General features: G+C 42.3%; 2 protein-coding genes across 3 annotated transcripts; one reads left to right on the forward strand and one right to left on the reverse strand.

Moving 5' to 3' along the window:
- The first annotated feature begins 5,547 nt into the window (after positions 1-5,547).
- PLCG2 (phospholipase C gamma 2) lies at positions 5,548-95,862 on the forward strand. Its single transcript, XM_074968830.1, has 33 exons — positions 5,548-5,757; positions 12,634-12,872; positions 38,133-38,273; positions 41,910-42,003; positions 43,386-43,433; positions 48,453-48,537; positions 49,336-49,419; positions 50,844-50,887; positions 52,148-52,220; positions 53,771-53,872; positions 54,064-54,182; positions 55,801-55,886; positions 56,961-57,081; positions 58,110-58,278; positions 61,683-61,787; positions 62,077-62,166; positions 66,220-66,398; positions 67,847-68,047; positions 69,204-69,323; positions 70,859-71,039; positions 71,616-71,684; positions 72,671-72,780; positions 74,065-74,161; positions 75,858-75,924; positions 76,161-76,318; positions 79,012-79,114; positions 80,035-80,244; positions 81,853-81,998; positions 85,051-85,165; positions 86,909-87,076; positions 87,995-88,083; positions 92,040-92,224; positions 93,585-95,862. Exons 2-33 carry the CDS (start codon positions 12,677-12,679, stop codon positions 93,625-93,627), a joined length of 3,798 nt encoding a protein of 1,265 aa, XP_074824931.1. The 5' UTR covers positions 5,548-5,757; positions 12,634-12,676; the 3' UTR covers positions 93,628-95,862.
- An 8,482-nt stretch (positions 95,863-104,344) lies between these two features.
- SDR42E1 (short chain dehydrogenase/reductase family 42E, member 1) lies at positions 104,345-109,476 on the reverse strand. Of its 2 annotated transcripts, none has more exons than XM_074968832.1 (3): positions 109,199-109,476; positions 107,145-107,251; positions 104,345-106,396 (listed from the first exon to the last, which is right to left on the reverse strand). In XM_074968832.1, the coding sequence occupies exons 2-3, from the start codon at positions 107,210-107,212 to the stop codon at positions 105,289-105,291; spliced, it is 1,176 nt and encodes a 391-aa protein (XP_074824933.1). In that variant the 5' UTR covers positions 107,213-107,251; positions 109,199-109,476; the 3' UTR covers positions 104,345-105,288. The 2 variants fall into 2 exon arrangements, with proteins under 2 accessions (XP_074824933.1, XP_074824934.1); XM_074968833.1 differs by lacking the exon at positions 109,199-109,476 and adding an exon at positions 108,279-108,804.
- Positions 109,477-127,086: the final 17,610 nt, after the last annotated feature.

Consider the following 127,086-nt stretch of genomic DNA (forward strand, 5'->3'; position numbering starts at 1 on the left):
CCACATGACGAAGCCCTTTTTTTTGACTTAAAGGGCTCTTAAAATCGATTTCTTTACTCCACCCCCGACGGGGGGATTAGCGCTGAAATCGGCCTTGCTGGGTTGAATTTGGGGTACTGTGGACACAATTCAACAGTATTGGCCTCTGGGAGCTATCCCAGAGTGTTCAGTTGTGACCGCTCTGGACAGCGCTCTCAACTCAGATGCACTGGCCGGGTATACAGGAAAAGGCCTGCAAACTTTTGAATCTCATTTCCTGTTTGGCCAGTGTGGCGAGCTCACCTGCACAGGTCACCAGGCAGAGACCATCAGCACAGGAGAACACGCAGTCCCAGAATCGCCGAAAAGCTCCAGCATGGACCAAACGGGAAGTACGGGATCTGATCGCTGTATGGGGAGATGAATCCGTGCTGGCAGAACTCCGTTCGAAAAGATGAAATGCCAAAATATTTGAAAAACTCTCCAATGGCATGAAGGACAGAGGTTATAATAGGGACCCGCAGCAGTGCCACGTGAAAATTAAGGCGCTCAGGCAAGCCTACCAAAAAACCAGAGAGGCAAATGGCTGCTCCGGTTCAGAGCCCCAGACATGCCGCTTCTATGATGAGCTGCATGTCATTCTAGGGGGTGCAGCCACCACTACCCCAACCCTATGCTTTGACTCTATCCAAGGAGTGGGAGGCAACATGGAAGCAGGTTTTGGGGGTGAGGAAGATGATGATTAGGAGGAGGTTGTAGATAGTTCACAGCAAGGAATCTGAGAAACCGGTTTCCCCAACAGCCAGGGTCTGTTTATCACCCTGTACCTGGACCTAGTACCCCCCGAACCCACCCAAGTCTGCCTCCTGGACCCGCCAGGCAGAGAAGGGACCTCTGGTGAGTGTACGTTTGTAAATATTGTACATGGTTTAAAAGCAAGCGTATTTAATGATTAATTTGCCCTGGCATTCGCAGCCAGTACAGCTACTGGAAAAGTCTGTTAACGTGTCTGGGGATGGAGCGGAAATCCTCCAAGGACATCTCCATAAAGCTCTCCTGGATGTACTCCCAAAGCCTTTGCAAAAGGTTTCTGAGGAAGACAGCCTTATTCCGTCCTCCATGGTAGGACACTTTACCACACCAGGCCAGTAGCACTTAGTCGGGAATCATTGCAGAACAAAGCATTGCAGTGTATGGTTCCAGTGTTTGCTGGCATTCAAACAACATCCGTTCTTTATCTCTCTGTGTTACCCTCAGGAGAGTGATATCATTCACAGTCACCTGGTTGAAATAGTGTGGTTTTAGTAAGTGGACATTCAGAGGTGCCCATTCCTGCTGGGCTGTTTGTCTGGGGCTGAACAGAAATCTTCCCCGCTGTTAGCCACGTGGTGGGGAGAGGGGTGAAGCCATCATCCCAGAGAACTCTCTGTGTGTGTGTGTGTGTGGGGGGGGGTTGAGTTGGGTTTCTGCTGCACGTGAACCCGGAAACCGCAGCCCCTCCTTTTAAATTGCCAACCCATTTTAAATGGCCAACCCAACAGCTACTTCGTATGGGAAATGAGGGCGCTGCTGTTTGAAACCATCCCCACATGTTATGAAGGTTAAAGAAGCCAAAAGACTGTGGCTTACCATGACTGCCTGCAAGCCGAATTCTGTTGCCCGGTCCTGCATGAGTGATCTCTCACACCAAACCGGCATACTCTCAATAAGAGGCAAAATGCGACCTTGTAATGAAAGCACATGTGCTATGTAATGTTAACAGCAAGGTTTACTGTGAAAGAGTGTACCCATTGTTCTATAAAATGCGTCTTTTTAACTGCTACTCTCCCTTTTTTTCCCCTCTACCAGCTGCATATGTTTCTCCTTCCCATAGGCTAGCGAAGATTAGAAGGTGAAAAAAATGCACTCGTGATGAAATGTTCTCTGACCTCATGCTGTCCTCCCACACTGACAGAGCACAGCAAAATACGAGGAGGCAGACAATCTGAGAGTTCAGGACAACACAATATGACCATGAGGAGAGGTGGTGGGCTGAAGATGGTAGGTGGTGTCAGCTTGCTGAAAGAAGGCAGGAGTCAATGCTCAGGCTGCTGGAGGATCAAACTCGTAGGCTCCAGGTTGAGCTGCAGGAAGGGCAGCAGGAGCATAGACCACCGCTACAGCCCCTGTGTAATCAACCGCCCTCCTCCCCAAGTTCCATAGCCTCCTCACCCAGACGCCCAAGAATGTTGGGTGGGGGGCCTCCGGCCACCCAGCCACTCCACCCCAGAGGACTGCCCAAGCAACAGAAGACTGGCATTCAATAAGTTTTAAAGTGCTGTGTGGCCTTGTCCTTCCCTCCACCACCACCCCACCCGGTGCTTCCCTCCTCCACCACCCCTCCCGGGCTACCTTGGCAGTTATATTTGTGTGAAGAATAAATAAAGAATGCATGAATGCGAAGCAACAATGACTTTATTGCCTCTGCAAGCGGAGATCGAAGGGGGAGGGGAGGGGAGGGTGCTTAGCTTACAGGAAAGTAGAGTGAACCGGGGGCGGGGGCGGGGGGGGGCGTTTCCATCAAGGAGAAACAAACAGAACTTTCACACCATAGCCTGGCCATTCCTGAAACTGGTTTTCAAAGCTTCTCTGATGTGCACCAGGCCCTCCTGTACTCTAACTGCCCTGGTGTCTGGCTGCGCGTAATCAGTGGCCAGGCGATTTGCCTCAACCTCCCACCCCGCCATAAACGTCTTCCCCTTACTCCCACAGATATTGTGGAGCGCACAGCAAGCAGTAATAACAATGGGAATATTGGTTTCGTTGAGGTGGTGAAAGCTGGGTGGTGAATGCAGCAAACTGTGCCAGTGCACTTTTAAATGCCCACATGCACATTCTACCAGCATTCTGCACTTGCTCAGCTTATAGTTGAACAGCTCCTGACTACTGTCCAGGCTGCCTGTGTATGGCTTCATGAGCCATGGCATTAAGGGGTAGGCTGGGTCCCCAAGGATAACTATAGGCATTTCAACATCCCCAACATTTTCTGGTCTGGAAAGTAAGTCCCCTGTTTCAACAGAAAGCAGCTGTTGAAACAGACCAGAGTTCCTGAAGATGCCAGCGTCATGTACCTTTCCCGGCCATCCCATGTTGATGTTGGTGAAATGTCCCTTGTCATCCACCAGTGCTTGCAGCACCACTGAAAAGTACTCCTTTTGGTTTATGTACTCCTTCGGTGCCAAGATAGGGATATGGGTTCCGTCTATTGCCCCACCACAGTTAGTGGATGGCTTTGTTGCAATGGGATTCCCTATGACCTGCACATTTCCCAGAGTCACTACCCTTGATAGCAGCAGCTCAATGATTGCGTTGGCTACTTGCATCACAGCAGCCCCCACAGTAGATTTGCCCACTCCAAATTGATTCCCAACTGACCGGTAGCTGTCTGGCATTGCAAGCTTCCAGAGGGCTATCGCCACTCGCTTCTCAACTGCGAGGGCTGCTCTCAGCTTGGTATTCTTGCTCTTCAGGGCAGGGGAAAGCAAGTCACAAAGTTCCATGAAAGTGTCCTTACGCATGTGAAAGTTTCGCAGCCACTGGGAATCGTCCCAGACCTGCACCACTATGCGGTCCCACCAGTCTGTACTTGTTTCCCGGGCCCAGAATCGGCATTCCACGCCATGAACCTGCCCGATTGACACCATGATGTGCACATTGCAGGGGCCTGTACTTTGTGAGAAGTCTATGTCCATGTCCTCATCACTCTCGTCACCACGCTGCAGTTGCCTCCTCCTCTCTTGGTTTCACTTTTCTTGCAGGTTATGGTTCTGCATATCCTGCTGGATAATGTGTGCGGTGTTTATAGTGCTCATAATTGCCACGGTGATCTGAGCGGGCTCCATGTTCCCAGTGCTATGGCATCTGCGCTGAGAAAAGGCACGAAACGATTGTCTGCCATTGCTCTGACGGAGGAAGGGGCGACTGACAACATGGCTTACAGGGTTGGCTTACAGGGAATTAAAATCAACAAAGGAGGTGGCGCTGCATCAAGGAGAAACAGAATGGCTCCCTCAAAGATAGAACTCAGAACCCTGCGTTTAGCAGGCCGTTGATTTCATGGAGGGAGGGAGGGGGGAGAAAATTAATACAAAACAAATCTGGTCTATTTCTTGTTTTGATCCACTTCATCTATCTTTATACATCTTGCTGGCAGCAGACGGAGCAGTACGACTGCAAGCCATCGTCGTCTCCTGGCTCCTCCTCAGAAGATGGTGCAGTATGACTGCCGGCAGGACTGAATCACCATGAGATGAAACCTAAAAGGGAAATGACCTGGCTGAGTCATTCCCATGTCTACCCAGGTGCCTGTGACCAACCTCACCAAGGTCGGCTAAAAGAGCACCCTGGAGTACAGCGATGATGGCTACCAGTCATACTGCACTGTCTGCTGCCAAAAGGCAATGAGCTGCTGCTGTGTAGCAATGCAGTATCACATCTGCCAGCACTCAGGGACATACGGTGACGGTGAGCTGAGCGGGCTCCATGCTTGCCGTGGTATGGCGTCTGCACTGGTAACCCAGGAAAAAAGCGAGAAACGATTGTCTGTCATTGCTTTCACAGAGGGAGGGAGGGCCGGGGGGGGCCTGATGATATGTACCCAGAACCACCCGCGACAATGTTTTTGCCCCATCAGGCATTGGGATTTCTACCCAGAATTCAAATGGGTGGCGGAGACTGTGGGAACTGTGGGATAGCTACCCACAGTGCAACACTCCAGAAGTTGACGGTTGCCTCGGTACTGTGGGCACACTCCGCCGACTACCTGCACTTAGAGCATTTGTGTGGGGACACACGCAATCGACTGTATAAACACGCTTTCCACAAAACCAACTTCTATAAATTCGACCTAATTTCATAGTGTGGACATACCTTTAGTCTTACCCCTAAAGCCCCAGCATCTGGAGTCCCCTAAGAGATGGGCGAACCTCAGCTTTTAGTCAAACATAATGACATTTCTAGCCCCCCCAGGGGTGCAGAGAAAAGTTCTCGCACCCTGACCCCTAAGCCCTGGTAGGCGCCGAACCCAGGCGGGAAATAGGCTGACCAGATGTTCTGATTTTATAGGGACAGTTCCGATTTTGGGGGCTTTTTCTTATCGAGGCGTCTATTACCCCTCCCACCCCCATCCCGAGTTTTTACACTGCCTATCCGGTCACCCCAGCAGGAAAGGACTGGGAGCTTAGTATTAACAAAACCGAACAGCCCCGCAACCCCCCCGCCTGGGATTGTCAATCCGAGCTGGTTTCTGGGGGTCTGTGAACTCTTGGGATGGGTCAGACTGAAGGCTGCGCTACGGCCTCGACCCGCGGGGTCCCAACCTGCCCCGGGGGGGGGGGGGGAGCCGGCCCCCACCCCCTCGGATCCCGCCCAGCCTCCCCGCCCCTGAGGAGAACCGGCTCCCAACCCGGGGTCCCGCCCCCGCCCCCGCCCCCGCCCCCGCCCCGCCGGCCGTGGGGGCGGGGGGGACAGAGGCGCCTGCCCCGCCTCAGCCTCCCCCGGGGCCCAGGCTCCTCTCCCCGCACCGCCAGTAGGTGGCCGGGGCAGGTCACATGACCCCCCCCAGTTGCTACCGCAGAAGCAGAAGCGGGGAGCCTCGGAGAGTCCCAGCCACCGACCGGCCCGGCAGCGGGGGAGGCACCGGCACCGGCACCGGCACCGGCACCCTTGGCTCCGCCGCCGCCGTCTCCAGCGCAGGGCACTGGCCGGGAGGCTCCCGGGGCTGCAGCTCCTCGCGCCCAGGTGAGGCGGGAAGGGGGGCGAGCGGGCCCGAGGCTGCGGGTGAGGGGGCTGGAGGAGGGCGCGCGCGCTCCCCGGCCGTTGGCCCAGCGCGCCACCCCCCCCCCCCCCCCCGCCGTTGGCCCAGCGCCCGGGCGGCACCTGTCCCCCGGCCGGGGGATCTCGCCAGCCCTGGGCTCTGCAGCGGCGGGGCTGGGGCCGGGGCCGGGGCCGGGGCCGGGGCCGGTCTGCAAAAAGAAGGAAGGAAACGCTGCAGCGCTGGGAGCCTTTGACAGCTGCAGGCGCGGCCCGAGCGAGGCGGGGCGCGTGCAGCCGGAGCTCCCTGCGCTCGGGGTCAGGGAGGGCGGCGGGCGAGCCGGGGAGCGGGTGCAGAGGTCTGGGTGCTCGGTCCTGGCCTTGCAGGGTTGTTCCTGGGGCTGCAGCGGGGCACTTGGGTAGAAAGACCCTTTGGGGCTGCTTCTCCCTTCCCTTCTGGCCGGCCTGAAGCTGTCCCGAGGATAACTTCTGCTGAGAGCCCTGCCCAGTTGTGCTAGGCGCTGTACAAACCCAGCTCGAGGCGGTCCCTGCCCAAGCAGCGCTTGCGATCTAAGTAGCTAAGACCAAGCAGGGTGGTGAATGCAGGTACTACTAACTCCTTTTACAAAAGGGGATTTAGGCCAAACAAATAGTGAGTGACCTGCCAGAGGTCAGAGAGCTCCAGATGCTGCTGCCACTCCATCCTTCCTGTCCCACCTAGGATCCTTGGAAAGTACCTTGCATATCATGTGTGCAACTACAAGAAATTATTATCATAACAAATGCTGCAGCATCACATGAGCCTACATTTGTTATAATTTGCATTTAGTGCAGTTCTTTCTCTTCTCCCTGCTTCGCAGCAAAGATCTGTTAGCAGGTAGGTGTGGAGAGCTCTTGGAACACAAAGAAGTTGTCTTTACAAATTATGAAGCACTATAATAGAGTAACTCAAGTTACCGTTGCCTGAATAAATAAAGGTAGTATATCTTCTGTTCGCATTGTAGTTGTTCTTAGTTATTTGAAATGTTTTTCTAGCCTTTAGTGCCAATTAGTGAGATTATACAGTACATTCAGCGTTCCCAGTCCTGCAGTGTGACGTGTGCAAGACCCCCCCCCCCATCAACTCAATTGTCTGCCCACATCAGACTGTGGGAGTAGGAAGGGATAATCTAGTTAATAGGGGACTAGATATGTGTTTAGACCTGTTACTGTGTTCAATTCCCAGCTCAGTCATAGACTTCTTTTGCACTGGTCATTTATTTTCCCTTCTACTCCAGGTCCTTATTTTTAAAAGAGGGATAACACTTCTGTTCCTCACAGTGGTACTGTGAGGCTGAAGTCCGCTGACTGTGGCATGCTCAGATACTGTGATAATAAATAAATACTTTGATGAATAGACAAAAAAAATTTCTGATAGGTCAAATAGTATATCTACACTGGTTAAAAAAAAACAAAACAAAACACGAGGAGTCCTTGTGACACCTTAGAGACTAACAAATGTATTTGGGCATAAGCTTTTGTAGGCTAGAACCTACTTCATCTGATGTCTGAAGTAAAAGATACAGGACCAGGTATAAATACATGAAAGGATGTGGGTTGCTTTACCAAGTGTTAGGTCAGTCTAAGGAGATAAATCAGTTAAGAGCAGGATACCAAGGGAGGAGAAATAACTTTTGAAGTGGTAAGAGAATGGCCCATTACAGACAGTTGAGAAGAAGGTGTGAGTAACCGTAGGGAGAAATTAGTATTGGGGAAATTAAGTTTAGGTTTTGTAATGACCCAACCACTCCCAGTTTTTATTCAGGCCTAATCTGATGGTATCTAGTTTGCAAATTAATTCCAGTTCTGCAGCTTCATGTTGGAGTCTGTTTTTGACGTTTTTGTTGAAGAAATTGCCACTTTGAGGTCTGTTATTGAGTGACCAGAGAGACTGAAGTGTTCTCCTACTGGTTTTTGAATGTTATGATTCCTGATGTCAGATTTGTGTCCATTTATTCTTTTGCGTAGAGACTGTCTGGTTTGGTCAATGTACATGGCAGAGGGGCATTGCTGGCACATGATGGCATATATTACATTGGTAGATGTGCAGGTGAACGAGCCCCGGATGGTGTGGCTGATGTAGTAAGGTGTCCCTTGAATAGATATGTGACAGAGTTGGAACCGGGGTTTGTAGCAGGGTTTGGTCCCTGGGTTGGTGTTTTTGTTGTGTGGTGTGTAGTTGCTGGTGAGTATTTGCTTCAGGTTGGGGGGCTGTCTGTCAATTTAAGATTTTTAGTCCACCCAACAGATCTTTTTCCATGTCTGTTCAATGAAGTAGATATAATTAAATTTAGGATGATTTCAGAGTACAGCACAAACCTGACTACTGATATGTATCTTGAGATTTAGAATAAATGATCGAATAACTAATGAAGAAGAATACATCTTTAGGGGGGAAAAGATAATCTTTTATAATTCTCAGAAAATTTAGGAGCAGAAATTTATTAAAACCAATGTACCATATACATTGAAAAGTGTACAAAAGGCCACCCTCACTAGGCAACTTCCTGTGTTAAGAGACTGCCCAAAAGCATTCCTCAAATGAAATAAACGTAATTCTTTAATTTGTCAGGTTTCTTTTCACAGCTAGTGTTGGTCCCTATAAAAGACTGTTTTGTTAGATTATCAAGAAAATGTGATAAATTTAGTAGTCAGGCCCTTGACTGTATATAATTCAGTGGAGCATTAAAAAACCTGAACTTCTAAAAGTTATTTTTTGAAGACTCAGTGCTACAGATTTGAATTATGGTCTGATTGATGTTAATGCAATTCTTAATTTTGGGTCATGTGCGGGGGGGAGGAAGGAAGGAAAGAGTGAGAACAGTAGTGCATGTTTAAAAGTCAGATCAAGGATTTCCTTTGATTTTTTTTTTCCCCTCATGAATTGCCATTATATCCTGTTATTGGAAGGCATTGTAACAAGGGATTATGGGTAGATCACTAGATATGAATCCACTGTAATTTCATGAATGAATTATGTGATTAGTCCTATAGAGACAAAAGGGTTGATTGCACTTTCGGCTAAATCCTACCCACACAATGGCCCTGATAGGTAATTTGTCATCGTTCCCTGGGGATTGGCATATATAACTCCCATTAGAGTTAGTAGAAGAATTTAATATGAATAAATGGGTACAGAACACCATAAACCTCTGTAGTGCTTTGCAAAACATGGGCTAAGGCATGGTCCCTGCTCCAGAGAGCTTAGAATCTAATATAAAATGAGATAACAGGGAAGGTAAGAGATCATTATCTTCTTCATCAGTGTACAGTAGGAAGGATTCAGTGAAGAAGTATTATTTAAGAAGGGATTTGAAAGAGAAGGGTGACTATAGCAGAGAACTTTGAGAAGGTTGGGAGAGTGGACATTGTGAAAGGAGTGGATGATGAGATGGTGAAAAGAAAGTAAGTGTTGGGAGAGAGAGAGAGGAGGAGGGAGATCTGAAGAGAATAGTATTTAGTAAGGATCAGGTCGGGAGACGGTGATGGGGGGGAAGATAGGTTAAAGAAGGAGGTTACAAGGGAAACGAGAAGCAGCAGTGTCAGATTGGTTATCCAGATGGAAACTGAAACTGCTCATGTTGAAGGGTAGTGGATTTAGGAGAGGAAGAGAACCAGAGGAGATTCTGGAGCTGGTAGATGAAGCTGCTCTGAGGGGCTTTAAGCCCTTCCTGCTACTGGCCTTGGTTGAGAGAGATGTCAAGAAAGCTGTGGTGACAGCCACTGCGTCTTGTGCAAAAATTAAACCACTTCCTCCTTTGCTCGTGGATGAAAGAGTAGGCTCCACAGTGTCCATTGTGTGCAGGATTCTGCACCAGGGTGAGGTGTACCCGCGACTGTAATTAGTTCACGGCTGCAGTGATGTGCAGGAGACTGAGACATGGAAGCCTTTTGATATTTATGAGAGTTGCAGCATGTGCATTGGGCCTCTTGTGTCTTTCAGCAGTGCTTAATTTTTGCCAGGTCTCTAGGCTTGCCAGTTCATAGTCCCGGCACCTCTGGGCTTGCTGCATTAGTTATGAATGTAAAAAAAATTGCTTGAGCCTCTGCACCTCTCTCATTACAAATCAAGCACTGTGTCACAGCGGTCTCCTCGCTTGGTGGCTGTCAGGTACAGAAACATGTGTCATGTGTCACATAAATAAGAGATGAAGTGACCATGTGGAGATGTAAGTACCGTATGGTCATAAGGCTTTAAAAGTGCAAAGACTGACATTAAATACAATATTGTAATTTGTTTGTATTTTTCCCTGTGGTCGGTCTTGTCCTCTTCTGAGTCATGGGGTCATATCCTCAGCTGGTGTAAATTGTCATCACTCTACTAACTTCAGTGGAGCCTTGACAGTTTACACCATCTGAGGATCTGACCCAGGATGTAGCCTTTTCTTGCATTATCCCAAGTTTCAATCACCATCCTTCCTGCAGCACTCTCAGCTCCTCTTGGTGTAGTGGCAGAGAGACAGCAACACTAATTTGGGTTCTTCCCGCCAACTTTCTGCCCAGACATCAAAGGCCCCCTCAGGTGTCAATTTAATACTTTCTTTATAGGACAGAGCAAGAGAAGAATTAGTTCTTTTTCCCTTCTCACCCCAATTAGAAATAATCCAGGCTTTCCCCCAAGCAGTTTATAAGCAGCATTTGCACCCTGGGAGAAGGCCAGACTCAGAGTTAGGGATAAATTATTTAAGAATGGTAAGTTTTTTGGCATACTTGAAAACTGTTGCAGAGCCTTATTCTCCCTTATTGATATCTAAGCCACTATGCTCTTAATACCCAGGATGTAAAGGGTTTCTAGAGATTTCTGACAGGAAGGGAAATCATAATATCCGGCTTTCAGGCTCAAAGGGTATGTCTACACTGCAATTAAAAACCTGTGGCTGGCCTGTGCCAGCTCACTCAGGCTTGCGGGGCTCAGTCATGTAGATATCTGCAGGTGGGAGGGTCCCAGACCTCAGGCTGCAGCCCAAGCTGGAATATCTAAACCACAATTAAACAGTATGTTAGCCCAAGCCCTGTGAGTCTAAGTCGCTGGCACAGGCCAGCCGCGGGTGTCTAAATGCAGTGTCAATGTGCCCTGAAAGTTTTAGTTTGCACACAGAACACTTGAAAAAAACTGATATAGAAGATAAATATGGTGGTATTCTAAAATGGGAAGACTTATAGGGAGAGAAAGTGAGCAGTGCTTTCACATTTGGAATAAAGCTGCTACCTTCTCTATATGTGTCTCTCTTAAAGAGAATTGCTAAGAGTGACGGGTCAGTGGTCCCTCACTCCTTGTAAAACAATAATAATTTTAAAATAGAAAAAACCCTTTCTGACGGTTGTTGGAGAGCTGGGCCATGGGGTGGAAGGTACGTCATTTAACATCTGCTGAGACTACCCAAAGAAGGCCAAATTCTGGACATTTGCCTGTGATTTAATCTTTGAATTCACCGGATCCAGACTGCATTGGCCCCTCTAGTGATACTACTGGGTCGCCATGTAAAAGAGAATTATTCGCTGAAGGATTCAAAGCTTATTTTTTACCTTTTGGTGTCAATGTGGTGCACCTTAGTAAAAGAGAGACCCTGTAGACATTATTATGTGGTGTAAAAGGACCCAGGGCACACTTCTTATGGAAAAGTTTACTGACCACACAGAAATGGGTTCCAGTGGTTACAATACAATTTGGATCAATTTGTTAGGCCAAGTCTATGCTGGAAAAGGGTTGCCAGTCTAGATATACTGGTATAGCTATACTGGCAAACTCTCCTGTTGTTGACACAGTTTATACTGGTAAAAAAGGTTATTTTGCTGGTATAGTTTATACTGGTTTGGTAAGCAAAATAAGGTATACTGACAAGTATTTTTGTGCCAGTGGAAACTGCATTATACTTGCTCTTTTGCTGCTTTAGAAATGTTGCAAACAAATCACACTTCTAACTGACGTTCCTATACCAGCAAAAGTTTCTAATGTAGACCTAGACTTAGAATTTGAACAAAATAATCCCTCACACTTATCTGGTTTCTTGATTATTTTTAGCTGCTTTCTTTGTTATAGGCACAGTCTTCTCTCATGTACATGTGCATCTCCTTTTAGTTTCAGATGCTTTCTCCTCTTTGTCACAGCTATGCTTATAGTGAGCGTATCTCTTATGTCTCTTCTCATACTGTTTTCTCTCCCATGTCTTCTCTGTTGTTTCTGGGGAGAATCAAATCATCCACTGTATAAAATATAATTTTGAGCCTCCTGCATAATGTTGCAGATAATATTTGAAAGAGACAGACCACATTTGTAACTGTGTGTGCATGCAAATCAAGAGTCATGTGCATTTGTGCTACCTTTTCATGCTTGCAATCCCAGCTTTCCTGCATACACCAAAGAGATGGGGAGAGCATTTGTTCACATACTGTTACAAATTTGGGCCAGAATGACCTTAGCACGCCTTATGCTACTATGGAACGTTAGATAGTCATTATCGATGCATTGTTGATGAAACAGTGGAGTTCTTGTTTTGTTGTTTAGAATCTGAGATCATATTTCATTGGATGCTAACCCTGCTCCACCCAGCTGATTGTTCTGAATCCTGCTACACTGGGTCACTGATCCCTCCCCCAGTGAAACACTTTTCATAAAACCTCACAGACTAGGTAGGACTTTTGTCAAGGTTAACCAGATAGCAATAAGACAATATGCTTGCACCTGAAGTGCATGATTCATATTGATCTTTTTTCAACACTGATGTGCTTTTTTTTTTTTTTTTTTTTGGTAAATTGAAGGAATTAAAACAAAGTAAAGTTATTTAAATATTAAATTTTGCTCCCTTCTCTCCTCCCCATTTTCAGCACATCAGGAACGTATCAGTTTGATGAAATTTGATTTTAAAAAATGTCCAGGAAGAGCACAGACTATGGAGTGCTGCCGGAGTATGAGAAGAGCCAGATCAAAAGGGCTCTGGAGCTGGGAACAGTTATGACAGTGTTCAGTCTCAAGAAGTTTACTCCAGAAAGGAGAACCATCCAAGTCATAATGGAAACCAGGCAGGTGGCCTGGAGCAAGACAGCTGACAAGATTGAAGGTTTCTGTGAGTATTGGCAAGGCATGTCAGAACTTGGAATTTAATACTGATAAATGTAATTGACAAAGGGTCATTTAAATCAGTATTTAATAGTTTGCTTCTTTTCACCCAAGAGCATAATTAAACTTTAAAAATCACATTCTGCGAGCCCTGTTCGTTTACTGTAATGTAGACCAAATGTCTCCTACAGTTCACTAGTTAGGCAGCTAGCCCCCGCTGAAGGCTAACTTAACTCAGGCTTTTCTTCCTAGAGGCCTTTTTTCAAAGGCTAAAGATTCAGATTTTGCAACCTTACTTTCCATGAGTAAGGGATAACTTGCATAATTAAAAGTAGTAGGATCAGGCTGTAAATACTTACTAAAAAAACCAAACACAACCAAATTTAAAACATGCTGGGAAGAAACTTAACACAAGGTCTTGGGCTGAGAATCTTTTTTTTCCAGTGTGTTCAGTTTGAATGAACTAGGGAGGCTGGGTTGGGAAAGCTGACTTGCAAACTTTGTTGTTGTTTTTCTTTACCTATAACTCATTAATGTTTTTAAAAATAAATGTTTGCAGATTATTAGTTTATACTAAGAGTCCGTGTCTTAGATTATTTTCAATTCTGAGCCATTTCATTACAAGAGGGGGAAAATATTCTGAGTATCGATGGCAAACTGGGATCATCCATTAATTGCAGTCTCATTGTAAGGGCACAGAGGTCTGAAATGCAACCCTACCTTAAATTTTATTAGATGTGCAAAGGTGTGTTTCCTTGGTACGAAAGCTTTGTTGCCATAGGCTCTGTGTTTAAAAAAATAAAAATCATTTCTGTATACATGGATCTCTTAGTCTTCAAAATCAAATCAAATCACAATTAATTAAAAAAATAAAACCAGACAACAAAAATAACACACAAAAATGAAACTATCCAACAAAAACTACAGTGGGATCTGAAGGAAAAGGACAAAAGAATCATAGAAATATAGGACTGGAAGAGGCCTTGAGTAGTCATTAAGTCCAATCCCTGTGCTGAGGCAGGACTAAGTATACCTAGACCATCCCTGACAGATGTTTGTGTAACCTATTCTTATCAACCTCCTTTGGAAACCTATTCCAGAACTTAACTACCCTTTCCTCGGTGGGTGGGATTGAACTGGGGACCTCTGAAGCTTAGTGCATGATCCTCTACCACCTGACCTAAAAGACCGCTGGCTGAAGCGCAGACTCATTTAACTCTCTCTCTCTTTCTAAGTGGTCTTGGTGCCACTAGATGGGACAGAACACCACCCCCAGGAGATGTGTAGGTTACATACTTCCCCTAGCTGAGAAAGCACCTCCCGAGCTTCAGAGACTTCTTAGTTGAAGTCCCAGATGAGCCCCTACTTGTAACGCCAACAGACCCCAGTTGTCGGTGGGATTGAACCAGGGACCTCGGGAGCTTAGTGCATGAGCCTCTACCACATGAGCTAAAAGCCAACTGTCTGTTAGCTATGGCTGTAGAGCAGACTCATTTAACTCTCTTTAAGTGGTCTCGATGCCACTAGATGGGACAGAACACCACACCCAGAAGGTGTGTGGGTTACGTAACCACATCACATTGTTGACTTTTATTCAATTTGTGATCCTCTGTCACTTCCAGATCCTTTTCAGCAGTACTACCACCTAGCCAGTTATTCCCATTTTGTAGCTGTGCATTTGATTTTTCTTTCCGAAGTGAAATACTTGTCTTTATTGAATTTCATCTTACTGATTTCAGACCAGTTCTCTAATTTGTCAAGGTGGTTTTGAATTCTAATTCTGTCCTCCAAAGTAATAGCAGCCCCTTCCAGCTCGGTGTCATCCATGGATTTTATAAGCATGCTCTCTACTCTATTATCCAAGTCATTAAGGAAAAAGTTGACAAGTACCAAACCCAAGACTGACCCCTGTGGGACTCGCTAAATACATCCTCTCAGTTTGACAGCAAACTATTGATAACTACTCTTTGAGTATGGTCTTTCAACCAGTTATCCACCCATTTTATAGTAATTTCATCTAGACCATATTTCCCTAGTTTGTTTATGAGAATGTCATGTGGTATTGTGTCAAAAGCCTTACTAACATCAAGCTATATCATGTCTACTACTTCTTCTCATCCACTAAGCCAGTAACCCTATCAAAGATGGAAATTGTGTTGGTTTGGCACAATTTATTCTTGACAATGCCATGCTGGCTACTCCTTATAACCCTGTTGTCCTTTAGGTGGTCACAAATTGATTGTTTAATAATTTGTTCCAATATCTTTTCAAGTATCTAAGTTAGGGCTGCCTGGTTTATAATGCCACGGATCCTCCTTGTTTCTCTTTTTAAAGATATGTATTGTGTTTGCCCTTCTTCAGTCCTCTTGGACTTCACCCGTCTTCCATGAGTTCTGGAAGATAATTGCTAATGGTTCTAAGATTGCATTAGCTGCTTAAAGTGTCCTATGATGAATTTCGTAAGCCCCTGCTGACATGAATACATTTAACTTATCTAAATAGACTTTAACCTGTTCTTTCCCTCTTTTAACTTGCATTCCTTACTCCTTGTCAATGTTAATTATCTTGAGTATTTGGTCACCATTAACCATTTTAGTGCAGACTGAAGCAAAATAGACATTGAACCGCAGCCTTCTTGTTGTCATCATTTTTTAGCTCTCTTTTGCCATGAAGTAGAGGACCAATACTTTCCATCATATTTCTGTTGCCCCTAATGTAGAAAGTAAATTCGAAGTACTCTAGTAGCTAGGCATTATGGACAACTACTAATTATTTTCTCGTTATGCCCAGGAAGTCCCTTTTGCCCGGATTCTGCAATGGAATCTATCTGGTTAGTCCAGTTGGCTTCAGTGGGACTCTAAACTGGTAGATCTAAATTTGCAGAATTAGGGAGATAATCTGGAATTTACAGGTTTGGGTAATTTCCCCTGGTCCTCTCCCTTAACCCAGTGGGGGGTGGGGGTGTGTGTGTGTGTGTATGTATGTATATATTTATATAATTATATAATAAGCATATGTGTATGTATGTATTACCATAGGAGATGTCTGATTGCAGAATATCAGGTGCAAATACTTTGTCAATGTGGTGCAAGTTTCTGTAAAAGTGAAATCCACAATTTTTGGCCTGAAAGGTATTGAGTTAGCCTCTGTTTCTATATAGCATAAAATCTGGTTTAATATCTGAGGCTGATCCCATACTTCAAGGACCTCTTATTTTATCACTGTACGGTTTTTGTCTGCCTATTGCCATTATAATATTGTACTATGTAAGACAGCAAATTAAAATAGTTAAAAGAACTATAGTGGTGTGTGGGAGAGAGACGGGAATTAGACAGTAATTTTACCAGTATACATTTACTGACATTTTCCTTTCTTTTTAGAAAGTTGCATTTAAAATGAAAATGATATATAAATGTGTCAGTCCTGTTCAAGACATTAAAATGATGAATTCTTGTCCATGTTTCCAGTAGAAATAAGTATGTTGACATTTTAAAATGTATATGTATTTAATTTTTTTGTTTTAATTTTATTCCTGTCCCTGTATATGGAAAAAGTTCTCCTTTCCTCTCTGTGGTAGTGGCAAGCTTGCTTTTCCATGACCCGCCCTTATTCTTTCAATAAAGAAATTGAAGATGAAAGGGATGCTGTTAAGTATTTTAGGTCCAGAATGTGAGGTTTAATTATATTTAATTAAAAAGTAAAATTGAAAACATATTTTCCATGCAAAGTTGGACACTTTAACACTAACAGTATTCTGATAATGGTAAAGAGCCAGAAAGTGAGAGTGATCATAAACAATCAAACTGACAAGTTCAGCTTCATTGTCCAATTTAAGTGTCAAGTATATAGTAGTAAAAAAAAAAATTATACATTGTAAAATGTAAATTTTAAACTTCCACAGTTTAAAAAAAAATTGAGATATTATGAATAAAACAGATAAGGAAACACTTTTTTAACATCTAAGATTTTGGAGTCTCATTCACCATTCTGTTACTCTAGTTGTACACTAGTATGACAGTAATATTATGGCAGTAAAAATGGTGTATTGTAGTGATCGTCGGAGATGCTTTCTGAAGCTTAATCAATAAATATTTAAACAGTGCTCTGAGATTCTTGGATGAAAGAAACTGTATTGTGGGTGGGGCTGGTAGTGCTACCTATTCAGGTTATTTGATACTCCCCATTACAAGACCCTGTTTTTATAACTTTGTCAAACTTTAACTATTTGAGCTGAAATGTTCCATGCTGGATGTCTGCCTCAGGTGGAATTATTATTATTATTATTGTTTTATTTTAATTTCAGACACAAGACTAGATATGTTGTTTTATCCTTGTTAAGTTGTGATGACCTTTTATTTGAAAAGCTCTAACGCCCCCATGCTTTGGAGCAGGGACTTGAAATTTAACAGGTGGGCTAAAGATGTGTCTGGGATGTGCCTTTTGCATCCCTGTGAAAATCCACTTAAGTTTGGCCAAGGCCTTTGAAAAATGACAGTTTGCACATGCTCAGCAGACATGACTTAGACTTTAGCAGCTAAATTCCACAAAGATTCTGTCCTCAGTGAGCATGCTCCAGCACAGGGCTGAGCAGGACTTTACTTGCAATTTCAGTTTTGGACTGCAGTGGGCCATCCTGGGTCTGGGCATCTGAACTGAGATCAGGGAGCCTATATGTCCTGTGCTCTCAATGACCTCCCTACTGGGCCCAGGCAGCATGGAGGGGAAAACTGCTTGCTTCAGATGCAGAGGGGACAAGTGCTAGACCTGTGCGAGGGGAAGGTGGCAGGGGAAATGTATTGGGACAAGGAGGCTGGGAGTGGGGCAGAAATTGGTACTGGAGACTGATAGTGGGTAGGGAAGAGGGAAACTGGGATTGGGAGGGTAGGGTAGATTGGGATTGACTGGGTAAAGAGACTGGAACTGGGAGCCAAGAAGCAAAACGGGAGCCAGAGAGTGGGCGGATGAAAGCCCGAGACAAATAGTATGTGATAATGCAATTAAAGACTGTATCATGATGCATACACAGAAGGGGGCATTTCCTAACTTTTGAGTGATTGACTTTGCAACCTTCTTTTAATGTAGCTTTGGTGGTTTATGTAATAATAATCCTTGTTATTTATATAGTTCTTTACATTCATAAAAATGTGCCAAAGGAATTTGCAAAGGTAGATGAGCAACGTTATCTCCATTTTACACTTGGGAAAACCAAGGCACAGAGAAGCCTAGCAACTTGTTTATGGATATGCCGTGATTCAGTAGCAGAGCTGGGAATATAATCCATGTGTCTTGATTCTTAGTCCTGTGATTTACCGTTGGGGCCATGTTGCTTCTCTCCCTGTAAGTGCAAGTATTAATGTAATTCGACTTCACAGTTATGTAATTACCCTTTTTAACGATGGAATTTTGCGAATATGAAGTGTCCCTAGGCATGAAAATCAAAAGATTCCATTGTAAAATACTATTTTGCAGGATCTTTTCTTTAGGACATGCTGTAACTCATGTTAATGACAAATCACAGCTGATCTGCTTGAAAGTAGAGTTACTGTAACTTTGACTGGTTGACAGTGTTTCTGCTTAAGAGGAAGAAAACCTGTTGTTTTAAATTAAAGCTTGTTTTTGCCTTTTTTCACAAATATGAACCCAGACTTCCACTTTGTTGAGGCAGTAGAGGTAGTTTATGAATCTAAAGTTTATGTAGCACAGTGGTTAAAAGTCAATGGAACTCAAAAGAATTAAAAGAATCTCCATCCAAAAGAATTATAACTCTTATTTCTACAGAGCTATAACATAGAGATATCAAGCTTATCGTAGTTTTAAAAAAATGAAAATCCCTGTCAAACTGTGTAAAATATAAAAGAGAGAAAATATTCAGCTACAAATTATGGTAACATTGTAAAAACCACATCTGGAATATTTTAATGGTCAAGAAAATGAGTCCTTACTCAGTTTTCTATTACACAGTTAAAAAAAAAAAAGTCATGTAGAAGTTGCAACAAAACTGAAGTTGCAGTAATAAAAGGGTTTTTGAATATAGTTTAATAATTTTCAATATATCAGGCAACATGGCACGGTATGGTGAAACCTGGAGCTTCTGAAAGATAATCCTGGTAATAAAATATACACTGAAGACAGCAAATATGTAAGTGATTTTATTATTTAAATAGCACACACAGAAAAAGTTTTCTTACTGTTAAAAATGTAGAAAATTTGCAAACAAAATCTTCATTTAACATTAGTTAAGTTTGCTCTCATCCATAAATTAAACCATAATATATTAGGAAATACAAAGTTAAGGATTAAAAGGTTGCGAATTCAAGCACTCTCAAATTGGTACCAGAATTAATGTTCCCATGCAGTCTTAATTTGGCCCCCTGATTCTTTCAGCGTACAAGATGGGTCTGCTCTGGGGATGAATCAGGGTTGTGTAATGAAGGAATCTGTTGTCTGTAGAATCCCTGCTTCTTCATGTCTGCATGTTGTTAAAGGCTGTATCATAATGCATGCTCACGGGGGGACCAAATTAAGGTTGCATGGGCAGTGTTCATTTTGGCTTTTCCTGTCTTGAGAGTTCTTGACTTTGTAATCTTTTACAGTAGAACCTCAGAGTTACAAACACCTTAGGAATGGAGGCTGCTCATAACTATGAAATGTTTGTAACTCTGAACAAAATGTTATGGCTGTTCTTTCAAAAGTTTACAACTGAACAGAGACTTAATACAGCTTTGAAACTTTACCATGCAGAAGAAAAATGCTGATTTCCATGTATTTTTTTAGTAGTTTGTTTAACACGGTACTGTACTATATTTGCTTTTTTTTGGTCTTTGCTGCTGTCTGGTAGTATACTTCTGATTCCAGATGAGGGGTGCGGTTGACTGATCAGTTCGTAACTCTGGTGTTCATAACTCTGAGGTTCTTTTTTAATCCTTAACTTTGTATTTTCTAACTTTTCATAGCTTTGCTCATTGATGAGAGCAAACATAATTAAAGTTAAATGAAGTTTTTTGTTTGTGAATACCAGTATAATTCCCTGTATATACATTCATATTCTGTTATATAAGAGGGTCTTTTTCTGATTTAGTTTGTCATTTTGGAAGTGGTTAAAGTTAAGATTAATAAAAAAGCCACTTTTTTTATTCTGAAATAAGTGTGTCCACGCAGAAGGGATATATGGGTATAATCACAGCTGTTTATTTCTAAGGTATAACTCGAAGAATCTCCTGTATAGATGATTCCTGAGTCTCAGGGCATGACAGTGCTTGTATGGTTGAAATCCTGTTTCCTCTTGAAGAGAGTTGTGATTGTGGTCATTTCTGTATAATAGCCTGTCTGTCTTTAATGGGATGGTGGAGTTTCTAAAACTGCACTTCATTTCCAGCCCAATGCAAGCGGTTGTTGCTGGACAAAGAATTTTGGATGGAGATACTTCCCTGGTTCCAGAAGAGGTGATCCGTTAAAGCCTAGAGACCTGGGCCTTACAGGTGATAGCAAATGAGGATGCCCAGAGGCCAATCTCCATTTTCACAGTCCTCAACTCCACTATGGTATTTTATGTTCTGTTTTAAACTTGAAACTCCCCTCTGCCAGCTTGACTGGACGAGCATTTCATTATAGAGAGTATCAACAATTTAAACATCACTGTGTACAAAGGAGATTTTTTTGACAAAAGTAGTCTTGTGTGAAACCGTTTTGTGTTTCTTTCACTCAGAGTTACATATTACTCACGTTCTCTTGGAAGGAAGTGCTGTGTCAATGAAAGATCACTGGGCCAGATTTACAGCTGAAATAAATCAAGTAAATCCCTTGACTTCAACAGAGCTACACTGATTTAGAGCTGCTAAGAATCTGGCCCCTATGTGTTTGGCCTATGCATTACTCCAATGGAAATGAGACTGCTGCTTCTAATATCTTTGGGACTAAGAATACTTATTTATTTAGGGAGGAGGGGTCTGACTTTACAATCCAGCCTGAATAAGGGATAGCAGGTTGCAATCTTGTTCCTGCTTCCCCTGGCTCTGTGGGGGAGGAAGAGGAAGTAATGTGCCCCAGCACTTCTGGCACAACTTACTTCCCACTCTGCCCGTCAGCCATAATATTGCTAAGTGCCTTGTTGACAGAAGAACCAGACGTCAGCCCCTGATGTGTTTGTTATCAATCTCCTTTGTGACCTGGAGAATGTCTAGCTTTAGTGCTGTGGCATCTGAGGTGAATCTAAGGAAATCTAAGTTGGGCAAGAGGATTAAAATAGATTTTACTAGGTGCACGAGAAATTCCAAAGCCTTTAGGAAATGCACTGTGGCTGGCGTGTGCAGATTCCTAGCTCTGCTGAAATTGAGATACCAGATCAGTTGCTTGCTTTCCTTTGTGGCTGCATCTTCTGTTGCAGAGGAGTAAGACTTGCCTTCTAGTTGGAGGGTGAGAGGTTGCCAATAAGTAATCAAGCATCTGCATGTCCCAGGCTGCTTGACTAGATTTAGTGTGTCCCTTAAAGGTTCTTGGTGCCAGTATTCTTTTTCTTTCCACTCCCAATATTTTACTACTGCAGAATAGCCTATGTAGCCCTCCTGCTAGCTATGCTGTGTAAAAATCAAATGTAGCCTGTTGTGCAGTTTAAAAGCCAGACAGACTGAAGAAAATAACATACCTTTGTGAGAGAGCTGTGCCCAGCAGGTGCTGGGCACAGAGGTTTTTGTGAACTTATTAAAATTAAAACCAACAACATGTGTATCCTTATGTAGCAATGCAAAGTATTATGCAAATAGCTGTCTGTGAAAAACAGATCTGAGCTTGCACTGGCCATGTTCACTCTTGCTTGAGGTGTTTTTGGCCATCTTGATATTGTTCTGCACAAAAAGACATTTTTTATGTTTTGTGCAGCACTGAATTCCCCAAGATACAAAACAGTGAGATAAATTCAACTGCAGAAATTGGCTGCAAATAATGGGCTTCTTCCCAAACCCCCAGTTATTATATACTGTTTCTTATAGCACCTCCTGACACCTTAGAAACTGTCATACATATAAGATATTTTAGAGGGGTGAAGGTATTGGTGATCAGCTACCAAACCTCTAAGTCACTAGCTCAAAACCATCCTATATTAGCAGTAACCAAAAATTATTTAACCTCAGATGGCTGAAACTTTGCCCGTAAACTGGTTTCCATTGTGCTTAAATACTACACCCTCCCATTTGTAGTACATGGGATTACCCAGTATTCAGAAACCTTCATTTTATTTTTATTTCAAATTTTTGGTAATGCTGTGCACTTTGGGCTCCATCTTGCGTCCACCAAAGTCAGTGGGAATCTTATCATTGATTTCAATAGGAGTATTGGTCCTATATTACTTCAGTGGATTTGCACTGATGAGCTTTGCAGAAGAAGTGTGCTTTAAGGATAGATTTGAGTGATTACCATGTGGTCATTTTGGTGTAAGAGCACTGGACTGTTCATCAGGAGGCTTGGGTTATATTTCTGTCTCTGCCTCTGTGACTCTTGGCATATTACTTAACCTCTGTGTCTCAGTTTCTCCATCTGTAAAATAGAGATAATGCTGCTGTTGTAAAGCATTTTGAGAGTAAAAAAACAAGTGTTATCTTAGGATAGGGCAAGAAATTCTGGATGGAGGTGATAGCATGTGAGAAAGTGCAAGAAAGATTTTTGTGACAAAGACGCACCGTCCCACTGGAATTTTTACTGGAGGTGCTCACAGGCCCTGAACTTTGACACGCTGCTAGTATCTAACACGTCTTCAAGATAAGGAAGCTGATCTCATAAAGGACAGGTCTACGCTACCGCTTAAGTTGATCTAACTTATGTTACTCAGGGGTGGGAAAAAGACACTTCCTGACTCTGAGCCAGGGATGCCAGAACAGGGTGGGCCAGGGGGCCGTGCCCCTCCAACTTTTTACCAGCCGTAAAGGCGAGCAACAGGGAGAGGTGGTGGAGAGGAGCAAACGGGGGGCAGGGCCTCTGGGGAAGAGGCGGCGTGGGGGAGGGGCCTCGGAGGAAGAGGCAGTGCGGGGGAGGGGCCTCGGAAGAGGTGGCATGAAGGCAGGGGCTCAGGGAGAAGGGGAGGTGTGAGGGCAGATCTTGGGGGAAGGGCCATGGTTCAGGTGCCTGTGGCCCTCCCACTTTCAGGACGCTTCCACTGCTTCTACCTTGAGTGATGCAAGTTACAGCAACCTAAGCGCTGTCCACGCTGGCGCTGTGTCGGCTGGAGATGCTCTTCCACCAACATCGTTTCCACCTCTCACGGAGGTGGAGTATTTATGCAGACAGGAGAGCACTCTCCTGTTGGCATAGAGTGTCTTCACCAGAGGTGTTATAGCGGCGCAGGTGTGCTGATGTAGGACTTAGACCTGCCCAAAGTCTAGATCCTTTAATCACTGTAGCAAAGCTGAAATAATGGTGGTATCATGGTCTAATCCAGAGAGGAAGGCTTGGAGTGTCTGACATTGGGTGCATTAATTTGTTCTTTTAATTTGCAGCAATTGTTTCTGTTTTGCCCATACCATCTTAGAGATGTTGGGGATGCAGTTGCAAGGTTCTAATTCATACTGACCTTGGTTAGCAGTGCCTTGTTCATTATGTGGTTTCCTTACAGTTCTGCTGTATATTTTCAGTGCCTAGGTGGTCTTTAATTTAAGACTAAGTGTGCGTCTGGCTACTTTTCGACTGTATGAAAGGTTGAAGATCTCTTCCCCCATGAGTTTGCTAGTGAAAGTGTATTTTCTGCTCCAACCTCTTCTGTTAGTGTAATATGAGAACAGTCAGCGAGAATAGCAGGCAGTTGTTGTTGGTCTTTTCTAGCCAAGCCAGGATTTCGTATAATAATAATAATAATTAATAATTAGAATATTTTCATCTAAGCCTATCTAATTTAGTCTCACAAATCTCCTGGTATTATGATGTCCCTTTTACAGATGAGTAAACTGAGACCTAGAGAAGTTATGACTTCCTCAGGATCATGCAGCAAGCAGTTGACAAGATCAGGGCTCCAAGAGACCAATCCATAACAACCATTTCATCCTTTAACTACATTGAGCTGCTTCGTGGAAAGCCTCTGAGGGGAAGTTTGTGGTGACTAGGTTCTGCTGGAGTCAGTGGAAGATTTGCAATTTTCTGCAAACTTTTTCCTGGATTCCCACTGCTTAACTTCCAGCTGGATGATTCACAGCTATGCGAACTTACACTCAGACGAGTTAATGGTGTCACAGTTGAATGTGAAAAAGGGGTGTGTGTGTGTGTGTGTGTGCGCGCGCGCGTGCATGAATGCATGCAAAGATTTTGAAAAGAAGCTTCTTGCTGAAGGTAACAGGGTGGATTATCTTGACATTTCTTTATCTACTGGGCCATTTTGAGAGCACCTCCAATCCTCTCTAAAATGACTTCTGCAATCTTTTTTTAAGAAAAAGGACGCTGACCTAGATTGTCAGTATTTTTGATTTCTTCCATTGTGGTAAAATCAAGTTAACTTTCAGATATGTGGGAATGTTTATAAAACTGGGACAGGTCACATCTACTAGTCAGGAAGTGGGGGAAAATTTGGGAAGGTTCCTCTTTTCGCTAGCTCTTGGCAATAAATGCCAGTAGTTTGATCCTACAGTTTGGATTAAACATATTATGGGCTAGCTCCTTCCCAGGTGTATATTTCCCTCTCCCACTTGTCAAATTTAAAAAAGACTTTGATTTTAAAGATATCCAAACTAGAGTGGTAAATTTTATTTAAAAAAAACCAATTAATTGATTTAAAAAGAAATTAAATTAACTACAGGGTTATTTCTTAAAAATAAATAATTTCTTAAAATTAAATTTGAAATTGACCATGTATGTTAAGGCCTACATTTATTATAATCTATTAACATAATTTAAATACAAAAATATTAAACAGTACCTGTTTGCCACCAAGTTAAACATTTTTTTAAAAAAACCACTGAACTGGCGGAAGTCACTAGCTAAGCACCTAGAAGGGGCTAACCCAGTTTTTGACAACAGCCTCTTCTGCAGGTGCAGAGAGAATATTTTTTTCAGTTTATTCATCCAGTTCAGTTCCATTGATTAGTTCATTCAAAGTTAGGAAATCAGCTGGGAGTTGAAAAATAGGGAAAGCTTGTCTTCATTTTCCAATCTCTGAATGAAAATGAGGTGTGAAAGTATGAGACCTACTAGTTTTTAAAATCTTAAAGGACATGGTGACGAGAAACAATCAGCTTAATTAATTACAGGTAATATTTCCTTTGTTTAATACATTGAAAAACATGTTTTGATGAAGTTTTTTTTTCTTATGTATCCAGCACATTGAAGGGAATTTTATTTAATAATAAAATTAAAATGCTGTTTTTATGCATTTTAAATTAAATTTGGATTTCCATCCAAACAGAGCTTGACTCAAATTGCAAATAAAAAAGAAATAAGAAATGGATTAGTCACCATATCCTGACACAATAAAAAATATAAAAATTAAGAGTATAAAGTTAAGCTATGTAATTGCTTAAATAAATGTGTATAGGTGTAGTATATTCTATTGGTTAGCAAAAAGAAACACCAAATTTACTGTAAAGGCTATATTTAATTGCAAATCAACGTGTTTTAAACCAATGACAATCAACCTTTCTTTAGGAAAATAACTAAAAAGTAAAAATGTAAAACACATTTAAAACTGATAAATTAAAATCAAATCAAGGTTTCCTTCTTGTTGAATTAAAATCAGTGATTTAAATCACTTTGATTTAAATCAGTCCACCTTGATCCAAATCAGTCCACCCTGATTCAAAACCATTAAGCTTCTGTTTAGAAGCTGGTATGTCAGTAGATACTAACTAGGTAATCATAGCATCCCATCAGACTACTGATATAGTCGTCCATAGGGTGCATAGTTCTCATCCTCTGAGAACTCTAAACTCCTGTTGGATTGGTTTAGGCAGGGAGTGAGGTAACAGGAAGGCTGGTTTAAAATAGTCAAGGCAAGAGGTGACCAAGGCACAGACAAGGATTTTAGCTGGTAGAATGGAGAGGAAAGGATGAAGTTTAAAGGAAGAAGTGAGAGGATTTGGTGATGGTCTGGTTGTGGGAGAAGTGGGCAGAGATACATCTGATGTGCAGATTGTGAGCATCACTAGGCTGTAGGGAGGGCGATGGAATTATTGACATTGATGGAAGGGGGACGTTTTGCAAGGAAGCTGAGAAGTTCAGTTTTCAGTTGGAAGTGGGATATACAGAAAAAAATGGTCAGTCATGTGTGGCTGCACAGAAGGTAAAGGTAGATTTTGAGAGTCATCAGGGTAAAGGTGGGAATTGTAGCCATAAGAATGGACTATGCCACCGAGGGATAAGTTGAAGAGGAGGGAGGTCAAGGACGGAGGTAGGCTGACAGTTTGGGAGGAGAGAAATGCGTGTAGATGTGGTCTCCTCTTCTTATTACTTATAATTGTTAAATTGTCTGTTCTCTGTCTCCCTCTGCACACTTCTGCCACAGTATGGCTGCTAGTCCCACATCGAGCCCCTGTCAGCTCTCTTTGAGTTTGCAACAAACATGGGGTTTTGCTGTTGTGCAAATCCAAGCTCTTCATGAGCTGTCTGTGATCTGCATGAGAACTGGACTGACAGTAAAGCTCATAAAATTTCATTTGGAATGGAGTCTCCAAGTCTTCTTCCTCTTTCTCATCATCATTCTCTTTATAGTATTGTAGTAGCTGCTTGGAACCTGAATCGGGGCCCATTGGGCTAGGTACTTTACAAACACTTCTAGAAAGATGGTTCTTGTCGCAAGAGCTTACAATTGAAGTATAAGATGGGAGACAACAGTTAGATCCAACAAATGGATGTGGGGAGTCAAGACAGCAGTGGGATGATTATGAAGAGTCATCAACTGTGGTTGTAGCATATCAGCTGTCAGACCTTTATCTGATGTGTTTTTTGGTAGGCCTCACATCAGCGGGGAGTTTCAAGGAGAACAATCAGGAGGTTTTTCTAACGGTCTTTATTTTTTCTGCAATTGTTGTTTTTCTTAGAAGGTTAAACAGCTGTGTTTGTGAGTGACAGACATGGACACCCAGAGGCTTTGCACAGATAATGGGCTAACCGTTGCTAAACACTGGAATATAAGCTATCCGAATTAAGGCTTTTAATGCTGATGATATGCATCAGAGTAGAGCATAATAACGATTTCTTCTTTCTTAAGCCCAGTGCTAGCTGGATGCAGTGTAAGAATATTGTGTTTGCTGCTGTCTGCTACTTCCTTCATTTCTAGTGGAAAGATGTGAAAAGCTCCATAGTGCAGCATATTTTATTTTAGTATAAACTAAAATAAAATACTTATTATTTAACATAACCTCTCGCTGCCTCAGTTTCTTAATTTGTAAAAAGAACATAATTTTTGTATTCTAGCTAAAAAATAAATCTGGCTATGGAGAACTTTTTCCTCTTAGTTCTCCCCTTTCCAGTATTGGCATGTAAATATGTCTTTATAACATATGGCCTGTGTTTTCTGATTGCAGCTACCCTTCTTGCACATGCAAATATTAAAGATTTGGGGAAGCATTGTGGCCTAGCAGATAGAGAACTGCACTAGGGTCAGAAGATTTGGGGTCTATTTCTGGCTCTGTCACCGGCCTGCTGGGTGACTTCAGCAGGTCACTTCCCCTTTCTATGCCTCAGTTTCCCTGTCTGTAAGAGGGGATAATGATACTGACCTCTTTGTAAAGCGCTTTGTCATGTACTGATGGAAAGCTTTATAAAAGGGCTTGGTATTATTATTTCTGCTTGTAAATTGGGTGGTTAAGTTCCCAACTATCCGATGTACAATCTTGAACCATATGGGTTTTTGTGAGAGACTGCATTGTGGAAAATGTGGGCTTAAGAGCTTTGTAACAGCCCTGTGAAATATGTAAATAGGCACTATTCTACCCATGCAGTCCAGGAGCCTTGAGAGTCCCCCTGCCTGACAAAGGGAATTCCACTGAATTCGTGTTTAAAACAATCAACCAACCAACCCATCCCCCCCTCCCCCACTTCCTTTCTGGAGGATAGGTGGGATTTTCATGCTCCAGTACTGTATTTACAGTGGATGAATTTAAGGCAGAGAATTAATCTGGCAAGTCAGTGGCAGACAGAAATAGAATCTAGGAGTCCTATTTTCTGGGTCTGCTCATGAGATTGCACTGCTTTTGTTCTCATTCTCAGATTGGATTACTCTGTAGATAGGAAACTCTGCCTGTGAAATGTGTCTCTTGCAGTATTTCACCCTTTTAAGAGGATATCTGATTATCAAGGTTTGTCAGAGCTGCACTACACAGAAGCATAGTGTGATTATCTGGATACCAGCTGGCAGACCGGGCAGCCATCAGGATTGGACAAGAGGAGTTTGATGTAGATGTTGATACAGTCATATCTATCATGCCAAAGATATCGCCACTCTGATTACTAAGGGTGGTATTTCTTTTAAATTAAATTCTGATCTGTATAACTCTTGAACTGTATACTGTTGTGCAAAGTTTGTGTCTGAAAACAACTGTTAATTTTAGTTTGAGAATCTTAGTTAATGGCCTTCCAATGAGAGAACAATTCAATTGTGCACAACTCCGCAGCCTTCAGAGACAGGGGTAAACATTTTTTAAAACACCCGTGAGTGCTATTTTAAAAGTGATTTAGGTGCTTAAATCTCATTGAAAGTCACTGGGATTTTGCCGCCTCAGCATGTGAGTTGCTTTTGAAAATGTAACTTAGGCACCTAAGTCACTTAGTTGCTTTTGAAAGTTTTACTCAAGATCATCTTGCTGAAGGGAACATGCTGTGTTGTGGAAAACCCTCGTCTCTTTCCCCTTCATATGAACTGATCTAAAAACCAAAAATAAATATTCACGCCACCTACACCTTATGGGAAAAGTGGTGAATATTTTGCATATTTTCCTATTGAGAAGTGAAGGTTTTTACTGTGTGTAAAACAATAGCAGTGCTTCTGTTGGCTGAATTTTAGGGTTGATTATGTCAATTTCTAGGAGTAACTTTTATTTTCTTGGTTGTCAGAGCCTTGTCACTTTTCCTTTTACCTGTCTGAATTTCCTTAATTAGCAATGTACGTATACATGTAAAGTTTTACCACACCAATCTCTTTAAAATTGCATTCCATTACTTCCTTTTTCTTGCATATCCTAAATGCCAGCTGTCTGTTTTATTAGCTCATCTTAAAAATGTAATTTACTTTTTGATTTGTATGAAGTTACTTTTCAAAGAGACATTAAAATTCACCATTTTTTCCCCCTTTTGAAGCTGATCTATTTCAGTTCTTACCCAAGGGACTTTCAAGTACTTTGGTGTTAGTGTATATGTGTTTTTTTTTTTTTCTGCTGGGTATTTAGAGCTTGGTTTCTGTGGTAAAATGAACAGATGAACATGTGTAGCTTTTAACTGCTATGTGATCACTTCTTCCCTTCAGCAGCTCATGCACTTTGTGTTTACATGCTAATTTACAAAGGCCAGACTTCCTGTTACGGCCAATCAGTGAAACAGGGACAGCGTTAAATGAACTTCATAGCACTTCTGCACCATAAATGTCCATAAATGCGCCAAGCATCCACAGCTCCCATTGACTTCAGTCAGTATTTTATTCTTCAAAGCCCAGGACTCCATTTCCATTAAATGTACATTTTATTTATTTTTATTTCACTTCTTGGGATTTAATCCTCCTCTCTTCCCACCTCATGGCCGACTTTTTTTGCGTGCAAGTAAATCAGGGGTGGGCAAACTTTTTGGCCCAAGGGCCACATTTGGGTATGGAAATTGTATGGTGGGCCATGAACGCCCATGAAATGGGAGATTGAGGTGTGGGAGGGGGTGAGGGCTCCAGCTGGGGGTGCGGGCTCTGGGGTGGGGTGGGGGATGAGGCGTTGAGGTTGCAGTAGGGTGCTCCGGGCTGGGACTGAGGGGTTCGGAGGGCAGGAGGGGATCAGGGCTGGGGCAGGGGGTTGGGGCATGGTAGGGGTGAAGGCTCCGGGTGGCGCTTACCTCAAGCAGCTCCCAGAAGCAGTGACATGTCTCCCCTCCAGCTCCTACATGGAGGCGTGGCCAGGCAGCTCTGCGTGCTGCCCCGTCCGCAGGCGCTGCCCCTGGAGCTCCCATTCACCGTAGTTCCTGGCCAATGGGAACTGCAGGGCAGTGCTTGAGGTGGGTGCAGGTGCGGAGCCTCCTGGCTGCCCCTATGCGTAGGAGCTGGAGGGGGGGGACATGCTGCTGTTTCCAGGAGCTGCGTGGAGTGGGGCAAGCCCCTGACCCCGTTCCCTGGCTGGAACACCGGAGTGGGGCAAGCCCAGGCCCCAGATCCCGCTCCCCAGCGGGAGCTTGAGGGCTGGATGTGTCCCCCCAGGCTGTAGTTTGCTTACCCCTGATGTAAATGTTACAAAGTGGGATAGAAATAGTTACATGATTAGGGTGACTTTGCCTTACAATTTCAAGCCCTAGCCTTTTCACATTGACTGCTGCCTAATCTAAAAGATCCCAAACTAGAGAGAACTGTAAAAAGTTTCGTGAAGTTTTGTGAGCTGCCTCGTGAGAAGTCTTCTATTTAAAATGTAGTTATAGTCAGGAAAATGGTACTTGTGTGACCTGAATTTGTTAAACTGTGGGTGTTAGCTGTGCACCTCCCACTAGTTCAGTCTGTCACATGGCTAAATTCCCTGTCGTTTGGAACTTTAGCCCTGTATGTCTTCTGTGTTGTATCAAATCCTTAGGCTTTGTAACTGTGTTTCAAATAGTTTTGTGGTTTATAATCTTTGCTCAGTCCACTACAGTATAGTACTTCTCATTAAATTTTACTATCCTTGGATCAGGGCTTAATTTCTCAGAGTATTTCCTGGAGTGCCAGGGTTCGGGGCTTATGCCCCATGAGGGGCACTGGGGTTCAGGACTTGTGTCCCATGGGGGGGGCCCGAGGCTTGGGGCTTCTGCCCCACGGGTTTGAAAATATTTACCAGAGCTCTTCTCTGGACAGCTTTGGCTGAACTGAAGCGCTGCCTTGAGTCAAGTTGTTTTCCAAACTGTATGTACACCAAGGTGTGAGAGTTTTCTGGGGTGTGTACTGTCTGTAGATGGCCAGGCCACCTTACTCTCTGATGGAAAAACATTGCTTTGCACTCAGAGCCCCACACCATATTCATGTTTTGACTAAAACAACAGGTGTACAGTGGCACACCTTGTCAGTGGCAATTTGATAGTTAATTCTTGGGTTATGTGGAAGTGAGAATGGAGCCATAGTCTCTGCTAACCACAGCAAGGTGCATTTGCAAAGGGAAACTAAAAAAGCTTTTTTACATTCGCTGGGTGCTCATTTGCACACTTTCCTACACTGCAGAGTTCTGTGTGTCTGTCGGATCAAGTCAGGTTTCTGCCCCTCCAAAGAAGAAACCTTCTCGTTTTGCAAATGGCTGATTATATTTTCGGAAATCCATTTTTCAAATGCATGAGCAAAATTTTGGCTACAGGCAAAATCATCCTCTGTTCCTGTGTTTTAAGTATGTATGTGTACTCCTATCCATACTTACGTATATATTTCTCTCTGACCATACCACTAAAGTTTTCGAAGCTTCTTATCTTTTCACATCTTATAATCTGTCACCGTCTTCTCTCTCGTCTTCCTGAGACCCTACTTATTCCATCAGGTCCATTCAAAGCACTGCTCCTAAATTACGCTTCCTGACATGTTGTTCTGACCATGTTGCCCCCTCTTTGAGTCCCTTCACGGACTCCCCCTTCTCCAGCACATCAAAAACTGACTTCTGGGTCTGATCCTTAACCTGTTGATGTCCTTAGAAAGACTCTGATGGACTTCACTAGGGTTTGGATAAGGTTCCTGGTCCTTACCTGTAAGGCAGTTCATAGCTCAGTTTTTCCCTCCCTACTTACTTGTCCTTATGTATTATCACTTCAGCCCGGCCCCACTAATGAAGTCAGCCTCCATTGTCTGTTTGTCCATGTCTTACACAGGCATCTTTATACGTTCTTTTATGCCTACCTCTCATGCACACAAGACCCTCTGTGGAGTTGTCCATCAAACCACTACTCTTCCTTCCTTCAAATCCTTTCTCAAGACCCTCTTCAAGATCCTTACAGACCAGTCAGTTTAACTTCTGACCCTGGAAGAAAATGGAGCAAATAATTAAGCAATCCATTTGCAAACACCTAGAAAATAATAATGTGATAAGTAACAGTCAGAAACAGATCGTGTCAAACCAACCTGATAGCTTTCTTTGACAGGTTAACAAGCCTTGTGGATGGGGGGGAAGCAGTACACATGGTATATCTTTCAGAGTAGCAGCTGTGTTAGTCTGTATTTGCAAAAAGAAAAGGAGTACTTGTGGCATCTTAGAGACTAAGAAATTTATTTGCGCATAAGCTTTCGTGAGCTACAGCTCACTTCATCGGATGCATTCAGACTAACAAATTTATTTGAGCACAAGCTTTCGTGTAGCTCACGAAAGCTTATGCTCAAATAAATTTGTTAGTCTCTAAGGTACCAAAAGTACTCATTTTCTTTTTTTGGTATATCTTGACTTTAGTGAAGCTTTCGATACAGTGTCACATGACCTTCTCATAAACAAACTAGGGAAATACAACCTAGATGAGCTACTATAAGGTGGGTGCAAAACTGTTCCCAGAGAGTAGTTATCAGTGGTTCACAGTCATGCTGGAAGGTGCGTAACGAGTGGGTCCTGCAGGCATCCGTTCTGGGTCTGGTTCTGTTCAATATCTTCATCAGTGATTTAGATAGTGACCTAGAGAGTACACTTATAAAGTTTGTGGACGATACCAAGTTGGGAGGGATTGCAAGTGCTTTGGAGGATAGGATTAAAATTAAAAATGATCTGGACAAACTGGAGAAATCGTCTGAAGTAAATAGAATGAAATTCAATAAGGACAAATGCAAACTACTCCACTTAGGAAGGAATAATGAGTTGCACACATACAAAATGGGAAATGACTGCTTAGCAAGGAGAAATGCGGAAAGGGATCTTGGGGTCATAGTGGACCATAAGCTAAATATGAGTCACCAGTGTAACACTGTTGCAAAAAAAGCGAACATGATTCTGGGATGTATTAGGAGGAGTATTGTAAGCAAGACATGAGAAGTTACAGTTGGTAACAGCTGGGTAGATGGCTTGTAGGGATTTTTGAGGTTTATTTTATTTATTGGTTACAATGAATAAATATATATTGGACTTGGAACCATCTAGCTGGGGTGAAGCTGGCCTATGCATATGCATTTTCTTAGAGAAACTTTCTGTTTCCAATTGTTTGTTACATCCAGAGGGTTAATTTTGTCATTTATTCTGAGTTTGTACAGCACAATGCATAAGGGTCCCAGTCCTGATTAGTCCTTGCCTCTAGGCACTACTGTATTAAAAATAATAGTAGTCAGATTGTTCAAAATAGGCATTATTTAAATAAGTATTTCTCTTGGTAACTTATTTGAATAGAGAAAAATAAAGATTTCTTGGGTCAAAAGTTGTCGGGCAAAAAACTTGAGCCCTGCTGCAATGGGAGCTCCTGGAGGCATGGTGCATATAATCCATGCAACGTCTGTGTTATAATACTATTTATCTATTTCCCAATCCATAAAAATTAAGACTTGCCTAAGGCCATTCATCTCATTGGCAGAGCTGGAACTGGAATTTGAGTCACATGCTTAGGCCACTATACTATGCACATGCACAGGCCACTATACCACGAGTCCACTTGAATAAGTTGTCAAAATCGAGAAGATGACTGACTAGCCTCCCAAGGAAATCCTTTTAAACTCCACAGAAATAGCCACATAATGGAATGGATGAAATGTAAACTAGAAGCCTGACATTTTGAAACCGGTTTAGCGGGTTCTGGCTGTCCAAACTGGCATGAGATTTACTAGAATCAATGTGAGGTTTTTCTCTTTCTCACGTTGCTGGGTTTGAGTCTGTTCCTTTATTTGATTTGTTTTATGGTTCTATATTTCCTTGGGATGTGTGCCAGTTGTATTGTTCTGAGTACTCTTTTATGGACTAACAGGGAGTTTCAGAGTAACAGCCGTGTTAGTCTGTATTCGCAAAAAGAAAAGGAGTACTTGTGGCACCTTAGAGACTAACCAATTTATTTGAGCATAAGCTTTCGTGAGCTACAGCTCACTTCCTCGGGAGTTGAAACTCTAAGTACTATCTTTCGGGCCCTGTGTGATTTCCATTGTCTGGTGGGAGCACGATCAGGCCATTGGTGTCAAAATTTACCCTTGGACATACATACTGATGTAATGGGAGTCCTTGTGCGTATCTGGGGGTGGAACTTGGCTTTATATTTTGAGCACACAGTTGGGAAGATGAAAGGGTCTAATGCTTCAAGACAGCAAGAGAGTGTCAAATGATAGAATTTCTGGTGCATTCTACGAGTATTGCTGGGGCAGGAGTTATTTTCTGTTTGTATTTCCCAATAAAAGACCATTCTGTTCAACTGCCAGTGCATTATAGATGTTTGATTATAAGATCTTGTCAGTATAGCAAACTTGTCAGACTGAATTTGCGACATTTTTAATAAAATCTTTCTCCAGGGTATGGATTTCCCTGGCTATACCCTTTTCTCATTCAGTCAGGGGCAGCCAGATTTGATAGTGGAGTTGTAGAGTTTGATCCTACGGTGAGCTCTATGCCTGTGAAGTCAGCGGAGCTCTGCACAACAGCAGGGTCATGTCTGTTGTGGCTCTTCCTCTCTCTCTCTGAGGGTCTAGCCCACGATTTTCACCATGACAGTGCCCTAGAGAGAGCACTTGTTCCCAGTGTGTTGTCCCCCCTCACAATACACAATATAGGCCGTATGGAGAAGCCCTATAGTACTTAATACAAAAGGATAGCCCTTCTATAGGGTGGCCTAGTTTTAGTCATATAAAATTCAACACACAATTATGTATCTTTATATAAAATTCAACAAAGGTGGTTAAAAAACAGCCTTATAGAATGGTTATCCTTTTCTATTCTAGAGTTTATTTAGGATAGGTTATACAGCAACCTATTGATTTCATCCCTATAAAGTTCTATGGAATGTTTTTTCTAAGGGAAATAAAGTATAATAATTTCAGGAACATAAAAGATACTGAATTTGAACTCTTGAAAGGGAAGTTGACCTATGTCACACTCATTTTTTCTGTTCTCCCTCCCTCGTAACCTCCTTCCCTCATGGTTGAGCGTAGTCACATAGGTCCAGTTTTTTAAAGGTATTTAGGTGTTTTTGTGCTCACTTGGTGCCTAAATCCCTTTTGAAAATGAGATCTAGACACCTAAATCTGTTAGGCATTGCAACACTGAGCAGAACAATGCCTAAATATCTTTTAAAAATCTGATCCTAACCATTCAGCTACCTGTTCTAAATGGGTAATAAGTTTACTACCTTATTTGTCCTCCAATTAAATGAATTCTAAAGCACATCTGAGCAGAGCGTAGGGCGCAGTGTGGCTCTTCTCATCCACACACAAAACTTGTTCCACTTTAACTATGCTGATATAGTTAAAACTGTATAACCCCTGCTAGTATAAAAGTGCTTATAACTGGTATAGCTTATTCCTGTAAGGAAAGGGGAATGAGCTGTACCTTATATCAGTATAACTGCGTCCATGCCAGGGGTTGTACCAGTATAACTATATTGATTTAAAAAAAAAAATCACATCCCTAACCAAAATAACACATACACACCAGAGAGGGTGAGAGCACGAGAGTGAGGTATCAGGGTTATAATGCAGAGAAAAGAAGGTGTGTGTGTGTGTGTGTGTGTGTGCGTGTCTGTGCGTGCGTGCGCGCAATAGAGGGAAGAAATTAAGCAAGCTTGACTCTTTCTATGTTAGAGGTCAGTATGGAGAAATAGTAACTCAAAATGGAAACAACAATTAGGGTTGGGAAATCTTAGTTTTTATCTCTGGGTTTTGTGTATGGTGTTCAGTAGAGTTACAGTGAAGTCAAATTTCAGAGTAGCAGCTGTGTTAGTCTGTATTCGCAAAAAGAAAAGGAGTACTTGTGGCACCTTAGAGACTAACAAAGTGAGCTGTAGCTCACAAAAGCTTATGCTCAAATAAATTTGTTAGTCTCTAAGGTGCCACAAATCCTCCTTTTCTTTTAGTGAAGTCAAAGTTTCCCCAAGCCAATGGCTCATTGGGCTGACCTGGTTAAAGCATGTCAGTTTCATAGCTCACAGTACACAAGGGAGGGATGAGGCCAGTATCATGTCAGACTGCCTTTGACTGCCCTAACCCCATGGATCAGGTACCCATTTTGCAGTTGTGTGAACTGAAGGTGGCCTTTCATTTTGAGATCCATCAAGACAAAACCCATAACCTTCAAGACTGGAGGTCTGGAGTGGTGGCTGAGTGGTTAAGGCACTCAAGTAGAGTTACAGGGAATCTGATAAATGTTTCCCTGTTGGTTTACTTTGAATTGAAATCTGCTATCTGCACCCTGATGTGTCTTTGTCAAACTCCTTTTGACATGCTTGAGAAGTAACACCAACATTTTCAAATGTGGACGCTGTGACACTACAGTAACCTGTCACAGACACCTTAAGATAGACTGAGATCCATTTTAGGTACCTAAGTAAGAATTTCAGAGGGGCTGAACATTCAGTGGGAGCTCTTCGTTGCTCAACATCTCTGATATTCAGGCTACATATTTCAATACCTAAATGTATATTTAGGAGCCTACTCTATGCAGCCACATTTGAAAAATTTGGATGGAGATTTTTTCCACGCTATTCTTACTGGGAATTGTTGGGTGGAGTCTGGGAGAAGGAGTGGTCACTGTATCTTGCAGATAAATATCTGGGGGACATAAAGCTCCTTGGGGCAGGGACTGTCTCTTTGTTCCATGTTTCTACAGAACCTGGTCAAAGGCAGCAGCTTATAAGGTCTACCTCAATACAAAATAATAATAATTTTCTTCCCCTTTCCTAGCAGTAATGTCATCTCTGGGATAAACAACTCCAAATGGAGAAGTAAGTTTGGCCTGGGATAGTCTCACTCACAATAAGAACTTCCCAGGTGTATGACTATTCTACCATCCAGGCTTTGCTGATCAACCCTCTCCACCACCTCACACCAAACTACATCACATAAAAATTAATCATTCCACAGAGCTTTAGAAACAGGTGGTCAGCCCTTCCCCTCTTTATTTCACTACATTTGATATGTTGTGATCTAGTAGCAAGGAGATGCTCTTTTAAAATACGTTGTCTGTATCCCTGAATTGTAAACACACACAAACAGAAACCCCCAGTCAATTTCCTCTGACACTGTATGGTTTGATAAACACATTTCAAGAGCAGCTGTGCAACTTTATTTATTTATTTATTTATTTTTGGTTCAGTCCTCATCCTGTAAGCAGTAACTCTTGACTTGTCAAAAGTAGGAAGAGCCGTGTGTACTTCTGTCCAGTCTACGGGCAGAACGAAACCACTTCCTCAGTTTTCTAATAAATATCTTATCGTAAGAGTGCACATATTCTATTTCAGTGCTGCCTCATAAATATTATGCAGACCCAGGCCTCCGACTATGATAAGCAGAGGACTGACTCTAGGCCACATATCAGCACAGTGTTCTCCTTTCATGATTTTTTTTAAAGTGTAGCTATGCTCTATGGGAAGGCATAGGTCACTCAGCAGTGCTAAAAGCTGTATTAAAAGACAGAGACCTGTTCGGATCTGAGCAGAGGAAGGTTCATAGATAGCTTAATGGTTACATTGAGGCTTAGCCAAAAAAAGTTCTAAAACATAAGTGTAAAGTGTAGATTTCCCCACAAAAACTGCTCAAGTGCTGTAGACCAGAAAAGGTTTGAGTTGGTTTCGTGGTGCAAATAAAATAACATCAGTTGGTGGTGGTGGTGTGTTGTCCCTTTAGAGTACCCTCAAACAGTTTGCCAGTCAAAAAGGGAACTCCAGCGTCAAAGTAAATGACACCTGCAAAAGTGTGCGGACAACTCTTCCTTGCAAGCCTATTGATTTTGTACATAACTTGGTCAGTGGAGAGAGTGTCACAGTCCCAGGAATGTTGTCACTACATTATTTTAAGTTTCTGCAAAAAAGCTACCCTCTTCTTCCTTTCCCACTCTCCTCTGTCCCAGCCTTGAGGGCAGAAACACATTTAAGCAGTCACCACCGTAGCAAGTCCCAATACAATAATAATAATTAATAAATGTTTTGACATGTTTGTCTTCCTGCATTGGTCTCTGCTGGAATTATGTAAGCACAGTTTGTACTGACACATGTTATTTTCTTTCAGTGGATCTGAGGGAAATAAAGGAAATTCGCCCTGGGAAAAATGCAAAGGATTTTGAGCGCGGGAAAGCAACACAGCATAAAGAGCATTGCTTCACTATTTTTTACGGTACCCAGTTTGTTCTCAACACCTTAAGCTTAGCAGGTACTTTTTTTTTGTCTGTCTTCTTTAAACCTCAAATAGTAAATCCTTTAGACTAGAGACCTATAGCATTGACAGAGCAGTAATGCAAAGCTTAGGCTGTTTTTCTTTTTCCCTGGCCTTCCTAAAACATACCAAACATTTAAAATTGAGGAGGGTGAGAGAGAGCACCCTTTCCCACTTACTGCTTTTAATGCCCTTGAATTGTGGCATTTGTAATTTTTGTGTAAAATAATGTAATTTTTATGTAAAAATAATTTATCAGGTGAGATTTTTTTCCTTGTGCTGTTTAAAAGGATCATTTTCATGGCTTATGAGTGGGTCATTTTAGGTGTCTGAATTGTTGCAAGCAGTCTTGTACCCTCCTTGACACCAGCTCTGTATGTTTTAGGAAGATGAAATGCCTATCACTCACTGCAAGGCACAAGTATAAGTGAGGTATAAGCAGCAAATATATAGTAAATCCCTATGTGTGTGTTTCTGTTGATTCAGTTCTTTATACCTTGCAGCTCCCTGATGTCCCTTTAGAAGGAACATTATAGAGAGGCTTTTTTATGAAGTACTTATCTTTTATTCATTCACTCATGTTTAGCAGTGTAGATCCTTTCCGGTTAAATATCTCAGGTGAGATTTTTTTTTAACACTGGAGACCTGTGTGAAATCCTGGCCCTATTGAAGTCAATGGAGATTTTGCCATTGGCTTTACTGCGGCCAGAGTCTCGCCCCTGAGTCTGAAACCTGCCTGGGGTCACAAATAAAAGTGAATGTAGGATCCATAGCCTACTTCTTAGTGACCACATCAGAAAAAACTACCACACAACTGGCAGGGTCTGTTTACTTAGGCCATGTTTATACTGCAAAATTAAGTCAACCTAACTTACGTTGGCATATGGCTGTGGCAGTAATTACATTGCTTGTGTGTGTCTACACTTTGCTTCTTGTGTCAGCAGTGTGCTTTCTTACCAGGAGCACTTGTATCAATTGTACTGTCAGTGTGGGACGGCTTGTGAAAGCCAGCAACAGTTGATGTAAGCAATGCAGTGTGTATGCTGACGTTGTGTTGACCTAACTATACGACTGTGACTTTACACTCCTAATGGAGGTGGAGTTATTAAGTCGGTGTAGCAGGGCAGTTACATCAGTGGGAGCGAAATTTAAGTGTAGACACTTCCATGGTTAGGTCAACCTAAGATGGCTTGCCTCGACCTAACTCGGTAGTGTTGACCAGACCCTACGAGAGGGCAAGGACTGGAATAGGAGGTGAATTGCATGCTCAAGTGCACCGTAAGGGCTGTGCATGTCTATATGAGGAGAAGGGATGTTAATCAAATTGAAAGACAGGGAATCAAAAACTAATACAAGGAAATACTTTTTATGTGCAACACAATATTATGCTATGAATCTGTCACAAGATATCGTTGGACACACAAGCTTAGAAAGATTCAAAAATGGATTGGATATTTTTATGGAAAATGAGATCATCGAATTACATTAAAAAGGGTGTTTTTAAAAAGAGCAAAAACTAGAGTTTTGGATGTGATATAAACCCTTATACTTCAGGGCATAAGACAGTTCCTAATCAATGGAGATTAGGAAGAAATTTCTCTTTAAGACGGGGATAACTACCTACTGAAGGGGTCTTGAATCTTCTTTGTTACAGGAATATATGGACTGCTGGTTTCATTGCTTATGGGAATTCCCTTGGTCCTATGCTAGATCAGCATTGTCAGTTTCATGAGCATTAAATTCATTTGCAAAATTGTAATAAAAACTGAAGTAATTTTTAAGATGTTCCTAGTAGAGTAGAGAAGTGATCAGTGTGTTGTAAGTGTTATAATCCTAACAGTCATAGAGATTTTTTTTTAAATGTGGAAGTGATGCTCTCCCTAGTTGAGGTACTTTCCCATGTGTGTAAGTAAACCCTATATTTATGCTTGTAAAATAATGTACAGTTAATTGCACAGAGGATTGGTGTACTAAATGTGGGTTTGCATGTGAAGGAGCATGCTCAAATTTTGTGTGTTGAAAATTAATGGCTGCTTGTGAAAATTTGGCTCTACATACCAGATTTGAATTTAGATCAAGCCCATAATATCCCTGAAATTTCAGAATGTGCAGCATCATTTTAAATATAATTGTGCACTGAGCACTGTTGGGCTGTATTTTCCCCTTGTTTTTTTTCTCAGAATCTAGTCTCTGCAAGTAGTTTCAGAACAATCAGTACCAGGAGGTCTGTTGCCATAACACAGATTCTTAGAACAACATGACTGATATTTTCAATATCAGGAAAATCCTTTTCTTTGTTAAAGCACTTTGTCTTGGTTTCTGAGAACAATACAAGGTAACTGTTACTTAACGGGGAATGGCAGCTTTCTTTACACACAGAATAACTTTGGGACAGTTAGACTAGCAGTGGGTGGTGTCTGTCCTTTCCAGAAACGTAACTAATTGAAAAAGATTTCCACAGGGATCTGAAGCTGGGCTCTGCTTCAGTTTTGGAGAATACAGCATTGTTTGAAAGTATAATTTTAAAAACAATGTGTATCTTTTGAGAGACTGTTTTTGTTTTAAAGGTTATTGCAGAAATTGCTCAAGTTGGGGATATTGGCAGGAAGTAATTCTTCGGGAGGACTGTTTTGGTGGAGGGAAGCTTTGATGAATTTCTGAACTGGAATGTTATAATGCAGGGCTGTCCAAATTCTGCCCAACTGAGGGCTGCAAAGGCTGCACCTAATCTGCAGCATGAAAGGGAAATTGCAGCCCACCTGCACCTTTAATAATACAAATTTGTGTCCCTCAGGGCCTGTAGCTCCCAGAATGCAACGCATGAACTTGATCTGACTAGTAGGTACTCAGATCAAGTTGGATCATCACCAGCAAGCCCTTCTGGTTTGCATCTGGTACTAGAAGTGTAGATGCAAACTCATTTTGGAACAAAATAAAATTTCTAGCCATTTTCCTTCTGAAAATAGACTTGAAAATGTAAAGCTAAGGATGAACGGAACAAGCATCTGAGCTCTAATTCTGCCGCAGGAGTCTGAGGGAACTTAAAGACTCTTCTCCCAAATACACCTTTTGTGCTCCCACAAACCATAGTCTGGCATAGACTGTGCATAGTGGTGTGATTATGGCAGTCAGGATGAAGGATTTGTTTTGCAGGCCACTCAGAAATGTTAAGGGTTAGAATTAGAGCATTGCATGCTGGAATCTGTAGTATCCACAGGTCACATGTTAATTTTAAAGGAGAGGGTGGCTCTGGGCTACATTCAGCCCACGGCATGTACTTTGGCCACCTTAAGAACAGAAGATGGAAAAAGCAAAAATTCTGCTGTTGTCACAGTGAGAGTTGTAGGTTGGCAGTAATTCTGCTGCAGCTTTGGAACGTCTTATGTTCTGATTAACAAAGTTTTAAAAGGAGATATTTTTGATAGGTCTAGCAGGGTTTTTTTTTTTTAATCCTTAAAAACTAACATAGATTCTTTCACTGGGATGTGTTGGATTGACAGCGTAAAGCTCTGTAGTGAGATTATCACAGAGAATGGGTAGCCAACCCACATTATACACTAGGGTTTATCTAAACATCACAGATTATGTCTTTGTTATGTATTAATGTTTCTCACAGTGTATTAATCTTTGCAGCTGATTCCAAAGATGATGCTGATAAATGGCTGTGTGGCTTGAATATCTTGCATCAAGAGGTTATGAATGCTTCCACACCTGCAATCACAGAGAGGTACATGGAATTTTCCCCCTTTGTTTATGAGAGACTCTTCAACAGCTTGACACTTCTTTGCAATTTGATAGTGAAAAACTGAAAAGACATTTTCAAGGATGAAACCAGTGTGGTCTGTAAGTTACATTAAGAGCAATACTCTACAGACAACATGCTATACTTAGAAAGTGTGGTCCAAATTCAGCTCTTGTAAAAGCATATGCCACTTGATAGTCTTCTATGGAGTTATGGCTACTTACACTGTGATGGATTTGGCTCTCTGGTTGGTTGGTTGGTTTGTTATATAAACTCGCCTGGTTCCAGGTTTGGATGCCAAAGAAAGTCTTTAAGAAGTTCCTGGGAATGTCTGGTCTATGTGTGTGTTCGCATCTCCATTTCAGGTGACTCAGAGTGTCTCAGGATCTCACAACTAGACCCTCTCCCCCTTCCCACCACCCAGCCATGGGCAGAGAATCCCCCTCTTCTCAACAGGCGCTGAGCCCCCTCCCAGACTTGATCTTTTCTCACCCCATTCACCTTTCGTTCACAGTGGGGAAAAGTCATGGCCTGTCTTTCTTCATTGGTTGTTTGTCCAAATTACAGCTCAGGTGTTGATGCCCTGCCCATCTAAATCCAATTTCAACTGGGAAAAAGTATTCGTCGCTTCCTGTCTTTAACTTTTGTGTGGTATTGCTCTGTACTGTTATACAGTTGCTGTGCATCACTCTCGAGGTGGCTGCATTTCAGCAACAACAAAGTGATTCCTGTATAGACAGAGTATATGAGTTTTTTAGTGAAATGCTATGATTATCCTTTGGGGTGAAACCTGTCTATATGAACAGATCTTCCCTGTCAGTATTGCCAATATCATTAAAGGGATGCTGGTCCTAAAATTGACACTTCTATCTGATTTATGGTTTTTTAACCTAAGATAGGTAAAAGATTACTACAGCTGAAAGAGATTAAGCGGATTTTCTTTTTCATTTTTACTTCATGCATTTGATGATATTTGGGACCACATCCTCAGCTAGAGCCAATCAGTGTAGCTCCATTAAAGCTATGCCAGTTTATACCAGCTGCAGATCTGGCTCTTTTGTGCCCAGTTATTTTCACTGTTTCCCATTTGTATGGTTAGTCATTACCCTTGTTTACGTGGGCTTGTCACACACAACAAGAGGACAAAAACATTTTGTTTAGAAATAGGAAAATATTATTGTAAAGCCACAAAAATGAACCAGGGCAGATGCAGCACCTGAAAATGCTTGTGACTCGTTTTTCAGAATGTGCTAGATTTCCAGTTTAAATATCTCTGCTTACTTTCATCACTGAAATTGCAATATTGAACAGGCTCTGTTTGTTTTTAATTCTTAAAATAACTTTTCTGTTTTGTTTTGTTTTTTAAGCTGGCTGAGAAAGCAGATCTACTCTGTTGACCAGACTAGAAGGAACAGGTATGTATCTCACCCTTTTTAGGTTTTGCTTAGTTTTCATGGTCAGTTTTTCTACACGAAGTATAGGAGTGGAATTTAAAGTAACAAACATCACTTTGTATAAGAAAGATGTGACGTACGTAACATGTGAGAGTCCAGGACACTGCACCTGCTCTTTCGTTAGGAATTTGTGTTCTGTTTTGTTATGGAGACATCAAGCATATGAAATTCACTGATGTGTATAACAGAGAAGGAAATGACCACCACTGTATCATTTTGCTTTCTGCCCTTTCTTCATGGCTGGAACTAGGATACATGTAGTTTTAGGCAGGGAGAGGGGATTCTTTCCCCCTCCCACTTTCAGCTCCCCACTCGCAGCAGCACCTAGCTGCTTCCTTTGTGGAGGCTGTTGCCCCTTTGCCAATCAAGTGGGAACTCAGAGGCTGGGACTCTGCTCTCCTGCCTTGGCTAGGCCCCCAGCACTGCCTGAGAGGGTGAAGAGAGTGAGGTGGGTCACAGAGGGAGTTGGACTAACAGCAACAGCCACAACAGTCCTTTTTCTCCACAGTGAGTCAGAGCCTTGAGGTGGGGGAGCATAATGGGGTGAAAGGACAGGGGAATTCTTGGAAGGTGAGGTAGGGACAAGGAGATCCCTGGGGGACAGTGTGAGTAGGGACAGAAAAACCAACGGAGGGGGGTCATCGTGGAGATCTTGGGAGTGGGGTAGGTTAGGCAAGGGGAACACAAGATAGTCCTTGAACACAGAGGTGGGAGGAAGCCAGCAGTGGTCTTTCAGAATTAGATTGAGGACTCTGGCACTGTTCCAGAGAGTTTGTAGAGTTATCACTTGCAAGGACTTGCTTTGGAAAATATAACTTGGTGAAACTGGCCTGGTCGTTTGCGATTGTTACTCTGTTATGTGTTGGTGAGGAGACCTAGGCTTAGGAGTTACCTCAGGATTCATGCTTCTCAGCTGAGGAAGCCGCAGCATATTGTAATTATGGAGGTGGCATATTTGGGTTCTTGTGGGAAATGGAAGCTGCTCACTGCAGGCCCATGCAAAAAATGGTGTAGATTTTAGTCTTCAAAATTTCCTTTTATGGTGAGTGAGAGAGAATCCTTGCTCTGCTAGCTGAGGTGCTGGATAGCCTGTTGCAATGCAGAGGATGCTCTCTTGCAAATTCAGCTGCAAATTTCTCTTTAGAATTTTTGTAAGTTGTACGATGCCTTGAGAAGGAAATTAACTCCTTGGTGGGTGGCACTTTAATGCAGCTTAGCTACCCCCTTTTCCCAGCAGCATTAATGTTTGTACTTCTAGTTCAGTGCAGAAAATAACATTTGTTTCCTCTCATTTAGCCTTTTCCTAAGAGTAAAATAAAACATGTTCTCATTGTGTGGATGAAAACATGTTATTTCAGGAAATAACACCATTCTTCAAGCAATCTGTGGTACTGGGAAGATGATTGCTATACAAAGAGAGATGGAAGGGCATGAACGGAATTGGGTTCCCAAGCATAGGGGCTCAGAGAGATTTTAGATATCAGAGACAGACTCGCTTAGTCAGGAGGGGAAGGACAAAGTGTGCCAGCTGCACCATTCTTTATTGGATGCCAGATCACGTCACTGCACTTGGCTCCTGCTCTGCTGCTGCTGTGTTTCAATAAGAAAGCACCACAATAGGGGAGAACCATGAAACAAAGGAAAGCCATAGGGCAGAGAAGCTTCAGCTGGTACTATATCTAGTTAAGGTTATGTTAGTTTCCATAGTTGTTTTACTACCGGAAGGTAACGTAACTTATCCCCCTTTGATATGTGCTGAATTGTGAGGTGATGGTGTTTCCACTTTACCCAGAGAGAATTCCCACCTTTAGAAAACTCCAGGAAACAGATGAATGCTGCAATTAACTTTTTTTTTTTTTTAATTTTTAGTCAGCTAATTATAAAGCTGACACTTCCTGGCTGGCCCCAGCAGTGAAGCTTTGCTGCCATATGCAGTAATGAAGTCAGCCCTAGGTTTAGGCCTTTGCTTGCCTGTCCAGAAAGAGCTGTTGAGTGGCAGTGTGATCAGCCCCGGGGGTGCAGTGGGAGAAATGCGTGTTCTCATGGTCTGACAACAGGACCGAGAGCCAGGACCTTCCTGAGTTCTAATCTTGGCTCCAACACTGACTCCCTCTTTGGCTATTGACTGATCTCTCAGTTTCCACATCTCTCAACTGCTCTGCCTCACTTTCCGTATCTGCAAAGTGGGAATGATGACACCTCACAGGGCAGCTGTGTGGATGAATATTTGTAAAACACTTTTTGAAGAGCAAAAGGGTTTCTTATAAGTGTTAATTGTTGGGTTTTTTGCTCTCAGGTGAGCATTTCTGGCCAGTGCTTGGAGCAGCATTTTCATCTAAAGGGTCACAATAAAGGCCTAGCACTTGAGGCCTTGGTTCCCATCCCTCCTCTGCCAGAGAAACCCTGTGTGACTACTTAGTCGTGGTGTGCCTCAGTTTCCCCATCTGTAAAATGGGGATGATAGCACTGCTCTGGGGATATGTAAATTAAAGATTGTGAGGCACTCTGATACTGTGGTAATTGGTGCCATAAAAGTATCTAAGATCCACTGAAACCAAAGCTGAGGTTGATGAGGGAGGTGGAAGGTCTAAAGCCCCATTCACTCCTCAGTTGCTGTGGGAGGGGTCACTGTACAGAGGGAGCTGCTCCACAGTTCGCTCAGCCCCCTTGCATCTGGACTCCCCCTCACCCAGAACACCCCCACTGAGCCCTCTGCACCCGAGCCCCTACCCTGCTGAGCCTTACCTCCGCATCAGGACCCTCACCCTGCACCCAAACCACCCCCCACTGAGCCCCCTACACTCGGAGCTGCACCTCCCACACCTGGACCACCCCAACGAGCAACCCGCACCTGGACCCCCACCCCACTGAGCCCCAACCAGCGGCATCTGGATCCCCACACCTCCAGCACCCGGAGCCCCTGACACCCAGAGCCCCCCTTAGTCCCAACCACCATTGCTTGGACCCCCCCTGCAGAGTCCCATTACCCCCCTGCATCCCCCACTGAGCCCCCTCACACACACCCAGGCCCCCCCACTGAGCCGCCTGCACCTAGATTGCCCCACACAGAACCCTACTACCCCACACTAAGCCTCTCCACACTTCGATCTTGCCAGGCTGAGCCTGTCTGCCCCACACATGGATTGTTCCTCTTGCTTGCTGTCTTGGTGCACCTGGCACAGGGGGGCAGGACCCTGGTGCATTTCTGGGGCAGACCTGGCCCTTGTGCTGTGTCCGCGTCGGGTGCAGCCTCACTGCCAAGTCCGTGTCCCAGGGTGGGAGGATGGGAGCTGGAGGGTTTTTATTTTTTTGGTGTAGAATTATTATTTTTTTGGCACAGAATTCCCTTGGGAGTATTGTAGCTCTTCTCTAAATCCTCTCCAATGTATCCAATTGTGAATTATAGACACTAGAGTTGGACAATGGGTGTGGATGATGCTGTGTCTTCAAAGGAACCCATTCCTGGAGTTATTCACATGCAAATTTTGCTTGAGTAAGGAGTATAGGAGCATGCCCCAGGGTTGCATGAGGAGTCTTTCACCAATAAAAACCATCTGTAATACCTTAATGTAAAGCGGTTGGAACTGAGGTCTGACGTTATCAAATGCTGTTCTAGATTTCACATTCCTAAAAATGTGTGTAAAAGTGTTGTTCCTGCATGATTGCAGAATACCTGTTTTGCACATGGAGAAGGACAACTGTTGGAGATGTGCCAACTATCCATTTGTGTCTGTATTTGTCTGTGCATAAACAGGTTCAGGCTGAATTTTATGGGCCCCAGAACTGATATGCTATTTTTTTTATCACAAAACCAGGGACTGATTTAAGGGCAATTGAATTTTTTATCTTCAACTTTTACAACATTTGCTACCTACTTATCTTTAAAAAGGAAATTTACTGTTTTTATAACAAGGTCAGTATAGTTTAGTCCAGGAGTGGGCAAACTTTTTGGCCCGAGGGCCACATCTGGGTATAAAAATTGTATATTAGGCCATGAATGCTCACAAAATTGGGGTTGGGGTGCGGGAGGGGGTGAGGGGTCTGGCTAGGGTGCAGCGCCGGGGCAGGTCAGAAATGAGGAGTACAGGGTGCAGGAGGGGACTCCTGGCAGAGGGGTGGGGTGTGGGGTAGTGGGCAGGGCTCCGGCTGCGGGTGCGGCTGGGGATGAGGGGTTTAGAGTGTAAGAGGGTGCTCTGGGATGGGACTGAGGGGTTCGGAGGTGGGTGGGGGATCAGGGCTGGGGCAGGGGGTTGGGGCATGGGGGGGGGGGTGAGGGCTCCGACTGGGGGTGCAGGCTCTGGGGTGGGGCTGGGAATGAGGGGTTTGGGGTGTGGGAGGGTGCTCTGGGATGGGACCGAGGGGTTCGGAGGGCGGGAGGAGGATCAGGGCTAGGGCAGGGGGTTGGGGCACAGGGGGGTGGCTCAGGGGTACAGGCTCAGGGCAGCACTTACCTCAAGTGGCTCCTGGAAGCAGCGGCATGTTCCCCCCTCTGGCTCCTATGCAGAGGCAGGGCCAGGGGGCTCTGCTGTGCGCTGCCCTGTCCGCAAGCGCCGCCCCTGCAGCTCCCATTGGCTGCAGTTCCTGGCCAATGGGAGCTGCGGGGGCAGCGTGCAGAGCCCCCTGGCTGCCGCTACGCGTAGAAGCTGGAGTGGGGACATGCTGCGGTTTCTGGGAGCTGTGCAGAACGCCCCCAACCCTGCTCCCTGGCTAGAGTCCCGGAGTAGGGCAAGCTCCAGACCCCAGTAGGAGCTCAAGGATGCAATTAAAGCGGCCGGGCCGTAGTTTGCCCACCCCTGGTTTAGTCCAACTCCTAAAGAAGTCAGTAGACTTCTGTTGCACTTGGATTGATCTATGGACAGAGAATGTTTTAAAAATGTATCAATAATTCAACTTTCATGTTGATGAAAATGATATACCACTGGATAGTTGTAGGTTGCATGCATACTAATAGAATGCTGTTTTTGCCCTCTTGTTTTTCAGTATCAGCCTTAGAGAACTGAAGACCATACTTCCCTTAGTAAACTTCAAAGTAGGCAGCGTGAAATACTTGAAGGATAAATTTGCGGTAATTATCCAAAGCACCTGATGTCCAATATTTGGTGAAAATATGTATTGACGCTTACACACAGCATCTTGCCTGTGGCTTTTGCTTCTTATCATGTGAATTAATCTGATTTGTATTGGTTAATTTCAGAGTTTAGGTTTGAATGTCATGCAGAAGAGTTTTTTAATGATATTTATTACTGGTATTAATATTGCAGTATTGTCCAAAGTCAAAATCAGGCTCATGGCCTTCTTATCGGCCCTGTGCAAATATATAGGAAAATCTGGTCACTGCCTGTTTTAAGGGTAGAATTTGCATTATGAATGAAGTGATACTTTTAGTTTCTCTTCAACGTGAACTACTGTTAATAACTTTTGAGGCCCCTTTGCATCTCTGCAGGAACATTAAAGATCCCTTTATTTTTCCTGCTTTATACCTCTCTATTCTCCAAGTCCCAAATTATAGTTACTGGTACTCTGGATAATGAGCACTGAATGAGTCATTCTTGAGAATCTGCCAGCAGTCGTCTTAAGTGAGCAACTGGCTAACTGCCTGCTGGTACTCTGAGCCTGGGTAGTGGACAGAGATGAGGGACAGGAACAGTGTATTACAAATTAAGATTCTGTTTGTTCAATTAGCATATTAATGTTTCTCTTAAGAAATCAATTAGCCATCATGTCAAAACAATTAAAGTAAAAGTATGGCAGCCATATGTGCCTTGGAAGACTATGGCACCTGGAAAGGGTATGTCAAATTTGTTGCTATACAGATATAACCTAGGATGTTCCAAATATGCTGTTTAATACTTCCTCCTCACAGGAAATAGGAGCTCCCAAGGAAGAACTTAGCTTCGAACAATTTCACGTGTTCTACAAGAAAATTATGTTTGAACAGCAGAAATCGGTAAGCTCATTTATAGATAGATACTATTATCCTGTTTGGTTTGAATAAAAGGTGAATTCTGATTTCTCCTCCCTTCCCCCACCATCACCACAACCAGTGCCAGTAACGGGATTTATAAAAGAAATAGATAAGAAGTTTGTGTTGCTTCTTGGGTGTTTAAAAGGTGAAATTGTGCACACATGTAATGGGATTTTGTTTGTCATGTGAGTCTTTCTGTCCGATTTGTAGGATATCCTTAGTCAGGTGCAATTAATAAATGTTAAGTGAAATACAGGTTTCATTTTTGCATGACTTCCCAGTTTAATTTATCCCATATGCCAAAGGATACTCTTTTAATTATGGCGGTGACATGTCATGATCACCAAATAATGACCACTGCCAGTCTCACTTGTGTCTGGAGATGATACGTGAATATATTCGGTGTACTGCATGACATGCTTGTGACAGTCACCGGGATGTGTCAATGCCATGGAATTATGCTAGGGATTTATTTGGCTAACTATTTTATCACTACTTCCAAATGTTCATTCCATCCAGATTCATGAAGTCAATGGGAGCTGTAAGTGTTTAGCGTCTCTGAAAATCAGGGCTCTTATTTAGGTGCCTCACTTTAAGCACCCAAGTTTGAAAATGTTGGCATAAATATCTGAATGCTAGTTTCTGTACCCTGTTAACTGTGCCTGCAAATATGTAGGACATTGTTAAAACTGAAGCCTTCTTTCCTCAGTTGTACATGGGCATGGTTTATTAGTAATTCTCTTTTTCAGCTTTGCAGATTAAGCATAATCATTGTAATCTAGATCTGTAAAATGCTATTAAAAAGAACCATATGCTTGAAGTAAGACGACTTTGTTTTGCTAACCTTATTGCTATGTCTCTTTTCATGATACTTCACTTAAACACCTTAAACAGAAAGAAGTTACTTAAAGAGGAGAGTGTAGCACAGTATAGTGAGGTTATCTGATGTACTGGTTATCTGATTGTCCACACCCTTGGTGCATCATTTCAAGGAGACTCCTCATCTTGCTTAACTACTGTTTACAGCTAAGTTTCCCAAGCTCTGTACTCTGCTGGTCCAACCTGGAGGCCATTTAGTTTAGACTTTGTAGCCAGATGACTAAATATGATACAAGATACACGTTTCCAGTTTTTCCAGACTATCTAGCAGGAAACTTGACTGCTTGTGTTTATTATGTGCATTAGCAAAACTAAGTTTGGCTGTGAATTGTGTGCTTTTACATGGAGAAGGCCTGAAGTGTAATCACGACACATGACAGCCTGTTGTTTCTCACCTTTCATTTTAACTCAAAATTTATTGTGCTACCATAGCTTGTATAAAATGCAAGTAGACATTTCTGTTCCTGCTAAGAGTTAGATATTTCTGATTATTGTGTGTCTCTCTTTTTCCCCCCCCCCCCCTTAAGATTCTTGATGAATTCAAAAAGGATTCTTCCGTGTTCATTCTTGGGTGAGATTTCCTGTTACTATAATTTCGTGCATGTATGCGTTGGTTATAACACTGCAGGACTTTGCATACCCAAAGTTTTCATGGAATCTCAAAGTCCATTCATATTTTTAAGTGATGTCACTGTTCTCTATTATGATATTTTTCATTAGTGACCAGAGGTGGCATATCTTGTTGCTCTGGTACTCGTTAAGATGAATGAAAATTTTTCATATACTGTTTTATATTAATTTTAACACCTCACATTTTAAGGCACTCTTCCTAAAATTCTGACTTCAGTGGAAGATTTCCCGAGTAAGGACAGAGTAAAAGTGGCATAAGGAAGCTGTTGATAATAGCCAACACCTTGCTCACAGATGGATTTCAGTCGGAGCTGCTCATGCTTAGCGTAGGACAGAAGTTGTCTCTGTCTTCTGATGGGGAAGTTTTAATTTTTAACTGAAGAAGTGTGTGGTGCATGGACTTGACAGAAGCAGGGCAGAATTCTAATCCCAAATGATGTACTGTCATTGCATCTCAGTTTCCCTGTCTGTAAAATGGGTATAATATTTATTTAGGGGAGTTGAAAATTAACTGTTTATACAGCATGTTGAAGAAATGAGATGCTGCAGCATAAAAGGGACAAGCATTGCTGCTATTATGCTTTTCTGAAACTAGTTTATCATAACTTTGAATATTACATCTACAGTTTTGTTTAAAACATTTGAGAAGTTCCGTTAGAAATGGTTTTCTTTAGCCTCCTGGGTAGAATTTATAGAACTTATTGGGACTGCTGGCATCAGGTTTTGGTTCTCCACGTCAGCTCATCCAATAAGTATCCAGAAGAAATGGCTTGTGGGATTATGGCTATGCAAATAATTTACAATAATTTTATAGTGCCATAATTAGGCTGCACAACATCCTAATGAGATAAGTCAGTGTTGTTCCCACTTTACAAAAGGGTAAACAGATAGAAGTTAAGTAACTTGCTCAGGGTCACAGAGTGAGTCATTATGAAAGCTGGGAAGGGAACCCAGAAGCTCTGATTCAAAGTCTTCTGATCCAGATGCTAGACAGTTGCTTGTGGGGCCTGATCCAAAGCCCATTAAAGATAATGGAAAGACCCCCTTCAGCTTCAGTGGACTTTGGATAGGGTTGTAAATTCATGATATAATATATTGAGTTCTCTACTATGGCTCTGACTTAAATGATATTTGATCTACCCCCCCCCCCCTTTTTTAATGAAACATTTTTTCTAAAATTTTTCCCTTTCCTCTGGTCTAGAAATACTGACCGTCCAGATGCTTCCGCAGTTCATTTGCATGACTTCCAGAGATTTTTGCTACACGAGCAGCAGGTGAGAAGGTTATGAAACTCGGAATTCTTCCTCACCAAGGCTCAGAGCGTTATGTATTTTTCAAAGAGTCACAGTCTGACATACAGGATGACTGATGATAATTGGCATTGAACCTTGTGGGCTAAATCTGAGCATTGGTCTTAATCATTAAGATGTGATCTTTCATTGAGCTAATGTTTTTCAACTGCACAAAGAACAAAAAGGTGTGCAAATGGATTTTTCTGGCCTTTGCTAAGCTGCTAAATAAACTAAGGTGGTTATTGACAGACATCATGTAAATGTCAAGGATGATACCCTGGCCCCATTGTGGGTGGCACCATGTAAACATTTGGACTGAAATCCTGGCTCTGGCCCCATTGTGGCTGACACAGTGTAAATGTTTGGGATGGTGTGCCGTCCCCACTGGAATCAAAGAGAGTTTTGCCATTGACTTGAAAAGGGTCAGAATTTCACTCCTGATGGGTGCTCTCTTCGAAGAAGTTGCTGTGTACTTGCACGCAGTTGTGTTCAGTGATCTGGGAAGGGGCTTGTCTTCATCTGTAACAGCTCTGATCCTGATTCACAGACAGCATGGTTTAGTTGGACTGATAAAATAATTAATGAATTTAAAAAAATTGTCAGGCAAAAGATTCACTAAAGGAACAAAGCAGTTCATTTTTGAAGCTGCCTGCTGTTTACAGTGTGCATATTCTACGTCTCTGGAAAGTTTGGAGGTCTTCTGTACGTTTAAGCTTTATGATGTTCCACAGCCACTACTGAACTCCAGGTTTGCAAATTTGTTTGCACGCTCAAATCAAACACTGAAGTTCATTGTTCCCATGCATTCCCTGCATGGGAATACCTAATATCTTTTCCCCTACAAAATGATGTTGAAAGAGCATAAAGGTTGCAAAGTCAAGCACTCAAAAGTTAGGAGAGACCAGAATGAAGATCTTTTCTGTCTTCAGTAGGGCCAGGATTTCATCCATATATAGAGTCCTCGCCTGTGGCAGCCTAGCATTTAGACAGAGGGCATCTTAGATCCCTAAAACATCACATAGGCTTTTCTTCGGCTAGGAAAGACATTATCTTTTATTTTTAAACGATCATTTATTATTTGTATTTCTGTAACGCCTACGAGCTGAGTCACTGACCAGAGCTTATTGTGCTAGGCCTGGACAAACATTTAACAAAAAGACATTCCTGAATATCCTTTGGGGGAAAAAGCATGAGCCTAAATTACAGTAGAAAAATTCAGTGAACTCAAACAGCTAGAGAGGTTTGTAAAAGCTCCAGATATTCTGGTTTCACCCGGTATGTGATCTTAAACACTGATTTTAAATGCAACTGTAGCCTGAACCACTGATAGTCTTTCTTACTGGCTGGGTTCATCAAAAGATGCAGTTCTGTTAACTGTAGGCAGTTAAGAACGCTGTTTAGTAAATCACTGCTATAGGTGTCTGTCTGTCTCTTTCGTATTATATAATATATAATTTCATTCACAAAATCTTATTACCTTTTTTGGTAATAAAATAAAACAACGTAAATGATAAACTTTTCTTAATTTAAAGGAGTCTTGGGCACAGGATCTCAGTAAAGTCCGAGAACGAATGACAAAGTTTATAGATGACACTATGAGAGAAACTACTGAGCCCTTCCTCTTTGTAGATGAGGTGAGATAAAATATTTTCTCTTATTCCGTATACATTTAACTTTCTCTTCTAGTTCTTTGAAATGTAGTTTGCTGGGCAAATCCCCCTCTATTAGCAAGAGAGCAGTTTCTCTAAGCTCCATTGTTAGTGTTATATTCTTTTCTTTTTTCTGTTGAATGCATTTAAATCCATTCTCTTTTTTTACGTTTTAGTTTCTCACTTACCTTTTCTCAAAAGAAAACAGTATTTGGGATGATAAATATGATGCAGTAGATGCTCAGGATATGAATAACCCTTTGTCCCACTACTGGATTTCTTCCTCTCACAACACGTAAGTTTCCAAAATCTTTATCGTCTCTGATCAGACAGACCTGGTGTATGTTAAGAGAAGCAAATATTAGTTTAAGTTTTATGCCAGGGGTGCTCAAACTGGATCTGTGAAGGCTTCCTGAGAAATTGCATCTGATAAGATTCACTCAGTTATAGTGTCAGAAAACACAACCCCTTCCCTCCATCTCCTGCCCCCAACAGAAGAGCACAAGAAACTTTGTTAAAAGAATGTAGTCCAGAAACTGAGCTCAGACTGCCACAGTGAGCTTCCTGAAAGTCCTTGATGCCAGAAGATGGGGATTGAATGACTGCGGGTGCAAAATTTCATGCTAATGAAGGAGTCTCCACTCCTCCTGACACCTACAGCCCTGTTCAGTTAGCCTCATTGTGCCTGAGCATTACAATGCCTAAAGAGTCAAATTCTGCTGGCCACATGTAGCGGGATGTTTGCCTGAGACTGGGCTGCAGAATTTGGTTCAAAGTCCTCTGTCAGAGAGTCTCCATGGCACACCTTATTTACCACTTCATTTCACTGTGGTGGGTTGTATTTACAGAGAGATACCGATACTCTGAGCATCACCTGTATTACAGCATTTTAATCTGTTGGGCATGCATCTGTGATTATAAACATCTAGAGAAGGGTTATGATAGTATTTTGAGTTTATATGTTATCTACAGTTACAAAAGAAGTGTGTGACAGGACCTGGACTAGAACCCTGGTGTCCTGGTTCCCAGGCTGCTTCTAAAACCAAGATAATATGTAATATAACTTTAACATGGTTGGATCATCTTGAGGAAACTGTCGTCCTCCTTTATGTGACCTGAAATGTAGCAGAACTGTGGTGGTTGTGCTGAGCAAGATGGGGGAAGAGCAGGCTGCTGGTGGGGGTGGGAACTCTGGGCCAGACCACAGCTCTTTGACAGTTTACACTGCAGAAGGCGGTGGCTCAGGGAAGAGAAAGCATGTGGCTAGTGGATCTTGGAACAACATGTTTCCACTGGTCAGGAACTAGTCCTTTTGAATTGTTGTAAGGCTCTCAGTACTTGTCCTCTGTGAACTGTGACATGCAAATTGCTAGGCCAGATACAAATCTATGTGATGGTTAATTTTCATACTTAAACAGTACTGGATGCAACAGCAACATAACAAACTAGAACGTTCATTCACTGGAATGGGGAATTTTATCATCTAACATTGTTTTAAAAAAAGAAAAAGTGGAGAAAATATCCCAAGGAATTTAAATAACATGTACAATTAAAAAAAAAAAAAAGGCTCGTGAAGCGTATAGGGACCTTTCCCTTTCACTAGACAGGTATGCTGTTTGACCTGGCCTCGACTTGGTGGAGTTTGGATATATTGTAGAGAGATGTTCTACTCTACAAAAAGCTGGCAAGGGGCAATGAATGAACTCTTGGAAATTCTTGCTAACTGATCCATGCCAAGGTGCTTTAGCATCTGATTCAGAGGAGTCCACTCGCTTCATAGAGAGTCAAAAATTCAAGTATTCCAAGCCTCCACAATAGAAAAAGATTTAACATTCAGAAACTCGGCAACAGAATATATGGGACCCTTTTTAGAATTGTTGCCTTCCTTCTGATGTTCTCTCTTTACTGTTCAGATACCTCACAGGAGACCAGCTTCGAAGTGAATCTTCCACAGAAGCTTATATCAGGTGCCTTCGAATGGGATGTCGATGTATTGAGCGTGAGTAACAAGCTTGTGGAGTGGTTTGTGACAGGAATGCTTTTGTTCTCCACCTTTGCATAGCTTCCTGTGGTTGCTAAGCACAGCAAAACCAAAACTTGTTGTTTTTTAACACAAAATTATTCCTCTCTTTTTGTTTAAATGATGTGCTAACTATTAGAACCAACATTCTTCAGAATTCCATCATTTTCCTGCTCTCTTGCTCTTCTTTTATTCCTTTGAAGCACTAAAATTCAAGCAGCTCTTTTAAAACCTATTTGAGTGTGTACACCAGAGATGAAGCTACCAGAATGACCAAATTAATTGGTTAAGCCCCAGCGTGCCCTTCTCCAGTACATCTGTGATAGAGGTTTGCAGCTAATTGTTTTAATTACCTTCATGCATATTTTCTTAATTTAGACAAAGCCACAATCCCTCTAGATTTTTATGTTTTGGTGTCACAAAATTTGTATCTGCTCAACTAACTTTTTATAAAAGTTAATTTCACCATGCTCTGTTTTCCACTAACTGCAAGAAAAGAGCTTCTTTAGTTCTGCTCTTGTGCATCTTACAGAAGGGTTTGGCCAGAACCTCATGATATTTCACCACTTCAGTCTGGCCACTGACTCTTTGTTGCACTTATTGCTATTGCTTCTCAGTCCTAATTACAGGAGTCCCCGGTCTGCAGTTGTTTACTCTGATATTTAAGAGTTATCTTGAGTAAGGACTTCAGGACTGGGATCAAGACGACTTCACAGGACAAACTTTCAGAATCTCTCTTGGAGCAGCATATTTGCCACTTTAAACTCTGGTGAACACTAATAAACCCAGAATTCAGCTGCCTAAACTCCTACTTTTCTGTTCCTAGCTGTGTGCGCTTTTAGAACCTCCATACTGTATTTTTTTTATCACCATTACTTCATGCAAACTTAATCTCCTCTGTGAGGGATATAAATCTACTTAGCAAATCATTTTAATATAACATAAAAGTATATGACTCATTGTAGGAAACACAGTGGAGCGCTGAATGTGTGTTGTGTTCTGCATATTGGAGTTATTTAGATGCCCTCTTCTTTCTTCCATTGTCTGCTGTAGTGGATTGCTGGGATGGTCCTGACGGGAAGCCGATCATTTATCATGGATGGACACGGACAACAAAAATCAAATTCGATGATGTGGTGCAGGCAATCAAGGATCATGCATTTGTCACATCTGAGTGGGTTTTTGTTAATTTATAAACCTGGTTTAGAGGATTTTAGAACTTTCCTCAGGAGAAAAGGAACCTTTCATGTTTGGTTAATTGAAAAGGCCAAGGTGCCTGTCTTTTCCCCATCTCCCTGCTTGAGATCGTCTCTATAAAGATGAGTTTGCGGCTGTAAAACTTCAATAAGTGTGATTTTTAAAAATACTAGAAGTGGAAGACAGAGCATTAGTGAGAGGGAAGCTCACAGCCCCAGACTTACCATCGTAGATGAGGTTGCAGCTGAGGAGATGGGGAATCCCTGCTCATGCTTCCTGCAGTGATAACATGGGCTGCAGCAGTGTCTCAGCTCTCTCCTCTTCAGGCCCTTCATTAAAACACCTTTAATAGGAAAAGTGTTACCTGTTGTCAGGGAAGGGATAGGAAGGAGATGGGGCTGCAGAATCCTTTACTCCTTACCGTGTAAGGTAACTGGCTGGCCATAGAGGAGAGAACATATTTCATCCTCTTGTGGGTGGGACAGGCTAGGAGACCTAGGAGATGACGTACTTCCCAAAGCTCCCACTGGGGTTGTTGCCGTCTACATGAATCTGAGCCTGTACTCAGTAGCCGCAATCCGGCACATCGTTATTTTGGTTGGAAACACTTCATGGATGGGATTTTGGGAGCTCGATAATGAAGAAAAGGCATGTCTTAATATTCAGGGTGTTCCAAGCCTCTTTTCTGTCGTTGGCTTACTAAGCTGCATGGGTATCCTCACCACGATTAGACATTCAGCTAACCATGTACAGTGCACATAGAGGTCCCCGTGCTTCAGACGTGTCAAACCATCAGCATGGTGAACGTATCGAGGAATGCAGTGACACTTCCTCACACTGCTCATGTTTGGTGGTGGTGGTGCGACCCAGTGATTGTACGTCTGTGGACTTGCCCCAGAGCCACTCAGTCCTCAGTTTGCTTTGGATATTTTTTTTCCCCTTCCCTGGCTTTTTTAGACGCAGAAATTGAATGCGGCCTCTGCCTTTCTGTTCCCTTCTACCAAGGTTCCCAGTGATCCTGTCGATTGAAGAGCACTGCAGTGTGGAACAGCAGCGCCACATGGCCAAAGTATTCAAGGAGGTGTTTGGGAATCAACTCCTAATGAAGCCAATCGAAGTCAGTGCAGATCAGCTGCCGTCGCCAACCCAGCTGAAAGAAAAATTCGTCATCAAGGCATGTGTCCTTTACTAAGAGTCTCCAGTGTGTTCTGGTAGTTAGAACTGGAGAGTGGGAGCCAGGACTCCTGGCTCAGCTGCTTAGACACTGTATGGCCTTGGACAAGTCTCTTAACAGATTCATGTCTCTGATTGCTTGCATCATATTGGTTTAATTATAAAGCATTTGGGGCTCCTTTGGGATTGAAGAGGGTACATGCTGCAAGTGCACGACTATAATTTGGCAACATTTTATTGAGTTTTGTTACAATACATACTAGATTGCTTGCTATTGGCTTTCTTTGCAATTAATGTTGCTGGTTCAAGTGCCCGAAGAAATGTCTTTTCTAAAGGTCTCCCAGCAAACCTTTCAGCCTCTAAAATGTCACCATTGAATCTCAGTTCACTGCTACAGATGCTCATCATAGACCTTTTGCACAATAACATCGTGCTTAAAAATGGTAAAAGTGTGCTCTTGAATGGAAAATCACATTAATATTATTAATTTGTAATTATAAAACTCCTTTCATTCTAATGGATCACAAAGCACTTTACAGACTGAGTTTTCAAAAGATGCCACTTACCGTAAATTGCAAAGGCAAATGAACACTCCGGCACACAAAAAGAGTAAAGATGTGATTTACATATGCAATTTAGGTAGCAACTTTGAAAAATGGAGGTTTCCCTTAAAGATAGGGATCAGTTACTCTTAGAATCACTCAGTCTACCCAGTGGAACTCAGCAGACATTTTGATCCAACAGTACCACACAGCAGTGTTTAGGCAGATAAGTGAAGAACAACTTCTCCAGTTAAAACTGCAGTGGAGTTTTCAGAAAATTAGAAAGCTGGAATTTGGCAAGAACACTGTGGCAAACTCACCATGTTTTTACATACAAGAGAATAATATTGACAACTCTGGTTGATCAAGGCTTCAGCCTTACAGCTCCTATTAGAAAACAACATAGATTCTAAACGTATAGACAAAAGACACATTCAGTGCAAGTACATGGAAATGCATGTAAATGGCAGCAGGGAATTCCACTATGAGTCACAAAGGAGCACAAAGTAGAGCATTCTGACCTATAAGTTTAGATATTATCTGTGAGTTCTTACGCTTTGTGACCATATAAAGCATGGAAGAGAAATTGCTTGCATGTAGCCATAATAATTTACATCTATAGCACCATTGTCCCTACAGATTCCAAAGTGGTTTGCAAACTACAGTGAAACCTGCTCAAGAGAAAAGGTTTATCAGGCAACACCTCATTGTCCTGAGAGTGCCTCAAAAAATCTCCTAACATGGGCTACTAGTTTAGCTTTGGCCCATGACTCAGATTTCTCTTTCGTGTATTTTGTCTGTGAACATTCATGTAAATTCTCACTCTGAAGAAAAATGCTAGTGAGATCTTCAGTGTTCATTTTTAAGGGCTTATCTAAAGGACCGACCCAGGGAAACTCATGGAACTCAGTTTATCTCAGAAGGACTAACCAGATGTGTGAGAATTTGAACCTGTGTTGATCCATATTTTAGGTATTTGAAATGTAATGATTTGCCATTTGAGCTGTTGCTATTGGATGTGTAGCAAAGAGGCGTGGCCCATGACTCAGGACTAGTCTGCACAGTGCATTAGTCTATACTAGAAGGGTGTGAATTCTAGTGTGCACTAGTGTGTCATGCAGTAACTGGCCTGTGTGGACCCTGCTGGTGTGTGTTAAATATTCCATAGTGCACGTTAATGTAGTTCCATTAAACAGTACTACGTTAATGTGCGTGCCAGCCGGATTCCCATGGGCCAGTTAGTGTGCAACATGCTAGTGCACACTAGAATTTACACCTCTCCAGTGCAGACTAATGCACTGTATAGACAAGCCTGGAGACTTCTGCTTAGCTTTTTGCCGCTGTTCTTTCAGACTGGATCTGGATACTAGAATATTTGAAAGCAAGTGGATTTAATGCAAACACTGTTAATCTATTTTAAAGAATAAATATTTGGCAAAATTTAATTACAAAAATGAACGGCATTGTCCTGAAATAAGAAACTGAGGGTAGAACTATAGCTTGGCGAATAACAGGTTTTTCAGACACTGGCAGTTCTGCGGGGGGGGGGAAATGTGGGTTGAACTGAAAATAATTCTTTTGTGAAGGCAAATATTTTTCCCCAGCAAATTGAAAAGTTGAAAAAAATAATTTTGTGTCAAATGAAACATTCCATTTCAGCAAAATTGAAATGTTTCATTTTGATTTCAATCATTTTTAAATTATTTTGATTTTTTAAAAATAAAATTAAAGGAAATTTTGAAATTAAATAATTTTGAACTAGAAAATTGAAACTTTTTGTCTCTAAACAAATGTCAAAATGAAACATTTTGATTTTTTTCTGAGATTTTTTTTTTTCCCAACTGAAACAATTTGGCAAACTCAACACAAATTCATGCAACATTTCAGTGTAATCAAATCTACATTTTTTTGATGAGAAAATGGTCGAAAAATTTTGCCCAGCTCTAGTAAGAATCCTTCCTGTCTACTTTGCTGTGCATCATATGCTCTGTCTAGTTCCTCTTTCAGAAACTCCTGTCATAAAATATTGCATCTACTGCCATTTCATCTGTTTAACCTTCTTTGGAGTATTCGTCACTTTGGTTAGATCTTCACTTCGTTTTCTATTTGTGCGGTCCTGTTCTGTCCCTTTACAATATATCTCCGTGTCACACTGGGATGCTCTAAATCTTTGCTGTATCTTTTTTCATTATAGCTGAGGACTTTGTTCCATATATCATAGTTGAGATTACACACAAGCTGAAAACTCTCTTCTCCAGGGTACTGGCATATGCTTTGCATGTACTTTCCATCAGCCAAAACTTGGTCCCCTGAACAAAATAAAAAGCTTCATGTCTATATTTGTGTAACAAGAATCCTCCTCCTCCCCCATCTGTGAGCACCCATGTAGTCCCTTTGCTCCCAGTAGGTGGGATTTTGTAATTACAGACCCACTAGCTGTGCCCTTAAAGTGCCCACATCATGCCTGAGTCCCCACCTTCATCCTCCCAGTATTCTCCCCCCCTCACCCCCCACCCACTGCTCTAGAGAGATCTGCCATGGAACACTTCTCTGTGGCATGCATGTGGCCTTTTACCCCTTGCACAGTAGAAATTGTAGTGGTGCTAAAGAGGTTAGTTTTCCCCACTGACTGCAAATTTAACCTGAGGGTTTGTCTGCACACTAACTCACCATGCAGACAAACCCTCAGGTTAAATTTGCAGTCAGTGGGGAAAACTAATGTTTAAGCCTGCATGTAGCCTCCACTCTCAACGTCCAAACAAAGGAGAGACGCTCGAGAGGAGGGGTGTGTCAGATAATATTACCAAGATGTGCCAAGGTGATCTGACCAGGCTTACATATGATTTTTATTTATATTTTTTAGCATAAAAAATTGGGACCAAAGGGGGACATAGATACGAACCCAGAAGACAAGAAAGAGGAGAAAAAGCAACAAGGAGAACTCTACATGTGGGATACGATAGAACAGGTATTATTTCCTAGATATTTGCTGCAGTTTGTTGCAAGGTTTTTTAATTTCTTTAGCATTTGAGATTTAAATGAGCATTCTCAACAGCAGTAGGGAAAAATACTTGCTCTTAGCTGACCCAATGTGAGTATGGAAAAGAGACACTGCGTAAGATGTTACATTGTTAAATTACTATTTATTATTACAGCTTCTTGGTGGTGGTTAGGAATTTCTATTTTTATCTCTTTAATTTTATGGATAGAGTTGTCATCTTGTGTTAACAGTTCTAACACTTGTCTTTGTGTTCTAGACATGGACTCGGCACTATTGTGCTATAGCAGATGAAAAGCTCTCGTTCAGTGATGATATAGAACAGAACGCTGATGACGATTCATCAAAGGTGATTACTGAGCTTTTTGTTGTTCGTTAAGGTTATTCCTGTTACTCTAACCCCTTGGTAAAAACTAGCTAAATATATTTTAGTGTCCTCATTAAGCTGGAGAAATTAAAAATCATCTAGTTTGTTATCCCAAACTTCCAGAAATGAACACATTTCCATCTTCCTCACTTCTGCTTTAAGCCAAATAGTGAATTCTACCACTATGGGTTTCTGAATAAAAAAGGAGAGGTGCACTGAAGTTCTTTTCTGCTTATATGGAATAAGTTTAAAGGGAATTGCAGTGCAGAATGATGTGGGGTTACTCACTTCATAGTATTAAATACAACTCCTGTCTGGTTTGAATACTTAATTATATACCAGGGGTGGCCAAACTGTGGCTCGTGGGCCACATGCGGCTCTTTTACCATTAAAGTGTGCCTCATGGAGCCCCCTTCCCCCCCATTCTCCACCTACCAGACTGGGACTGGGGGTGGGGTGGGAAGGGAAGCTCGGGACCTCTGCCTTGCAGTGTGGAGGGGGGTGTAGGGCCTTCTGCCCTGCGCAGAGGGGGGGCTGAAGCCCGGAGTCCTGGCAGGCACCTCCCATGGAGCTGAAGCCCTGAGCCCCGGCAGGTGCACCCTCGCTCTCAAACTTCTGAAGATTGTCATATGGGGCTCAGAGGGTCAGTAAATTTGCCCACTCCTGGTATATAGGAAGAATTACACTGTCTAAGGGAGTGTCATTCTTCCTTATCTCTTGGCCAATGGGAATTACGTGCTCACATCAAGAGAATAATAAAATATTCTTTTCTCCCTTTAATATAAAACCAAAGGGAGATGAGTTTTACATGAAGCTTTTTAACATGTAAGGTCAAATTCATCCTCTTAAACTGCCCCTGCAGTGTTTACAGATGCATTTGTTTGCACTCACAAATCATTTGCACGTACAATTGTTCAGTGGAGGGTCTGTGCCAGATAATTGGGTGCACCTGCAGATGTCATTTAATGAAAATTTGGGTCTTTATTAAGCACTTTGATAACCCAGTTTTCAATAAAACAAAATATCTTTAGTGCATGGTTAATGTTCAGTGTAGACGAGCATACAAGACAGTGAAATGGCTTGTGGGCAGTTAAGTGCTGAAACAGGTGTGTTTTAACAACAATCAAATGCTTTATTGTGGGTATATTCATCTGACAGGATATTATTCCTATTCTAGGACTAAACAAAAGATGATTAATTAAATAATGATATATAACACAACACACCTTTTTTTTTTTCTTTTTACTGTTTGTTTTGGAAGCATTAACAAGTTTAGAAATCTTTGTTATGTAAATATCAGACACAAAACAATAATCATTACAACAGTGTGCTTTTGTTTAAAGAGGCATTACACAGGAATATAGTAATCAGATCTCTCTAGCAGGGTGTTACCATATTTCAGAATAAGCATCATTATAACACCTATAACATGTAAAAAGAAAAGGAGTACTTGTGGCACCTTAGAGACTAACAAACTTATTTGAGCATAAGCTCACTTCATCGGATGCATTGTAGTTTCTAGTGATTTTATTAAACTGAGTGAAATGTCTGATTATGCGTATTTAACAGACCAGGCAAGACTACCAACTGTTAATATTCAAAACAATTAGACAAGTGTACTGGTTTGTTTGCAGGTGAATCTACTTTGCCTGAGTATTGAATAAAAGATAACCAAATATCTAAGTATTTTGTTTATTTTCCTGGGTTCACAATCGGTCTGTTAATTTTCCCATAGCAACAACCTCTCATTTGTTTTAACCATTCCTCTATGATAGGACTGTCTTTCTTATCCAGTGAGAGATTACCGATAGCTGTGCAACTACTAACAAAAGAGAGGTTAATTTTTCATTTCCTTTTGTGTGACCATTTCCACTAGAAATCCCCAGGAGAATTTCCAAAGGATCATTTGGGGATAAATATCTAATAGTTTGTGATATCTGGTTATGGATTGCATCCCAATACTCTCTAGTGACTGGCAATGTTTCCTCTAATTTTCCCATGTATGTGCGGAATGAATTTTGTTATGGACGTGATGTGTGGCAGGGGTGGGGCCAAGGGGTTCGGAATGTGGGAGAGGAGTCATGGCTGGGGCAGAGGTTTTGGATGCGGGGGGGAGGGGGGCTCTGGCTGGAGGTGTGGGCTCTGGGGTGAGGCCACAGATGACGGGTTCAGGGTGCTGGAGGGGGCACAGGGCTGGGGCAGAGGGTTGGAGTGCAGGGGGGCGAGGGCTCAAGCTGGGGGTACGGGCTCCGGGCTGGGACCGGGGATGAGGGGTTTGGAGTGCAGGCACCTCTCCTCGCAGCAGCATCTGGGGTGGTGGGGAGAGGTGCCTCTCTCTGCTGCGGCAGCTCCAGGGCTGTGGCTGGGGGAGAAGGGTCTTTCCACGCCTCTCCCTGCCATGGCAGGTCTGGGGCTGGGATTGCGGGAGATGGGCCTCTCCCCGCCGCAGCCGTGAGTACCTGTGTGGCCCTTGATAGGCTGCTGCATGGCTGCGCAGCTTAGAGGGAACTTAGGTGACCAGAGAGATCCACCATATATGCATAAAACCTCCTTCTTCAGCATAACTTCTCCAACATGTATTCCTGTTCAACATATATTAACCTGATTGGTGCGAGGTACCATTGAAACAGTATCTTAAAGAAATTTTCTTTTATTGGTTGCTCTGAGGTTGCGGGCCCTCATTTCCAGATCAATCCCCATTCCTCTGGGATAATTTGTCAATCATGGTCCTTTTCCCAGTGTATCACATACGGACATTTTTTGGTTAGGAAAATTGTCTGCAAAGATTGATATAAATTAATTATAATAAAAAGAAAAGGAGTACTTGTGGCACCTTAGAGACTAAGCAATTTATTTGAGCATAAGTTTTCGTGAGCTACAGCTCACTTCATCGGAGCTGTAGCTCACGAAAACTTATGCTCAAATAAATTGGTTAGTCTCTAAGGTGCCTCAAGTACTCCTTTTCTTTTTGCGAATACAGACTAACACAGCTGCTAATCTGAAACCCATTAATTATAATGTTTTTGTTTCCTAATTGACCAGATGCCATCGCTTCTACTAAAGTTATCTTTCTGTATAGACAGTTTGCTAGAAAGTTGAGAAACATAATGCCTAACTTGAAAGTACTGGTACGATGGGAGAGTGGGCCATTTAAAATGACCTTTGATCTCTAAATAAGTTAGAAAAGTTTCTTTACTAGGTAGTTGGCTTCCACTGCTGTGTGTATTCCACTGCTTTCCCAATCCTTAAAGCTCTCTGGCTTGACAGCACACCTCTGTAAATAGCACTTGTCATCCAAAGGTCTTTAAGAGATGACCAGTTATTATCCCCATTTTACAGACGTTAAAGCTGAGGCACGGGACTCAGTAAGAGCTGGAATTTCAGCGATGCCTCAACCTGGCTTCCACCCGTCAACATGGAAGTTTGCATGTGCGCTCTTTCATCACTAACATCTGTATGCACAGTTCCGCCACATGCAAGCCAGATCACCCGTTCATGCAGGTTTTAATGGTGGGAGGGCCATATATGATTATTCAGGGCTGTGATTAGCTAAAATCCTCTTGTCAAAAAACCCTAAAATAGAAGATGCTCTGATCCATAAGAGTATTGTCTTTAAATTTCTGGCCACAGATCATAACTACTTGCACAAGTCTAGGAAGGTGAAAATCTTTTGAGCTTAAGTAACCTGAAAAGTGATCTGAATTACCTGAATGCACGTTACAACCATAATAAACCTCTCCATGCTGAGGAATGGGGAATGTGAAAATCCTGAGACAGAACTTTTTGAGGAATATTAAGAAAAGGTGCACAATAGCCATAACCTCCCACAGCACATGCCTAATAGTTTGTTTTTCATTTGATAGCAAACCATACTTCAGATTTTAGACAAATATTCCTTTTTTTTAAGGGTATTGAAAGTTCAAGGAAGCTAGAAAATTGACCTACCATTGTAGAAGTCCTTTTAACCGAGACAGAACCCTTTACTGTCATGGTAAAATACAAGTTAAAAATGGGAACTCTTCTCTTGTGATCTAGGAGGTGAAACATACTGAGCTGCACTGCAGCGAGAAATGGTTCCATGGGAAAATGAAAGAGGGGAGAACAACTGCTGAGAGGCTGATCCAGGAATATTGTGCTGAAATGGGTGGCAAGGATGGAACATTCCTAGTTAGGGAAAGCGAAACTTTCCCTAATGATTACACCCTGTCATTCTGGTATGGCTGTTTTTTTGATCCTGGTGTTGTTTATTCTACTATATTGTGTAAGAATATATTTTTTAGAAAATATGATTTTACAGCTGCTATGGGAGGAAGTAGGAGTGGGGGATTTAGTGCAGTTGTGGAAAGATCACACTTTTTTAATTAAGGTTGTGACGGGGCAAGGCCAGATGGCTATGGAAAAGTAGTGGGAGATAGATATATTAGCTCCAGGCTGAACAAATCCCCTGGTACCAGGATAAGTGAAATGGCAGCTGCTCCGGGGCCAATTAAGAACTTTCCAGAAGGAAGGGAGAATGCTAGGTTGATTGGGACACCTGAAGCCAATCAGGGGCTGGCTGAAACTAGTTAAAAGCCTCCCAGCCAGTCAGGTGGGTGTGCATGTCAGGAGCTGTGGGAGGAAGTTGCACTGTTGGAGAGGCTGAGTAGTACACACCATATCAGGCACAAAGAAGGAGGCCCTGAGGTAAGGGTGAAGTGGAGCTTGAGGAAGTGAGGGCTGCTGTGGGGGAAGTAGCCCAGGGAATTGTACATGTCATGTTTCTAAAAGGTCAGCTATCATAGCTGATACTATTAGGGTCCCTGGGCTGGAGCCCGGAGTAGAGGGTGGGCCTGGGCTCCCCTCCACCTTTGCCCCCTGATTAATCACTGAGACTGGGAGACAACAGAGACTGTGCAAGGAAGGATAACTTCTCCTCACCTCCCTCACTGGCTTATGATGAAAATGGCTCAGTAGACTGTGACCCTTGTCTCTAGAGAGAGAAGGGTTACGTGGAGGGTCACCGTGAGCCTCTGAGGCTAGCGAAATCCGCCAGGGAAACGCGAGACCCATGGAGGCAAGGACAGAGCTTTGTCACAAGGTGCAATTTAGTCTAACGTTCCTAGGCATGATTGGGCTCCATTTGGGGTTATGTTCATTGATTGGAATAGATAATAGAGGTCTAGTTGGTCTAATCTTCCACTCCTCTAAAGCTATAGGAGCATGAAGGGTTTGTTACAATATTTCTTCGATATGTGGGCCAAAATTGTATTTAATTTGCACTGGTGTAAATCATCGGTTTCCAAGCTGAGCAGATAGTTTCCCAAGTTCATTTCCCTTGGCGGAGTTTGATCTTGTTGATAAAAGAGGATGTCCCTATAGGGGAAAAAATAAAAGATTTTGCCTAATTTTTCCCAGTCTGGAGTTATAAATAACAGTATATCAGATAGATCTACTGGTGAGAGAGCCTTCTGCGCTAATTCTACAGTGATGCATATTGCTACATCTGAAACTCTGTAGGTTGAAAAGAACAACTCCCAACAATCTTATTATTTGTTAAAGAAAGAACATGATTTGCTGTGACTTTATAAATTCACAAACTAGAATTAACCAGGAACAGATTAGATAACATCCTAAATGTCCATCTTTATTAACTGTTGTTTTTCCTCCCTCTTCATTTTTTAAGGAGGTCAGGTAGGGTCCAGCATTGCCGTATCCGTTCTAATAGTGAAGGAGATACCATGAAATATTACCTGACCGACAACCTCACCTTTGATAGTATTTATGATCTCGTTCAACACTACAAGGAAGCCCACTTGCGATGTGCTGAGTTTGAGCTGCGTCTGACTGATGCTGTGCCTAACCCCAAACCTCATGAAACTAAAGAGTATGTACAGATGAAGGGAAGTGCTTGGGTTGTGTTAAAGGGTGCAACTTTTTGTTGTCATTTATGGCCATGGATTTCATGCATTCAGGAACACTTCGGTAGCAGCTGTCATGGGAACAAACTTCATTGATTTCTAAGAACCTTGAAAGATTCAGCTTCTACTCTGGGCTTCATGGGGGGCTAATGGTAAAGCAGGTGCTCACTGGTAACTATACTCAGTTCAGAGAAACAGTGAAAGCTGTTCACCCAGAGGGTACCAAGTCCTCCCTCTCCCTGCTCTCTTTCTTTGCTCGATAATTTAAAGAACTCAGCAAGTAGGGTTAGGTGTTGAGTTGTTGCCTGTGGTCTTGCAACGAATTTGGGGAATTCAGAAGTTACTGTTCATGCACCATGTGCACTTTTGGTCCATTGTTTGGTCTACAGATCGAAAAAGATTATTTTGTGTTCAAAACTTATGTCCATGACTTTCGACAGTTTTCATGGTCTGGGCCCTGGTTCTGTACGGCCCTATACATCCTGAGATACCTTTTGAAGTCAGTGTGAGTTGAGGATGCCTGCTGGGACTCAGCTGATTTTGTTTTTACATCACTGGGTGGAGATCCGCAACTAATGTAAATTGTTCTAGCTCCACTGAAATCAATGGAGCGAGAACATTTTACATCAGCTGTAGCTCTCCCCCTTGGTGCTCATTAAGAGCCAGATTCTACCATTGTTACTCACCTTGAGTAGTACTTGTGAGAGACAGAATCTGGTCCTAAGGAAGTATCCAATGTCTGCTGTTTTTCCCTAGCCCATATCTGGACTCTTCCTTAAAATCTTCCACGTCAAAACTCTGGCCCCTGTCTGGCATTTGGTTATGAACAGATAAAGCAGCATCTGCCACTGTTCTATGGAGACAAGTTGATTTATGTTATCTTACTATAAGCAGACAAGGTGTTCTGATGTTTTCCTGATGGTTTTACCCAAAATAAGCTGATGCCTTACAGTATTTTGCTTTAAGATGCTGTCATATGTGCCATGATGAGGAAAATCTAATGTATAATTTATCTTGTAATGTCTCAGGCTATAATTCTAGTAACACCGCCAGTTATTCTTACTGAGTGACACTTTGACAAGCTTTGTAATCGCTTGTCCATTTTCTTTCCCTCTACTGTAGCTGGTACTACCGTAACCTGAGTCGAGGAGAAGCAGAAGACATGTTGATGCGAATTCCTCGAGATGGAGCGTTTCTGATTAGAAAGAGAGATGAGCCTGATTCATTTGCCATGACATTCAGGTAAGAAAAGACACATGTGACTGTGCAAGGGACAGCTCAGTGGTTTGAGCATTGGCCTGCTAAACCCAAGGTTGTGAGTTCAATCCTTGAGGGGGCCATTTAGGGATCTGGGGCAAAAATTGGGGATTGGTACTGCTTTGAGCAGGGGGTTGGACTAGATGATCTCCTGAGGTCCCTTCCAACCCTCATATTCTATGACTCTAACATATAGGGCCATTCATGCTCTCTGGTTTTGAACATTTAAAATCTTCCTGTTGTATCTTTTGCATGTATAAAATCTGAGTTTGCTCTTGCAGCTTAGGTAGTTAGCCACACAGTTTCTTGATGTGCACACATAAGTGGATGCATGGGCAAAATATATGCGCACGTATGGATGGAGTGGATAATTTTGAGTATGGCTAAAAACTTGGCCCAGGATATCTCATACTGTAGTGCGTGTGTGGACCTTTCTTGGCTTCTGTGAAGCTGTATGCCAGTGCAGTTCTCTGTGCCAGATCAGCACTACAGATCCTAGGTCTCTGACCAGAGGAAACCTACTTAAGTTGCATAATAATTTGAGGTTCATTCATTCAGCATCTGTTACATTATGCAGCACACTAAAAATGAAAGTTGCCATTTGTCTGCTGTTAAGTATCCTTGCTAATAGCAACTGCTTTATAACAACAGTTTCTCTTATTGAAACTGTGTGCTTATAAGAACTGTAATGTACTCTATTGCAATTTTGAATCATATTAAGTTTCTTCAATCGTGTCTGTTAATGCAGTATAGAATATTGTCTTGGAGAGCAGATACATGCTGTCTTTTATTTATGTACTTTACATTGAAGATTTTCAGACTTCTCAAGTCTGCAGTGAGCTCTAGTTTCATCTTTCTCCTATTGGGAAGATAGGGTATTAAAGTCCATTATGGATTCTATACAGTAGTGTCCTTATGAAAACAATTCATAGCCAGAAAAGTTTGTAGGTCTGGAAATTTTGTAGGTATCTTCCATGAATAGAAAAGTGGTTGGGTGGTGGTTTTTACAGTGATTACCAAAAATTCAAAAAATTTTCAAGTGGATAGGAATTTTTCCTTTAAAAGTAGATTGTAGTGGCTATCAGAAGCATTATGGGGATAAAGTAGCCACTGTTTCTGGGGAGACTGCTTCTTGTCACTTAATAGTGATTGACAGTGACAGGCTTCCAAAGAGAATCTTAGTCCAGATAAATTCTTTTTGGCTAGATGACTGGTGAAGCTCAGAGGAGTCTGGAGTGTGAGGGTTAGTGGGCAAATGAAAACAGGAAAAAAATGAGGATATTTCCAATGCTCCACATATTGGAGATGGGAAAGACAATTCCTGAATCCGTTCTATTTGTGAATTGAATGGGGGAACCTGAAATTAATTTGGATAAATGAGGCTTTGGAAAAGTGCAGAACTTTTTAATACATTTAACATGTGTCAAGGGATAATGGTAACAGTTCATGGTAAGTGAGGTTTTACTGTGTTAGGCCCCAGTGACTTTTAAAGTATCACAGCACCTGTACTAATTCCACAGAGCTGAGGGGAAAGTGAAGCACTTCAGAATTCAACAAGAAGGCCGCCTCTTTGTGCTGGGCACCTCTGCCTATTTTGAAAGCTTAGTTGAACTGGTGACCTACTACGAAAAGCACACGCTGTATAGGAAAATGAAACTGCGTTACCCTGTGACTGAGGAACTGCTAGAGCGCTACAGCACGGCAAGTGATTACCTTTGTAATGAAGTGATTCAGTGAAAGATAAACACTCTCCTCCTCCGTAGTAGGAGGTGAAGGAGGATAAAATTCCAACCCTCCCTCCGCCCTCCCAGGGGAAAAAAAGTAACCGCATACATCAAAGCAGCTTTTTGCAGCTTAGTTTTTTGTCTGTTAAAGAAAAGCTAGGAGACCTGCAGTGATTATGAACCAAATCCATAGCACCACCTGCTAGTTTTTTCAGTTCCACATAATCTCCCTCAGCCTCTCCAAGTTCTTCACAAGCGTTTCATGAATTAAGTGATACTTCTGTGAGGTGGTGTGGTTCTACTACTGTTTGATCAAAGATAGGCATAGGCAGGTTAAATGACTTTCCCAAGGCTACATGATGAGCTAGTGATAGAAATGGGCCTCTAATAGAAGTCGGGACTCCCAGCTCTGGTCAGCCCCACAGTTTATGAATTGCTGAAGTGATACTGTAGATACGTGTGTACAGCACATAAGGATCCCCCACTCTGTAGAACAGTCCTGTTGTAGATTTAAAATATATTTTCTTAACTGTTTTTTCCTCTCCATTTTTAGGAGAAAGATATTAATGCGCTCTATGATGTCAAGATGTATGTGGAGCCTAATGAAATAACCCCATCAGTGGTATGTTTACGTTCAAGTGGTTTTTCAAACTAAACCTTCCTGTCGTGGCTGAAAAGATGTCAGAACATTTGTGTTGATTTTTCCGTTAATTTCAATCACACTTTTCAATATTTGTATCTGGCTTGTGGGGGAAGGTAAAACTCAAGAGGAGTATAATTTTTCCCTACACATTTTCTATATGCAAAGCTAGTATTTACTCATGCAGACAAGAAATTGAGCAGCTGGCTTCTCAGCGTGCATAGGTGATTCTGATTTTCACATGAATGCTTGTGTGGATGTGCCTGGAAATTTGAACCTACATATATGCACCGAGTAAAAATGATTACTTGTGCAGGGTTTTGCATGCAAAGGAAGGTGGACAGTCTTGCACACTTCTTATACAGTATTGAACTTTTAAAATTTCTTTTATTATGCATGTTTTTAAATGTTAAACAAAAATGGCATGGTAAATACATATTTAGCTGTAATTCTCGCAAAAGCCATCTAGGCTGTAAATGCACATTCAGCTGTAATTCTTTCCCTTCGTGACTAATGATTGTGCATTACTGTGGAAGAATTCAGGTAGAAGTAAATTTCAGGATAAGGAAATTGCTTGTCCTGATAGAAACTTGGGTTTCCTAGAGGTAATGTATTCTGTAGTATTGTTGATGAGGTTTTGAAGGGGATGATAGGACTGAAGAGAGAGAGACCGCATCCCAAGCCTTGAGGCTCAGATTGTATCTGGGTATATGTGAGCAGGGATGATAGCTCACGGTTCTCTGTGTAGAATAACCATGCATCCACAAAAGAAGTACTCTTTTGGCTGGTGTTTGAAGGATACTGGTTAAACAGTGCCACTTCCTTACACCAGCAGATGTCACTCTGGAACCTTAGAGTTAAGCTTACCCAGTCTAATAAAGAAAGATCTTTTTTCTTTTGAGATGGATTTATTGATCATTTTGTGACCTGTCCCTCTCTCTGACCCTTTTATTTTGTTTCTTTTACAGCCTCAGAGAACAGTGAAAGCCATATATGACTATAAAGCTAAGAGAAGTGATGAACTGAGCTTCTGCAGAGGGGCCCTAATTCATAACGTCACAAAGGAATCAGGAGGCTGGTAAGGAGAGTGATTCCTTGTAGAAGAGCCGCCACGGAGTGTATGTGATGGGGAAATGAATTCAGCTTTGTGCAGGGGTTCTTAAAATCTCTGCTTCTGACCCAGCCACTGTTCCTTATACATCCCAGAAGTTGATGAAGAAAGAAAATCCCCTTTTATTTTTCTCACCTTCCCACCTTGACACTCATTGTTCCTGCCTGGCTTTTTGACAAGAAGTACTGTAAAGTGTTTGGTAACTGTCAAAGAGCTTTTGAGAGGAGTGACCATGTGGATAGCACTCTCTGCTGCTGTGTGACATCCAGGTTTGAGTCCTAGCCAGTCCTTTGCTGTCTGGGATGGAAGGGGCAGGGGTCACTGTCTTTATCAGGAGGGAGTGACTTGCATCGCTTGGTAACTGCATTGTGGACAAGCCAATAATGAGGTTGATGGGATCTGAAAGTAGTCCTATCCGTCTCTCCTAGGTAGTGGCATTGCTAGCCCTCGAAGGAAATGGGTATCATTGCAGAGAAATGGGCAGGGGAAAAATCTTCCACTGGGAATAGTAAAACTTCTGCTATGAAGGAAATCAGTGCTGCTCTCTGGAACAGCTGGCAGTAGTGGTTCCAAGTATGGCATGGCTTGATTTTTTGCTGCTACCCACATTCTTTTGATGATCACCCTTTATTGCAGCCTCAGCGCTCCCTTCATTGCTTTCTCCCACTCTCATATCTGTACCTTCCCCCCCCATACCAACAACCTATGCTTGGTACAGCCTCCCTATCTCAGGGTGTCAGGCCTGCTTCCTTTCCCCATTCATATCCCTCCCAAAAACCCACTTCTTGCAGGAGACCCTCCAAAGGCTAACCCTGGGTCAATGCAGCATCCCTCTCCATGCTTTGCACAACACCCCTTGAAAACCAAAATGGATTTAGGTTATCTCCGTCCTCTGAGTATCTGCCCACAAGTTTTCATTCCTACCTGGCTTATAAATTGATTGGAATGCTTAGGAATCTAATGTCCTCTAGTTGTTTCCACAAAGCAATCAACCACATAATAGTGTTTAGTGCTGGAGGGGAAGCTCCTTAAGTCATTAACTGCTGTTTGCAATAGCTGCAATCCCTTTGAAATCACCTACCACAGTTAATGATCTCTTTGTTAGAGCTTTTAGCTGCTTCATCACTTTTATTTTGGCAATAGCCAACTAGCAAGCTGGTCTTGGGTATTAATGACCAATTTCTTGAACATTATTGCTTAATTAATGGTCTGTGTTTGAAGGTCTTCAGTTGTCTCTTTTTTTAATTTCAGGTGGCAAGGAGACTATGGAGAAAAAGTCCAACACTATTTTCCATCTAATTACGTTGAAGACATGTCAACTGATAACTTAGCAGACCTTGAAAGCCAGGTGAGGAGTTCAGGATTTGGTTCATGTCTTCCATTAGCACGATGCTGCCCTCTGCACACTGAGTTGGTTTCTCTCATTCATGGGAATATAACTATATGTTGTGCATGATGCAGCCTTAGCATAGAGTAGAAAAGTACACATAGTGTTTGCCGTCCTTGGGGCTGTGCAGACACAATTGTCTTCTGTCCTTGATGCCACTAGTTGTGTTTGGCAGGTTATTCCTTATGGAACTGCATTTGGGGAGAGGTATTGACGCAGTGTGTTATAAGCAATTCCCTGCAGGCTAAAGATTAGCATACAGTAACTCCTCACTTAACAGTCTAGTTATGTTCTTGAAAAATGCGACTTTAAGCGAAACGATGTTTAGCGAATCCAATTTCCCCATAAGAATTAATATAAATGGGGGAGTTAGGTTTCAGGGAAATTTTTTTCACCAGACAAAAGACATTATAGACATATACAGTATAAGTTTTAAACAATTTTAAACAAACAATTAATTTAATACTGTACTCAGCAATGATGATTGTGAAGCTTGGTTGAGATGGTGGAGTCAGAGGGTGAAAGAGGGTGGATCGTCCGGCTGCTCCTCTTGCTATTCTTTCCAATGTGCTGGGCTACTCAACCCCCCAGCTCTGCCCCAGGCCCACCTCCACTCCACACCCCTGGCCTCTTCCTGCCTCTGCTCCACTGCCCTCCCCAGAGCATGCCATGTCCTCACTCCTCTCCCTCCCCCTCCCCCAGCCTCCTGAATGCCACAAAACAGCTGATCTTGGAGTTGTTGATCCATGGGGCTGCCGGTGGGTGGGAGGTGCTGGGTGTGGCTGTGGAAGGAAGCTGATAGGGGGGCTGCCGGCCCACCCTGGTTCCAAGCCCCCACGGCCAAAGAACGTTATAAGTAAACATTGTTCTACTTTAAATAAGTATGTTCTCTAATAGATCAACAGCGTAACAACAAAACAACGCTACCCAGGACAACGTTAAGTAAGGAGTTTCTGTACATGGTCAGATTTTCAGATAGATGTGTGGAACAATTATGTGCCCCACATATGCACTTAATTTGCCAACATAGTTACTGCAATGGTTTTTGCAAATGGGAAAACGGAATGCACAGATGCATCTAATTAGCTGTTTTCACACCCTGTTACCCAGTAGGTAACTGAGCCAATTGTGCCAGCCAAAAGCATGTGAAAATGTGTTCCAGAGTCTTTGACAAAGAGCAATTTAATCTAACAAATGAAAGCAAAAGTCTGAGTAGGCAGTTATTAAATTGCATGAATCCTTTTGCTTTTTTAAAATAAAATGTTCGATGAACCCTCAGATCAGTGATGCCTTGGGTGTGTGTGGGGAAATTTATATGAACACTTTGGTCTTTCTGGTATTATAAAGGAAAGCTTTAAAAATGAGTAATTATGCTAGGACAGTAGCTTCGTAATGTAATAGTCAAAATACAGTGAACCGGTTGAATTGAAGACCCACAGATGAACCAGGGTTATTCCCAGCCTCACTAGTCATCTTTCATCCATAATGAGAGATCCTCTCACTAAAAGTGAACTTTTTAAACAGAGCCCTTGACAGTTTCTCCATGACACTGTGGGCAGTTAACTTTGTGTTTAATTTTTGTTATGCATCCTGTGACTACTGATTAAAAAGGGAAAAGATTAAGAGAATCCAAATTAAACCCATTGTTTCTTCACAGATTATTGAGGACAACCCCTTAGGATCTCTGTGTCGTGGCATACTGGTCCTCAATGCATACAATGTCGGTACGTAGCCTCTGAAGCTTGTAGCGGGATTCCTAGGTTTTCCTCCTTTATTTGGGCTGTTTCCCCTAGAGAAGGAAAGATGATGCTATCTATTCAGCCTGACAAGAGATTTTATCATAGTGGAAATCTGTATGGTTGGCTGCTGCATTGAACCAGCCATTCATACAGCATGCAGTTAAGACTAAAAGAGTTGATACATTTTTGTATGTGTCTTTTGTTACTGTGCTGTCCAATAGTGAAAATGCCGCAAGGGAAGCATGGCAAGGCTTTTGTCTTCGTACTGGAACCCAAGAATCCAGAAGACCCTCCGGTTGAATTTGCAACAGATACGGTGGAAGAGCTGTTTGAATGGTTCCAAGGCATCAGGGAAATCACACGGAAAACTGCAGAAGAGGTACCAGTAGAAAAGAAAATTTTTGTTTTATTTTGCAATGGATAGTTATAAAATTAGGAAATAATGAGTCTTCGGCCATTTGAGAACCACTTAAGCTCCCCAAACCTCACTAAAGCCTGAACCGCTGAAGTCTCTTGCATATTTATTTTACAGGACTTGGTTCTGCAGTTTGACTTCAGTGCGACTATTTACATGCTTAAAGTAAAACACCTCACTAATCTGGGTCTTGTTTTCTAAATTTTCAGGCACCTCAGGACAGTTAGCAGAACGTCAGCCATCAAAGAGAATTTTAACACTTTCAGCAGAGTTCTCCCTCAAGTTGATGACTTGAGTGCTTTATGCCTTGTGGTGTTGCCTGCATCTATGCAAAGTAAATAGGATATACTAAAAAATGATAATGGTAGTGTTTTACGTCCACTTTGCACAGGTGTAAGTTATGGCATGCCTCGTGCAAGGCAGTGGAGAACCAGGCTTGAAAAGTATTATAGTAAATCCCCGAATATATGTGCTATCTGAGCTCCTTTGCCTAAACTCCTCTTCATAATCCTGCTTCCTACCTCTGCTGTCTAGTGTATACATTTGTAAAACACTTTCTTACTTGTGCCAATAACTTTATTATATACGGCTAGTAATAATTTGCAGTTTGGAATTCCTCACTTTATCTTCACTTGGGTGTTTTCCAGGTCTCTGAAGATTTCCCCCCACTTCAGCTTCTCAACTCAGGGCCTTATCCACTTTGTCATCCCTGTTTTATATCGGCACAAACCGTGTCCTAGGAATGGTCTATTATTGTTGGTATTCATTCCTGGTTAGCTATCCTTAGAAGTGTACTTTTAAGAACGAGTTTACAGCACCTGGAAATGCTCCTTTGCTCGTGAAAACATTGCTTTTAAGGGAAAGCTATATGTCTATTGGGATGTTACACTGTGGTGGGTCACTGTGTATTACAAAGAGGTAATAGCTTATATCTGCACTTCTCCAAGGCTATGTCAGTTCATAATACTAAATTCCTCTTTGCTTTTCTTAGACCACAGCACACAGTCTCTGGTCTGGTGACTGCTTCTGGAAAAACGTCTCTCTGCAGCTCCTGTTTTCCTCCCTCCTCCTGCTGTTGTGAGAATTTCTTTTGGAGATTTCCTATTTCCTACTGCTTTGTAGCCTTTTGTACTGAAGCTAGTAACTATTCAGTATGTGACTCCATTTATACTTCCTATCCTGCAATCACTTCTTGAATCTTTTTTGTAATTTTGATCACCTCCTGCCAAATTCTACCTTCACTTGATGCAGGGCTCTCATTGACTTCAGTGGCTTCTAATCTGCACCAGGAATGGCCATGAATAGCTGCTGCCTGCCAAAGTGAGGAGTAGCCTGGTTCCCCAACTCCCATTTGAATGGGTTGCAGGTATCCTCATTCAGCTCCCACAACACCAAGATTTAAACCATCTAGTATTGCAGTAGATTATGGACTTTTCCATAATGATGCCTGTTTGATCGTAAATTATTTTTTCATACCTGGAAACGCTGGCTTGCTTTGCAAAAAGTGAACTGCTGGAGCAGTGCGCTTTGCATTTGGAGACAGCTGGAATTCAGTCTTGGAGGCACAAGAGATACTTAATCCTGATCGAGATCATAAATAAATGGAGAGAAACTTCGTTATGCTTTGCATTTTTTTGTCTGTGCATTTATATGAGGGTGTTGAGTCAAGAATTTAGCTAGATTTATATGGATGTACATAAAAACAGTAATTTAGCTGCCAAGCTTCTTTATATGATTCCGATTCAGGAAAGTGCTTAGGCCTAGATTTTTAAAGGTATTGAGGCGGTTGCTGCACTCAACTTGCAATGTCTAAGGCTCATTTTGAAAATTAATTTAGATACTTAGGAACCTGAGTGCCTAAATCCCTTTTGAAAACGAGACTTAAACTGCTAAACCCATTAGGTATTGCAACATTGAGTGCAGCACCACTTAAATGCCTTTAAAAATCTGGGCCTTAAGCACATGCTTAACTGCTTTCTTGAATTGGGAATAAAAATGTATGTAGGACCTCTGGTTTTATGTTTTAACCAATAAAGACGACCTCCCCCCATTAAAAAAATGAAATAGGTGTTTTTATCCAGCAAACACTGGATAAACACTGTAAATGGTTATTTGCCTCTAAGGGCCTGTCCAATCAGAGCAGTAATGTGGAGTACAGGAGTGTGATTCCTAAAGCACAATAGGATGTTGTACATTAATTGGTCCATGTAGACCCTGCTGGTGTGCACTAAAGGCTCCCTAGTGTGCTTTTATATAGTGCTGTTTGAAACAACACTATGTTAAAGTGCCTTAGGGAACATTACAAAGAGATTACTTGTTACAGTATATACTACTGTAATGAGTAATGGATATAACATAATATCCATTACTCATTACAGTATACAAGTGAGAGACCCGAAAACCCCGAGTTATTGGAAACCTACATAAAACTAAAAAATTGTTAAAAATGAACACCCAAAATTATATTAATAAACCCTGAAAAACAGAAGCCCTAAATATATGTCACATCCAAGTACGTTTATGAAGTGTTAAATATGAAATCAGGGAGCTGGGAATATTTTAACATAATCATCCTTTCTTTAGAATATGTCCTAGTTTATTGTGCCATCATGTTCTACATATGTGCAATCTAAAAATATTTTTTTAATCTTAAACAGGAGACTAGGAGGAAATACTGGGAAAAGAATCAATTAATTGCCATTGAATTATCTGACTTGGTAATCTACTGCAAACCTACAAGCAAATCGAAGGACAATTTAGGTGATTTATTTTTAATAATAAATTTCGCCTTGCCTGCTTGCATGCTAATCCTGTTCAAAGAAACATTATTTGAAATTTCAGAATTGAAAATAAAATACCTCCTTTCTGCACTGGGAGAGAGAGCTCAGAGAGCTCATGCAGCAGGATTTTCAGTGTCAAATTGGAATTGTACACTGGAGAGAGCTTTATAGTATTCAAATGATAAAGTGTCAGGTAAAATCTAGTGAGTTATTAGAATTGTTTTGAGCATACATCTCAACCTGTCGAGGCTCAAGTCTGGGACAAAATGTGGAACAAACTCAATCTAAAATAGACTTACTCTACATTATGTAATATTTTGCTGTAACAGTCTGATTGTCACTTACAATAAGACCCCTTGAAGCTACTGGAGTGACATGAAGATGTCTTAATGTAAATGAGAATGTGGGGCAATAACAGTAAAAATTTCTGGATTGACACTGAAATTGATTACTTGCTGGGTTTTTGCCATTGCAACCAGATCCATGGAATACCCAACAAATATCCCCTTCCTGCTTAAGATTCTTTGTGAATGCTTGCAGTAAGCCATAAAGGTAGATTTGAGGTGGTGTTAACCATGGCTTGCCCTCCATTCCTCCACTTACATAGAGGAAAGGATGTGCTGCAGTGCTCAAATGAGCATTATTAGCAGTGACGGGATGAGAACAACACTGTAGCCTTCATCCAGTCCCACCACAATGAGCAGTTAGAGAACTTGTCAGGCAGACAGGTTATTTTAATTTTCAGACTTGATGTTCAACCAGCTTGCGGTGTGTGCATTAACAAGAAGTCAATTATTGTGTTAAAGGATGAGGTAAAGCAAGGCTCCAGTGGAAATGGAGAATAAATGGTGGTTTCTTTCTCCTTTTTTTGCCTTTTTCTCCTCCCCTCCTCCTGTGTAGAAAATCCTGATTTCAGAGAAGTCCGTTCTTTTGTGGAAAACAAAGCTGAAAGTGTTGTCAGGCAGAAGCCTGGTGAGCTGTTGAAATACAACCAAAAGGGACTGACGCGGGTCTACCCTAAAGGACAGAGGGTTGACTCATCTAACTATGACCCATTTCGCCTCTGGTTTTGTGGCGCCCAGATGGTGTCTCTTAATTTCCAGACCCCAGGTAACATTCTCATAAAGAGGAGCTTTAATTTGTTTTTCATTCTTTCAATTGACCATTAAGAAGTTCCCCCTCTAGTTTCTCCACCACCCTGGACATTGTGGTTGATATCTTACTAAAGAAGGAAGATAGATGGAAGAAGGAATGTGAGTGCTTGAGAGGATTGAAACTATATGAGTTGTTTGCTTGTGACTCTGTGGATTGGCTACTCGTGCAGATCCCAGAAAATTCATCTCCATACACCCTGCAGAGTTCACTTGTGGGACCTGATCCAACTCCTTTGAAATAGTGGAGTCTTTCTCTTAACTTTAGTGGGTGTTGGACTGGCATGTACGACCACAACAAGTGTAAATCAGCATAGCTCCACTGATTTCGATAGTGACACCGATTAACAGCAGCTGAGGATCAGGCCCTCTTACTTCCGTAGGCGCCGACTTCTACTTGCGCCGGTTGGTGCTCGACCCCCCCTTTTCCCCCGGCCCGGCCCCACCCCCTCTCATCCCTGCCCCGCTCTCTCCCTGCCCCTATTCCAACTTCTGACCAAAATCCCCGTCTCAGCCCTGCCTCCTCCCCTGAGCGCACCACGTTCCCGCTCCTCCCCCCTCCCTCCCAGAGCTTGCTACACCGCCAACAGCTGTTTGGCAGCAGCAAATGCTGGGAGGTAGGCAGAGGAGCGGGGATGCGGCGCACTCAGGGGAGGAGGTGGAGGAGGAGGTGAGGGGTAGGGTGGGGAGAGGAGCTTGGCTGCCGGTGGGTGCACAGTAGCTACTAACTTTTCCCCATGGGTGCTCCAGCTCCGGAGCACCCACGGAGTCGGCGCCTATGCTTACTTCACATTGTACTGTGTTGTGTTAACTGAGTAACTCAATTTAATGATCAAGAGATACTAGAAGAGCTGGTTGGAGAAACTTTGGTGTCAGAATACACAGTGTCATTAAAATTGATACACTTCATGAAATTGTGTCAGGTGCACAAGAATTTCATTTCCTGTTTTAACATTTTTGGATATGAATTGTATAGATTTTTTTTCATTTTGAGATCACTTTCATTTTGTTTCTTAATTTTGTATGATCATAAAACTATTTTTAAAAGATCAGAATCTAAACGAAATATTTCAGTTTTGTCAAAATGAAATGTTTTGATTGACCTGGAAAAAAATTCCAGAATTTTCTTTCATGGGGAATTTTGAAATGTTCCATTTTTGTTCCTTTCAAAACCTCAAGATGTTTTCTGAAAGTAGCTTTTTCCCTTTGCACAGCTCTAGCGATATCAGCTTGTATTTGTTACTATATTGGTATTTTGACCAGTTCACTGGCAAGGGAAAATGTGTTTGAATTGGAAATTCACAACATTTCTGGTCTGACAGAATTTCTCTTGGCTTTGATATGAAGTTCAGTGTGAACGCAAGTGTCTCTTTCAGATTTGTAATCAGTGGACCAATGACAATCAGTTCTAATTACTGAAGTGAAACATTAGTCATCACCTAGTCTTTGTGAAAGTGGCAACCAGTGGGAATGGCACTAAGGAGCCATCAAATTGATACTTTGTCATCCTTTTGGATTTAATAAAATGGGGAACTCTACTGTCATGGCTATTTCATTCTTTCCCTAGATAAATACATGCAAATAAACCATGCCTTGTTTTCACTTAATGGACGGACTGGATACATTCTGCAGCCAGAAAGCATGCGAAATGAGGACTATGACCCAATGCCAAGTGAATCAAAGAGGAAACTGCAGATGCTTTTGACAGTGAGGGTAAATATTTTCTTTTGTAAATATATTCTTACAAGTAGTAAAGGTCTATATGACTCACAACAAATAAAACTGTTATATTTTCAGAGCAAGAGCTGTGACAATTGCCAAAACATACTTTATTTAAATGTCAGTGTTTTAGGAATAAAACTAATTCTGCTACTTTCCCTGAAATAAAATAAGTTTCTCTCTGTCACGTCAATGAATATAGAACAGAAAAAAATGGAATGCATATGGTGACTATTCAAAATCAAATCAAATCAACTTACATTGAACCCCACCTTAGTTCTCATTAAAAAGATCTGATTAGAGACTGGTTAGCAACAGAGTTATTAGTTCAGCAGGTTTCCAATTGACAGAAATAGGTTTTTATAATGAAAAAAAGAAACTAAGTCAGAAAAAAAGTTAGCTTTAACACGATAGGGGAAAATGCAGCTATTTTGGTTCACTTCATCCTTTCAGAATCTCATTTTTCATTAAGAAAAAGAGTTTGTTTGAAAATTACACTACAGTGGGTCCTGGCACCATCTGTAAGTTGAACTTGTTTGTGTTCTCAGCTGCTATTCAGTAAGAGAAACGTCTTCCAAAATAGCATATGTTTTATGAGAAATGATGGTAAGGAACAAACACACTGTAACCACTTCTCACTGCAGTTTGGATGCAGACACGGGCTATAAAAGTAAAGCAAAAGAACAAGTGCTTTTTAAAAAAAATGTAAGAAGTGCTAAAAGAGTACAGAACCTCACTATTATCTCGTCATCTTGAGAGTGGAACTGTGGCATTTGAAGTGAGGCATCTTCTGTATGTTCTGTGAAAGTGTGGTATACAGAGCTGGATTTTCAGACACAGTTCTCCATTTTTGCAGACACATTTTTGTACCCATACTTATTTATGCTCATGATTTAGGTCACTTAGATGTTTGTCAAGTGCATTCATTGACATGCATTTACAAGTGCATTCATTGACCAGCATGTGGAAGTGACCAGAACTGTGGTCACAAATAATTGCTCGTGCCGGATTACACCTCAGATTATTTGTGCTTGCAAGAACGGAGGTCCACTTAAAATTGGATTGAAAATTTGATTCAGACTCTTGAATGCGTATGAGCAAGAGAGAAAGAAAGAAAGAGAAAGGGTTGTGTGTGTATCTATATATTGCATCCAAAAAAATCGACCTTGAAAGATGTTCAGATTGCAAAGATAAGCACACACAAATCAGGAAATGCCAGAATTATGTTTGCCTGTGCAACTCGTGCAATTGTGTTTGCCTGTGCAATTTGTGTATACATTGAGGCACAGTCTTTAATTATGTAGTCACATACTATTTTTTCCACAGAATCTCACCTCATTCGGTGAATGGGTAGTCATTCAGTATTAATTTTTCCCTCCTCTTTCAGTATGTGGGTCCAGGTCTTATTACCACATGCCATACAAACTCTATACTGAATACAGAATTAATTTCTTTATGGATGTTTCTGAGGTGCTCTCACCATAGTATCTGAGTGCTCCACAAAGATAAATGAATGAATCTGCTCAACTCCCCTGTGAAATTAGGTAGGGGAACTGAGGCACAGAGAGATTAAGGCCAGAATTGTCAAAAGGGTCCACTGAATTGGGTTTCAATCTTGGGACACCTGGGGCCTGATTTTTCAGAATATTTAGAATTTTTATAGCACTTCATATTCCCAGAGCACAGCTCCAGTCAAATTCAGTTGCAGTCATGAGCACTCAGCACTTTTGCAAATCAAACCCCAAGAGTCTCGTGTTGAGCATGCAGAAAATGAACACCCGATTAGTGGCCAACTGTGATTGTATTTGATTTGCTTAGCATCGCGTAGGCACTCAGTGGCACAGACAGGTATAGAATCCAATTACCTAGGGTGACACTGAATTTCCTTAACCATGAAGCCATCCTTTCTCTTCCTGCAATCCCCCCTTCATTTCTTCTAATGACTGTAATAAATGAGGTAGGAGAGCTACTGACAGCCATCTCCTTTGCTACAGAACCCTGATTCGTTCCCAGAACATTGTCTACCCTCTGCAATCCCTTTCCTCTTATCCATTTTTCACTCCTCTGCATTTGAGTCAGGCACCTTCCTCCTTCTACACCATGATGCCTGCAGGGAAGTATTGAGAGCACAGGAGGCACAGCCTCCCTGCTCTCAGTTTCTGTGTCTGCTGCCACAGTGGGCCCTTAGCAGCTGGGAAGAGCAGTTGCAAGCAAAGTCCTGCTCAGCCTCCCTGCAGCCCTTCACTCACTGTAGGGAAGGCACATGCACAGTCTAGTTGGCACATAAGAGCTGTGAGGGGATGGAGCATGCCCAGTACAGACAGAATCACTGGAGAATTTAGCTGCTAAATTCTAACAAGTCTGTTCTGAGCATGTGATTTTTTTTTTGGAGGCTTATAACTTGGCCATATTTGCATGTATCTTCACAAGGATGTCAATGGGCACCTCCCTGACAGCAGGGAAACCCCTTGCCAAATTTCAAGTCCCTGCTCTAGAGTGTGGAGGTGCTAGAGCTTCTTAATGAAATGGTTATAAGAGGTTTTTTTGTTTGTTTCTCTCCCCTCCCCCCTCCCACCACAGACCAAATATCCTATTTTTCTCTAATCTCATTTCGGAAATGGCTGAATCATTTTAGCTGAAAATTAAAAATAAACAAACAAGCCACTCCTCCCCATCAGCCTGAGGCAGATACTCAGCATGGAAAATTTTAGCTTGAATCGTTTAAGCTTGGAGTTATGCAAAGTTATAAGCAACTGAAAACAGGATTTTACATTGGAAAGTGTAGGGCAATCTTAACTATAAGTGTAGTTACCTGTGCCAGTGATACTTGTGTGTGTTTGTAAATATATATATTTCTACACACATCCATCTACACACGTCCAGGAGAGAAAGTGCATATATGCGTGCTCTCTTGAGGACTATTTGATAAGAAAAATAGTTGCCTTTTTCAGTGGCACTGTTTAATAGTTCTGTAGACCACTAACAGTGGTAAATTGCAGTGCCAAGTTTTTTTCAAATACTGGTATAACCTATTGTCCGTTTATAGGTTTTAGGTGCTCGCCATCTGCCTAAACCCGGCAGAAGCATTGCCTGTCCATTTGTAGAGGTGGAGATTTGTGGGGCCGAATGTGATAATAGCAAGTTCAAGACAACAGTTGTGAGTGAGTATCTGCACAACTTTCTGGGTGGGAGTGGAGTTATATTTGCAGTGCACTAAATAAAATTGGTAGAGGACATCCATCATGCATGCTATCTATAATTAAGGTTAAAATTTTGTCATGGTTATTTTTAGTAAAAGTCACGGACAGGCTGCGGGTAATAAACAAAAATTTACAGAAGCTTGAGAGTTGTCCGACTTTTACTAAAAATAATGGGTGGGGGTTGACAGGTGGACGATTGAGCGGGAGGGAGGGCGGGAGCCCTGCTGTGGGGCGGGGTGACCAGCACCTGCTGCGTGCAGTGCCTCGGAGCTGCGGGGTCTCCCCACAACCCCAGGGCTGAAGTGGAAAATGTCACGGAGGTCTCTGAAAGTCACAGAATTCGTGACTTCCATGAAATAATCTTTTCCTTATCTATAATTTACAAATATCATAGACCAGAAGGATAAGGTGACTTTATTGCTCTTAACTGATGATCATGTATTAGTACTCTAGTGCTTGCCTCAGAACCAATTAATTTTAGAACCTTCACTTTGTGTCAAATTCAGGCAGAGAAACATGCAAGTGTTAAACTGTGTTAGGTTCATAATGTGCATTTCTGTTAAGTTTCTGGCTATGTGTAATTTCCATATTTTTAAATTGCTTAGTAAGTTGAAAGTGTCTCTGAAGATGCTAGATGCAGTGTTCAGAGCTCTGTGTAGCTTGAAAGCTTGTCTCTTTCACTAACAGAAGTTGGTCCAATAAAAGATATTACCTCACCCACCTTGTCTTTCTGAAGATGCTAGTCAGTTTCTGAAGGTGCACTCCAAACAGAAAGATTCTAAGTCCTGAGGCTATTATATTTAGGTTTGAGTTCAAAGATTAGATCATTTCTTTGGCGATATCTTGGACAAGAAGGGTAGTAATACAGCTATGGAGCATGCAAAGTATTATCGTCTTGATCCAGAGCCCAATAAAGTCAAGGAAATACCCCCATTGATCTCATGGAGCTGTGTGTGCAAATGAGGTTCATTTACTAAATGTATCTGTGTGGGCCAGAGTTACACTAAAAGCCAAACTGGGGTAAGGATTTTAAATGTGAGGGTCCTACTCCACGAATTTTTTTTTACTTTAAGCCATGTGATTGGCTGTCTATTTTAGTGCCTGATTTTGGCATTTCTAGATGCACTGCTGTTTCTCTGTGACAGATGAGGCCGTGCAAAATTCTGGGTGTGGAATGAGTGCAGAATGTTCAGTAGAGAGCTGCACCAGTAGGGGAAACTGCAGTGTTTCCCAGAGAAGAGTATTTTGACCTTTATATTTTGTATTTGTATCAACCTTCAGAGCCAGATTTTCAGCCTCCAGCACACATTCAGATGACCCCACAAAACTCCACCAATGAGTATGCAAACTGGATAGGTGCATATCTGTCTACTTAGTATGTTTCATGCTAGTGTCTGTTTTTAAGCTCAGACCTGGGGCTTGTTTTTCATTAATGAGTGGGAAGCATTCACCTTTTAAAAATAGATGTCCAGGGAGGTTTGTTTATATAAATATATTAAATATGAAGAAATGTATTTAAATTTAGATTTTTTAAAATAGATCTTTCCTCCCCTGAAGAACTTCTTGAGTGGGCATACAAAAACAGCTGGGATAAGGAATTTCAGACTTCATATATAATCCCAGCATCTGCCCTTGGATATACACTTGTATGTGCATAAAGGGAAGTGATTGCATCATATCAAAATTTTTTTCTTTTCATTTCAGATGACAATGGCCTTAACCCAGTTTGGGTACCCTGTCCAGAGCAAGTGAAATTTGAAATTTATGATCCTAACCTAGCGTTTCTGCGCTTCGTTGTTTACGAGGAGGATATGTTCAGTGACCCCAACTTCTTAGCACATGCCACTTTTCCCATCAAAGGAATCAAATCAGGTAAAGATCAATAGGGTGTCATAAAGTGTTAAGCAAGAAACATGGTCTTTAGAACTGGGAGTACTGCGCATTTGCTCTCAAAACTTAGGTAGTAAAGGGCCCATCCAGCTGAAACACACCTTGGGAGATAGCTACTCTAAACTGAAAATACCACACCCTCGCTCTGAACAAAGATGTCCGACGTGTTGAAAATAATCTTTTAAATGAATTGCCCACCACCAAATCATGTTTCATTCTTTCTGCAAGAGGAAAGAGTTACATAGAACAAGTTGTATCAGCAACGAGAAAGTGGGTATGGAACAACCTGCTACTGCAGCATGATCAGTTTCACAGTGGGAAGTAAAGGCAGCTCCTGCATTCTTGGTCCCACTAGTTTGAGACTGATAGATTTAAATCTGACCCTCTGGATTAGGAGAGAGCAAATGCCAAAAAAGGATTGATGTTCTCCACCCAGTTATAGGTTTATTTTGGAGAGGTAACAGTATCAGAGGTGCTGTGTTTGTGCCCACCTTCTAATGATTTGATTATGGAATGATTACTGTGATTTAATTCATTTTGCCACAGTCTCCGTTTTATTAATGTGATTGTGTGCCCAGAATGAGTTCTGGAGAGATCACTGCTTAAGATTCTTCTGCTACCTTGGATTCTACCTTTGCTTTTTTAGCTGATCCAAATGTGGGCATCCCTTGAGTTAACTTCTGATTTCTCCAGACCTGGTTTGATTTGCAGGGCTGTGGGAAAACTTCGTCACCCCATCTCTGCCTGCTGCTTCCTTGTAAACTTCAAAGCTCTGCCTGCTCCAAGGAATGGAGCAGGTGAGCAGAATGGAAGGATCTACCCAGTCCCATACATGCTTGCCCCCAACTGCAAGCAACCCTTCCTCCTTACTTTAATTACCTCTGTGTACCTTCTCCCCAGGTTTTAGGTCAGTACCGCTCAAAAATGGTTACAGTGAAGATACAGAGCTGGCTTCCCTTCTGGTTTTCTGTGAAATGCAGCAAGTTCTGGTAAGTGCAAAGCCACTTCCTGTGTGTTACACTTTCCTCATCACTTCTGCTACACCCAGAGCATGGGTCAGTGAGTCCTTTGTGGTAACTAAGAGGAGACAGTTCAGCTCATATATTTCTGCCTGATATTGTGTGACCCTTAAGTCTTTCACACTGGTTCCTGAATGTTCATTAACCAGAATTCAGTTGCTCGCTATCTGGGTGGAGAGATGTCTTACTCTTTTAAAGAATGTTCTGCTCACACAGCAGCATTGCTGCTGGCCTTCTTGATTTGAATGAAACCGGCTAGAATTTAATTCTCTGGCAGTAGGAAAGAGCTCTTCTCAAGCTTGTATGCCCTTCTTGGAGGTGAGACTCACTAATATTGAAGCCTCACTTGGCAGTAGATACTCAGGACAGAATATATTCCTTCTCCAGTCTTCAGAATCAATCTGTGGGAAAAATAGAAGGCTTTGCCAAAGAGCAAAAGTAAAAACAATAATTGCCAATATTTCATAAAAACCGGAGACCCAGCACTGGATCCCATTGCAGATAAACCTGTCTCATTTAAGCCTTCAGAGAACATCTGTTTGAACCACTAAAATTTTGTGTGCACATAATCCTCTTCTTGGAAAAAAATTACAAATCCCTAGGAATGGAATCAGCCAGGCAGGTGGGTGAGCCACAAGCAGTTAATTACTATTGATACCCAAAGTTATTGCATACAGTACTTTAAACCAGACCCATCTTGTCTAGTTAGTGCTCTTTCCACTTTCCAAATTTTCAAGTCACAATTCTCCAGGCTTGATAGACACTCTGTGAAACAAGTGAGATGCTAGGGAGTCAAGGTGATCTCCCACATACTGCAAATTTCAGAGGAAAAAATACTCTGTTTCTGCTTTACGTTGGTGTAAGCCCACTGGAGTTGATGGAGTGACTCCAAACACAAGCTGCTGTAACTGACACCAGAATCTGGCCACTGCATTTCTTACAGCAGAACACTATGTGCTTCTCATCAGTAAGTCACTGGGTTTCTGGAGGGATTTAGTCTTGCAGCTACATAGACACTGAACTGGAAGGTATTGCATTTACAGTCATGCTCAGTTTCACAGGAGAAGCAGCAGATTTGGAGGAGTTGGGAAACACTCTTTTCCAAGTTGTGTAGAAAGTCTCACGAGACCCCCTATGCAATGACTGTATGCAATCCTGTCAGCTTCTTGGCAGCCATTGTAGCTTTCCATTACCCACTGGAGAAGGGAGAGAAAAGAGGAGTTGCAAGGAGGGAGGGGTCTGAGGGAAAAGAAGAGGTCAGGAGGTCAGGATCATGAAGGGGAAGGAAGGGTCCCAAGGAAGAAAAGGGGTCAAAGGTGAGGGATCGCAAGGGGGGAGAGGGTCATAATATGAGACTTGTCTATATAAATAAAATGTATATCCTTTAAAAAAGAGTTTTTAAACACGTAAGGTCTCAAATCCCATGGGGATGAGCCTGGCATAGAAGGCTAGATAGAACTTTGTGTTGCCACCTCCTACAAATCCCTCCACCGATAGTGACTCAGTGCTTTACAAAGTGATATCCATGTTCAATATGTAAATATGCTGAGAATCCCTGGTGTCTGGGATTTTCTTCAAAAAATCCAACTCATTTGCCTGGGGCAGTGGGGTCTTTTAAAGTGTTGTTCATAGCAGCCGTGCACCTCCCAACCTTCTCAGCAACAAGTCCTTTGACTATAGCACATCTCCCAGCATCAGTCCCCTTTCTTCCAGCTTGGTAAACCAAAATTGAGATGCAGCGCAAATGTATATTTACAGTGATGAAACCTCAGGATGCTGATGCAGTGGTGGGAGAAATTTTAAAGATTTTTTTTTTTTGGACAGTCTATAGTGAACAAAGACTTGCCATGGTCATAAAACTTTTAGAACCTTTGCCAAACCAACCTAGAAGCATCATAAAAACGATCAAGGTATTTTCCATCTGTTCGCTGCTTTAAAAAAAATCCTCCATAAAAAGTTATAATTTAATAACAGATCTGTTTATACACCCACCTGCATATACTTGGAGAGAAAATCTAAAATTATGAAAGGGCTTGCAGATGGTTTTGAAATTTGTTGAGACATAGAGATGCAAAAATGTTGTAACAGTGTATAAATTATCATGTCAGCCCTTATCCAGTTCCTATTGAAATTAACTGGAGTCTTTCCATATAGTCTAGAAATGTAAGTGTATTAAGAAAGTTTTTAAATTTAGAAGCATGTCTTATTTGCTTGCAAATTTGATTTACTTGCTGTCGAAAGTATGACTGTTTTTGAAGCATTTTCAGATTATAATCAGTTTAGCTGGCATTTGTGTTTTTAACAGAAATTCCCAAAGTGTCTACTTCAATCTTACTTTTCAAATCCAGCGTTGGTGGATACAGCTATTTGTGAGAATAAATGAGGGCATGTAGCTGTCTAAGTGATCAGCAATTGGCCATTTGCATGTCCTCATTTATGACTGAAGGAGGCGAGGTTGGTCCCCTTTAAAAATAAGACCCTTTATTTCATATTTTTAAAATGCGTACTTTGTAGGGTAGAGCAGAGAGGCTGTGCTGCAGTTCCTTGACATCCCCAGAGAGGGAGCTGCAGCACGGTTTCAGCTGTAGTGCAGGGGGATGGTGTGCGTGTGTGTATGTGTATCCTTGATTTTACAGTTTATTAACCTGGTAAGCATGTTGCGAAGCTCATCCATTGTCTTAGGCATCTGGGGAGCCAGTGGACTGAGGGGTGAAAGGAGCTTGATTATTAGTATGTCTGCTGTGACAGTGCCTTCTGTTTACTGGTCGCATGTTTCTTTGTTGGTGTGGGATGTTTTGATATTGGTGCGGAACTTAAGACCCCAGTCCTGCCAAGATTTACACAGATGGGCACTACACAGATGAGATTACCCATGTGCATAATGTTTTAAAATAGTCCATAAATAGCTCCCGGTGTCAAAGGGGTATTGTGGTTTACGAACTGTTTGTTTGTGAGAGAGCCCTTTTTCTAGAAGATGACATGCAAGTACAAATACAAATTAAAGGCCTAATCCTGCAAACATTAAGGGTAAGTTTGCACTGCAGCTGGGACCCCTCAGCCTGGTGGACAGACCCGCTCAAGCATAGTTCAAGCTAGCGTGCTAAACATAGCAATGTGGACTTAGTGGCTTGAGTGGCAGCTTGAAGTCTCCAGCCCACCTGACCCCCTGGGTCTGAACTTGGGTGGCTAGCCTGAGTCTCTGCCAGAGCTGCAACCTCTGACATTATTTTTAGTGTACTAGCTTGAGTCCCACTAGCCAAGTGTATCTGCTGGGATTGGGAGGCTCATTCCTGGCTGCAGTTTAGACATATCCTAAGGGGCAGATGCTTCGCTGGTGTAAACTGTCATAGCTCTACTGACTTCACTGCAGCTCTGACAGTTTACACCAGTGAAGGATCTGCCCCCTTAGCCATAGTACTAATGGCCATGAATGGTCCCATTTAATGCTTGGTGTTTGAAGAATCTGACCTTTCGTTTGCAGTTTAATAAGAAACTCCATTGGAAGCAATGAGACTTAGTAATAAGCCCAATCCTTGGTAGTGTTTGCATACTGGGCTCTATCAGATATAACCTTCAAAAATTAAAATGTCTTTCCAGTGTTTCAAGACTATTAGAAGATAAAGTAACTGCAATCGTAACACACAGCCTCCTCCCCTTCTTTCCTCAGCATACCTGTATATGTCATCAAATGCTTTCTCTGTAATCCATTTATTTCTCACTGATCACCATGGTGTGTGAACACCTTACCTTTTTTAAAAGCTTATTTTTATGAGCATCTTCTTTTTTTCAGTGTTTTCTCAGTTATTTATTTTGTTTCCACATGTGTCTTACAAAAAATAATTTACAAACTACTACTTAGAAAAATCAGGGAAGAATAGCTTGTGTAAGATGCTGAATTGGTTTCTGATGTTCTTTTTTTCTTGAAGGAAAGCGAAGAGGCGCTTTATTCATCATGTCGGCAGCTTCGGAAGCGCCAAGCAGAACTGAACAACCAGCTCTTCCTGTATGACACCCACCAGAACTTAAGGAACCCCAACAGAGATGCCTTACTAAAAGAATTCAGTGTGAATGAGAACCAATTACAAATGTATCAAGAGACATGCAGCAGGAGGTAGGTTGATCCTCTTTATTCTGCCCAGGGCCCCCCAAAAGGGTCCTCATATCTAAGGGGTCCTGTATGGCACAAAGGCTTCAGCTTTATTAAGATAAGATAATTTCTGGCCCACTTGGCTTGGACTAGAAGTCACGCTTCACTCTTGTAAAGGGAGTTTGAGCCTCCACTGAACCAGACTCCAGCAGCCCATGCTGATGAGTCTCTTGGTCCCAGTGACTCACTGAATGCCACAATCTTTGGAGCTTAGACCCTTTCCTACCATCCAGCTCAAACAACCAAATAAATTACCCACCATAAAGACTGCATTGTGACATAAACATACTGGAACATGTGGGACCAGAACATAGTTCCGGTTTGACTCAAACACCAATGAAAACACAATGGTTAGTCTTAGCGACAACATGGACTTGCCAGTTATTCCCAGACTCTATCCTAAGGAAAAAAGACCCCTTGCCCTAAGCCTTGCCCCAGCTCATGGGTGGGTACAGGGAGAACAGGACCTTCCTGTAGCAGGAGGAGATCCTGAATGGATCTTTGCTCCTCCCCCAGCCTAAAGCGGGGAGAGGGGTCAAATCCTTTCCTCCCAGCCAATCAGAGGCCAGTCTTTCTGGTCTCTTTAGAACCAGAGAAGTGACCATTGCCACAGCTCAATGCAGAGCCAGGGTTATGATTGGTCAGTAGGAGCAAGGTGCTGCTGGCATTCATCCAAGGAAAACCCAGCTGGCAACTATCCTGTCACCCTGTGAGTCTGTGGTAGAGCTGAAGGTGGGGAGCTGAGCTAATATTATGGGCTAGTGGTAGGCGCAAAGGACTGGGAGTTGAGATTCATGAGTTCTATTCATAAGTCCACATAATTTCTGTGTACTGGTGCATCTCTGTGTTCAGTGGGGATGATATTTACTCACTTCCTTGGGGTGTGGTGTGTTTTTGAGATCCCTGGATGGAAGGTGCTGTAAGTGTATGTTGTGATAATTATAAGCACACCTCAAGAGACACTTACCTTGTAGTAAACTGTGTGGAAATTGGAATATTTGGGGACCAAATATTTAAAGATGGGAAAATGGATATTCCTAGAAGGACCAGCATTTCAGCATGCAAATAGAGAGTTATGAAAGTAGTTCGTGTGTGCATTTTTGTGGGAATGTCCATGACATTGTTCTTTGAATTTTTTGGCTCTTTTTAAAAAATATATATACAAAGCTTTGAATATATGAAGTGCCATATATATACTGTTACTGTGTTCACATTTTAATTTAAAGAAAAGAAACGGAAGTACACAGAGTTGCTGAGTTGACCTTTGTATTTTTTCTTAGAATACCTAGCAGAATTGTTGACTTGAATTTTCTTTTTCCTGAAGATTAAAGGAGAAGAAAGTCAGTAACAGCAAATTCTACTCCTAGAGAAGCTATTCCTTTTGGTGCACCTTTTAGAAAGCCACTCAGGAAGAGACATTAATTTACCCTGATCGTCATACTCAATGAAGGTCTCATCAGGCTGAATTTACTAAGAAGAAAGATGGGTTTCCTTAATTTTTCTTGTAGGAGAAACTATTTTCATTGTTGTTTAATTTATCTTCTGTACAAAGCATACACACAGTGCAGGCTAGATTTTCTGCATATTCAAGTCATTATTTGCATCCAGTATCACAAACCTTAGAGTAAGAAGGAAACTAAGGGTCAGCTTTTCACAGCTACAGGGTGTGCAGACAACTTGCATGCATTTGTGCAGGGCTAATTTACCCTTACAAATACCCAAAGTACAAGTACAAATCATCTACAGTATTTGTGTGTACAGGACACAAGTTAGGCATTCACAACCATTTGCACACACACAACATTAATAATCTGACTCCTTATGATTGACAGATAATGGGTTTAATTTATTAAATGCTGTAAAAGCACTTTTACAATATGATTGTGACATCAGATACAGCAGATTGTATCCCCCACACACAAAATATTCTGGGCAATGGATGGTTATACTGTATTTTCTTCTGATAGATGTTTCTTGTTACATTTTTTAATGCCAGTGAATGAGTTAATTTTCTAAAACTAAATGTACTCCAAGATTGTAGATGAGTTATTTGTTGGATTCTGTGAAAACCTTTAAAAAAAAAAGAGAGAAATACGACATTATTTTGTGTCACGTAAATCAGCTCCGTCAAGGCAGTGCAAGAAAATATTTTTTATACATAAGGTAGGAGCGAGAAAGGAAGGGTATTTTAAACTCCAGTTGGATAATTTACTTTGGTGTAACATCGTTTCTCACATCCTTCCAGCTGCTAATCTGCATACAAATGAATTGTTTGAAAACTGTCCATCTGTAGTCTTGCAGACCTTCTTACAAGATAATGTCAATCAGTGCTGTTTGGTTTTTTTAATGTTGTCTGTTTACCCAAAATATATTTAATCCATAACATAACTGTGCAGAAATACAGATAGATACATTATCCTTATGGCTTCAGTCACTAGTAGGAACATACAAGTTATAGATGGAAAAAACCTATTAGATCAGCAAGTTTGTTTCTCTCCAAGAGCATAGAATCATAGACTATCAGGGTTGGAAGGGTTCTCAGGAGGTCATCTAGTCCAACCCCCTACTCAAAGCAGGACCAGTCCCCAACTAAATCATCCCAGCCAGGGCTTTGTCAAGCCTGCCCTTAAAAACTTCTAAGGAAGGAGATTCCACCACTGCCCTAGGTAACGCATTCCAGTGTTTCACCACCCTCCTAGTGAAAAGATTTTCCTAATATCCAACCTAAACTCCCCCACTGCAACTTGAGACCATTACTTCTCGTTCTGTCATCTGCTACCACTGAGAACAGTCTAGATCCATCCTCTTTGGAACCCCCTTTCACGTAGCTGAAAGCAGCTATCAAATCCCCCCTCATTCTTCTCTTCCGCAGACTAAACAATCCCAGTTCCCTCAGCCTCTCCTCATAAGTCATGTGTTCCAGTCCCCCAATCATTTTTGTTGCCCTCCGTTGGACTCTTTCCAATTTTTCCACATCCTTCTTGTAGTGTGGGGCCCAAAACTGGACACAGTACTCCAGATGAGGCCACACCAATGTCGAATAGAGAGGAACAATCACGTCCCTCAATCTGCTTGCAATGCCCCTATTTATACAGCCCAAAATGCCATTGTCCTTCTTGGCAACAATGGCACACTGTTGACTCATATCCAGCTTCTCCTCCACTGTAACCCCTAGGTCCTTTTCTGCAGAACTGCTGCCCAGCCATTTGGTCCCTAGGCTGTAGCGGTGCATGGGATTCTTCCGTCCTAAGTGCAGGACTCCGCACTTGTTCTTGTTGAACCACGTCCGATTTCTTTTGGCCCAATCCTCTAATTTGTCTAGGTCCCTCTGTATCCTAGCCCTACCCTCCAGCGTATCTACCTCTCCTCCCTGTTTAGTGTCATCTGCAAACTTGCTGAGGGTGCAATCCACACCATCCTCCAGATCATTTATGAAGATATTGAACAAAACTGGCCCGAGGACCGACCCTTGGGGCACTCCACTTGATACCGGCTGCCAACTAGACATGGAGCCATTGATCACTACCCGTTGAGCCCGACGATCCAGCCAACTTTCTATCCACCTTATAGTCCATTCATCCAGCCCATACTACTTTAACTTGCTGGCAAGAATACTGTGGGAGACCGTGTCAAAAGCTTTGCTAAAGTCAAGGAACAACATGTCCACTGTTTTCCTCTCATCCACAGAGCCAGTTATCTCGTCATAGAAATCAATTAGGTTAGTCAGGCATGACTTGCCCTTGGTGAATCCATGCTGACTGTTCCTGATCACTTTCCTCTCCTCTAAGTGCTTCAGAATTGATTCCTTGAGGACCTGCTCCATGATTTTGCCAGGGACTGAGGTGAGGCGAACTGAGGTGAGGCTGACTGGCCTGTAGTTCCCAGGATCCTCCTTCTTCCCTTTCTTAAAGATGGGCACTATATTAGCCTTTTTCCAGTAATCCGGGACTTCCCCCGATCGCCATGAGTTTTCAAAGATAATGGCCAATGGCTCTGCAATCATATCCGCCAACTCCTTTAGCACTCTCGGATGCAGCGCATCCGGCCCCATGGACTTGTGCTCGTCCAGCTTTTCTAAATAGTCCTGAACCACTTCTTTCTCCACAGAGGGCTGGTCACCTCCTCCCCATGCTGTGCTGCCCAGTGCAGCAGTCTGGGAGCTGACCTTGTTCGTGAAGACAGAGGCAAAAAAAGCATTGAGTACATTAGCTTTTTCCACATCCTCTGTCACTAAGTTGCCTCCCTCATTCAGTAAGGGGCCCACACTTTCCTTGACTGACTTCTTGTTGCTAACATATCTGAAGAAACCCTTCTTTTTACTCTTAACACCTCTTGCTAGCTGCAACTCCAGGTGTGATTTGGCCTTCCTGATTTCACTCCTGCATGCCCGAGCAATATTTTTATACTCTTCCCTGGTCATTTGTCCAATCTTCCACTTCTTGTAAGCTTCTTTTTTGTGTTTTAAGATCAGCAAGGATTTCACTGATAAGCCAAGCTGGTCGCCTGCCATATTTACTATTCTTTCTACACATCGCGATGATTTGTCCCTCGAACCTCAAAAAGGATTCTTTAAAATACAGCCAGCTCTCCTGGACTCCTTCCCCGTCATGTTATTCTCCCAGGGTATCCTGCCCATCAGTTCCCTGAGGGAGTCGGTCTGCTTTTCTGAAGTCCAGGGTGCGTATTCTTCTCCTCTCCTTTCTTCCCTGTGTCAGGATCCTGAACTCGACCATCTCATGGTCACTGCCTCCCAGGTTCCCATCCACTTTTGCTTCCCCTACTAATTCTTCCCGGTTTGTGAGCAGCAGGTCAAGAAGAGCTCTGCCCCTAGTTGGTTCCTCCAACGCTTGCACCAGGATATTGTCCCCTACACTTTCCAAAAACTTCCTGGATTGTCTGTGCATCGCTGTATTGCTCTCCCAGCAGATATCAGGGTGATTGAAGTCTCCCATGAGAACCAGGGCCTGTGATCTAGTAACTTCCGTGAGTTGCCGGAAGAAAGCCTCGTCTACCTCATCCCGGTGGTCTATAGCAGACTCCCACCACGACATCACCCTTGTTGCTCACACTTCTAAACTTAATCCAGAGACTCTCAGGTTTTTCTGCAGTTTCATACTTGAGCTCTGAGCAGTCATACTGCCCCCTTACATACAATGCAACTCTCCCACCTTTTCTGCCCCGCCTGTCCTTCCTGAACAGTTTATATCCATCCATGACTGTACTCCAGTCATGTGAGTTATCTCACCAAGTCTCTGTTGTTCCAATCACATCATAATTCCTTGAATGTGCCAGGACTTCCAGTTCTCCCTGCTTGTTTCCCAGGCTTCTTGCATTTGTGTATAGGCACTTGAGATAACTCACTGATCGTCCCTCTTTCTCAGTATGAGGCAGGATGATGTATCAGATACCAAACATCTTAATATTTGTGTGCATTGATTCTTCATGTTAGCAGCACATTACTCATTAATAAGAAATGACTAGTCACAGTATCCATATGTGGGTGGAGTTTTGCAATCTGTATGTTTGAATGTACATTTCAGGTAAGTGCAGAAGAGCTTCTTTTCTTCTGTCTAAGTAATTGCCCAAGGCTTAAAGTGACACACAGGTAATGCTGGATCTCTCACCACTGAAAGCCTGTTTGCGTTTGGAATTCATTGCACAGTGAACTGCCTCAGCGATTTTCAGTTTCCCTTGCTCCCCATGCCACCACTTCTGCTGATCTGCTGTCTCAAGATTCATTTAATTGATTCCACTATGCATTCACAGCTGATATTTCAAGGAGCACCCTTGAGGTTTCAGTTATTCTAGAAAGACAGTCTTGTCTCATTTAACTTCATATGAAAGTGCTATAGCAGAGAGTCAGGAAATACTAGGGTTGGGTTTTGAATTTCCCTCTGCATACAAACTCCCTGAAGATGCAGGCTTCTCTTGTACATTTTTTGGAAATTAAATACCAGGTACCAAATCCAAAAGATAGGAGAGGAGTAGCACGTTAACGTACGTTTACTCTTCTCCTTCCTGATAAGTCGAAAAACTATTCTGTCCCCACTTGAAGTTGGGATGCACAGCTTGGGACTTAAAGGAAAACAACTTTTTGCATGTAGGTTCAGATTTCTTCCCCATCCGGCTTCCTGCCAAATCACCACCATAGACCATATTGCCTAGGGGCTGCCCTGGGGGAGTTTGCTACGATGCCAGGCAGCCAATTAACAGGCAGGACGGGAAAGTGAAAATTCCAGAAATCCTTGCATGCCAGACCACTGGGTGCCCAAAAAGTTTGTTCTTACAGGAAATCCACCTCCCTTTTAAAAAAAATAAATAAATAAACACTTTGAAGAGCTCCTCGAGCCATATGTAAGATTAACACCCTGACAATGCTGTGTTCTCATTTCTCAGTGAAGTAATTTGGATATAGTGTTATGACTGCTAGAGCCCCGAGGTGAGAGATTCTCCTTGGACAAGATCCCAATAATTTTCCGCCAAAAATTCAAAACTAAACAAAAACATCAGCTGTGGCTTCTGGACATAAATTGTCCACATGGCATAATTGTCCTGGCTTCTCTCATTGTTATAAGCATTGCTGCCACAGAGCAGCATATGTATGATGAATCATATTGCCCTCTACTACTGCTGTGTAAATGTTTATGAATTAGCACATTGCACCACACTTCAAAGTGTCCCATGCAGATTCTCTGCACATGTGCTATGTTAAACTGGTTGTGAGAAGAGCCCTTAAATGTATGTTTAAGTTCAACTCATTTTACAGTGAGCTACTTTTCCAGAATCACTCTTCCCAAATATTGTACTATACCTGGAAGGAGAAGAGTTGAATTACCAATTTTGCAGGCATTCAAAGCCTTGTCAAAATTGAGCAATAGTTCTTTCTATCCTAATTTCCTGTGTTCTATGTTAGAACACATTTACCCAAAAGCCTCTGGATACTTTGCCAGGGTAAACTCCATGTCAATTCATGGCTTTGAGGCTGTTATGATTCTGTTGATATTGATGTATGTCAGATGTTATTCACCCTAGAGGTGAAGTCTTACCAAGACAAAACTGAAGGCTGTATCTAGTTGGAAGGACAGTAATCCTGAGGTTCACCAGACATTAAATTAGGGAACAAGTTTCTGCACATGCAGTTTCCTTAATTACACAGGCAAATGCCCTTTGCATGAGCGCACAGTTACCTGCTCATGTGGTAAATTTTATGTCACTTGGGGTCCTTCAATCAAGGCTGGAAGTCTTTCTAACAGATCAGTTCTAATTCAGCTACATGTTACTTCGTGTGATGCAGGTGAAATGTGTAGCCAGGGTCACGCAGGAGGTCAAACTAGATGATCTTAATGGCTTCTGCTGGCCTTTAAATCTATGAATAGGTGTATGTGCCAAATTAGAGGCCAAGTTGAGGCTGGCTGAAAATTTGCATCTGTGGCTTGTTACATACATTCTGAATGTTTTCCTCAGACACATCTGGAAATTTCTCCATTTTGGCCATGATTCTATTTTTTAATGTTGCAGTTTCTTTTAACTAACATTCCCAATGAGAGATGAATTCAGAGGTTCAGAAAAGATCATTATTGAATACTCTGGAACCAGTCAAGAGGCAGTGGTCTGACTGACTGTAGTATGAGTTGAGGGGAAATTTTTATTGACCTCAGCTGATTGAGTTAGGATGTAGGTATTTCAATGTGTGATCTCACTGGTTGACGTAGTTCCAGGCCAGAATATTGTTTACCTCCTCAGAAATAGTAGAAATTTACTGATTCTCATCCCATGACTATTTTAGCCAATCAGGAGCCAAGATTTTCTTCTCCTATGTAACAGCAGTGTTTATGGGCATGTCTACAAAGCATCTGGGCCTGAGCCTTCCAGCCCAGGTCCACAGATTCATGTTGGTGGGGCTCGCAATAGCTCTGTACAAATAGCTGTGTAGATGCTGCGGCTTGGGCTGGAGCTTGGAGCAACCGTGGCTTGGGCTGGGAAGCTTGCTTTCAGATTCAGTGTACACTTAGTCCTTGGAATCAAACAAACCTCCCAGAGCTACTAAAGATAAGGATTTCTGACATGCTTAGAATAATGTTCCTTGAGGATCATTACATATTGTTAGATGAAACAATCCAGTATATTGTTGAAAATTTGGGGACTTTTTCAGTAATTAGAAAATAATGAACATTTTTGAAGGAAAATGCATTGTTTGTTTTTTTTTTAGGAGCAGAGGCTGTAAAAACCCAGTCAGTTCTCTGGGAGCTGGGGTGGAGATAATTGAAATTTAATTTATTTTTTTAAAATAAATAAGTATATATGTGCATATGTAAGTGTGTGCGTGTTCATTGGTATCTGTTACTTTTGTGACAGGTTAAAGAGCTGCCATAAATTCTCAATGAATCTCTAGTGTGTTAGTTTCTTATTTACAAATATCAGCCTCGCTACTTCATCTCTTTAAAGATGTTTTGAGAAGGAAGGGAGGGACACATGTCCAGTGTTGATGTAGTTTGAGCACTAGAAATTTTAATGGCATCTCTTCTAAAATCTCAATAGATACGTTTTCAATTTGTAGTTGTCCTTTCGATAATTCACATTCAGGAACACCATGTACTAAATTTTGGAAACCTTGTGGCATAGCCTGCGAGTTAAAGTAATACCTTAATGATCTTTACCCAGTTGCACAAGGAAAAAAAAATGTGGAGCTGGCTTAGATAAAGGATCATTATAAAACACTGGAAATGGAACATCTGCAGCTGATTTTGGGGGATGTTTAAAAGTATTTTTCTTAATAAGCTGCAGGTTTCCTGTTTTGATTTTGAAAAGTGACAGAGGGTGTCCCTCACTCCTTTCTATCACCAGTCCTTTGTTCTATTTACTAGGAAGAGCTGGAAGACAGAAGAATTATTGACTATACCAAATGCTGATCTAGTATGGGCTAGCGAATACAGTGCTTTTCATCCATAGATCTCAAAGTGCTGTACAAAGGGAGATCAGCATCATTATGCCCATATTACTAACATACAGCTAACTGGTTGTGGGAGTGGGTGAGCAGGCTATTTTGGGGGGCTGGGAAGAAGGTGTGTTCCTCCCTGTGCATGCTGTCTCAGGAAAAGGGTCTGGAGCTAAAGGATCTGCCATTTCGTGGATCCACATGTCCTTCCACCTGCAGGGAGCAGGAGGGAGTAGTGGCTATGGACCAGCTCTGTGGACGAGCAGAGAATGATTTCTCCTGCATCCTGCTTGCTTCTGTGCAGTTCTCCTGTGTCCAGCTGAGCTCCATAGGCAGGTCAGGCACTGGGGAGAGGCTCCTGGAGCAAATCATGTGCTTTTGGAGTTATTTTGCTTTGGTTTGTGTGCATTTTGTCTCACTGCATGAAAAGACTACCTTCCTCACAGTTTTGCTTGTCCTGGATGAAGAGTCTGGACCTGATCCCAGAGCCCTTACTCTTGCAGATAATCTAGTTTAAGTGATCCAGGCCTGCTCTTATAAGTAATGGCTAAAAGCAATCCAGTGCTCTACATAATCTTTATCCATACAGCCATCCAGGCCTTTTCACCCATCAGAAATATTGTCACTGGTTAATCTTTCCACTCAAGATGTTGGCACATCTCCCTGAGGTTCCCAGCAAAGCTGTTGTTGAGGCATTATAAACATACAGGTTTTCATTGTCTGGCTCTGAGCCAAGGTCCTTAAACACAGGGCATGACTTATTTGCTGCACTGGCCTCAGTGCTGCCTTCTATTATGGGCCCAAGACTGGAATCTCCCTTGATCTTCCACTAAGAATGAATCCCTTATCTAGCATTGCCTGGCGCTAGTTAAATTGAAAGTGGCAGTGAAGAGCAAACCAGTACAGCATATTTAGGCACAACAGCCTTTGTGACAATGCAGGAAGAACTCCCCTCAGTGCCTACTCTTCATTTGGCATAGTAACCACTGGCACCAATTCCAGACATATCCTCTGCTGCCAATGTCTGTCTTGGCACAGCAAGTCCTTACAGATGCCTGTCAAGGTAAAAGTAAGATGAGAGAATCAATAAGAGGGGCATAAGAAAAAGAGGAAGTGCCATCTTTCTCCTTTATACTCTGACCCATGAAGGTCATGGATTAGGAGATGTATAGAACCCTGCTGCATCTCAGCTAGGAAACCAGTACCCCCTGGTTTAAACAGCCATTCCATGGGAGCTATTGCAGCCCAGTGGCCTGGCTTAGGCAGGTGCCCCCTGGTGGAGTTAAGCAAAGCAGCAACTTCAAGTTCGATGCACACTTTCATCACATGCTGCTCCTTGGATGCCCAGTTTGGAAGAGCAGTGCTACAGCTCATATTTAGCTAAGAACTCCTCAGCCACCATCCCCCAGGTGGAGTACTGGCTCTTGAAGAAGGTAGGTTATGGACTATACGTGTTGTTCAAGAGTTGCCTCTGTGTATTCACGCTAGCCATCCACCTTCCCCTCAGAGTCGGAGTTCTATATAAGCTCAGGACTGCAGGCTAGGCAGAAAGAACTAAGGCTGTCAGGCGATGACAGAACTTAAATTGCTGGGGAATTTCTTTTAAACATCAGAACTAGGGTAGCTCCAACTTCAAAATGAGGCTATTTAAAATTTAGATAAAAAACCAAGTGTGAATTTGACTTGTCAACATAAAGGGCAGGAACAAAATTGTTGTTCCCAAAATTATGGATGTTAAAACATGTCAGTATTTCCCCTGTGTAGTAAACTGAAAAAAAGTCTACTTAAAAGTGCTGCTGTGAGTGGAATTCCAAGTTTCATAATATAAAATGTTCATAGCTCCTCATATAAAAACATGAAGTCCTTTTGGGGTGATACTACATGTTAAGGAAATGATTGTAATAGTATTTTTAGAAGCTTGAATAACAATGGAACACAAAAATAATTGTTAGCCAAGGGCAGTTGATGGAATGGTGTTAAACTGCTTGATAATACTGAGGCCCTCAGCTACTTAACACTTGAACCAACTCCTTCATTTTAAATAAGCATTCTTTATAGTTGGAAAAATCTAGAAACGTGAGCTTCTTCAAGCACTTTGTAATAGTAATTGCTACAGATTAGCCCACTGTATAGAAGTGTGTTCCAGAATAAGACATTACACATCTAATACCTTTAACCCATAAAAGCACCCCCAAAACTTCTAGTTCCGTTTTTAATTTTTTTCCCTTGTAAGCATACTGCTTGGTCAATAGCAAATCCACCCACTGTGAGTCAAATTCTTCTATAACGTAACCCTACTTAATTCAATACCAGAGATGAATTTGGCCTCTGAATGAAAAGATGGCTGTACCAATGTTAGTTTGCAAATCATCAAACCTTCTATTAGATCTATTAGAGTTGCAGAACCTGAAGACTAGTTGTAAGGGTTAGAACTAACGGATTTCCTAGATAAATCGGATTTACTACATGCTTGCTTTCTGTTTAACACCAGTGTGCCAGATCATTATGAGATGACCAAAAGTAACTTACGTGGTACAAATTCTCAAGCAAGATCTTGACACCAACTGGTGGTTTATATTCCCAAGCATGTTTGCAGACAATCCACCAATAATCAGAGTAGCCAATGATCCTGTCACACTACCTAATTCACTGTTCCTGTGACAGTAAGAGGTATTAGGGTCATAGATCTTATCTAGTATGACAAAATTGACTAATGTGCAGGGATTAACCACTCGAGCATATTTCAACCTTTCTGATGTTAATCCTAATGGAAAAATTCCTTGTGTGAATTGGAATTAGAGTGAATTTACCACCTCTGTACATGAGGAAGCTTTAGGTATATCCCTCTATCTTAGATCACAGCTCATTTTTGGTCAGGTCTGAGTGCACCGAAGGCTAGGAGTGAACCATAGAATACCAGGGTTGGAAGGGACCTCAGGAGGTCATCTAGTCCAACCCCCTGCTCAAAGCAGGACCAATCCCCAATTTTTGCCCCAGATCCCTAAATGGCCCCCTCAAGGATTGAACTCACAACCCTGGGTTTAGCAGGCCAATGCTCAAACCACTGAGCTATCCCTCCCCCCCAAGGGACAATGTATGAACTTTTCAGAATACAATTCCTTTGGACAGGGGTACAGGAATCTTCTTAGTAGCAAGGATCATGGACATAATTCTCTCAATGTGAAAAAGGCCAAATGAAGACAATTGGTTATACACCTTGCAGCATGCCTCTATAACTGAAAACAAAATGCCATTTGCAATCATATTGAACTTCACACCCCGTGTATGACTCTCTGCTAAATGAAAGTACAGTTCTATTTTGAGAAGAGACTGTACACAAAAAATGTCACATTTGTAATCAGTGGTTCCATTCTGTTCGTGTATTCACCAATCACACCTATTTACTCTAGTGACACCAATGAATTGTTCCAGTCCTTTGCTCCAACCACTCAGAGCATGTGAGCTGGATTCTGTTCTTCTTATGCATCACCCACCAAATCAGCATTACCCAGTTCCAATCAGTTATACCTGTACAAGCTGCTGAAAGCACTAATGGCATAACTGGAATACAACGGGATTGTAGATGTCTCTGGGGGCCCAATTTGGCCTGCAGAACCTTTATTTCTTGTGATGATAGGCAAGAAGGAAAGAAGCTTAACATTCAGTGTGAAGGATGAGAATGTAAGGGGCTCAGTTGAAAAGAAAACCTCTCATTTGATATGGAAGTCACAGAGTCACGTGGAAACCTGCAATGCCATTATTTCAATGTATGGCCGCACTTTACAGTGGATTATATTATAAATATACACACATAATTTTGTTTAAAAAAACACAGCAATACTGTTAATCCATTGAAACAGAATAGTCCCTTCAGCAGACATAAAACAAACATATAGACTACCAATGCTAAAATATTCTGGTATGTATTATTACATTGTTCTGGAACGCCAAAACTTTTGAAACTGGCAAAGTTATTTTCATCACTGAATGTATGCACTGTTTCAGAGAACAGTAAGATCTAATTTTAAGTTTCAAGTACTTTGCATATTTTATCACCCTATAAAAAGAGCCCAAGCTCAATGTTCAACATCTATCAAACAGAGAGTGTTACTGCTGCTGGAAGCCATGAGAGCACCACTGCGGCCAACAGCAAGATCAACCCTCCATCCCTAATCAGATGTTTTATAGTATAGATTCTGAGTTTTCTTCCATGTCCCTGGGATTTAAACCACTCAACTACTTCGGTCAGACTAAACTGCTCAGGTTTGTACCCTAGTTCTTTCCTGGCCTTTTCCATGCTGAAATAATGTGTGATGCCAGTTTTGTAAACCTCAGTGCGAGTGAGGAGAGGCTGAAAATTATAAATTCGTCCTACAAGAAAATGGACCATTTCAGTTAGGAATGCAGAAAAATATACAACGGAGAGAGAAAGACGAACAGTTGGGAATTGGTAACCCAAGCCTTCAACTAAAGGTCGGAAAAATTCAAAGTTGTTTATTGGCTTGCCATCTGAAATGAAGTAAGCTTGGCCTGCAGCTATGTGCTGTTTAGTGGCTTTGAGTGCCTCTGAAGCAAGGATATGAGCCTGAACTAGGTTATCTACATGGACAAATTCCACTAAACTCAGAGGGTCTCCATATACAAATTTAAACAATCCCCTTTCAATGTAGCTAACTATTCTTGGAAGATGCCTTTGCTCTCCGGGCCCATAGATGCCTGCTGGTCGGAGAGCACAGGTCCTTAACACACCTTTCCCTTCTTCAAGCTCAGTGTCATTTGCCTGCAGCACTTTCATCTCAGCTAAAGACTTGGTCCGGGAGTAGTGATCAGGATGAAGGTGAAGTGGTAGATAAGGCAGAGATTCATCCCCGTTTTCTATAACTTGGCCCCCAAAGACTACATTGTATGTACTTGTATAAACCAGACTTGACACTCCTGTTTTCCTGCAAGCCTGGATGATATTTTCTGTTCCTCTCACATTAACGTCTTCTATAAGTTTTCGGTTCAGCTGCTCCCTGCCAGACATTCCATAGGAAGCAATATGGAATACACAGATTACATCTCTGAGAGCTTTTTCCACTTCAGAGAGACAGCAGACATCCCCCTGTATGAACTTCACTCCCTCTGGCACAGCTTGGATTGGCTTCAGGACATCAAAGAGAATCACGTCAACTCCCTTTTCATATAGGGCACAACCTAAACTAAAACATGACCGAGACCATATGTTACTAAGATACATAGCGTAATGATGAATGAAACATTTCACCCATGAGTAGAAGAAACTTGTAAACTATTTCAGTGCTGAATTCTTGCTGGTCAGAGTTGTCTGAGGGTTGGTCTACATTGAATACTTACATTGGCACAGCTATATCTCTCAGGGTGTGTGAAAAATCCACACCCCTGCAGACATAGTTATGCTGACCTCACCTCTCGTGTAGACAGTGCTAGATTGATGGAAGAATTCTTCTGTCAACGTAGCTACTGCCTCTTGGGAAAGTGGATTAACTACAACAATGGGCGAACCCCTCCTGTCGCTATAGTGAGTGTCTACATGGAAGCGCTTTAGCTGCACTGGTTTAAGTGTAGACATATTCCAAGAATCAGTGCTACCTATTCAGGTGTGAGTAAGGCACAGCAGCTTCATAGCCAACAGTATACAATGGAGTGACGGCCAGCATCACGTCTGACCACCTTTGACTGCCCAAACCTGGTAAATCAGGTACTCGTTTTGCAGCTGGTGAACTAGAGGTAGCCTTTCAATATAAGAGCAAATGAGCTCAAGCCCACGATCTTTAGCATTGTCTTTGAGGCACTGGAATCACTAAGAGACAAGAAACACAGAGTCCTGTGATGCTATTTTTACAGACTCACTTCACTAAAAAGATCTGCACTGTAAAGTGTTTGCTACTATATTTAATGTAAAATAAAGCTAATATTTTATGCACTAACCGGAAACCAAAGTAACCACCTCCTCCTGTAATAAGGACTGTTTCCTTGGTCACATTTTCTATGTGCATCCTTTTTCCTTTGGCACTACTTTATTTGAGCAAATTGACCTGCAAATTAAAAAAAATGCATGACAAAACTGCATAATTAAAATAATTTTCACTGCATTTTAACATCTCCCCATATTTAGCAATTCTAAGTTATATATTTGTGCTTTAATTTTAGGAGACTGACTCCATCATTTGCTAAGTAATGCAGGAATAGATCCCGTCCCTTTATTCTTCTAAAGGCATATACAAACAAATAACAAAAAGACCACATTGTGAATATGACAGTTACTAATATATGAACTACTAATACCCAAATAAGCAAGAGGGTTCTCAGTTTCCATTAAATTAGACCATATTCTGATGTTATACAGGTGTGTATTGAATAATTCAATTAAACTCACTACAAAACTACCCGGTACTATAGAAATGCCACTAATTTATACACTGAATACATTTGCATAACAATTCCATATCAAATATCCATATACCTGAAGCCTTATTAGTGTACTGTGATAATACATCAAGTACTCATATATACATAGTTGTATGTGTATATCTTTATGCAGAAATGGCACCAACTGTGGTCTACCCTTAATATATATACTCATTCCCTAACTAAACCATCATACCTGTCGAAGTATTATGTGTATATTTCACCTGTATACTTACTTGTAAATATCCCTAAAATACTCAAAGAGTGGGAAAACAAAGGGCCTGCATCAGACAGTATACTTCCTTGGCCCCAAACCTGCACAGCATAGGTTTATACACATTCCCACTCAAGTCCAGAGGCCTACTCATGCCCATAAACCTACACAAATGCCTAAGTCTATATAAGCAGCAGAGAGTCCTGTGGCACGTCATAGACTAACAGACGTATTGGAGCATAAGCTTTCATGGGTGAATACCCACTTCGTCGGATCATATAAGTCTATATAAGATTGGCAGGCTTTTTTATTTTCTGGGACACCACCTTAACAACATGTGTATCCAGATACACATGCTACCTATGAAGCCAGCCAATGCAATGCACTCAGTGGAATAGGGGAGGAGAGCTGTGGATGACAGAGGGCTTGTCTACACTTACTGGAGGCCATCGATGCATGGGACGTCGATTTAGTGGGGCAACTGAAGATCTGCTAAGTCAGCTGCTGATTGCTCTCCCGTCCACTCCACCGGACCCAGAAGAGTGGACAGGAGAGCATCTCCCATCCACCCGGTAGTGTGGACCCTGCAGTCAGTAGATCTAAGCGAGGTCGATACGCTCTTCACGTAACTCATATTGCGTAGCCCTTTGGCTTGGTCTCCACTCGCTCTTTTTGTCGGTCAAACGTTTGTCAGTCCGGGCCGTGCAGAGACCAGCCCCCTGAGCGACAGACGTGCCGGTGCCGACAGCGCTGGGTGGGCAGGTGACGCGCTCCCGCGGGCAGAGCTAACGCTGCTCCTTGCGGCGGTTTCACTGAGCCGGCAGGAGCGGCCCGCTGCCGGGGAGACCGGGCAGGGGCAGGGCCGCAGCCTGGCTGTGCTGACCCGCGGGGGGCGGAGAGACAAGGGGAGGAGATACGCTCTGCTACTGGACTCACGCCTGCCGGGGCCTGAGACAGGCGCTCAAGACCCGCCCTACCGGCTGGGCCCGCTCCGCCAGCCACAGGCCCTGACGGCTTCCCCGCGGCGGGGAGTCGGCAGTAGGCCGGGGCAGACCCGCTCTCACAGCCAGGCCCCGCCGCCTACCGAGGGAGCGGCCTCACAGTGACAGGGAGGCGCGCCCTGAGCCCCGGGCTGCCAGCTCAGTGCCGCCCGCCCCGGCCGGGGGAGCGCGGTTTGCAAAGCGCCCTGAGCGCCCCCCCCCCATCGGTAGCAGGCGCACAAGTCACAGCGATGTGGGACGGACGGACACAGAGCTCCCACCCCCCTGGGGCTCACCACAGGCGGGGCGGGGCCTGCGGACCCCTTGCCACCAGCTGGCACCGCCCGGGGATGCTAACGGTGCCCCCCGCCGCCCCTTACCTCCCAGCAGCTCCAGTCTCTCTCCCTCTCAGCTCCGCCCCGGCCCGCGGGGTGAGCCGCTTCCGGAGGCTGCCTGAGGAGGGCCCGCGCTGCTCCCATCACCGCCCCATCGCCATCCACCCGCGCGCAGAGCAATCGCGCGTGTCCGTGGCACCGTCGCCGGCGGAGCAGAGCATAGCATGGGCTGTACTGAACTGAATGGGCTTCCGTAGGGCGGGTCCTTCTGGGAGTCCGTACAACACGATGGCGGCGCTCTCGTGATCACAAGCAGGTTTTGCGCAGCAAGGGGGCGGCCCCTTGAAACGCCGCTGCCGGTTCCGTACAACAAGATGGCGGTTCCCAACATGCCTTGAGCGGGAATTGTGGGGCCATGGCGGGGAATCTGAAGGCGAGTGAGCTGCGCTCTGTGCTGCGGAGGCTGGACTCGGCCAACCGGGCTCTGGGTAAGGGAGGCCGCCCCAGTTGGTCGGGGGGTCGTCGTGAGCTGCTGGCCACCCAAGCCCTGCTTTCGTTTCATCAGCCCCCGCCCCGCCCCATGGCCGAGTCCCGGACTCCGGCTGTCCGGTGCCCACGCTGGAGACCCGGGCCTTTGGGACCTGGCCTTGGGGCCTCAGGTTTCCAAGCCCCGGCTTGAGCGTCCACACGCACTGCATTGTAACCCTGACTGGCTCTGGCCCCAGGTCTCTCAGCCGTGCTCCGTCTGGCTGGGGTATGTATGTGGCATGAGCTGTGCCCGTGATGCAAAATAACGGCTTGGACCGGAGTCACCCCCCCCCCAGTGCAGATCTAGGAACCCCGGGCCTGAGTGCTCACTGACCCTCATCAGACTGACTTGTGTGTGGATGGAAGAGGGCTCAAACCTGAGCAGTGTAGACCTACCCAGTGTGGCTCTGGTTTTGTATTAGAAAATCTGAGTCTGCAGTGCTGGCTGGTGGTGGTCAGAGCTTGCCTCTTTCCTCCCTATAGTGACCCCCTCAGGGGCTATTACTGAGCCATGCAGAAGTCTGTCTTTTGAGTAAGGGCATATCACATTTTCATGATGCTCAAACTCTGCTGTGGTGCTCAGCTTGACTCCTCTGTACCCCAGTCCAGTATTGCTGTAACTCGGATGCTGTCTCTAGGCTTGGGAAGTGTCTTTTGGGAGCAGTCCAAATGCAGTTGCAATTTATAGTTCATGCAATTGAATAGGTATAGAAGATGGCCATGCTGACTAATTAAGTCTGCATGGGAAACCTGGAATCACCAGTGTTGCAAAGCCAAATCCTGCATCAGCGCTGGTATGAACAATGGTTTTAAGCACCTGTGTTAGAAACTAGCAGAGGTGGGATAGCCTTGGTTTTAAGGCACTACATTTGGACTCAGGAAATCTAGGTTTATGCCTGTAGTTTGAAGTGACTAATGATTTTGGGTGCCCAATCTGAGGTCTCTTTAAAGAAGTCTGATTTTCAGAAGGTGGGTGCTCAGCAGAAAATCAGGTACCTCAAAATGTTTCAAATTGGGCACCCAAAGTCTGAAGAATTTAGGCTTACCCCAACTCTGCCACAGCCTGCCTGTTTCAGAGTAGCAGCCATGTTAGTCTGGTTCGCAAAAAGAAAAGGAGTACTTGTGGCACCTTAGAGACTAACAAATTTATTTGAGCATAAGCTTTTGTGAGCTACAGCTTACTCCATCGGATGCATTCAGTGGAAAATACAGCCTGCCTGTGTGACCTTGATCTTTCTGTATCTCGGTTCCCAATCTATAAAATAAGTAATAATACTTCCTCCCACCTTTTGTCTATTTAGATTGTAAGCTCCTTGAGGTGGGGATTGTCTCTTGCTATGTGTATGTATAGTGCCTCGCACAATGGAGCCTTGCAAATGCTTGGGGTCTTTAGGTACTACTGTAAAACAAAAAAATAAATAATAGCATAACCATGAAGTCTGTCCTAAATGCCAATTCCACAATGAGCAATTTAAATCAGGTGGTGCTTTAGAATTCAAAATCTATCATCTTTGCTGTTTGTATGGCCTGAATCTGTACCTCTTTTGTTCATTAGTCCTTACAAGTCTAATACCTGCAGTACCCCCTTTGAATTGCCAAAAGGTCTGAGATGTTTGAGACTGTAATATTTACAGGTGTCTGGCTGGAATCTATCTGTCTCTTCTATTTTAGTCAGTCAGGGCCCTTGGAATCACTTTCTGTATCTAGAGCAAGATGCCAGATTCTGATCTTAGTTACATTGTTGTAAATCTGGAAGAAGTTTGCCATGTTCTGAGTTGTCTGCCCTGGGAAGTTACATTGCAGTAGGAATGCAACCATGAGGAGCTGGGGTAAGTAACACATGGCTTTGTCATGAGAGCCCTTGCTTACACAGAGGCTATGTTAAATGCAACAGTCTTATCCTTTACCTGAATACATACAGTTGCGTTCCACCATGATGTAACTTTTCAGTGTAAACAAGCCCTTTATGTCTTGTACAGTGCTAATATGGGTTTGTTACTAAGCAAACAATGCATAATGGCAACAGAGTTCAGTAGAATCACTACAGCTTTACATTAGTGTGCTTTATGTCAGAATCTGGTCCAAGGAGTCTAAAACTTAACCGGTAACAGCAACAACAATTAAAAAAAAATGTAAAATCGCATTACTGATGCTTTTCTTTATTTCAGAGACATGTATTCAGTCACTTGGAGAATGTCAGAAAACACTCCAAAAATCAATTCAGTGTCAGAACTACTTAAATCACGTAAGCATGATTATAGTTTCTAGTTTTCAAAAATCTTAAGAGGAAAGTAGGAAAAATGTGCTACTTTTTGTTTTGTTTTTGTTTTTTGTTTTAAATTCATGACTGGTAAGAGTAAAACCAAGATCTATGGAAAGTTAAAAATCCATTCGTTGTTCAGAGGGTACCTTATTTATTAACCTTTTTAATAACATTCACATCTTATCAACAGTGTGTTCCAAGGTAAAATTTATGCATAACATCTGAAACTATAAGGCATTATGTATTTATTTTAGCCTTCTGATTTAAAATTTCTTTTGGCTTTTAACTATGTACGTATATAATGGGCATACTCTTGTGAACATTTATTCATTCGTATGGTTAATTATTTGTAGGATTGGTCTCTAATATGTAAACATTTGAAAAGTAGGATACTGAGCCCTGAATTTGGATTGAGATCTGCTAGCATTGTCCCATAGTGGATTCTGATGCGATATTGGTACTTTGTACTGTTAAAACAGATTGCACTTCCATCTGAATATGCTCAGACACAGTTATAGCGTGGAATGGAGCAATATTATCCTAACTACTGCCCTGATCCTGGACAATGCTCTGTGTGAGCAGTGCCATGCTCTTGCATGGAGTTCTATTGATCTCAGCGGTACTCTGCGTAGGCTTACAGATCTATCTATGCAGAGCAATTTGTAGGATCAGGATCTCTCTCTCTTTTGTAAGTAATGGTTTTATGTACTTTCATTCCTTTCTTGCCTTCAGCATATTAACTGTGTTATATGGAGTGTTAAGAAGTTAGTTCAGATCTTTTGGTACCTACTGGCAGATATTAACTCCTTAAACCATACAGCATCTATGTGAGAAAGGTGGGCAAATATTATTCTCATTTTATGGTGGTAGAGCTGGGTTTAGAACTCAAGTGTGTATGGGGAGGAAGGGGTTTTTGGACCCTTCCCCATGGACAGTCAACTAGTCCATACTGCCTCACATTTTAATAAAATAAAACCGCTGGCTTTCTTAAGACTATAAGGGTGCTTACTAAAGTCAAGTATATCATATAATATTACAAACAGACTTCTCATTCTAGCTTCCTTGTTCTTATACAGTGGAACACATGCCTTTGAAATCTTACACAAGTTTTAATTCCAGTTGGCTGAGGTGGGGTGAGGTTTACTGCTTCAAACATAAGCCTTGTCAACATTTCAAATTTTACTACTTTTTAAAGTACTCAACATATCAGAGACCTGTGTTCCCTCTAAGCTACGTGGCTGCTCAGGAGTGATTCAAGTGCCGCACACTTGATTAGCAGAGCTGCGCACATCCGGCAGTGTTTGTTCAGGTGCCCCTCCCGCCCTGGTGCTTTGCAGCCACATTGCTCTTGCAGCTGCTCCTTGGACCCTCCTACTGGCTGTGGAGAGCGGGAGGGGAGGGGGGTTCTGATATCAGGGCATCCCCCTCCTCCTGCCCCATAACTCATCCCCACAGAGCAGGGGAGAGGGGACAGGGCTCAGGATTTGGAGCAGGAGAGAGCTGCTGAGGTCTGAACGAGCCTCCGGGCAGTGAGGGAGTTCCTTAGAGACAGCGCATGGTCTCTCAAACTTCCCCACCAACCAGCTCTCACTCTGTGTGTGTGTGTGTTTGTCTCTCTTTCCGCCTCCCTCCCCCCCTGCCCATGTACCCCATCTCTTCAGAGCGGGGAAGGTGGGACAGGGCTCAGTCAGGAGCTGGAGAGGTTTCAGTGAGTGCCTTAAAGAGCGCACGGCATCTCTCGGAAACGTCCCCAGCAGCCAGCGTGCACACAGTCGTTCTCTCTCACCTCCCAACATATACTTGTATTGTTGTTGTTACTTTTTGGTACTACCTGCAATGCACATATATTCTCTGTAATTTTATTCTTTCTAAGTGTGTTATTTTAGTTTTTGACCTATGCATTTCATAATTTTTATTTCTCTTACACTTAAATTTAATTCTTTGAGGAGTGAGTTCTAAAATGCTTAACCTGTCCTGGCTGGAGTAATTATCCCTATGGTAACTTTTAAAAAAATATATAGATTATAGCTCGTTTTTTTGTTTCTACTGGTGGCGCGCATCTGCACGTTTATTCCACACATGATGGAAAAAATTAGAGGGAACATTGTCAGAGACCCAAACATATTATAACATGGCTTGTTTTGCCTGTGTGAAGAGGATCAAGCTGTTATAACCCTTTTAAGGAATTGCTCTCTAACCTGGAATCCTTAAATGGCAAAATGTCTTGTGTAAATGGTGTCTTATTTGTCATGGCTTTAAATGAACCTAAACTTCTGTGCAGTGATGCATAGGGATTTTTAAATCAGCAGTTAAATGGAGCAAAGTAAGCAGCTGTAGTGAACCACATAAATTAGAAAGAATGAGCAGTCAGCTCATTAATACCCCAATTTTTAGTATGCTGATTCTCTGCTATTTAAAATGCTTAATTAGTAAAACGATTTTGCCATCAAATCACAAGGCATGCCAACCATCCTATATTGGAGCCCAAGACAATAAGTTCCTATGAGAATCCACCTTACTGGTTTTACTTTTATTGGGAGAATAAACTTAATTATGCTATTTTATATGATATAAACTGATTAATTTTGTTTTCTTTTTCCTTGGCCATTCAATTGGAAGAAAGAGGGAAACAAAACTTATAATTACAAATGTGTTAAATCCATGAGAGCCCAAAACATCCTAATGGACTTGCAAAATGTGTAAAACAGTTTGGTTTAAATTATACAAAAACAGGTGGAAATAACTGAGTATATTGTGGGAGGTGAGAGAGAGATTTGTAATGTCTGAAATAAAAATAAATCTTGACGCTTCTTAAAAAGGAAGATTTTTAGAGGGCAAGGATAGTCCTATGGGTAAAACAGTTGGGCAACATGGGTTCTGCTGCTGACTCTGCTGTAGACTTTCTGTGTGACCTTGACAAACCATTTTCCTCACTTATAAAGTGAGGGTGATATTGCACTTATCTGCTGCTATGAAGCTAAATTCATTAATGTCAACAAATCTCTTTGAGTTCCTCAGATGGATGATGCTTTATAAATTACTCCTGGGGGAATTCTGCGCCAAAAAATTAAATTCTGCACACCATCTTTTAAAATTCTCCATATTTTATTTGTCAAAATAATACAATATAATCACAGCAGTTTCAATTATTTTTGTAATATATTTCAAAATACCTGTCAGCAAGTATGTCTGTAACAATACAGACAACAAAAAAGATTCAGGAAATGTTTTTTGACAAATAGATTCCTTACTAGGTATATTAATACAGAACTCTGAGTAATTCCTTTAAACTACAGTTCTGTGGGGTACGAGAAATACAGTTCTGAAGCAGTGCAAAAGCTTGGGAGAGTCAGGAATAAAGGAGGAGCTGAGGGAGAGGGAAGTAATTGCTGGGAAGGAACCTGGGTGTGAACTTGGAGGGTTGTTGGGTACAGGTGGGAAAAGTATGGAACAGGTTTTTGGGGGGGGGGCAGGAAGGGATTGTTAGGGAGCGTCCCCCATGTAGACCCTGGCTGACCTCTAGCCTCTCCCATTCAGTCAGGCACCTCTGCTCCTGTGCCCATGTGTCTCTGCACCCCCATCTAGGTGTCCCTCCACCCTCACTCAGATACCCCCTCCCTCTGTCCCCATGTGTCTGTGTGTCCCTATCCCCATGTGTCCCTGTGCCCCCTCAGCCAGCCCTCTCCACTCATCTTCATGTGTCCCTTCATGGCCTGTCCCCATGTGTCTGTGCCCCCACTCAGCCTTCCTCCCTGTATCTCTGCACTCCCTCCCTCTCTGCCGATATGTCCCTGCAACCCCTCAGCTAGCCCCCTCCTCTCATCTCCATGTGCACCTCCCTCCCCCCTGTGGCCCTGTGCTTCCACTCCCATTCAGCCCCTGCCTCAGTCTGTCCTCCCCCACTAGCCCTCATGAATCCCTGTCTGACCCCTCAGCAGCCTAACGCTGTCTGTCTCCCCATATCTCTTGTCGCCTGACCTGGTCCGACAAGCACTATAAAGAAGGCAGGCTCTTTTTCTTTCCTGTCATAGCTGGGTCTGGCCAGGAGTGGCCGTTGTGTTCTAGGCATCACAGCAACCTCTGGTGGGCAAAAGGAAGAACTGTAGTAACTTTTCAGCAGAAGCTATTTTCTGCCCAAAAAACCCAAAGAAAAATATGCGCAGCTCGTGAAATATGCACACGCACGGTGGCGCAGAATTTCCCCAGGAATAATAAATATAATGGTACTGCTCCCAGACCGCAGGGACCTGGGGCTGGAAGCCATCACAGCCTGGCCTCATCCCCTCGGCACCAATGGGGCTCTGACTGGGGAGCTCTGCCTGTAGTAGGGGAGCCAGACTGCAGGTACTTGGCTCTGGGAACATACCTTCAGAACTTCAGTCGTTTGTGTGTGGGTTTTTGTTATTTTAACCGTGTCCATCTGCCACTACCCATGTCTGTCCTTTGCATCATAGCATCAGCCCTCCTATCTGCATTCCTTATTACCGTGTCCCTCTACAGTTTCCACCACCTCTACCTACTCTGCTTCCCCTCTCTACCCTACCTGTCGCACCTCTCACCAGCACAAATCTAGATCCCACATCCGCATCCTCCGCCTTACCTCTGGTGACCCTTGCCTCAGTCCTGGCCTTCCCTTCATCCCAACACTCTTTGCCTCCCACACATAAGCTGCTTATCTTCACTTTCATGACTCTTTGTGGCCTAACTCCACACTACCTATTGTGACATTCTCTACCTTGGGGGAGCGTCCTGTAACTCCCATATTCCTCCTTTATATGTAATTATGATCTTATCTTACATGGCATTCTTTATATGCATCGGGGAAAGGTTATGAACTGCCCAAATATCTAAATATGTATAGCATTAGTGCATATGAAGTTATGAGATTGTGTTGTATGGTTGTCGGTAATACATGCAAGGAAAGTAATCAACGCCCAGACGGGTGTCAAACATCAACAGCCGTCGTCCAGCAAGGGAGTTACAATTCAGTGACTCACCTGCATAAGGCCACACACCAGGGGAGTTGTTTAACCTTGCCAGGGGACTCAGGAATGCCCACCAGACATGCCTGGACTTGTGTTCTCCAAGCACATGGACTAAGCGTATAAAACAGAACATAGTGGCCACATGCTTGGCCTTGCTCCTTCCATCACCTACGCTGCAAGTAGCAAGGACACTGAGAAGACTGAAGACTCCAACAGAGGGGACTGACCCAGATTTCAAGGGTGAAACCTGCGTAATATGAACTGTAATATCCAGTGGGGTGAGGAAAACTGCTTAATCAAGGTGTTGCCCAGTTTAATAGGGTTGAGAGTTTAGACTGTGCTTATATTTTATTTTATTTATTATTTATTTTATTTTATTTTTATTTATTTAAATTATTATTTATTTTATTTATTTTATTTTAGTAACTAACTCTTAAACAAATTGACTCCAAAAGATAGATTTTAACTGTTTATCCCTAGCAGTGAGTTTGCCTGAAGCATTTGGTAGTCTGCTCAGGTTTGCAAAGGCTAGTGTATATCCACTTTCCATTGATGAAGTGGTGAACCAATTAATAAATTTGCACTGGAAGACCATATATTCCTGAGGTACAAGGCTGGGAGCTGGGGGGATTTGGCTGGAGCCTTTCTCTGTGTGATTCAAGAGTGGCTCAGGGAGCATTCATGCAATCTAGCCGGGTGTTGGGTCTCCTTATGGGGTTGTGCTGAGTGATAGCAGTGCCTGGAGGGGTTTGGTGCTGGTCACTAGGAAGGCATTGTGAGAGACAGCCCAGGCTGGAGAGTTAAGGGGGCACAGTGGTCCCACAGTCCCAGGCTGTACCCCGGGGATCCCGGCACACCTGTCCTCTCTCATTCACTATCAAATCGCCTCCCATCGGCCAGGGATGCCAGCCTCCATTGCCCATATGTTAGATTTTCAAATGGGAACCTTTGTGCTTTCTCTCATCCTGTCTCAGACATGTGGGAGGAGTTCCCCATAAATGCTGACAATGTTTCCTCCTTCAAATCTCTCCTTCAAACTCTCCTGTGCCACGATGACTACAAATACTTGACAGTGGTTAGGTTACTGATGCCACTACTGGTCATGCTGACTAGTATTGTCTCATTATTTTTTTGCACTTCCCTGTCTGTATCCTGTTGTCTGTTTATATTCTACTTAATCTCTACCCCAGAGAGTTTAGAATCTATTTTTGTTCTGCTTGTGCAGCACCTCGCACAATAGGATCCTGTTGCATCACAGAGGCTCCGGCGTACTATGGTAGTAATACTTATTAATAAACAGGAATCAGTTATGTGGCTTACAGATTTTTGGTATGTAAGCAAGTTTGACACTGAAAATTGAGACCATGCCTTTACCTAAGGGTCTTTATTGTTTATAACATGGTATTGCTCTAGGAAAGTCTACATTTAGACATGCAGAAAACCCCACACATAATGCACTTATCTCGGCATAGAAACAATCCAGCAGGAATAAGTCCTTCCATTATTGAAACTATTTGTTCCACAGCAGGAAAAGAAAAAAAGATTTAATGGCATTTGCTGTTTCCCTGGCACTAATTCAAATAGCTTGATATTTGCTTATCTTAACAGTTCTCTCATCACTCTTTCTCTGACCTACCTTCCTGTACAGAATGTGTGTGTATTATTTAATGCAAACGATACTTCAAGCACTGACTGGAAGAAAGTGGGATCTGATAATTAGAGCAGAGGATTCCCAGTCAAAATGGCAAATACCATCATCAATTTTGAAATTCCTTTCTCTTCTTACTGTGAAAGAACTTATCTCTGAGACAAGTCATCCAAACTTTATTTGCATCAATTTACCTATGGGTAAAATGGATGCTGGAGTAATCTCTTTTTTACAGGAATCTTGTGAGGCTGTAAGCGGTTTGTGAAGCATTTTGAGATCCTTGGATGAAAGGTGGTGTGTAATAGTTTGCATTATGGTGGTTAGAATTACATAGTACCAAAGAGGTGTATAGGAGTCCCTATATATTTCTTCCAGTGTATATCAAACATGACATATTGCAGCAGTGCCAATCCAGTCCTAGGCTTCTAATGTTCTCATCAAGTTTTTGGATGAATATCCTTTTGTGTATGGCCAGAAGTCAAGTCCGAAAGAGACTCCATACTACGACCTAGTCAACCACACACCTGGGCTTTACTTTTCAGCAGCAAAGTGGTGGGTTTAATATTTAGGTAGTTGCCTCTGTGACTACTGTATTTTTCACTCTGACCTGGCAGATGGTGCTATTGTACCACACACCTGATTTAACACCTTTCAGAGATGTTTTGCATAACTATCATAATTATATCATCGGTACCATAGCGTCAGTACTTGCATTTTAACTACTGACTAGGGGCAGCACATTCATAGCATACCAGCAAGCTACAGGTAAAGAAAGGCTAGCTATTTTGTTCTGGATATGCAGGTCCAGAATCAGTACAATTTAAGTTGGATAGTTGCTCTTGGCTGTGTCGGGATGTACAGGAGGCTTTCAACGTGTAATATGATGTATACAGCTAGAAAATCAGTGTTTTGGGGTCTTCTGTAACAGTTCTAAAAAATTTCACTAATATTTTTAGCACATGAACTTGATCCTAAGGATTCAGGCTTGATAAGAAAGATTGTATGTTTTATTCTGATAGGTTTCAGAGTAGCAGCCGTGTTAGTCTGTATTCACAAAAAGAAAAGGAGTACTTGTGGCACCTTAGAGACTAACCAATTTATTTGAGCAGAAGCTTTCGTGAGTTACAGCTCACTTCATCGGATGCATTCTGTGGAAAATACAGTGGGGAGATTTATATACACAGAGAACACGAAACAATGGGTGTTACCATACACACTGTAAGGAGAGTGATCACTTAAGATGAGCTAATACCAGCGGGGGGGGGAAGGGGAGGGGAGGGGGGACCTCTTGTAGTGATAATCAAGGTGGGCCATTTCCAGCAGTTGACAAGAATGTCTGAGGAACGGGGGGGGGGGGGGGGGAAATAAACATGGGGAAATAGTTTTACTTTGTGTAATGACCCATCCACTCCCAGTCTCCATTCAAGCCTAAGTTAATTGTATCCAGTTTGCAAATTAATTCCAATTCAGCAGTCTCTCGTTGGAGTCTGTTTTTGAAGTTTTTTTTGTTGAAGAATTGTCACTTTTAGGTCTGTAATCGAGTGACCAGAGAGATTGAAGTGTTCTCAGACTGGTTTTTGAATGTGTTAATTCTTGATGTCTGATTTGTGTCCATTTATTTTTACGTAGAGACTGTCCAGTTTGACCAATGTACATGGCAGAGGGGCATTGCTGGCACATGATGGCATATATCACACTGGTGAATGTGCAGGTGAATGAGCGTCTGATAGTGTGGCTGATGTGATTAGGCCCTATGATGATGTCCCCCTGAATAGATATGTGGACACAGTTGGCAACGGGCTTTGTTGCAAGGATAGGTTCCTGGGTTAGTGGTTCTGTTGTGTGGGGTGTGGTTGCTGGTGAGTATTTGCTTCAGGTTGGGGGGCTGTCTGTAGGCAAGGACTGGCCTGTCTCCCAAGATCTGAGAGAGTGATGGGTCGTCCTTCAGGATAGGTTGTAGATCCTTGATGATGTGTTGGAGAGGTTTTAGTTGGGGGCTGGAGGTGATGGCTTGTGGCGTTCTGTTATTGACTTTGTTGGGCCTGTCCTGTAGTAGGTGACTTCTGGGTACTCTTCTGGCTCTGTCAGTCCGTTTCTTCACTTCAACAGGTGGGTATTGTAATTGTAAGAATGCTTGATAGAGATCTTGTAGGTGTTTGTCTCTGTCTGAGGGATTGGAGCAAATGCGGTTGTATCGTAGAGCTTGGCTGTAGACAATGGATCGTGTGGTGTGATCTGGGTGAAAGCTGGAGGCAAGTAGGTAGGAATAGTGGTCAGTAGGTTTCCGGTATAGGGTGGTGTTTGTGACCATCGCTTATTAGCACCATAGTGTCCAGGAAGTGGATCTCTTGTGTGGACTGGCCCAGGCTGAGGTTGATGGTGGGATGGAAATTGTTGAAATCATGGTGGAATTCCTCAAGGGCTTCTTTTCCATGGGTCCAGATGATGAAGATGTCATCAAGATAGCGCAAGTAGAGTAGGGGCATTAGTGGATGAGAGCTGAGGAAGCGTTGTTCTAAGTCAGCCATAAAAATGTTGGCATACTGTGGGGCCAGGTGGGTACCCATAGCAGTGCCGCTGATTTGAAGGGATACATTGTCCCCAAATGTGAAATAGTTACGGGTGAGGACAAAGTCACAAAGTTCAGCCACCAGGTTTGCCGTGACATTATCGGGGATAGTGTTCCTGACAGCTTGTAGTCCATCTTTGTGTGGAATGTTGGTGTAGAGGGCTTCTACATCCACAGTGGCCAGGATGGTGTTTTCAGGAAGATCACTGATGGATTGTAGTTTCCTCAGGAAGTCAGTGGTGTCTCGAAGATAGCTGGGAGTGCAGGTAGCGTAGGGCCTGAGGAGGGAGTCTACATAGCCAGACAATCCTGCTGTTAGGGTGCCAATGCCTGAGCTGATGGGGCGCACAGGATTTCCAGGTTCTTTAGTCACTTGAAACTAGACTCCCAATTATTTAAATAAGACTTTATAATTCTGAGATAATATATATTAAGTTTAATGATAAATTGAGTTCCCATTGTGGTTGATGTTCATCCAAGTGCACTGATCTACAAAACAGATAACAAGGAAGGTTCATCACATGCCAGTAATTCATACAGCTGTCTGTGAATTCATACGTTTTCATTGATGTGTGACGACCTCACTTTCTCATCTTGTGAGAGCTGTGTCAAATCAACCTGCCATGAATCCTCAGCTCTAATTATTGAAGGTGAGAGGTGCGCTTCCTTTGATCATTTGGAAGAAATTAAAATCTCTCCGCTGCATAAACTTCAGGTTACATGTAAGGTACAACATATGCAACTATCTTTAGGCAAAATTTCTCTTTGATCTGTACATCATACTGCATTAACTGTGCACCAACAATGACTCTGTAGGTACAAGCAGCAGTGATGTAGGAGGTATTTCAGCAATAACAACTGTGACCTAACTAAAAGCATGAATATTCCTGGTTATGTTTTTGAAGCTCTCCTCTCCACAACTTCTGGATTCTCTTTCCCTCCCTCCCCAATAAACATGTATGGAAGCTTTGTGCATTGTATTGAAAAAGAGTACTCAAATGGCACATGCTTATGACTTCTGATTTTTTCAGAGAAATCCATCAATAGTTTGCTATTAAACTGGGAGAAGGTATCTAGCATGATCACATGGGTCTGTGATGGGGCTGTTAATATTCAATATTTTCACTTGTGATTTGGATAATGGAGTGGAGAGTCCGCTTATAAAACTTGTGTGTGACACTAAACTGGGAGGGGTTACAAGCCCTTTGGAAGACAAGATTAGAATTCAAAAGGACCATGACCTTGGATACTTGGTCTGAAATTGACAAGATGAAATTCAATAAGGACAAATGCAAAGTACTACACTTTAAGAAGGAAAAATTAAATTGAATATGCGCCAACAGTGTGGTGCAGTTGCAAAACAGGCTTGTACTTCGCGGTGTACTAACAGCAGTGTCCTATCTAAGGCATAGGAGGTAATTGTTCCTCTTTACTTGGCACTGGTGAGGTCTTTGCTGGAGTTATTGTGTCCGGTTTTGGGCACCAAACTCTAAGAAGAATGTGGACAAACGAGAAAGTCTAGAGAACAACAAAAATGACAAAAGGCTTAGAAAACCTGATGTAAGAGGAAAAGTTCAAACAAACCCCAACAAAACAAACTGGGCATGTTTAGTCCTGAGACTCAAAGATTGAGTGGGGACCAGTTAAGTCTTCAGCTATGTGGAGGGCTGTTATACAAAGGACGGCGATCAATTCTGCATATCCACTGAAGATAGGGCAAGAAGTAATCAGTTTAATCTCCAGCAAAGGAGATATAGGTAGTTAAATACTGAAATAAGCTTCCAAGGGAGGTTGTTGAAGCCCCTCTTTGAAGGTTTTTCAGAACTGGGTTAGACGAACAACTGTCAGGGATGGTCTAGTTTACTTGGTCCTACCTCAGCACAGGGGTCTGAACTAGATGACCTTTGGAGGTCCCTTGCAGCCTTTCATTTTTAAGATTGTATATCCAAAATGACTGTATTTTATAATAACTTCAGGATTGTGACACAGACCAACCAACTGTAATGTGTCCAATGGGATATATGGTCTATGTGAATAGAGCATGCTGAAAGGACATCCACGGTATTTTTCATACTTTAAAAGTTTCTAATCAAGATAAAGTGGAGCAAATCTGAGCCCTCATCCTTGGAAAAGCCATTCCACTGGTACTTCAAGACCCAAGTTTCAGTATGTATCTTTCCTTTCATCTTTACTAACTGCTTCAAAGTCCCATGTTGTTGTCCAGCAGACAATATTACCTATCTTTTTCCAGTTTCACGAAGCAGTGTTTCTACAATTGTCAGTGTCCTGATCTGACAAGAATCCCTAGCATCCCTGTGCTGGTGACATAAGTAGACCTTACGATTAGTAATGGAAGAGGAAGCTAGTCTGGTGGGGGAAGTAAGAAAGGTATTCTGGGTTCTTTTATAATAGCCCTTATTCTTCTTAAGTTTTATATCCTTTAGGATGTAACAGGAGCATACTTTCACTTTCTCAATCAAATTCATTAGTATTTATATAAAATATTCATGAAGCTTTACAGTGATGTAATAATGTCTCATCCTGAAGAGTTGATAGTGTTACGGGATGTTGATGTCATAGAACAGTGGTGGTGGGCTTATTGTCATAGCCATTGGTAAATGTGGAAGAATGGTAACCTAGAATTGGGAAAGATCTAACCAATGGTTTTCAATGCAAAAAACAATGTAAGTAGTCTTGGGGACAGAGCAAATCCGGAAATGAGAGGCATTCAAACTGTCCCACTTGCCATGCCCCTCATGTTTGTGATACAGTAGCTGCGGTTTAGACAATGGGCTCCTAATTTTCAAGTATTAACAATGTAAAACAAGCAAACATGCAAAGTTCTTAGCCTGCATATGCATTCCACCCCCTGCTAAAAAACTTAGTATGTATTATTCAAGACATAGTTTGGTAACAGAGAGGGGGAAGGAGGGAAGATTGAAAGTGAAAGCAAAAAGAAAACACTTTTTTTAAATAGATGCAAACTTTGGCGGGGGGGGTCTACTTTTTAAAGATGGTATTTAAAACGTAAAATCAAAGGGCCAGTGTTACTGAAAACTACTGAATGGTTGGATTCATTATTGTAATTCAAGGAGATGACCCTGCTACTGAAGCTTTTAACTCTGGTAGGTTTTGGTACTATTTATTTTAAAACTTCATTCATGCGGAAACAGTGGCAAGAGTCCTTGCTTTAAATGCATTTAATCTAAAATGATTTGCATATGAAATATTTAACCACCCTCTGATATTTGCAATAGCACCACTATCTTCCACCTTGATATTCTACCTCTGTGTCCAATGAAGTTTGACTATGGAGCTCTGAGAATCTCTCATAAGGAAATTTGTCCAAAAGTTCATAAACCTTTGAGCAGCACTGATTTATCATGTTCGTTCCAAATCATGCAAAATCAAGTGGCTTTGCTTTGTTTGGAGTTTGTTCAAAACCAAAAACTCCAAAAGAATTTGCATTTGAGAATCCACTCTAAAGGAAACTAGGAAAAAAACACCCATGAATTTCTTGGAGGCAGCTGCTTTCTCACTCATCTATAGGTAGTTGCAGGTGCTGTAGAGTCAGTTTGAGACAAGTTTGAAATATACCATATAAAGCACTGAATAATGGCGAGGTTACGTGGTTACAAACATTTCTTCCTTTTGACAAGCTATTTACTTTCCATTTGAAACTCTTATCTGTACAGTTTGCTTTGCTTTGTCTGGAATGGTAACACGCAAGAATATGGTAACATGAGAATTATTCAAATGTGGTGTATAGTGGGATTTTAATCACTCTATCTAACTAAGCATCTGTTATGTTCCAGTTACCGTTTGTTAATCGATTGACTGTTTTGCATCTGCTATAATTATGTAATGCAATAGCATTGCTGTCTTGCCTGTGCGGCTGCATTTCGTTATGCATGTGGTCATCTTAATTATATGATAGCAAGAACTGGGAATAGCATATAAGTACTTGCTAAGGGCTTGCTCCTGTGAGGTTTCTATACCTTCTCAATTATCATTCACTTCAACAAAAGTTGAGTGCTCTATGCATCTCCCAAGCATGCTTAGGTTCTGGCTGTAAATGATTTATTCCAAATAATATTTTTGCTACTTTGGGGGAATGAGGAGAACTGAATAGTTGTAGAATTTAAATATATGACCTATAGCAACGAGTTTTTGTTTAGTTCACACAGTAAAACCAGGATGATTGAATCTTGCATTTAAACACCTTTCTTTCCCCTCTCCCCCTTTGTCTTTTACAGAGTATCCAGCCTATCAAAGCAGGCTTTGTGCCAAATGAAAATGCTAGAACTGTTCCAGGGCATGCAGCAATTTAACTCTTCATCTGTCACAGCAATGTGTAGGAGTCAAATTACAAGTATATTCATATTTGTGTATAATTCCATCAAACATGCAATGGATGAATTGACACTGAAATTTTTCTCAATCTCTGGATGACTTTGTCTAGAGGGAAATGTTATTTTAATGGTAGAAGAGCTGCAATTTGTAGAAATTGAATATCCTGATGCTGTGCACTAGTAGTGTTCTCAATTCTAAGCTCTAACTTCCATAGTTAATTTATTTTTTAACATGTACAGATCTGTAATATTCCAAACAATTCTTGGTATATTGATTGAATAAAGTTACACAGGGAAAAGTTACCAACTTAGTTACTTTGCCCACTGTGTTTTTAAACAAAGCACAGGGATTATTTTCTGTAATTGGTGCTGTAGCAGTATGATCTAATATGGCCAAAGCTTTGTTCTGTTCCTAGTTCTGCCACTGATACATTATATTATACAATCTTGTGGGAGTCATTTTAACCTTTTTGCACCTCTTCCTGCCCAGTTTTAAAATAATGCCCTCCTTTTGTAAAAGCACTTTGAACTCTGCAGTTATACAGTGATTGTCACCTGTAAAGTATTATATTAATATTATAGCCAAACTAAGTGATAAACTCCCATCTGCCGGTAATCTCTTGCCTGAGAGAGAGTGTTCTCAGGAAATGTATTTTATCTGTGCTAGGAGCAGGAATCTACTAAGTCATTTAATGTTAGCCCAGTTCATTCATAACTTGGCTGCAACCTGCGAGAGAGGACCATTTTTTTTATTTATTTTAGTTTTTTTAATAATTTGTAAGCTATAGGAACCTTACTAATAAAAATGCAATTCAGAATCATCACAGCCCCATCCATTCCCCCAGCCAGAGACCACACCCCTACCCCAGCCTGCTCCCACACTGCAAACCCCTTGGCCCCAGCCCAGAGACCCCCTCCTCCACCCCAAACCCCCTGCCCAGCCTGGTGAAAGTGAGTGAAGATGGGGAAGAGTGAGCGATGGGGGATGGAGTGAATGGGGGGCGGGACCTCAGAGAAGGGGTGGAGTAGGGGTGGGGCCTTGGCAAAGGGGCGAGGGTGGGGCAAGGATGTTCAGTTTTGTGCAATTATAAAGTTGGCAAGCCTAGCTCTAGCTGTCTCGACCCTCTGCGCCTATCTGTTCAAAAATATGGGCTTTGCAGCATGCCCTGAAGGCAATAAATGAGTGAATTCCAAAGTTGGGGCGGGGAAGCCCTCATAAAACCTGTACCCCCTGTTCCTTCTACCTACAAAGAGAATTTCCGTGCAAGAGTTCTCTTAATTACATTTGTGGCAGGATCGCATAAGGAGAGAGGCAGTCTGTCCCTCTAGATTATTAAATGTTTAAAGAAAGTTTCTCAGGTTATAAACATTCATGTTTATTAAGCTATCAACACACTCCAGCTATCCTCTGGCAGGAACATTCTCTACACAAGAGCAAAGAACCCCTTAGGTAGCTTAAGCTGAGCCACCAAAAAGTGAGGCTCACAAAATTAATGGACTTTAAAACATTTTGGTCCCTAGACCACTAGTTATAAGTCTTGTAAGTGTGTGTGGAATAAAGAAGCTATGAAAAAGAAACTTGTACTTG

Source organism: Natator depressus, chromosome 12 (genome assembly GCF_965152275.1).
Source record: "Natator depressus isolate rNatDep1 chromosome 12, rNatDep2.hap1, whole genome shotgun sequence".
Classification (NCBI taxonomy): domain Eukaryota; kingdom Metazoa; phylum Chordata; order Testudines; family Cheloniidae; genus Natator; species Natator depressus.

Excerpts from the sequence above, each read along its gene's own strand:
- PLCG2 (XM_074968830.1), top strand. The coding sequence starts at position 12,677 with ATGTCCAGGAAGAGCACAGACTATGGAGTGCTGCCGGAGTATGAGAAG. Across the intron at positions 49,420-50,843 it reads TGTTTGAACAGCAGAAATCG|ATTCTTGATGAATTCAAAAA; the intron begins GTAAGCTCATTT and ends CCCCCCCTTAAG. Across the intron at positions 58,279-61,682 it reads AAGAAAAATTCGTCATCAAG|CATAAAAAATTGGGACCAAA; the intron begins GCATGTGTCCTT and ends TATATTTTTTAG.
- SDR42E1 (XM_074968832.1), bottom strand. The coding sequence starts at position 107,212 with ATGCACATAGAAAATGTGACCAAGGAAACAGTCCTTATTACAGGAGGA. Across the intron at positions 106,397-107,144 it reads GGTGGTTACTTTGGTTTCCG|TTTAGGTTGTGCCCTATATG; the intron begins GTTAGTGCATAA and ends GTCATGTTTTAG.